The sequence below is a fragment of the Numenius arquata genome, chromosome 16 (genome assembly GCF_964106895.1).
Source record: "Numenius arquata chromosome 16, bNumArq3.hap1.1, whole genome shotgun sequence".
Taxonomy (NCBI): domain Eukaryota; kingdom Metazoa; phylum Chordata; class Aves; order Charadriiformes; family Scolopacidae; genus Numenius; species Numenius arquata.
This window is the reverse complement of record NC_133591.1, coordinates 17,274,191-17,385,758: the sequence shown is the minus strand read 5'-3', so window position 1 is coordinate 17,385,758 and position 111,568 is coordinate 17,274,191. Positions and strand designations below refer to the sequence as shown.

The 111,568-nt window shown below is 49.5% G+C and overlaps 2 protein-coding genes across 3 annotated transcripts; one reads left to right on the top strand and one right to left on the bottom strand.

Annotated features, from left to right (window-relative positions):
* The first annotated feature begins 17,628 nt into the window (after positions 1-17,628).
* MORC2 (MORC family CW-type zinc finger 2) lies at positions 17,629-68,864 on the top strand. 2 transcript variants are annotated; one of them, XM_074159370.1, is made up of 26 exons: positions 17,629-17,696; positions 23,120-23,173; positions 24,720-24,754; positions 26,199-26,267; positions 32,025-32,115; positions 33,687-33,795; positions 35,119-35,278; positions 35,360-35,471; positions 37,079-37,204; positions 42,567-42,646; positions 46,949-47,031; positions 47,895-47,980; positions 49,364-49,504; positions 54,393-54,547; positions 54,667-54,795; positions 56,135-56,240; positions 61,842-61,974; positions 62,327-62,401; positions 62,521-62,886; positions 63,270-63,419; positions 63,526-63,580; positions 64,364-64,505; positions 64,851-65,042; positions 65,139-65,232; positions 66,492-66,680; positions 67,538-68,864. In XM_074159370.1, the coding sequence occupies exons 1-26, from the start codon at positions 17,629-17,631 to the stop codon at positions 67,604-67,606; spliced, it is 3,069 nt and encodes a 1,022-aa protein (XP_074015471.1). In that variant the 3' UTR covers positions 67,607-68,864. The 2 variants fall into 2 exon arrangements, with proteins under 2 accessions (XP_074015471.1, XP_074015472.1); XM_074159371.1 differs by having other exon boundaries at positions 66,492-66,671; positions 67,538-67,606.
* Positions 68,865-81,786: 12,922 nt separating this feature from the next.
* LOC141472654 (apelin receptor A-like) lies at positions 81,787-82,956 on the bottom strand. The gene has a single exon (XM_074159809.1). It carries the CDS (start codon positions 82,954-82,956, stop codon positions 81,787-81,789), a length of 1,170 nt encoding a protein of 389 aa, XP_074015910.1.
* Positions 82,957-111,568: the final 28,612 nt, after the last annotated feature.

Here is a 111,568-nt window from a genome sequence, read left to right as displayed (position 1 = left end):
CGCCCTTCCCGCTGCCGCAGAGGGGTGCGGGTGGGAGAGGCCGCCCCCCTCTTCCCCCCTCGGACCGGCCTCGTCCAGGGACCCCCCCCCCAACCTCTCCCTGCCCGGGGCGGGGGCCGCTCCCGCCCGCGGGAGAAGCTGCTGCAGCTCCAGCTTGTGCGGTGCGGGGTGGAGGGTTGCCCAGCACCTCCGGCACAGGGCCCTTTCCCCACCGCGCCCGAGGGGAGGTCATACTGTGGGGGACACCCCTGAACACTCTGGGGGGCTCATTACACCCTCTTCCTGACACCTCTGCAAGATTAATTCCCAGGGCACCACCAGAGCCTCCCACCCCATAAAGGCTTCCTGAGGACATGGGTGTGTGGCCCCATATGGTCCCAGTGCTTGCTCACACTCAGAAGCTGCTTGTGGTGTCCTCAGCCCTTCCTGGCCCTGCAACGTCCCATAGGAGTCTGGTGTGGCCCATACCTCTCTCAGTCCGACTTCTGCTGCCCCAGGACAGGGTATAAATACTCCTGTACCACTGCCAGAGGGGCTGTCTCCCACCCAGGGGTATGAGCAACGGGGGACATAGGGGTTTAGGGAGGTATATATCCCTCCAGGCTCCTGTCATGTCTCAGATGGCAGTGCCAGAAGGATGGCTAAGCCTGGGTGTTGGGGTGGAGGGAGTGTCCCATGGAGTTCACGAGCTCCCCACCTGTGAGGCTGCAGCCAGCAGATGACAGAGTTGGTGGGGCACAGTCTTGTTCTGGGCAAAGGCCAGAAGTACTCTATGGAGAGGACCCCTGGCCTGCTCCTGCGATTGCTTGGAGTTGCTGTGGGCTATGCAGAGCACCTGCTCCCAGCTCCTGGGAGAAGGGGAGAGGTCCCTGTCTGGCAGCCCAGAGCCCAAAGGCCTTGCCCTGAGCAGGTCACTAAGACCCAGTCCACTGCTCCTTTGGGAGTTTCCAGCTCTCTGTGGAGGTGCATGGGATGGAGCAGGACTACAGCCTCCTCTGCCACAGGGGAAGACCCACCACTACAGGCCAGAAAAATGGGGTGTGGTGGAGGTGCCTAGAGGGCCCAGCAGTTTCCATGCCGGGAGTGTTGTTGGTTCAGACGTCCCACTCTAGGCCTGTTTGGCAGTGTGAGTCTCCAGCTGGGCTGGCATCTCAGAACCCTCTGCTCCCTGCTCCCTTCAGGTCCCTGGCAGCTCTCCACTCTCCTGCCCTGAGTGGCATCGGGCTTCACTGGAGCATGATGGCCCCTTCCCGAGGAGCTGTGCTAAAGCCATCCCCTCTAAGCACTATGCCACCCAACAGGTCCTTCCTATCCCTCTGCCAGCCTCAGAAGCGACATGATTTTCACTTGCTGGATGAGCCCTGTGCTGTTGGGCTGTCCCGTGTGCCACACAGGGTTCTCCACCGCCTGCAGCTCTGCTCACTGGAGAGCCCCTTGTGTGTTGTGCCTGGGAGCAGGCACCGGGTGCACAGCCAGCTCCGACTCACAGGCAGCACAGCTGACAGCAGCTCTCCTGCCTTCGGGGTGTGTGGGTGACCCCACTGGCAACCTTGAGCTGGAGTGGTGGACCTGCTCTGGCAGGGGGGTTGGACTAGATGATCTCCAGAGGTCCCTTCCAACCCCATGTGATTCTGTGATTCTGTGAATGGGGGCAACTGGTTTGTTCCCCAGCTCCTCTGCCAGCAGCAGCATTGGGGCCATGGCACTGGGATACCAGTGCATGGCTGGCAGCATTGATGCTGGGCTTCCTGCACAGAGCACCCAGCTGCAAGAGCACACTGAGCTGTGCTGATAAAGCAGCCTTGGATGCACAGCTCTCAGCACGTGCAGTGGTATTTATCCTGCCTTTTCTCCTGCAGGTCTGCACCTCTCCTGGTTTCATTCACTCCAGGTAATAACCCGGCCACATCCTCACAGACCCGCTGCAAAGGGCCAGCGTGGCAGGGAGCCCACAGTCCTGCTCAGCTCCAGGCAGCATCCCCCCGGGGCTCCCCAGGGCATTGAGGTGGTGCACGCATCCAGCCGAATGCAGCCTCAGAGAAGCAGACCTTCTTATTTCTGTGAAAGTGGAGCAAGGAGAGATTCGCAAACCCCTTGGGGAGCACAGGGGCTCCAGCTTCAGGCCTGGCTCTTGGAAGAGCATGGAGGGCCATGGACTGCTTCCCAGCATTTCAGCACCAGGCAGGTGAGGGTGTGATCTCATGCATTGCAGAAATCACAGGGTGGCTGTTGTGTGCTGGTGCAGGCGGGCAGATTGCCCAGCAGATGGGACAAACCTGCCAGGGAGCAGGGGTCTGGGCAGTGCAGGGGGGCAGTCCCCCAGCCAGAGGAAAAGTGCGTCCTTTAGGTTCCCTTTGTACATGCTAAATTTTATGTTAAATAGCAGCGATGGAATTTTATTGTGCTGTCTGGGAGTGGTCTGGCCCAGGGGCTGGGAAACCTGCCTGACTCGAGGGTGAGATGATGCAGGACAGGGTAGAGACCTGGCTGAAATGCCAGGCAAGGATAATTCAGTCTCTTTCAAGCTTGTGGCCTTTCCCCTGGGCATGGCAGCAGAGAGAAGTACAGGGGCAGGCGTTACCCTGCTGTCCTGCCAGTGCCGCCCTGGCAACGCAGACCTGCAGGCAGCACAGGACCACACAGGCTGCTGGAGCCTGGCAGCAGGGAGAGGAAGGTCCAAGGACCTCTTTCTTCTCCCTCCTTCCACCTGCTTCAGCAGCATGCAGGAGCTTTCCCAGACTCATCCCTCCTCCCCTGGGAACATCTGACACCCACAGACTTGTGTCACTCCTGCTCTCCCCACACCCAACACATTGTGACCACTCCCAGGGTCACAAATCTTGCTGGCTCCATCTCCCAGAGAAAGCCAGGGAGGGGGAACCTGCTACCGCAGGGGGATGCTTGGACCAGGCACCCACCCCTGGCTGACAAAAGCAGCCGGAGGTGCTCAGGGAGGAGGAGGATAGCTCTTGGCTTCACTGTACCATGCTGTTTGCCCATGTCAAGCACACGTGTAGCCTGACACTGCCACTCCTCTCTGTGCAGGGCAGCTCCCACAGAGCACGGTGCTATTATAAACAGTGACATCATGCTGGCAGAGTTTTGGGGCTCTCAGACCTGCTTCCCAGGGCACCCCATGGCAGAGGGTCCTGGCGGTGTTCAGCTCCTGGGCAGGAGAGAAGCTTCTCCGACTCCCTGGGGCTGTGGGAGCAGCAGGGCTCTCTGTGCCTCCTCGTCCTCCTCTCCCTCCTGGGGATTGCACCTTGGGTGTGAGGATGTGCCAAAATCTTCCCAGACAGCAGGTTCCTGGGCACCATGTAGCCTGGCATGAAGACAGGCCAGAGCAGCAGGACCTGGGGGTGGATGTAGGGATGTCCCCCCATGGGCAAGTGGCAGGACCTGGGGGGTGGGTGCACCCCACAGAGATGTGGCAGGACAATGGACGGGTGAAGGGCTGCCCCCAGCTCTTCCCCTGGGGGGTGGATGGAGGACGGGCAGGGCAGGGTGGGTGGCCAGGGGAGATGCATGTGAGGGTGTCCGTGAAGCAGCGGGACAAGCAGTACAGCTGGAGGTGGGAAAAAGTGGCAGCATGGCAGCCCTGCTGCAGCCAGGGACCACCCTCCTGCACACAACTGGTGAACTGCTGCCATTTACTTAGGACAGGGCACTCGTGTCTAAGCATGTGTCCCTCTTTCTCGGGCGTGACTCACATCCTTCTAGGAGCCAGGGAAGGATCAGGTGTGATGGATTCCTCACATCCGGCTGCTGGCACAGGCACTGGGCAGCCTCCTGCCTGCCCTGGGGGAGCTGCATCACCTGGGATGGAAAGGAGCCATGTGACAAGGAAGGTCCCACTTCTGCAGCAACACACTGCCTGAGGATCAGCAATGCTATTGTGGGCACTGAGGACTCCAGTTGTCACGCCTGGCTGGCACACATGGAAGACAGCATGCAGAAAGCATGCACCACTTCTCTATGAGTTAGAAGCAATTTGCCCCAAATGTGACTCTCCAGGGCTGGATGTCTGTTGCATCTCTCTACCTGCACACAAGGAAGAGAATGGGCAGGTTTCTCCATCTGTCACCAGGCTCTGGTCTGTCTGCTCATGCTGCCCGTGGAGGTGTGGGCACCCCAGCCTAAGGTCGGGCATCCGCAGCAGGCGGCTGCCGATGCTGCAGAGTGAGGGCGTGCTGAGCATCGCTGCATGTCACACATCTCACTGTGCTGGGGCCTGACTCTGCACTGGTGCCAGACTGCAAACAGGAGTCAGGGCTGGCAAGTGCTCGGGGAGCTCAGCCTGCACGGGGCTCACACCCACACTCCTTGCCAGGAGCCTCTTGCGGAGGGAGGATTCTGCGCTACATATGCATACACTGGGTCAGCCAGTGCACCCTGTCTGCCGGCGCCGTGCCCACCCATGCGCTGGCAGCCCAGAACCCCCCCACACCACCAGCAGCGTGGCCAGCAGGGAGAGGCGGGGGGATTCTACCCCTCTGCTCTGTTCTGGGGAGACACCCCCCAGTGCTGCCTCCAGCTCTGGGGCCACCAACAGCAGAAGGACATGGAGCTGTTGGAGCGGGGCCAAAAGAGGCCACGGAGATGCTGGGAGGGCTGGAGCCCCTCTGCTGTGAGGACAGGCTGAGAGAGTTGGGGGGGTTCAGCCTGGAGAAGAGAAGGCTCCAGGGAGACCTGAAGAGCCCCTTCCAGTCCCTCAAGGGGCTCCAGGAAAGATGGGGGGGGACTCTTGGTCAGGGAGGGGAGCCCTAGGAGGAGGGGGAAGGCTTTGACACTGACAGAGGGGAGATTGAGATGAGATCTGGGGAAGAAATTCTTTGCTGTGAGGGTGGTGAGAGCCTGGCCCAGGCTGCCCAGAGAAGCTGTGGCTGCCCCATCCCTGGAGGGGTTCAAGGCCAGGTTGGATGTGGCTTTGAGCAACCTGGTCTGGCAGGAGGTGTCCCTGCCCAGGGCAGGGGGTGGCACTGGGTGGTCTTTAAGGTCCCTTCCAACCCAAACCGTTCTATGATTCTAGTCCAGCTCACATCCTGCTGTGGGGCTACAGCATCAAGGCAGTGAGCTCTGCCCTGCCACAGCCTTGGCTAGCAGGAGTTAAACCCCAATGAGTGAATCCATTGCCTGTATTTTTCCCTCTGCTCACCTTTGGCCCTTGTTCTATGCAGAGTCCCCCAGGGATCCTGTGAAGCAAGCACAGCCTGTCCCGCTTCCTGCCTTGCCAAAGGAGCCAGCAAAGGGTCCAGGAGGATCACGGACACCCCTGCCAGGGTCTGTCCTGCGGCACCACACCTACCATGGGAGCCTGGATCTGCTCCTGCTGCAGTGCCTCTGGCACTGCCTGCTCCTCCCTGGGGACCTCTTGGCCACAAATCCACCTTGCCCGTGCCCCCAGGAAGGAGAGGAGAAGGAAACATGGTCAGCTTCCAGCACTGCAGGAGCCCAGTAGCCTAGGGGTGGACCGCAGCATTGCAAAGCACCCTGCACAGGACACCATGTCTGCTGGGAGAAGAGGGAGCTCAGAGGCAGAGACTGGAGCAGAGCTGCCATCTGCTCAGGACACAGCCCCAAGGCTGCAGCCTACTCCCTGGCAGTGGGCCTGGGGGGCTGCAGTGCTTGAGAAGTGTCAGGTCTTTGGTCAGCATCTCTGGTGCTGACAGGGCTGCCAGCCTGTGAGGAAGACTGCGCACCTCCTTTGCCTCCTGTATGTTGGCATTTCCAGAGGTGCCTGCCCACGGCAGCATGTGTGTCCTGGCTGCACAGCTGCCACTGCTGGGTGCCCGCAGGGGCACTCTGTGGCCTCACCCTGCAGCACTGGCACCTGAACTCACCACAGAGCTGCAATCCTGCACAGCCATCACTGCTGGGATGCAGAGCATCCCCTCCAGCCTGCCCAGACCCCCAAACGTCACTTGTCTGCTTTTCCTCCTTCCTCCCTCCCAAAGTGCAAGAGCACTGACCCACAGGGTCTTACCCTGCTGTGCTTTGCACCTAGAGCAGCTGTGGGAACCAAGCCCCAGGGAGAACATAGCTCCTGGCCATCTCAAAAGCCCCACTTGGGAGCTGGAGAGAAAGATCTCAGTGCTTTCAGACCGGAGGGAGGCTCCAGCCCGGCCTCAGCTCTGGGAGCTTGCATGAGGCCCTGGCTGTGTGTGATGGGGATGGAGGTTACTTCAGTATTTCGAAAGGCAGGACATTCCTAAGAAGTGACCTGTCCCTCCCCAGCAGCTCCCCCCTCCCCCCGCCTTTCAATTTCTTTGTCACACTGAGTGAACACAGCTATTTTTTCCCTTTTTGGGACACCTCTAGAGCCCACAAATCACAATGCCGACATCTACTGTGGCCAATAAAGGAAGGGTTTGGAAAAAGGACAGGGGTTCAGGAAAGATGCCACTCCTGGTAACTCACCCCTAAAACTCAGGCTCCAGATACCCCTAAACATGCCAGCCCTTCCAGGGGCTTTCCAGAAGACCTCACAGCAGCCACCTGCATCTCTGAGGACTTTGCCAGTCAGCTAAGGGTTTTGGCCATTGGGATGCTGAGGGGTAGCCAAGGAATCAGTTTTTCAGACTGCCCCAAAAACTGGCTTCATTTACAAGCTGTGTGTTGAGAACAGGACAACTCTTCTTGCAGGGATGGGTCCAGGGAAGGTCCTCAGGGTTACCAGGACTAGAGGAAAAACGCAGAAGTGGCATCACTGTGCCACAAGCAAGGCCAAACAGTTCTGGGCAGAGATGGCCAAACGCTGTGGCCTCCCCAAGTCCTCTCCGCAGCCTCATTCCAAGGCAAACAGTCCACTTGTCCCAAAGCAGCAAAACTGCCTGTGTGGAGGAACACACAGCACCAAGCCCAGGGCCACCCCAGAGGTCCTGCTCAACCCACTCTGGCAGGCAGGCTGCAAGAAGCCCAACAAGGGGCACAGCTTCTCCTCCAGGATGGGGAGTTGGGGACAAACCTGCCCCTGTGAACAGCCCCAGAGGGGCTGCAGGACCTTGTGGCTCAGTGGCTGCTCTCTCGTGGGCCCCTGGCAGCACGGAAACAGCATCACAGGCACCATTGCCACATTGCTGCAAGAAATCTAGAAGCTGTAACGTTATGGAAAATCTATAAGACCTGTCCCAGTATTTGTTAATGAGCCAAATCATGTGCTGGCAGAGGGTTGTTGGGTGTGCTGCACCCAGTGGGTCATGTCCTGCCACTCGGTGCAAGGCCTGGCTGTGTGTCACATCTCCAGGCTTCCCTCAGCCTGCCTGTCGGTGATAGCTGACCCATGCTCCAGGACTGCCAGGCCCTTATGGACCAAGAGGATGGTGACGGCTCTGCTTGCTTCAGGCTCTTCTGTCTCATTTGCCATGTGAACTATTTCAAGACCAGGCTCCTTCCTGATCATATTTTCTCCTTATATTTACTTGATTGTCCACTGGGACAGTCACAAGGAATTAAGAGAACTTAGCGAAATATTTCTGAGTGTGCGCGTGCTCTTCAGGGCTACTCCTTTCCAGGATCATCCTTCCCCTCTCCCGTAGCTTGGTGCTGTGTCCTCTTGCACTACCTGAGTCTTGCAGGTGCACTGTGAGGAGATATTTCTTGGCAAACGCTGTACCTTCTGTGTGCAAAACATCAAATGTTTTCCTAGTTGTAATAAATCTCACTAGTTACTGTTCTTTTCCATTATTTTTATAGTTGTTCATAGACTTTTCTTGATGCACAGCTGGCTGGGCTACTAACATCCTTCTGCTGTTCCCCCCCTTGCTTTGCACAAGCTCAAATATGAAAGCTGTAGGTCGGATACCATCTGTGCAGGGAGTGATAGTCTTATGCCAGGTTTGGCATCATTTCTTCTTGTCTGGTCTAGACAGCTTATATAAGAAAAAGCCGAACAGCCGCCCAGTCAGGAGCCTTCCCTGCCCAGCTGTGACTCTGCCAAGTCTTGCACTGGACTCTTAATCCTTGTCGGTATGTCTAGTCTGCTGCAGGCAAGCTGAGCTATGTCACATTAAAATGCCCTGTCCACACACAAAAAGATTGCTAGCACACCTTTCAGCACTTCATATGTGGTCTCAAACTCACTTTGGAGATGGAAGATTAATTCATCCATTGCAACGCCAGTACAAACAGGTCCTTCTCCCACAGCAAATGCTCCCACAAGCACCCCATGTTGCTCTGCTGGCTCCCTGTGATGTGCTTTCCTACTCTTTCCTTTTCTGGAGGTCATTCTTCTAAGTCCCAACTTCAGTCACTAAATTGGGGTCATCTGCAGCTCTAGGTCACAAACCAGCACTGTACTCCTTGTTACACTGACCATTGCACCCCAGTCCAACAGCAGATCCTGCTTCAGTTACCCAGGCTGCAAACAACTCAGATGCAGATGAGCACCCGAGTTCTTCACTGTGACTATACCAGGCGTCGCTGCACCCAGCTGCCAGTGCCCCCACAGCCATGTGTGCACTCCGGCTGAGCCAGTGACATGGACATTGGCTGCAGAGCGTAGCCAGCGGCCCTGAGTCTGGCTGTGCTGCAGGGGCTTGGACACCATCCTGGCAGGACACCCTGACCTTCCTGCTCTTGAGTTGGTATCTTCTGTGTCTCAGAGGCTCTTCACCCTCCTTCTGCTTCAGCCACCACCCTACTGCTTCTCTGTCCTTTTTCACCATACCATGGGGACAGAAAAGCATCTGCCTTCTGTTTGAGGTGCTCCGCAGTCTCTGGCTTCCCACCTCTGCCACCATCACCTTCTGAAAACCCAGTAGCGAGAGCCTTAGTAAGGGCAGAGACTGATATCTGCAACAAAGACTACAATAGATTTCCTTTAAAGAAGTTACTGGAGGTGACTTTGAAGCAATTTAAAAATTTATTTTCTAGCGAAGAAGCAAAGGAGCAAGAAGGGTTTCTCCAGTACTGGGCAGAGGAGTGATGAACCACCCTGCAGGAACACCAGCCTTCCCAGCATCAGATGCCTCACAGCACCCTCCAAGGTGTTGGACTTTTCCTAGGCATATTTCCAGTTCTACCTGTAAAAGCCACTGGGAAAAATAGTTTTGAATGCTGCAGTTTGCTCTCTCCTGAGGAGTTTTGCTATCCTGACATCCCTACGGACACCTCTTGAACACCAGCCGTGTTTCACAGCAACATGCACTCTATAACCCAGCCAAAAATATCTGACTGACAGCTATTGCCTACCACGACACAATTTCTTCTCTCTGCTCATTGGTGTGATGGCACATGCAGAAATCTTACAATACACTTTCAAAACTCAGACACTTCTCACAAGTTGTGCATACATTTGGAGGCCCCTCATGCTGTGTCTGGTCCCTCAAGGAAGCTGCTCTGCCAGCCACCCAAAATGTGCCCCATTCCTTCCTGTCCCCACTCCAGCAGGACACAGAAACCAGCTGTGACAAAGTGCAGCTTCTCCTGATCCACTCACAGTGTTTACCTTTCATTCTTACAAACATACATGCCTTTGCCATCCTGCAAATCAACAAGTTTTTGTTACAAGCTTCTTTCTCTTCTCTTAGTATCTGTTAAGATATTCCCTGGCCCCAGGCACACATGGTAAAGCGAACCTAGCAGAATGGTGAAGGACGTCAGCAACATTCACCAAGAGCATACAATGGATCCAAGTCTATACTACAGTCAGCATTATAAAACTGGCAACACCTTTGCCAAACCAGAGGAAAGGAAACCCCTCCACAGGCTGTTCAGCTTTGGAGAAACCCAAGAGCCCCAGGCATGGCACATAGTCCACTGCCTGCTCCCCACCACTCTGTGGGCTCCTTGTGCTGCGTGAGCTCCGAGATTGTGTGGCCTCTCTTGAAAGGGCACCTCCTTCCCAGCAAATGCTCCCTGTCCTGCACAGAGAGCGCAGGTGGGACAGGGAGGCTCAGCTTTTGCCCTGAAATTGTCCCATCCTCTTCCCATGTGCACTCTTCCCATCTTCCTTTTCTCAGTGGAAAAGTCAGATGTCAGATGAAAAGCTCTTTTTCAGAATTAACCAAGGATAAATTGCCTTTTCTCGCTCTTGCTATGACAGTGGTTGGATTAAGGCCTTAGTCACATGTAAACAGATGGCAGACTGGGGGGGAAGCCCTTGTCATGCCCAGAGCTTCAACCATGTAATCAGCAAAGAACCAAACCTCTGCGAGCAGGGGAAGGAAGTACTGTCTTAGAGCAAAATATTTAGATTCTGTGGAATATTGGCCAATTACAATATTTTTCTTGAAATAAAACATTTATAAGAACACTCAAATAAATATTTGAGAACACGATATACCAGAGCCCTGAGTCACTCCTGACGCAAAAGTTTTCCCTCATTTTTCAGGCAGCTTCCCCATGTAGGGTTTGGAGTTGGGATGGCTTCTGGTGGCACTGAGGTGCGCTGACAGGTCCAGTGGCATGAGTCCCTGCTGCCTGGAAATGGTGGAGGTCCTCCTGGCTAGGGTCACCTCCCAGTTTGAGCCAAATGTCTGGGTGTGCTGCAGGTGTCTGTGGTGGGGTCTGTGAGATGTATTTCCTTGAATTCAAATTGACACTGCCAGCAGCAGCTTGGGGAAGGGCCTGCTGGCAGCTCTTCCCAGGAGGTGGGAAGAGGGAGCACTTTTTGACATTCCTCCTTCCTCCAGTCCTTTTGTATTGAGGACTCTGCAGATGGATGTAGACACAAATGAGATTCCTTAGAAGGTCTTTTCTGAGATTCAGATGAACTGAGATGCTAGTATGAGCCACGCTTACTGCAGACACTCTCAGCGGTCTCTTGTTCAGTGGTGCTGGGAGCCGCATCCCATCCTCCTGGCTGCAGCAGCCAGGCAAACCCACCCACCCAGCCACAGCCGACTGACTGTCCTGTTCCTGACTGCATCCCATCTAATGCGCATCCTGGCCCTGAACAGCCCCAACCACATGCGTTGCTTTGCCCTCTATTTTGCCCCCATTTCCCCCTGCCATATGACCAACCCACCCCAGTTCTTTCCCTCTCCCACCTGCCCCCCTGTAGGCTCAAGTTTTTCTGATTTTGCACCCTTATTCAGTAATTACAGCCTTGGTGAGTGATCCCAGTCAGGCACTGCTACCCTTAGGCACTCTCTGTCCAGGGCAGGGCTGACACTACCTCTCACCCCTTTGTCTGGTTGTTTCTTGCTCTGTTTGCTCAGCCCTGGATGAGGGCTGGCCTCCCTTTAGCCTCTCTACTCTCCTCAGGACCTGGCAGTCACTCCTTCATTTAATTTCAGGAGAGGGCCAGCCATCTGCCTGCAACTTTACACTACTGTCATTATTGCTGGCATTTTCCTACGTTTCAAGTGCTGCTATGGCTGCTGCAGCATCTAAGCTAACTTTCAGCACAGGCTGGAGACAGTCTTTTTTCATTGGCTTTCCCACCATCCCACATGCCTGTAGCAAACGTGCCACTACCATACTCCTTGTGAGCCTAGGGATACTTTGCTCTTGTTAGGTTAGATGGGGAGGGAGAAGTAGAGGCACACAGGCAAAGCCACCTTTACAGAGCAAAAGTCTTTGGCTTTTTAAAATATCTAGGCTTATAGAAGAAAAGAATATGTACTATCCAGATCACTAGCACAGGGCAAAGCCAGGCCCCCTGAAGAAGGGGAGCTCAGGATGGACTGAACAAGCACGGTGACATCTCCACACATCCTCCAAAATGGACACTGATGGGATTACAGGATTGCTGAAGACCGGTCAAATCATCAATGACATGATCCAACTATACTGACTAAACCTTTCCTGAGTTGCTTTCTCTTAATGAAAATAACCATGTCTGGATGAAAGATCTGAGTGACAAGAACAAATAACTTGATGGTGAAGTTGCAAAAACAAAAAACGTCATTGCTGCGCAGCTTCACTTGTTTTTACCTCCTGAGAACCTCTAGGCTTCCTGACAGTCCCTGCTCAGGCTAGGGACAGTCTCTGGAGCTGTGTACTAACATACAGGTTTTTGCTATGGTCTGCTGAATGCAGAAAAGCAGTCCGGGGTTCTGGTGTACCTTGTACCTGTCTACATCTAAAGTTAGGGAAGATGATCACCTTCAGAGATGACAAATGATGTTTAACACATGGTAGCATTCACAGCACACACTAGAGGAGCAGTTATCTATTGCCACTCATCACTGAGAGATGTTTTAATGGGAAGAAACTGTAGAGCCTTGCTTCCTCCCTAGCATTCCTTAAGCGTGTTCTGTACCAATGTGATCATACACCTGTTCATCTCTTCACTCATATCACAGCTCAATCTGCTCGGATGCTAACTCTAAGAGGCACCCACACATGAGATTTCTATAAGCTTTTCACTACAAAATCATGTTTTTGTTTGCTTGCAAGTTTGCCAGACTGAAATTACTCAAGTTGCCCATATTAGGCACATCCATCTGAACTGAGACAAACCCCACAGGTCCACACTTTTCAAATAATGAGACCTAGGGAATAGGGAAACCTATTTACTCATGAAAAAAAAATAATCTGCTAGTTAGTCACCTTGTTAAGGAACCTGCACACCTTCTCATGTTGGTAGAAGACACTAAAACTGTCATGCAATCACAGCTGAGAAAGAAGGAAGTGTCCAGGCTTGGGTCCTATTCAGCATCCCTGTGGAAAACCATCCAACCTGTGACAAATGATCAGTTCATGCCATTTGTAACTCTTCCAAATTTGTCAGCTAAATTCTTTTAAGATGCCACCATTGCTCCCCTTCTACTCATGGGCTCTTCTGCATGTCATTCTCACAAAGACAGAGAGTACTTTGTTTTAGGCCAGAGGTGGTAAGGTAATGCTATACTGACATTTTATGGTTTTTTCATGTCTGCTAATTCCATTCTTTGCTTAGTTCATTAATCAAATCATGACAGGGGAAGCCTGACTGGCAGTGGAGGATCCATCCACCATTCTGCTGACAATTTCCTGGTTCTCACTACAAGATGTCTCCCTGCTCTCATCTATTCTTACCCTTTCCATTCTCCTGCAAACTCATTTACAAAGTGACTTCTGACAGCCAGTGTCAGAATAAGTAATGAATTTAAATCCATGGTGTGACTTTCCCTGAGACAAAGAAGCAAGAGGCTGACACTTGGCACTACAGAAAAGGTCTCTGAACTTTATGCCAGTGCCTCCCATGCACGTTTAGATACTTGCATTTGAACATCTTGGTCTGCATGTCTTGTAAGGACTGACTCACTGACTGCTCATTAAATGACTGTTCCCGAGAGAAGAAAGGCAGGATTTAGGCTTCCCAAGATAGGAGAAAAAGACTTCCATGAAGAGAGGTCCCACTTCATGACTCCTTTGCATTTAGTCAGCAAATTGCTCTGCTACTTGACACGAATTATGGAGATGGACATGATGAAATGGAGATGGACATGATGGAGATGGACATGATGGAATAATGGACAGAAGTGACTATGGATATAAGAAACAGGTGTACCCCAAGTTGCACAAGGCAGAACTCCTTACTAGGAAAAGCCAAGGGGAAAACACTTCCTTTTTCTAAATTCTTGACTTCATGGCTTGTATTCTTGTATTGTATTGAGTCGGCCTGGAGACTTCACTCAAGCCCAAGAAAAGGAAGAATGTTTTGATGAATAATGTGGCTCTTCTCTGAGTGACACAGACACAGTCCTTTAAAAATACCTTATGCTGTTTTGAGGGAGTAGTGTATTTCATGGCAGGAAGTTGCCTTTCTGTACAGGGAGATAACCAGAGCGAATCACATGGCAGAGCCAGCATGCGGCACAACACAGAGGAAAGAACCGAAAAGCTGCGAGCCAACACCATGATTTTACAGCCCATTAAGGGAAGGTGATTTGAAATTCCTTCTATAAATTCAGGGCAATGGAAAAGAGATCCACACCACTTACATTACTAGGGCCTGTAACTGCACCCAAACTTCTTAAGAGAACTATCTCAAAAGTGAACACCCAGTAGATAAACAGCACAGACCAAGAACTTCAGCAACTTCTGTCACAAGCCTTGGACCTTGTACCCAGAGACAGTTTTGAATGCTATTTTTGCTTGCAGAAAAAGGAACAATAAAGCAAGGACCAGTAAGTCCCTGAGGATTATTGGTGATGTTCTCAGATTTACTTTCCATTGCCTGCACTGATTATTTCACTCTGACAGTAAAAATCTCATTTATATAATGCAAAGGTTTACAGTTCTTTGTATGCATAAACACAGCACAAAGCCACTAACAGTTAAGTAAGGAAACCTAACTGGAGTGTGAAAAAGACACTTCGCTACACTCATGGCACTTGTCTGGTGCAAAATACAGCACTCACACCTATGGCAACTCACCCATTAATTACTGGCTTGGCAGTCTAGTTTCTCAAAAATTAGGGAAGACAAAGATAAAGAATTCAGGGCCCACACAGGTGTTGGAAGCAATTATCTCCAATTTTCAGAACAAGGGCTACCTAAATAAACTGTTCAATGATCTCAGGCTATGGCCCAGACTCCAGTGGAAAGACGCTTAGCAAAATACTATGCCAGACTAAGGACACAGCAAACACTATACAGGACTGCGTATGAACTCTCGCTCCCCAACCTAGAAACACAAAATTTTACCAGTGTTGAATCAAAAGACTCATTTTACAAGGGATTCTGGGGATTATTTCAGAGTAAGAAACTGACACAGGTTAAAGAAGAGCAGTACAGTTTGCCTCAAGCTCCACATCTACAGGCTGAACAAAACACCAATCCACAGGTCATTTATCAGGAAAGTTACGTGCATCAGAGCAAACTGCTGCCTTCAACGGCAACAGGAGCCCCTTGCGGGTGAGAGGGTATTGCCTGTGACACCAAAGAAGCAGACTTGTTCTGCCCGTGCACGTAAGACGGCTGCAGAGACACTGGTGCTGAACAGGAACTTAGGGAAATAGTGCTGGTAGCGGATGGGACAAAAAGGGAAGCCGCCCGTCATCATCAGTATAACAAAGGCACCTAGAACTATTTAAACAAAGTTTGGAGAGGGAGTTTCCAAGATAAAACAGTTGCCTGAAAAGAGGATAAATGTGAATTTGCAGTGGGAATACTTCTATCTCAAAAGCACTGAGGAACTCAGCGTTTGCAGCAACAGCAGACGGGCAAAAAGAGCATTTCATCTCTCCATCCGCTGACAGGTTCCCACCACACTAGCTCTGCGGTGGCCAAGATAGAGCTGTGGTGTGATCCAAATGCTATTATGCAAAATGCAAATTCATTTCATTATTTCTTGGGATAATGTCTGGCAGCTCAGAGGGCCAGTGAATAACGATATAATCCTTTCAGACTTGGGCAAGAGAGACCAAAGAGCAGAAGTCAGAAACATGTCTGAAACCTACCTCAGAATGGCTATGGAAAGTGTAAGAATTAAATTTTTGTTTCACTTTTGTCAAAGAAAATGAAGGTGACATGGAATTCAACACCATCAAATGGTGAAATGGAAAAGAGTCATTTCCTGCCTGGGACTGGCCAAATAAAATCAAACTGCAATGTGTTGATCTTCTCCCAAGGGCCAGAGGAAAGGACTGGCATCAGCCAGCCAGCCCTTAGCAGGTCAAATCCCACAGGAGCAGCAGGAAGGTGACCCAGAGTGCTGCAGCGCTCTGCTGATGCCGTCAACCTCTCCAGTGTCAGGAAAGGAACACTGGGTTCCTCCCCAAAGGTAAGATGATGAGACAAACCTCCTGTTAGGAAAAGAGGAGATACTCAGAGTACCAATGAGCGTTGACGAGACGCACAAGTCCAGGTTCATGTTCCTTAGGAACACGTATCTGGATTGTTACTTTGCCCTTACACTGATGGGATTTATATTGCTTTTGAACATCTGATACTGACTAAAATATGATGAAATAAAAGCTGAAAAGATTGATGAAGCTGCAATCTTTAAAAGACTCAAGTAGATACATTATAATCTGTCAAACTTAATGACACCTAAACACAGTTGTTGCAAGTAATTTTCCTAATTCTTTCATGCAGCTTTGATGTTCTGGTCTACACAGCTTTTCAGAGGTACGGCCTTCAAGAGTCACTCCACACACGTACGGAGTGACTTTCTGATGAATACACACGTACACAGAGCAACCCCTGTCAGCAGGAATGACACGACTTGCTGGCTTGAAGTAATCTTTAGATCTGAACAGGTTGAACTGAGGATGAACAGAACTAAATCCTGTGCTGGGAAGTGAAGTCCTCAGGTCAAAGCTGCAGACCTGTCAGCTCTGGCTTACTGGGGAGCCAATTCACACAAAAACACAGACCAGGAGGTACGGCAAACAAAATGAGAGGCAAATAACTCAAACATGAAGCTTGGAATTTAGCCATTCACCAATCACAATAAATGGATCATTAAATTTATCTTTTCACCATATAGCTCAGACACATATCAGTCTCTGCACAGATTAAATTCCTTCAGGTTTTTGATCTTTAGTTCAGATTCTTACTACCCAAGATGCAGGGATGCAGCCGTCCTGTTTGAAAGTCCATTTCAGAAGGAGAATTTGGTGTTTTTCCACTGGGCAAAGTGCTCGGCACAGCATTCCTGGCTTGCACGTTTCAGGCCCCAGCCTGCGGTTCGGGGGGGGCGAGGCGTGCGCAGGACACAAGGACAGCCCCGCTTCGCTCAGTCCCTTCACATCTCAGGCTGAATCAAAGGCACGGGATCGAAGCAAGAACATCTGTGATCTTATACACCCTCTGTTAATATATTTGATAGTACGGGCACATTCAGCCGCTTTTCCGTAACGACTTCCCGTAGCCTCACCGTCCCCGGGCGCTGCCAGCCGCGGCGCCGACAGCCGCTGGAGTCCGCGCTCCCCTCGGGCCGCCGCCGCCCGTACCGGGCGGGTTCCAGAGCGGGCTCCCCCCGAGGCGGCCGCCGCGCCCGCCACTGCGGGGGACAGGGAGGCTTCTTCCGCTCCGCCCCGGCGCCGGGGATTTACCGTCAGCTGGACCCGCCGAGCCCCGCTCGCCGCAGCCGCCCGAGAGGCGCCGGGCCAGGCCGCGGTGCGCAGCTCCCCGCCCTCGCCGGCGGTCGGGCCCCGCTGTTCCGGTGGGGTTTCCTCAGAAGGCGCGGGCTAGGCGCTGTTCCCGCTTCCGGGCGGCCGCCCCACTCCGGCCCGGGCCGCCCTGGGGAGACCGCGCCGTCGCTCCCGCTCCCGCGGCGCTGAGGCGCGCGGCCGCCGGGGAAGGGGCGGGGCGGGTCTCGGGGGCGGGCGGGGCGGGGCGGGGCGGGGCGCCGCGCTCCTCCGCTCCCGCCCGCCTCTCGCCGGCCCAGCGCGCCCGTCACGCGGCTGCTGAGAAGCCGCAGAGGCCCGCGCCATGGCTCTCCGGTCACGTGCCGCGGCCCGCCCAATGGGCGGTGAGCGGTTGGGCCCCGCCCGGCCGAGCGGGGGCGGGCGGGGGCGGCGGGGGGGGGGGGGGGAGGGGCGCGATCGCAGCCGCGGCGGAGACAAAGCGGGGCCGGTGGGCGAACGGGGCAGCTGGTAGTGGTAGCTGGCGGCCGCGGCCTTAGGTCCGGGCCCGGTGGGGGTCCCGAACGCGACGCCGGCCTCCCGGCGGCGGCAGTGACCGGCGGGTGGGGAGACCTCGAGGCCGCCGGCGCACGAGGAGGGCGGCCCGGGCCCGACCGCCGCCGCCATGGCCTTGGCCAATTACAGCAGCCTGAACCGGGCCCAGCTCACCTTCGAGTACCTGCACACCAACTCGTGAGTACAGGGCTGCGGCGGGGTGGGGCCGCGGCCCGCGACCCCCGGGGCTGCCCCCCAGGTCTGCCCCGTCTGGGCCGGGCCCCGGGGCGACAGGTGAGTATGGGCGCGCCCGGCCGGGGCCCCAGGCGCCGCCGGCCCGCGCCTCGTGGGCCAGCCCCGGCGGCGGCGGGCGGATAGGCCCGGGTAGGGCTGTCGTTGTGCTGTGACCGCTTTGCGGTCCGCGAGGAATAACGGTGCGTGGAGGGGCCGGACCTCCGCAGGGGCTCACCGGGGAGGGTGTAGCCCCTAGGTCAGCCGTACCCCTGCTGCCATGCCTCTTCGGGGAAGCACCTGTGCTGGTCGCTTGAACTCCTGCCTGAACATTTTGTGCAGGTAAACTTGAAGCAAGAAATGACTTTCTTCTGATCTGCTTTTTGGAGCTGCTGTGGCTTTTGCATGTCACTGAGTCCCCTAAAATAAGATCTCCTGAGAAGAGGCAAAGTTCTTCTTTAAGTTGGGTTACCTGAATGCGTGTCTAGGAAATGGGAGGCGCCACCAGGAAACGGTGCTTAGCAGGGTTGAGCACCCATCTGAGACCTGCCTGTTGCACATAAGCCTTGTAGTGCCACGTACGGAAGAGTTTAAAGAAAGAGCTTATTCTGGCTGAGCTATACTGGAAGAACAACGTGAACCACACTTGGCATTTCATCATTTTCGTCAGCTGATCACCAGTGTAAAATTGTCTTCCAGCATTTTGTGGAAGAGTTGACTCTTACCATCAATAGAAGAAGAAATAAAGTGCAGGCTTATCTTTGTTTCTTTCCTCTTTCAATGTGTGAAGGAAAGCTTAAGAGTGGAGGACCACAGTGGTATGCATCAATCTAAAGACTTCTCATGCAGAGAAATATAGGGGACTTGATTTCAAAGTAGATCTGACTGGTTTTGTTGGTAACACAAGATACATCTGCAAGAGCAACTAAGACAAGTCTCACGTGTGCCAAGAGCATTATTGATCCATTTCTTTTCAGGATGAAGAAAGTAATGGATTTTGCACAGGAGAAGAAACCTAGTAGCAGCCTGGTGTCACCCTTGGGTCTGCATTCTGTGGCTTGGCTGGCAGCGGTTGCATGTAGATTGAACAGTCTGGTGCCTGAAGGTGATGCAGAATACTGAGTCACATTCCTGGTGCTGTCTCTGATTTGTGAAATTCTCATGTCCAGCTGCAGAAAACTTTTTTACAGCTTAGAAGACAGTATGGTAGAGCTCTGTCAGCAGCTTGTGTTTGCCTGCAGAATACCAGAACTCTGGCTGTCTTCATAAGAAGATAATGCCTGTGCTGCAGCAAAGGCTGATGTGTTGTTGCTGCCCTGAAGTATTTATTAAATGTTAAAGCTACTTCATGTTGCCACCATAGTTTCTGTTCTGCAAGTGCTGCTGGTCTACTTCCAGTGTGCTACATGCCTGCAATGCATAACTGCATCACAAAATTGTTAGGAGGAGCTGAAAGCTGATGTGTATGAACAAGGCAAAGCCAGGGATTTTTGTCATCGTGAGCGAAGAGCCTCTTGAGATTATGGGGATCGATGTATAAGCCAAGCACTTAGGGAAGTGCTTGAATGGGAGTGGAAACAATAGAAATCATTTTTAAAAGCAAAGAAAAAGACAAACAAAACACCACAAATGAACCTACAACAAAGAAACAGCTCCCTGTTCCTACAAGAAAAAAATGAGCAAAGCTCCCCCTCCCCCCAAAATTAAAGCAAGAACAGCATAGGGCTTTTAATAATGGAGACTCTTGTCTTTTGGACTGTTCTATCTTGCTGAGGAAAACAATACCATCTCAGATAAATTTCATTTCAGTGCTGAAGATGTTCTCGTAGTTATGGAGATGGAAATGTTTTTAAATGGCAGTTAGAAGTCAGCCATCTAGCTGTTGAGGTGCAGAAGGAAGCCATGACTTATTTTTTTTCCTCCCTTTTTAAGGCTTTCTTTAGGAAAAGTTTTAGTATGTTTAAAGCAGAAGCCCGTTTATCTGGTCCCTGAACTTGAGGACTTGCAGCAGCTGTTTTCAATAGCTTCTTAATGCAGCCATGTCTGATGGTGAATTTCACAGCATGTACCTGAATCACTTCAGTTGCCATATTTTTTTTTTTAATAAAAACACCACTGTGCTTTTCTTGATGAATCGTTGACTGGGGACAGGCTTACTGGTAGGGCCTATAGTGATAGGATGAGGGTAAGGTTTTTAAACTAAAAGAGGGTAGATTTAGGCTAGATATAAGGAAGAATTTTTTTTTATGATGAGGGTGGTAAAACACTGGCCCAAGTTGCCCAGGGAGATGGTAGTTCCCCATCCCCGGAAACATTCCGGGTCAGGTTGGACAGGGCTGTAAGCAGCCTGGTCTAGTTGAAGATGTCCCTGCTCATGGCAGGGGGGTTGGACTGGATGACCTTTAAATGTCCCTTCCAACCCAATGATTCTATGATTTTATGTGGAAGTTCTTTTAGATCCTAGAATGAAAATCAGCTTCTTTTTTAAGATACCTCTGAAGCCATTCATTGAGATGATCACAAACCCACACCTGATCCCAACCAACTTGTTTTTGCATATTTTGAATATTTGTAATGCAAAATTGAAGGAATTTGTTGAAAGTTGAACAGCTGAAATTGGCTTCTAACAGTAGGTAGGATTTAGCTTGTGATTGAATGTGAGGGTTTTTTCTGTTACTAGAAATGTCCTGTTGAATACAGCTGGAGTGGAAGAAGGTCACTTCAATAGAAACATGTTGAGATGACTGGATGCTGGACTTCAGGAATACTAATAATTACAGACCAACATCTTCCCACCCTGCAAGCTCTCCCATTTCTTCTTGTGCATGTTTTCTGTTCTCGCCTGAAAAGGAATGCAGTACTGAGAGGAACTCTTGTTCCCGATGCAGATGACAAACGTTTTCCCAGATGTGGCCTCCTTCAGAACAAAAATGAAGTCTTAGGTCTTTCATTAGTAATTAGGTCCTTGTCTGACTATGCAGGATCAGGAGTCCTGCTGAGTTCAACCAGGGGTGATCCTCTAAGAACTGCTCACAAAATAAGCTTTTCTTCCCTTGGGATTTTATTCCAAATGGTTGTTTGTAGACATATTTGGAATTCATCATGTTCTACAGAGTCATCTAACTCAACCCTTTGTAACCCAAATTTCAATAAATTGGCAGCATTGGATTTCCCTGTTCTGTCCCTTGTCAAGCCTGCATGGAACCGTCTCAAATGAAAGTAGGAGGTTGTAGGAAGGTCCAAGCCAGTCTGCTTCTGCCAGGATGAGTTGTTGCTGAGACCACAGATTTTGATAACACATTCACATGTCATGTCATCAGTTGTGTGACCATTAGTAGCTGTATTTCAAGTTCTCTGTCTGATGGAGGTTACTGTTGCCTCTGATGATGCCCATCTAGCTCATGCTTAAAAGTTTTCAGGTTATGTGCAAGCTCTGATAGACTCCATTTTGCCAGTGGCTTACCTCATGTTTTTTAAACATGCAGGTAAAATAATCCCAAGGGTTTTTTGGGAGGTGGAGGAAAATTGTTGCCAGTTGGATGTTGAGTATTTCAGGTACTTTTGACTGTAAGGCAAGAGCATGATTTCTGTTAAAACTGAGTTGATTGAATCAGGCTAAAGCACTTCATGTGACTTTAATTAGATATTGACAAGATGAGTGTGTTGAGATTAATATACTGAATAGAAGATATTTATAGCGTATATAAGTTTTTGTTAGTGATAAGTAGCTGGAGTGGATTTTGCTTGCTTGTAGCAAGGTTTAGCTTTGCCTGTGTCAGCACAAGAGGTTCCAGTTTTGGTAGATGCTCAAGTTGAGTATGGTGTCAGGCTATGTGGAAATGGTGTTTTCTCTTGCCTCTGTTCTTATCATCTGCAGCTATGTGTTCAGCTATTTGTTCCAATATCTTTCTTTGGAAATCCCTCTTTGTATCTTTTTTTTGCATCTTTTTCCTTAGTTTGAAGCATTCTTTAAATTGTAGAGTAAAAGTTGCTAACGAAGCATGGTTAGTACTTAAATAAACTTCTGGGATGTTGATCTGTGGAGCTGAATAGGTGCTCATAAATTCGAGGGAGCGCTTGAGATCTGTGCACAGGAAATCCTGCCCAAAGGAAAGAACTCTAGGTTTGAGCGTCTGTGGGAGCTTTTTGATTGGGAAGATAATCTTTAAAATGCAGTTCCCTTCTGTCTCCTTGAGAATGGAAATCTCTGTTCTCATGGTTCTAGTGATAACTTTGAAAGCTGATGTGGTTTCCCTCTGATTGGAGCTGTGTTGATGGGTTAGATGTGATGTCACTAAAGATGGATATGAAAGTTCATTTTGTGATTATTAGCGTTATGGACAGCTATATATTTTCTGTGTGAGAAGTACCTATGTATCTGTTCTTTGAAAGCTGAAAATATGATTAAGTATCAATTTCTCTTTGATCACTTGTTGGCCTTTTTGTGTAGTGGTGAAAGCAGGTTGTATGTGAAGATGTTTCATGCAAACTGAAACATACTGATAAAAACAGTTTCTGAGGATTCAATCTCTTCATCGAGCATCCTAGAGTAGCAACAAATTCCAGCAACTGTTTCTCCAGGTCTTGCAGCTGCTGCTAATATTGGAGTCCATGTGGCTCGTTTACATTTGAAATAAGTGTTAGATGCTGGAGATAGGTCACCAAGTTGGGCATTCAGTGGATGTACTATGTTAATGTTGGCAGACAATATATAGTAATGATTTTATTAGCTCTTTAAAGTTTTCTCACCATGTATCTTCTTTCAAGGTTGAGGCACGCAACTAATCGCTTTCAAATGACTCCTGCTTATAAAAGGTGGCAGTGAAGATGCTGGAAACCAAAGATGGCTGTTGAGATTGTGCTGAAGTGGCAGCTGGCTAGATGATTTTAGCACTGAGTTTGGAAGGTGGTGGGGTACAGTGGTGGCAGAAGACTGCCTTTCTCTTGATTAGGAGCATTTGCAGCTGTTGGAAGTCTCCCAGGATCTGGAAGCTTTTATCTGTGTTTTACATATACACAGCATTTAGTTGCCATGAAGAGACCTGTCAATGTGGTGAATAATTAAGGATTTATATGAATTGTTGACTGGTTCATAGGCTGGTTCATTAGGTCAACGATTTTTCTCTGTTGTGTCTGTTTACCATGTGATGTTTTTTAGACCATAGTGAATGGTCATTTGTTGAATCAGATTCCATGGGGCAGCCTGTTCGCTGTGAGTCTCCCTCTGGTAGACAGTAAAACGCTCATTTCTAGTCTGCTGTCAGTGGCAGATGTTAGTATTGTAGACATACAATTGGATGTGTTTAAAATGTGGTTGAGATTCTGGTTTATTTAAAGGTCTCTCTTTTTAAGCGTCAGAGTAACCCTTCTGATTCTGTGTTTCGTTGCAGAACTACTCATGAGTTCTTGTTTGGTGCCCTTGCTGAACTTGTAGATAATGCCAGGTATGTCTCCGAGACTGCGTAATTCCCAAGGTAAATTCGGTTAAGATTTAATTGGCTTGTCTATTTGTTGATCTTGAGCAATTTTCACTTCTAGTAGACTTTACAAAAAATACAAAATAGAAGACTTTGCTGTAGTTTTGTATGAATATTTCCCTTGGTCTTATAATGTCACATCTACCCCCTTGGGGGGAAAAAAAAAGTATTATTCCTGAAAAGGTAAGTTTGATTGAATCGTAGAACAACTCATGTTGGAAGGGAATGGTTAGAAGACACAAGATAGATTTAAGGAAAAAAATAAGTCTTCCTTTTTGTTTAAATAAATTGGTAAAATAGTAATTACTGGAGCTGGGACTCTTAAGATACTTAGATAATTCTTGTTTCAGTATCAAGCATGATGATAGGATGAAAGTGAAATCAGAAGCGGGATGCTGGAAAAATAGAGCAAGAACAGTTAGAGCAATATGACACTGGAGAGGAGACTTGGTATTTGGAAATCACAGGTTTAAAGGCCACACTTCTCATGTTTGCATTTGGGAATCTGGACTATAGCTGTGTCTCAAGCCTTGCATATTTACCTCCTGAGCGTCACAAAATATTCTGATGTGGCATTATGGAAATATTTTGAGGTAATTTTCTATCAAACATGAATTGTCACACTATGCAGTTCATAGTGCAAGGAGCTGAAACTGAGAGATTTCTGTGTAGGGAATCAGCCGTGTGTACGTTGTTGCTGTTTTCACTTTTGCTACAAAATAGTTAAATGTAGCATCTTTGAGATTAATGGATGGCTTTCTGTTAAATGCCTTGATTCCTCCTCTGGCAAAAGAGGTTGGCCACTGGGGAAGGAGGTAGCTGTGCTTGGCTGTAGATACAGCCAAGACAAAGTGACTTTGGCATTGGGAAGTCGGGCTTTATTGCAGCACTACGACTGCACTCTTCTGATCAGCAAACCAAGCGTACGTGATGCTCTACATGGGGGAAAAAAAAAATTAAAAATTGGTTTTGAGAAGGGGACAGTAGTGCTATGTATGCTGCTTTTTCAAATACAAAGGAGGATGCACGGTGTATGAAGGGTTTTACTTAAATGATCTTGTAAGGACGCGATTTCCTATGACAACTTGAATGTATTTGGATGGAGTTTTATGTGGAGTTACTAAACTTTTCATAAGCAGTTTGACAGCAAAAATGTAGGTATTGCTTGTTTCGTACAGGAGGGAGCTTAGAAGTATGTGCTTATTTGATTTCCCCAGCCCCCCGCCCCCCTTAATATGACTTTTTTTAAGAAGCCAGTGATGCTTGCTGTAACTAGGTTTAGTTGTGTGGCAGCAATGTCCTGTGCTGGAGTTTGGGTTTGAGTGGGCAAAAAGTAGAACAATGTGTCTTTGAACTTATCTGTAAGTGTTGACTGACAAGTCGGTCCACAAGACTGACTTGTGGACTTTGATCTGTGCAACCAGTTCATTTTGGAAATTATTGCATGTGCCTGGATTTTAGCTTCATTTCTACTTGAGATTTGAATACTGATTGTCTTTTTATTGCTTTGTAGGGATGCAGATGCCACAAGAATAGACATTTATACTGGTAAGTTACTCCTGCTGCTTCCTTGCATGTCAGCAGTTAACTTGGAGTTAACAGGCTGCAAATGTGTTGTGTACCTGGTATAATAAGAGTGGGGGTGTTTATGCCCAATACTGTGTCCAGTTTTGGGCCCCTCATGACAAGAAAGACATTGAGGGGCTGGAGTGTGTCCAGAGAAGGGCAACGGAGCTGGTGAGGGGTCTGGAGAACAAGTCTTGTGAGGAGAGGCTGAGGGAGCTGGGGGTGTTCAGCCTGGGGGCTGAGGGGAGACCTTCTCGCTCTCTCCAACTCCCTGAAAGGAGGGTGTAGCCAGGGGGGGTCGGTCTCTTCTCCCAAGGAACAGGTGATGGGACAAGAGGGAATGGCCTCAAGTTGTGCCAGGGGAGGTTCAGGTTGGAGATTAGGAACAACTTCTTCATTGAAAGGGTGTCCTTGTTTCAGCAGGGATAGAGTTAATTTTCTTTAGTGACAGCCCTGTTTCAGATTTGGTAGGAACAGAATGTCAATAATGCATATTGTTGTAGTTGTTGCTAGGTGATATTTATAGTATTGAAGGTCTTTTCTCTGCTTCCCATGGAAGCTGAGAAGGAGCACAGACAGAGCAAGGGAATGACCAATGGAATATTCTGTACCATAGATGTCATGCTTGGTATATAAATGGGAGCTGACTGGGAGCAGGAATCACGATCACTGCTTGGGACAGTAAATTCACCAATTTACCAGGTGGTGAGAGTGACTTGCATCATTATTATTGCTATTTTCCTTTTTATTGTCCTATTAAATTGTCTTTATCAAAACCCACAGGGTTTTTTCCCCTTTCCTTTCCCTTCCTTTTCCCCTTTCTCCCTGCCCTTCTGAGGGAAGGGAAAGAGCTGCACCAGCGGCTGCATAGTCCTGGCTGCTGGCTGGGGTGAAACCACAGCAAAGGGTTATTGCGCGTTGGAACAGGCTGCTCAGGGAAGTGGCTGAGTCACCATCTACACGCATTTAAAAGACATATGTTTTGGGACACAGTTCAGTGGTGGACTTAGCAGTGTTAGGTTTATGGTTTGACTCAATGATCTTAAGGGTCTTTTCCAACCTATGATTCTACTGTTTGTCCTGTGCCCCAGTGCCTGTTGTCTTTCAAAAAGCAATACCTTTGCAAATAACTCGGGCAAGCGCTTAAATCCGCCTTCAGCTGAAGTCAGGTAAAGTGAGTAGCTGTTTATACTGGATGCTTAAGAAACCTGCTTTTACAACATACTCTCATAGCATATATCTGCCTACAGTTTAAAGTGCAGGAGAAGTTTTTAGTCATTCCGTGACAAAAATCTGGTGCTCTCACAGCTTTATTTGGCTTGTGAAAGCCTTGTTTGTCGGGTTACTTCTGCCATGAACACAGACTCAATTTTATGGAATTTTTAACTTTTGCTTGTGGCAGTAGTGAATAACTCTTCTCTTGTAGAGCGACGGGAAGACCTACGAGGTGGATTCATGCTGTGTTTTTTGGATGATGGAACGGGAATGGATTCAAGTAAGTGACAGGAAGTTGCACTTGCATTTTCAACCTGAGGTTCCGTGTTATGCCTTAAACTGAATTAACGGCTTGGTTCTGCTGAAAGGGGCATGTTCCATGCCATGTTCCTGGCCCTGCACTGGCTCCTTCGCACTGTGTCATATATCAGACATCAAACTCTTCGCCTCTTTAGTTGCAGAAAACTAATCTGGCCGAAAGAAGATTGTTTTGCTGCATTATAGAGTTGAGTCAGCCTGGCCTGTGGATTTCCAGCACACCAAAGTTGGCGTTGGGGCTGGAGGGAGAATAGTGTAGCCAGGAAAGGGAATGAGCTCAAACTTTGGGCCTAAGTCCTTTCCCCATTAGAGGCTGCAAGTGGTTAGTGTATCTCAGCTCTAAAAAGAAAGTGTGCTGTGGCAGGAATTGAAAGCTTAGCTTTGAAAGGATTTTGCCATTGTTTCATTATTGGCATTGTGATTGAGATCACTACTTGACAATATAAAATCTTAGGAGTATGAGAAGAATATAACAAATGTACTTCTTCCTTGTCATAAGAACTGATGTAAATCCGTGTTGCATCTAGCAGGAGAAAAGCCTTCTTGTTTTGCTTTGGCATCAGTGAACAGCACTGTCAACCCACACCACCTTCTTTGTGTCTTGAAGCCGAGTAAATCCTCCTGTGAGGAGCTCTCTGCTGTGCTGAAAAGTTGGGCTAAATTGGAAGGTTTTGGAGAAGGCAAGAGAGACGGGTAAATAGGCATAGACTAACATTTTTTTCTTATACCTCAGTACTTTAAGATCCTCTTGCGATATTAAGTGCTTAGTTCTGTTTATTAATGCTTATAAAGATATGTTAGCATCTTTGATATGTAGATTTGTGACCTGAATGAAGGAGTTTAGTTTGACTTCTAGATACCTTCTGTGTATTATCTGGAATACAATTAAGGATGCTGAACAGGTCTTCTGAGAGTACTTTTCTGTCGCCAGTGGAACTGAAGGAAGCAATTAAGCCTGATCCATAAAACAAGTTCAGAGACTTAACTGTGGCCTTCTCACAAGCCTTTGGATCAGGAAGATGATTTTCTGCATGTCTTGAAAACTGCATGTTTGTCTCTGGATTGAGAGCAGAAGGTGACAAATGTCTGTTCTAGCACTGCAGAGCCCAAATAGCAGCTTTTACACTGTTGTTGCTCCCATATTGTTGATTTTGTGGCAAAGTGGGATTTAAGTATTGGCTAAGTATTAAGTTGCTTATTTTGACTGATTTTTCTGCTAAATCTTCAAGGATTTTCACCTGACTTCAGTAGTCTGAGATACTCGGTAAAGGAGACTGGCAGGTACTGTGGGTAGTAGTGGTATTTCACAGTGCTATACATCGTATATTGCAAATACCATATAATTTATGTCCTTTGACTGTCTTGATGCTTTCATCAAAGTATCATACTATATTGGAAATTATTTATTTATTTTATTATTTTAAATAGGCTGTGAAGTCATCTTTACCCCTTTCCAGGACATTGCTTTTCAGAATATAAAATTGGTATGCAACTTTGCTTTTACAAAAGCCCTTCTTCATTTTCAGTAGTCTGATACGTATTGTTTTGATGCAGAGTCTAGCTCTAGTGATCACCTCTCGGCTTCAACACTGGATGGTCATAGTAAGCTTGATAGGCATTTGAAAGTCACTTGACCAAGGGCAGCCAGGTGGAAACTCCACTTGCTGCACTGTTTGCCTGTCAACATGGACAAAAGTGGCCAGGGAGAGTCTGTTATTCCAGCTCCTTACATGAGACTCCCTCTGCTTCTATCCCTAGCTGTAGGGGTCTGAATTTTAATTTTGCATAATGCAGGATCTATCGGTTTTAAAGACATCTAGAAGATCTCTTATGTGAAAGCTGATTTTTAGGAGATCTCAGCAGAAGACCTTTTATTGGAATTTTCTCCCTCCTTATTTTGTAAATAGCATCAACATCCATACAGACCTTCCTTCAACAGAAATCATAGAGCTTGGGAGTGTTTTATTTTTCCACATGATAATTTTAATTAAGGATTATTTTCCTTGTACGTAAAGCTGACATGTTAAAAAAAAAAAAAAATACATGACTTGCTGTAGTGCTGTTCGAGCCCACACTAGCATGTGATCTTCCTGAGCACACTGCAAGGACAGCTTAGAGGGCTGGATGAGGCATCATCTGGGAGGATGAATAAATGAACCCAGGTATCCCCGGGTGCTTTCACACAAAGGGAGGAGCAGAACAGCTGAAGTGAACCATTCCATTAACATGGTCTCTGTGTTACTCTGTCCTGTTGCTGTTCAGTCGCATTGGTCTTGTTCTGTGTTGGACAGTTGTAGATTTGTCTGGCAAGCTGTGAAAAACGAAGAATGTATAAGTGAGGCAAAAGGCCAAATTTAAGTGTTCTGTCTGATAGCTTCTGACTGTCAAACCTAATGGCAGCTCCTCAACTAAAATTAGTGAAAGGTGTGATTAGCGTTTCTTAAAATGAGCTGTGTTTGGCAATTGAATCCTACTACAATTCCATTCAGAATTTGCTGAATAGGCTCTCTTAATGATCACACTGGATTGTGTGGTCTGAAGATCAAAATATGTTTGTACTCAAGCTGCAAACATCTTATGCTATAGAGTCATAAGTTACCAAAAGATCTGAGGATTCAGTGATGCTACAGTACAGATTTTTTCTGAAAAAGCATCGCATCCCACAGGGAGATATTAGCATAATAGTGCTAATCCAAAAGTTTGGCTTTTTCATAAGGGACTAAATAGGAGTCAATTAGAAAAACAAACAGTAGATCTCATGCAGTACATCTTAGGTCAGGATTTCCTGTATTGTTAGTGGCATCGCTACTGAGGATACTTAGGCTTGAGGATTTTACCTACTGCTTGGACTCTGAAGGTGCTGCATGAATTTAATGAATCAAAATGTAGGTTAAATGATTCAATGCATCAACTTGTAGGTTGAAAAAGTATAACTGCTAATGTAGAAAGGGATCTGTAATTGCATTCTTAAAGGACTGAAGAAAATAAGTCTTTAACTTGTATTTTAGAATCATGTAAACATGGAACAGCCCAGGTTGGAAATGTCCAACCTTTCATGGGAAAGGGAGCCAAGATGAGATGATTTAGCACCCTGTCTTCTTGTGTCTTGAAAACCTCCAGTGATGGGGACTCCACCACATCCCTGGGGAGGTTGTTGCAGTGATTGTTCTCACTCTAAAAATTTCTTTCCTGTGTTGAGATGAAACCTCTCCCAGTGCAACTTGTACCTGTTGCCCTTTGTCTTTTACATGTGGCTCCTTGTGAAGGGAGAGCCTTCATCCCCTTTGTAGCTGCCTGTTAAGTACTGGAATACTGTGATGAGATTCCCCCTGAGACCTCTTCTCCAGGAAGAAGCGCAGCTCCTTCAGTCTTTTCTCACAGGGCAGGTTCTCCAGCCCTTTGATCATCTCCTCCTGTCCACTCTGTGTCTTTCTTGATTTGAGGAGACCAGAATTGGACACAGTATTCCAGTTGCTGCTGGAGAAGCATGGAGCAGTAGTAATGTTCCTGTAGCGATGCCCTTGTGGATGCAGCCCAGGATCCCATTTGCCTTCATTGCTGTGGGCAAGGTGGGGAGGTATGGCTTGTGACGCAGAGCAGGCGGCTGCCCATGGTATGCTGTGTCAGCCACCACATGAGCTGTAACAGCCTGCCTGTCTTTCAAGAGGATGCTCTCTTGCTCTGTCAAACGGCTCTGTCCCCCAGTTCTTCATCCCAAGTGTCTGATGTTTCTTATTAGGAAACCTTTTCTCTGAGCCCTTGATGCCTTTTCTTTGGCTCTGAAGATCAATCTGTCATCTTGAGCAAGTTCCTTTGGATTGTTTTTTCTCTTGTCTGTTTGGCACAGATCACATCAGTGTCCTTTTTGTTGCTAGGGAGTTTGGTTTTTTTTAAGTCTAGTAACTCTGAGACACAACGAAACAAAAACAGTGTGACTAAAATAGCCTTGAGTGAAACTCCCTCCAGAGCCTTAACTCAAAAAAGCTGGAAAAAATATCATTTGTACCTTGATTCTTGGGAGGACTTAAAGATTAAATCTCTCCCAAAGACAGCAAGCCTGGAGCAGAGAGATGCTTCCTTGGTCCCAAGTAGTCCCCTCTGCTCGGCATCATCTTCGTCCCTCTGCCTGGAAAGAGGAATCTCTATAGGGTGATTTTAGGCATCCAGCATTGAGTAACAAACCATATGGTCACCTTTTCTGAGAGAGGAAATGCTTTGGACAATTACTCTTTACCCTTTTTAGGCTTCTCAAAAGTTTTCTTAAAAATAGTTGTTGATACAACTTTTTGTATAGCAAAAGGGTTCCAGTAGCCTTCTCTTCTATTCTGACCAGCCTTTAAAACTAACACAGAACTAGTAATAATATCATCATCATCAATATCCTTAACCAGATCTCAAGTATGAGATAATCTAATGTTTTCTTTGGCTAGAAAATAATATAGTACGCTGAAGGAAAGGAAGAGGTACTCTCATCCAGTCAAAAGTTTGTTTTGAAATAGTTGTGAACTTCTGTTATGAACATGCTGAATTGAGGCAGCGAGGTGCTTGCACAGTTTTTCTCCTGTATTTCCACCTTGTAATTTGTGGCTTTAAATCTGAATGTCATTTTGATGCCCAACTCGGTGATTTCATGTTACACCAATGATGTTGGTGTACTGTACTAAACTGTACTGTAAAGACTCGCTGGCAGTACTAGTGGACCTGGGCAAGTCTCCTGTATGCTTAAATCCAGCCCGTCCACAGGCTTAGCCTCCATGTAGCTGGGTGATGTCCTGTGCTCCCTCACAGCTTGTGTACACATTTGAGGGCTGTAATTGTTGTTAGGCTTCCTGTTCAGGCACTTCGTGTTCCTTGTCTCTGGAATTGTTTCATTTCTCCCGGTAAACTCTTTGGTGAAATGATTGTTATCTCTTGGGGGAAGGAAGAGGAATTGTTCTGACCTATGGATGATGTTAAGAGGCTTTATCCCTTGAACAATAGAAAGGCTTGAACTAAAAATGACAGGCCCTCTCAGTGTAAAGCCATCATGTCCTTTCATTTTGTCCTGTGCTAATAAAATACTCCATTAATTGCTGCAGTACTCGCTAGTCCTGCCTTTTCACCCACAGCTGTCCTGCTGTCAGTAGTCCAGCAATCTGCTGCGAAAATTAGCTTTTGTCTTACTAATGCATTAATTAATCATAGTGTTCAGTTGAATGCCATGAAGAAAAAGTAATGTTTATCCCAAATTCAAGACCTTTTCTACAGTACTGACTTATGCTCTAGTGCCAGTGGTTTGGAGTCCGTGGTGCCAGCAGTACACACAGTGTAGCAGAGTCCCAGTGTCTCAGGGTATGTTTTGGTTTATGAGTGTGTTGATAATTATGGTAGACACAACAGATCATCTTGTGGACATTTCTTTGTAAAGAAATGTCGTTGTGCAAAAAAGAAATGTCTTTGTGCAGTTTGGGCAGGGCGCTGAGCTAGTCTGAAACTTAAAACTCTTTTTGTCAGCATAATGGCATCTGTACAAAGCTTCTGATAATGTAAATACCGTGGAGCAGTGTGTATCTTAGAGGACTGTATGACAGAGCTTCAGAATGAGACTTTGGCTTGGGCTTCTGGCCTCTTCTATGCTATAGTCTTTCTGTTCTATTTACGGTGGTGGATAAGTTTATCTAAAAAATGTATGTGTCTGTATATTAAAATAAACTTTTTTGTTCCCTGTCTCTTGTTCCAGATGAAGCTGCCAGTGTTATTCAATTTGGTAAATCAGCCAAGCGATCGCCTGAGTCAACTCAAATTGGGCAGTATGGGAATGGCTTGAAATCGTAGGTATAACAAAAGCCAACCTCCTGAAATTATGGAGGTTAAGTTGACATAGTAAATATGGTTTTAGTTTGGAGGTGTACATCTTTTTTTCCAGAAGGTAAACAAAAAAAAGGCAAATGAAATCTAAATAAAGATACCATGGTTTGGTGGACAGGAGCTCTGTGAAGATCCACTGTAGTTCTTCAGTGGCAGAGAACTCTGTCCAAAGCTGATGACAGTGTTTTGCCATTATGCTTGCATTATGCAGAGTATACAGATCACAGCTGGGGAAAAAAAAATGAAAGAGCAGGAAACAAAACCCTAATATGGCTGTGGCAGGAAGATAGTAAAATTGGAGCAAAATAGTGCTGCAGCCTCTCGCTTAGGGAAGTTGTCTGGTACAAGTCAGATGGAATTAAACCTCTTCTTTTTTTCTTAAAAAAAATGCATGGAGAAGAAGATGAATGATGGAGGGAATGAGAGGAGGGATGGGATTAAGTAGCAGACAGAGGTGGGAAGGAAATCTTATTGGTTGGAGGGGATTTGCTGGGAAAGGGAAAGGTGCTTGCTGTGGTGAACTGATATCATTGGGAAAGTTAGAGAACTTTTATGGCTTACTCTGATTGGCTCTTCTGCTTTATGCTGTTCTATGTGGCTTGGTTATTTATATGCATCCTGCTGGGGAAATCTGTGGGACTCTAATCTGGAGGGAGAGAAAAAAGGGGATGTAAGGGATCTTGAGATACTATTAATCAAGCTGCAGTGCAGGACAGATCCCAGATCCTGCCTATGCACTTGCAGGACAGATCTCTGTCCTGTTCTTCAACCTTGAGCAAGAGGCATACCATATTACAGCTGAAAAATGCAGACTGAAGCCTAAACATACAAAATGTGAGCTTTGGTATCACATTAAGGCAATCTAAAGAGAACTGAATTGACAGAACAGTAATCCTTCCTTTGATGCAATGTTAATTTTTCTCTATTAACGTTTTTTGGATGAGTTGGGTAAAAGGATAAGAAGATGGGGAAGGCACCGTAGGGATAGGAGAGTGGGGAGGAAGATGGGAATGTCCCTTTTTGTGAGAACTATCTGCTAAGTTGCATTAGCTGAAGTGTGAGTGGGTTTTTTGAGTTAGACGTTAGGAAATAAATTGTCTGTCTCTCAGCTGCTATTCATTCTGTGTACAGCAAAAAGAAGTGCACATTCACTTTCTCACTTATGTTTCTACTCATATATTTGAAGGTTATTGTCACATCTCACCCTAGTCATCTTCTTTGGATTTAAAAATAAAGATTTTTTTTAAAAAAAACTTTTTATGTAGTGTGAGCCTGGAAAGCTGCCCTGTACTTCTGCACATTTTAATTCTAACTAGTGTTAAATGTTTTGAAACATCATGAAAATGTCCAGATTAAGATGCCTTTTGAAAGGAATGAAGTGTTTAGAGAGAAATGGTAGTTGCTCTTTAAGCCCTTCTGCCTTACCTGGTTTTGGCATCTCATAATTGAACATAATAGGAAGAAAACTCAGTAATGTGATCTGCTTTCTAGAATGTGCATCAGGTGTAACATGCAGCCTGAAATCTGTCTCTAGGGGATCCATGCGGATTGGGAAGGATTTTATCCTGTTCACGAAGAAAGACAACACCATGACTTGCCTCCTCTTGTCACGGACGTTCCATGAGGAAGAAGGCATTGATGAGGTTTGCATCTACTTTGTCGTAATGAACTAATGTGGTGAATGCTTTCTCATCTGAACTTTTGCAGCTCTCACATAAGTGTCTGTGTCAGTGTTGGTTACGCTCTGGTGTATGATTTTCTCAGTGTATGATTTTTCTCTTGGTCATATGCTTTGTAGGGGTTCTGTAAAGTCATCAAAAGATTATTTTTTCTTTTCCTTTTGATCTTAATTCTGTTTGAGAGGTCTCTCTAAACTACAGCAAGTTTGAAGGACATGTTTCAATCACTTAAAGTTGCGTATGCTGAGTTCAGGACGTGGCCCAGACTTCTTGCATTTTCCTTTTCCCACAAAATTTGAGTTTGAGATGCATTTAAATTTATTGCTCTGATTTGATTTTCTGTAGAGAACTAAAGGTGTGAAGGTGTGATTGAAGCTGCTACCCACAGGTCATAAACTCCAAACATGTCTTTTCTTTCTGATCATCTGTTTTTTTAATTAAAAACCCAATGTGGTTCTACCTATTGAAAACTTACTTATTTTAATAGATAATTCAGGCATTCTTGTTCTGTATCCAGGCTCTTAACATGGAAGTATTTTTGTGCTCAAGCACAAGTACTTTCCAGGCAAGGCTGATAATAAAAAGCTTTAAATTTGCACTGGGATAGTATCTAAAGCATTTTCCATTGTGATAGTGGAGGGAGCTCTACAAAGAAACTGTTGTGGAAGCAGTGCTTGCTAGTGGCAGCTGATGGCTGAAGCAAGTTAGGAATAGTGATATAGTTCCCACAGTGGCTCTGGAGCCAGAAATTCTGGTTTGACCTCAATTCTAGAGTGAGGGTGGGATTCGCTGTCCTTGATAGGCAGCTGCAGTCTATAATTCTATCTGTGTTTTTGTTCTAAATGACAGAGAACACAAATAACCATGCTGGAATTCTGTAAAAATAAAGAGGTCAGGATAAATATAAGTGAGGGATATTTGAGTTCAAGAGAAGCTAAGCACAGATGCTGATGCTTTTAAAGAAGCAAGGTTTGGGTGGTTTTTTAGTATTATGAAAGTTGTTACAAGAGGAGGGGAAAAAAGACCTGAGTGTGAGTAGCCAGTACCATACAGGTTACTTGGGAATGGTTCAGTCTAAGACTAGATGTTGTAGGAAGGCAACTCGGAGACTGGCAAAGAGAGGTCCTCAAGCATTTGACAGATGTGGAAACCACTGAAAAGCTAGGAAGGACTCGTGCAGTGACTTAAGGGTCTGTTAGAAGGGGTAAGTTGCTTGGCCATGATACACAGAAGGGGCTGACTGAAGTGGCTGAGCCTGAGTCGCTCTTCCTACAATGCGATTTGCAGGTCATTGTTCCCCTGCCTACCTGGAATTCACGAAGCCAGGAGCCTATGACTGACAACATGGAGAAGTTTGCTATTGAGACAGAGCTAATTTACAAGTATTCCCCATTCAGATCAGAACGGGAAGTGATGGAGCAGTTTAATAAGATCCGTGGGGAGAAAGGTATGTATGGACGATGCTGGTCATGGCCAAGGTATTTGGGGTTTGGCTGGGATTCACCTGATCAACTTGTTACTTGCTCAGGCACCCTGGTGATCATCTTTAACCTCAAACTAATGGATAATGGAGAGCCAGAGCTGGATGTGACTTCTGACCCCCGAGACATTCAGATGGCAGAAACACCCCCAGAGGGAACGTAAGTGTGATGGGTGTCACAGGCCTTTGGACTCTGATCAAATTATGTGTAGACTATATACTGTATGTATGTGTTTTTTAAAACCTTCTCTTCTATGGTGAATTGGAGAATTTAGAATATCTTTAGTTCTTTAGCAGTTTGGAGTTCACGTGTGTAAACGGCCCACAGGCATTGTGGTTGTGTGTTTGGCTTGAACGCCGGTGTGGGCTTTTCTCACCTTAGAGTGGCAAACTTGATGCCCTTCTTTAGGCACCCTAAACCAAAGGATCCCTAAGCTATATTTCTACATTTGTCAAAGATGTTTTAATTGGAATGACAGCTGGTTGTGAGTCTGTGCTGCTCTCAAACTGATGTTCAGTTTTGTGATTCAGTGAAACCTGGCAAAATGCAAGGTGCTGGGCAGGTCATTCTCCACGAGTGAGTGGTACAGGTGGGTGCAGGAGAGGCATATTGCCACGTCTTTCTGAGAGCAGGGGTCAGCTCCGGGACTTCCCTGCAGAGGAAGAAGGATGTGCTTGGAGGGCCCTGTCCAGGCAGAGCTGAGCATTTGCTGAGTTGTTCACTTGTAGCCTGAAAAGGAAAAACTGAGCTGAACTGAGCCAAATGCTTGATTAAATCCTAGAGCTTACTGGGAGCAAACTTTACTTCTTTTCTGAGATCATACACTTCTTCCCTGAAGTGGTGAAGTCCATGATACAATAAGAGTCACCTGTGACTCTTCCAGGTCACTGGAAGGAGCTGCTTCTTCCTGACCTTGTGATACCGTTGCTGTGTGTGATCAGTTTGTGTTGGAGCATACTCCTGACTAACCAAAGGGTAAGAGAACGCACTAGCAAGTGGGGCACGGTGTTAAGCGGTGAAGTACATAGGTTTGACCTTTATTCAAAACATACATACAAAATCAACACTAATTAAAACATACAGCTGTATTCAAAACATCCTTTTCAAGCTACAGTAATGTGCATCTGTGTTTTGTGACAATGTTTAAAGTGTACAGCTCAATAGAAAATCTCTGTAGAAGACATAGGCAGAAAAAATTTAAAAGAAAAGCCTCACTTAATGTAGCTGCATGGTAATAAAATAGGCTTTTTCTTAGCTTGCTTGCTGAAGGTTGTCACTTTAGCATGTTTTGAAGTAGATGGCTATGAGCTGAGATGGTCACAGTTAGAGTTGCATAAGGTGTTAATCCTGCCATAGGTGCTTAAAACACATCAGGGGTAGTGCAGAGCAGCGTGGGGAGGTGCTGCTGTTGGTCATTTGGCTCCTGGGTAGTAGTGTATTGGGAAATGAGAATCTTACAAGTTTTGTCCATGGAAAAACTTGTTCATTTGGGTTGGATAGAGGAGAAGACTTTGGCAGTAGTATGTCATGGCTCTTCTTGATTTGAGGGAATGAAGGAGTAAAAATGGTAAAGGAGAGGAAGCAGAATCTGGACTGAAAGCGACTCCAAGGTGAACACTGACTAAAGAGACACTGGTTACTCAGGGGGTGAACTAATGGAGTCATCTTTGGGCGCCATGGACCAGACTGGGAGAATGTCTGCTGGTGGTCCTAGGAGGAAACGCTGAACAAACTGCTCAGTCTCTGTAAGCATCCCTCTCTTGCAGAAAGCCTGAGCGCCGCTCCTTCCGTGCCTATGCTGCTGTGCTTTATATTGATCCCAGAATGAGGATCTTCATAAATAGACACAAAGTACAAACCAAACGACTTTCGTGCTGCCTGTACAAGCCGAGGTGAGTGTTGGACCCAAAGTTTGCAGACATGCGAGACCTTTCGGAGTTTCCTTACAGAAAAGGTTTAGTGTTTTTCTCTCCAGGTGTATCCAGCACAATTCCACATCAAAGCCACAGAAACAGGTCATAAGAGAATGCGATGTGGTACTGACATCATGGAAAAAAAAGAGGTAGATAGTGAAAAACCTAATGCCTTTGAAAATTGCATGAGTAATTTGTGCAATTTGGGTCCCTTTCAGGGCAAACAAATTAAGATACTGGTTGTTCAAAATGCCATATCCATATAAAACTGTTGTGGAACTGTTCTTTTTTTCTTTTGTAAAGTAGGACAAGTAAATACATCTGGTGGGTGTTAGAATTACCGAAAAGAAACTAGACTGACCACTCTGAAACAGTTGCTTTGAAATTAACTTTTATGTGTAGCTGATCTAGGTTTGAATAGAGTTTGGGAAATACCTTTCCCTAACTTCCTTTTAAATTCCCTTAAACAAAAAAATTAAAAGTGAGCTGAGGCGGGCTGTCGGTTGGAGTTAACAGGGACTACAAAAGGTTATAAGGATGGGAGGAGAAAGGAAAGCATGTATTTAAGTTTGGCTGAGGCCACATGGTAACGTTCTTCTGTCCCTGGGAGCACAGGCTGCTTTCTAGATAACATAACATGATTTGTCTTAATAAAATAGTAGTAATTGTAAAACTGTTTGAGTATTTGAGGATTGTTTTCATTTAGCATTTCAGATTGCAGTAGTGTTTCAATAGTATGGGCCCACTACTTTAACTAACTGCAATCCAATGCCATGCCACTGATTGCTGCCCTAAGAGCCTGACCACTTTTCAGCTTAAAGCATGGACTGTCTGTCAAGCTTGTACTTCATAGAGTCATAGAATGGTTAGAAATGGAAGGGGCCTTAAAGATCATTGGGTTCCAATGCCCTTGCCCTGGGCAGGGACACCTCCCACCAGACCAGGTTGCTCGAAGCCCCATCCAACCTGGCCTTGAACCCCTCCAGGGATGGGGCAGCCACAGCTTCTCTGGGCAACCTGGGCCAGGCTCTCACCACCCTCACAGCAAAGAACTTCTTCCCCAGATCTCGTGTCAATGTCCCCTCTTTCAGTGTAAGCAATAATGCCTCCTCCTATCGCTACACTCCCTGATAAAAAGTCTCTTTCCACCTTTTCTGTAGGCCCCCTTTAAATACTACAAGATTGCTATAAGATCTTCCTAGAGCCACCTTTTCTCCAACCCCAACTCTCTCAGCCTGTCCTCATAGGCAAGGTACAAAACCAGACCTTCTATGAAGTAAAAATCCTCTAGGCTACTAAGAAGTTTTCCTTTCCCAAGGATGAAATTAGAAAAATTCTATAAAGATCCTGGGCAGTATTCAACAATGAAATATCAAAATGGTGATAATCTTCATGTATTGGTATGTTGATTTCCAGATGTCTGCCACTCCAAGAATCTTCTCCCAAGACACTATTATTTCTTGATTTCTCCTCTAATGTTTTCATGCCTTTCTGCTACTAAATGTTCTTTATTTCCCTCTGTTATTTTTACTTCACCTCTGGCTTCCACTTAAACAACTTACCAATTATAATAAGAAACAATGAGATACAGTGCTATATAATCTGCTTTAATAGATTTAACTAAGGTGCTAACAAAAATTTAAGTTAATAACAGAAAAGCTTTACAACTTACAGAAGAATCATAGAGTCATACAATTGTCTGGGTTGGAAGGGACCTTTCAGATCATCTAGTCCAACAGTCAACCTAACTCTGATAAAAACCATCACTAACCCATGTCTCTAAGGACTGTGTCAACCCATCTTTTAAATCCCTCCAGGGATGGTGCCTCAACCCCTTCCCTGGGCAGCCCGTTCCAAGGCTTAATAACCCTTTCAGTGGAAACATTTTTCGTAATATCCAATCTGAACCTCCCCTGGCACAACATGAGGCCATTTCCTCTTGTCCCATCGCCTGTTCCTTGGGAGGAGACCTGGCTACACCCTCCTTTCAGGGAGTTGTAGAGCTTGAGAAGGTCTCCCCTCAGCCTCCTTTTCTCCAGGCTGAACACCCCCAGCTCCCTCAGCCGCTTCTCACAAGACTTGTTCTCCAGACCCCTCACCAGCTCTGTTGCCCTTCTCTGGATACACCCCGGAGTGGAAGGAGTGAGTGGAAACTCACTCTTTTACCTTCACACACTTGAGCAGAGCTTAGTCTGCCCTGGGTGGCTCTTTCCCAAGGCAAAACAAGTAAATCAGTCCATTCTGAGAGTGGAATTACTCTGCTTTTATAGCTATAGGTGATTTTTTTTTTTCTTTTTTTCCTCCCTGAACCTTCTGAAAAGGGTTGCTTATTCCCTGGATTTTCTCTTTGGAGTTGGAGACACTGTTCTGCAGATTAATACTGCTCCCCTGCACTTGTACAGGGACTCTGGTTTCTATGGGGGCACACAGGGGAGAGTGTAGTGCCATTAAGCTGTTCCTTTAGAGCACAGTCGGTGCGGCACCGATGCTTGGCTCTTTAGCATAGTTGTTTTTTGCAGAGCCTCAGTAGCCTAGGCCAGGTTGCTGTTGAACTTTCCTGGTCCAGCAAAGGGATGGGTAACGGGCAGAGAAGGTGCTCCTGTCATATAGCCCAAGCAGATGGTGTGCTGTATGTGGTATGTACTTAAGGGCTCTTTGCTAGTCTTTGGGGAAGTGTCATGAAGCCTGAGCCAGGTGTTAATTTTATTCATGTCCTCCTGATAAAGGCCTGTGAACTACTGTAAGGGAGTGCCATTCATCTGTCAGTATGGAGACACCTCTGTCCCTCCATATCATTGGTTTTATAAGAAAGTCTGTTATAACCCAGCCTGGCATGCAAAGGGCAGATCATTACCTGATGGTGAGTTGACAAATGCCTCCTGATTGTGGTCTTTTTACATACTTCTTGGTGAACTTTGGGCCAAGCATTTTTGTTTGATGCTTTTACGCCTTACACTGGACATTGGTAGGTACAGCCATCAGCTTGTCTCTCTACCTTGTGGTCTGCTTTCAAAATCTGCTCAGGAGGATTGCCTTCAGGAGGTGGCAGTTCCCCTGCTACTGTAGGGCTGTAAGTCAGATTGCCTTCATCTCTGGCAGAAAAGCTAGTACTGGGGCTTGTCTGCAGGTTAATATGTTGGTGTTAGAGAACAAAGAATGGGAATCCATCATGGGCTTTAGGGTATTTAAGTGCCTTTACTGAAAATTGAGGTTTTGCAGCTGTTGCACTGTTCTTTGTCAGGAATAACAGTTTGTCTCCTGAACAGGGCACTTGTTATCCTTTTGTTATCTGCCCTTTCTGGAAGCTGTGTTTCTGTGAGCAAAGGTTTCTCCATACCTTTCTCTAACATCCTGGTGGCAGGGGCAGATTGGTTTTCTGCAGATCCTTCACCAGTGATGGCGGGTGTGATACCATAGTACCAGCCTCCCTGGGAATGGCTCGTGTCTCCTGAAGGATTCCTTCCTTCTCATCCCTCCTGCAACAACTATTCAGGCTTGTTTAGCAGGATGAGCTGTGCAGATAAAAGTAACCAGGCCTTGTGGAAGGCTGTCCCTTCACGAGGGCACTCCAAGGCCAGTTGTAATGAACCTCTTGAAGTTGGGAGAGTGTCTTACTGTCGCATCCTGCAGACTTCTTATCTGTCTGACCTGTTTCTGTATGTCTTGCTAGATACACTCTTCCAGACCACTTGAATAGGTGCTTTCCTGACTGTGACTGAAGTCATTTGGTGTTGGAAAAGAAAGTGAAACAGGAGGGTGGACATGGTGATGACTCACGGTGTCTATCTGGGACACCCTGCAATTGCTCTCACAGCACCCTGTTGCATCGGGGGTGCTGGCTGTAAGGTCCCCTTCAGGTGCTGCCCTGCCTGGGTGCATTGAGATAGTTCAGCTTCACTCTGCTTCTTTTTTTATCTTTTTATGTTTTTTATTTCTCCCCCCAGGGAAGTCAGGCAAGATTAATTATGCCAACATGTTGAAAGCAGTCTAGTCTTCAGAATGTGTTCTCTCTTCTGGCCCCAGGTAGCTTTAATTGCCCTTAAGTTGATTTGAGCTGATGGTGCCACCAAAAACCTGACTCTGCATCTCCTAACATGGTTATTGTGTGGTTTCTGGAAGAGTTAGCACCTGCCTGCTTTTTCCCTAGTGAAGAGATACTTATGAATAGCAGAAAATGAATTTAGTAAATGCAGACGTGTATTTAAGTGGACTGTGCTTGTGGTGTGAATTTTCTGGATTGGGGAACAAGGTTCGGTGAGACAATTTCTGACATCAGTATCAACATCCATGTGTACTTGCCCACAGAAACATACCTAAATGATATTTTTCACCTGTGCAAGGTGATTTCTCATGGATCCTGATAGATTATCTGCCATTTGGAGGGGGTCTGGTCTCTCACTGGGATCTAAATGTGGTTCCTCCTGCAAGAATGAGTCGGTCAGTCAAGCCTGATGTCCTTACATGTTTCTGTGCCTCTGTAAAACCAGCATTTCTAGTGGCTTTTGATTTGGATAAATGCTGGAGAGGTTTATTTTTTCATAAAGACTTCTTTGGGATGGGATTTTCCTCTCAGTACATCCAAAACTTTGTGTTTTAAGGCAGTTTGAGTTCCTGCAGGCTCTGATCACCTTTATTGGTGTCATCTCTTCTTTCCCATTACGTGCCTCTGCACGGAAGTGATGCGTACTCATGAGCTTCTGCCTCGTATACACACCTGCCTCCTTCACTCTGCAGGAGTCACTCAGATTGTGATCTGCGTTTGGCATGTTAGGATAAAGGGAAGGTGAAACAAGCCACTGCAACTCCAGCCCAGTTTACAAGGCTGTCAGTCACATGTGTAGCATACAGAAATATCCTGAAACTTGAGGCTCCATTCAGGGAGTTGCTCTGCCACTTGGAGGATGTGAACTAGCCTCGAGTGGAGATGGGCACTGTCAAACTGCACCTGTGGGCAGCTGTTTGTAGGAGAAAGGAAGGATTGTTTATCTGTAATGGGAGTTTTTTGAGTAGAAATATATGTATATTCATTCCTTTCTACTTCTGAAGAAGTTATTCCTCTAAACCTTGGGATTTTCTCCAAGAATATAGATATATTTTGCCCCTACCGGCAGAAAGTGGGTATTGTGGTTGCATCTACTGCTAAAGCATCTCTGTTTTAAAATGTTTCTACCTAACTGCATCCAAAAGTGCCCAGTTCCTGATATGTAAACCTCCTTCTCCATTTATTGAGTCTATTGAGAAGAGTGGAGTAGCATGTGGAGACCTTATTCTGTCATAGTGATGAAATCTTGGTATGACCTTACTGCTGAGTTTGCTGATTAATAAGTTTTGATCACCACAGGATGTACAAATATACTTCAAACCGTTTCAAGACCCGTGCAGAGCAAGAAGTGAAGAAAGCAGAGCACATGGCAAGGATAGGTGAGTCTTTGGGGTATGCATGCATCCTGATTTTGCTGTAGCGAAGGAAAGGACTGAAAGAGGCTGCCTTGCTGGGAATGAAGTTGCCTGCTTCTGTGATCATTATGGTTGCTCAGGAGATAAGTTAATACAGTGAATACAGATGACCCAGACTTACTTCCATGCAATGGAAGGAATGTACATTGTTCCCTAAGACCACTTCCTCTGGGGAATACATGTACAGAATAACCCCTGGAGTCACAGTTGTCTGCCCTTGCTCCATCTGAAACCTGGCTAAGCTGCTGCCCTGTTACCCCACAGTTCTCTCACCTTTTGCACATCATTAGCTTTTGGTTCTGTTCTCCTTCTGCTCCTTCCCTGTTGAGGCAGTTGTTCAAAATATAGATTTTTTTTTTTTTAATCTGTTACTTGATGCAAAAGTGATCTGAGTGTACAAGGGAGTCCTGTTTCTTGGGGTTTTTTTCCCCTTCAAGACCCTCCTTTTGTCCATCTAGTCTTCCTTCCTACTAAGTTCTGTACTTCTCAGGAGAAACCCAATTTGAAATTAGAATTGGCTATTCACCATATAGAAATGATACAACCCATTAAATTTGCAAAAATTTAACATGCAAAGCGGTCTCCCTAACCCCTGATGGGGAAATGCTGTAGTGAAGGAGGAATCTTGGAAGCTGTAAGACATGTTGACCTATATCTTCTGGTAGGTTTCATAAACCAACTTCACAAATCAATTGGAGGCGTGTGTCCTCTCTCCCTGTGTAAGAGCTGCTCTAGGCACCCATGCCTGTGTGTGCAGGTCAGATAAGCAAGTGGTGGTGCCGTGTTCAGCCTTTGCAGAGTCATTGAGAGCAGCATCATCTTTGCTCTGTCCAAAACAAAACAGCAAAATGAAATTGTGTAAATTGCTATATTCCCTATTCCTCCTCTGTGAAGTACAACCTAATAAGATAGGCTTGAAACCATGAAGTGTAAACAGACTTTATCCTGTGCCTCAGTCCTCATAGATGAATTCATTTTTTATATTGAGTCCTATAGCCAGAGCCGGTGTTCAGCACACACTTAGCATTGCCTTCAAGAAGATGCAAATAGCTTGGTCCATATGCAAAATAGCATAGTCCATGAGGCCTTCATGATGTTTAAAAGGTGAGCTTTAAGTGTCTTGTCACTGAAGAATACTGCTATTCCATGTCCCAATGCTAATAACAGATACCATTGACATGGAAACATGGATGCTGAGCAAAGGGCTTTGAACATGGTGGTAAAAACTCACAGCACATCTCAGACTGTTTTCTGCAAGACTTGATCACGTGAAGCCTCCAGAACTAAAACGATCTTGTAGAATTAGCCTCAGCTTCAATGGCACAGATCTCAGTTCTTTGCTTCTAGGAAAATGAATTTAATCTGTAACAACCAAGTTCTCTTGTTCTGCTGTTAGAAAAGATTAATTCCTCGTCATCTCCAGCAGATGTTTTCTCTTGAGGATGCACACTGCTCTTAGAAGGTATCTTCACCAGGGAATGATTTGCAGTTTTCCCTTTCAAAACTAGGGGTGCGTTGTGAGAAATGGGGGGGTCTTAGCTGAGCTAACTGCAGTTCCAGTATGCCATGGCTGCCTGCCAGGAATGTGTTGGAATCCATCATACTGTAGAACTCAACTGAGGGTTTGATGAGTCTGGAAATAGCTTATGAGCTTGTTGAACCAAAACCTAACCGAAAAAATATCGGGGAGGGGGAGGAAAGTATGGGCAGCTGTGACTATTGGTGACATGGCTTTGGAATATGCAAGAAGAGCCATGGTTCAGAAGTGAAGACATGCATATATTTAAGATAAAGAAAAGCCACTCTTCTTTCCCTGAGAACTCATGCAATAAGCTGTAGCATCCAGATCCCTAAGTGAGCAGAGGGACCCAAGAAAAAGTACCATTCCTGGGCAAGGTAGCTGGGAAAGACCATCAGCTGCTTTTTGTGTATTTCTGAACCAAGGCTGAATACTGCACCCAGGCACCTCAGTTGAAAGCATTGCCTGGTTTCTAGAAATCCTCTTAAAAGTTTGAAAAGCAAACAAACAGAAAAGGTGCGGAGTTACGTGGGTGTCCAGTACTGAAAGTCATTAACAGCTATCTTCTGCACTGGATATTAGTCTGCAGTATTTTAGTGTGTCCAGTGACTTGCTTGGCAGTACCATGGGTATGCTGTGCCTGTTGTCCCCTGGGAGGACGCGAATGTGGATTCTAGCTGCCGTATGCTGCTTGTCCCACTTAGGGCATGCATTTTTGCCCATTAGGGCCTCAACCCTCAGACTTGTAACTGAATCCTTTCCCATCAGGCATGTTCAGCCGTGCCCTCTCAGTTGTCAGTGTGTTAGTGGACCAGGTTTGACCTGTGCCCTTATGGGTCACCGCTATGTTCTTCCTTCTAGACACAGCTGCATTTGCCCACCGGCTTCTACCATACAAGTTTTGATTTAAATGGACCAAACATTTTAGGCAGTCTCTAAACTCCTGTGTTTTCAAGCTAAACTTGATGGTGATGACTTGATGATTAGGTTGGTCACACTGCAGTTTGCTGTGATGTGCTTGGTAAGCTGCTGTGAACCTCAGAGCGTGCTTCGGTGGGAATTAGTGGAACAAAACTCAAACGTAACACTGCATAGAAAGGAAGTGTGATTTTTATTGTAATGGTCTAAGTAAGTTGACTGTGCCCACTTATATTTCTGTACCTGCACGCACCAAAAAAGTGCATTTCAGCAAGTAATGCTGACCGTGGCATGGAGGACAGTGTACACTGGTTATCAAACACCAGCTACAGCGTCTGGATTCCTTCTGGCTGGCAACTGAGTGCTGCTTTTTGGAGAGATGCTTGGTAATCTCTTAAGAGCCAATTGCTATCTTTTCATCTTCTTGCTTACCTCATCCTCCGCAAATCTTGGTCAAGGCTGCTCCTCCACTGTTGTGTTTCCTTGTTTTGGGTATTTCACAGCTGCAGTTTGTCTCCCTGTTGGGAGAGAGGTGGCTTGTAGGGTGTGCTGCAGCCATGCTGCTGCCTTCCTGCGACAGGGTGCCAGCCTGCTGCTCGCCTTGCTGTGAGCCACACCATCCCTCAGCACATACCAGTTGTGTTCCTAAATTGTGTCTGTGCCCCTCAGCCCGTGCTTTATCGCTTCTTCTAGTCATCTTGCACATAAACATTTCCATTCATACCAGCCTATTTCTGTTAGAAATCTCCGCAGTTCCTGAAGGCTGTGGTGTTGCTGCATCCTCTTTCAGAAGTTTCCGTGCCCGGGTGCGAGCACAGGGAGCGCTGCGGCAGGGTCGGTGCTGCATCCCCTATACGTGCCTGAGGCCAGTGCTCGCAGGGGCAGCTGCGGCTCTGGCCTCCCCTGCCTATGCAAGGCATTACTGGCCAGTCCACGCTCACCTCTGCGGACCTTGTGGGATGGAGGAATTACTCTAGTTCTCATACAGCTGTGAGCAGAACAGGCTTCTGACCTGAAAGGGGACATGAGAGGGCTGTAGCCAAAGTGCTTTTGGATGGAGAGCATGCAGATGCAAAGTGCATGGTGCTAATTTAGCAAAGCACCTTGTGTCTCCAGTTTAGGAAGGAATCTCCTCACTGAAAATGAAACTTATTTGAACGAATATTACAACAGTATGAGGGCAATGTGTACTTATTGCCAGGCAGGTTTCTTGGTAGTCTGGGAGAGAAGCAAAAAAGGGGAATTTTCTTTTAAGTGGCAAATTTTGTGCATGCAAAGATCAGGTGTAGTGGTAGGTTTTCAGAACACTGTGTCCGATTTTGTGTGTAACACAGATTTGTCTTGTTCCAGCCAAAATTTAGCAGTTATCAAAGACAAAAGCATTTCTAAGAGTATCCCTTTCCCTTCATCTCTGCAAGAAAATGGCCTCTTTGTAACTCCTTTTCAAGCCTGAACTCAGTCTTTGTTTTGTGAGAGCCTTTTTCTGCCTTCACGCTTCAGGGCAGAGCAGGCAGGGCCACTTGGATCCTTACTCTTTCTGGTTTCTCACTAATGTCTTCATGGATCCTTCATTTAAACACACTTTTGCAGAGTTTAGCCCTGCTATTACGCCAGTGTTGACTGTGACCTCTGAGCAAGTTACAGATGGCGTGTCGGTAGTGCCCTCTTGTGTGTAAGGTTTTACTCTGTGCCTTTTTGTATTACCTTTGTACCCTTGTACATGTCAGCCCAGCAAAGGCTCTCTGGAATTCGGTCTCCTCGGGTGAATGCCTTATGAGACACTGTCTGTACTGAATGGTCGACATCATCTTCTTCCCTGTGTGTTTCAGCGGAGGAGAAGGCTCGTGAGGCAGAGAGCAAAGCCCGTGCCCTCGAGCTGCGCCTGGGAGGGGATCTCACGCGGGAGTCCAGGGTGAGCCTTGTGCTTCGGCAGCACCCCACGGTTCAGGCTCTGGGGGCTGGGGCTGGTCGGCAGGCAGTGGTAGCACCCAGTGTGTGGGTTAAGCAGGTGGCGACTGAAGTCGGTGGCGAGTTGCCAGCAGTGTTGTGTGGTCTCATCACTGCTGGATGTGCTTCAACACCCCTGTGAGGTTTCCAGCCCAGGCAGGAGGCTGATGTTCCCTTGCCCACAACCTGCAGTGTATCCTGTATAGGAAGGCAGTCCCCAGCCCCCAGGCGCTTGCTTTGATGTCGGACTCTGCAGAAGAGGCCAGGGGAACGTGAGGTTTTTGGACAGAAGTAAAATTGGGTGCTTTTTGGCTGCTCCTCCTCTCTGCCTGCACCACTGGCTCCAAAGCATTTGGCTGGGGCTTTCGGAGAGGGGCTGTTTGCTCCCTCCCCGTGGGGCTCTGGCTCTGGATGGGGACAGGACTGAGACCCAGCCTGCGGTGAGGTGGTCAGAGGGCTTGTGGGGAAGCTGGGTGGGCCAGCAAGCGAGACCAGCTTAAAATCACTATACTTCCTACTGGCATCTGATGGAAACAACTGTATCCAAGCACCCTGGCTGTTTCCCTGTGCCTCCATTTCCCTCTGGTTTCAGGTGCCTTAGACCTTTAGTTGCATTTACACATTTTCTTCCAAACAACTGTGTAGCTGCTTAAAGAACCTAGCAGCAAGTGCTGCCCTAGATGGAAAGGCATGCTGATTGTCAGCCTCCACCATGAATGCTTTACATTTAAAACATTTCTGAGATCTTGAAGGGGGAAGAAATCATAGAAGTGAGTTAATTTCATGAATTTCTCAGCAGCGATTTTACTGTGCGATGCCTGTTTGCAGGTGATGCTACGTCAAGTCCAAAACTCCGCAATAACCATGCGCCGGGAGGCTGATGTCAAGAAAAGGATCAAGGATGCAAAGCAGCGGTGAGTGCAGGGTGGTTCAGAGCTCTGGTTTTACCAGGCTGTTCATTCCGTGTGCTCAGATGTCTCCCCTACTTTGCTTGTGTGGTGGAAGGAACAGCTCAGCTCAAAGCTGAAGTATCTGTGGTCATCCTGTATGCCCCGGCTGCTGAATCAAAGGGACCGAGTTTGCTGTTCTGCTTGCTTTTGCTATTCCCTTCTTGCTAAAAAACATCTTTGGATTTGGCTTGTTTTCTGTAGATGTTTACCTGGTTTTCATGTCAGTACAGCTCAGATTCTTTTAGTATCTGACACTGTACAGTCAACGGATCAGTTGAAAGAGTTCCACTATCTTCAACTGATCGCTTAAGAAGAAGCCAAATTCCTAATTGGGATAAAGCACATAAGTGCTAAGAATTTGCTGTGGGAGGAAAAATAAGGGAAGTCAAAAATGAGAGGGGTGGGTAGGCCAGTGTCTTGCAATAGTTAAAAGTTTGGACCTCACATTTGATGATACCTTCAGCCTGAAACTGAGGATCCTTACTGTGAAAAATCCTCAGCATGGATTTCGTGGAAGCTGTTGAATCTACTTAATTTAGCTTGTTAAAAACCAATAGTTCTGTTTGTGATACACAGGGATTTTGTTTCATTTATAACGCAAAGAGATCTCTTGAGGCTTTCTGCACCACAGGAGATACAATTCCTAATAATCAAAGATTCCAATTTGGAAATCACATGTGCTCACAAACGTACTTGAGACCAACTCCCGTTGAAGTCATCGGCTGCATAGATAAAGTAGAAATCATGCGAATTCCTATGCTGTCATTTCCAGAAAAACAACACACAGCCCAAGCAGAGATTTTTATCTTCCAGCTTTTGAACTTGGAGTAATAGCATTGTACAACTTGTAATTACAAGAACTTTTCCAGAACCTGAATTTCAAGACTGTAGCTTTATATCAAAATGTTAATTTTCATGGTTTATCTAGCACAGAGATCTGCATCTGGAAAATACAAACCAAAACAGCATTGGAGAGGACCAGTCTGGACCTAACAGTACTTTGATAAAACTGGTTAACTGTAATGTTTTGAACAAGCAAATCTGAAATAAAAAACAGAATCCGTTCCTGAAGGAGAAAGCATAGCCAAATGAGTAATTAAATTAACTGAACATACACTGTCCAGCCTAAATTGGTGTCTGTATTGCATAGTTTCTGTATTTTGTGTCTTTAGTTGTAATGCACCTTCAACAAATGCTTCTTGGATTTCAGAAACAGCAGACTACAGGACAGGTGTTAGTGAACCCATAATGCGCAAAGGTGCTGGATTTCCATACCCTCTGTTTAATGACAGCAAACAATTAGTTTGATTCTCAACATCTCTGAGGCTCTGTTTCATTCTTTCACAGGGCACTGAAGGAACCCAAAGAACTGAATTTTATTTTTGGTGTGAATATTGAGCACCGTGAATTGGATGGCATGTTCATTTATAACTGCAGTCGTCTGATAAAGATGTATGAGAAGGTGGGCCCACAGCTGGAGGGTGGCATGTGAGTTCCTGGATATTTTTCAGCAATCTTTTTGCTTAAGCCTGGCATGTTCCTACATAGAACCCTGTTCTGCGGCTTTAAATTTGGACTAGATGGAGACGGAGAGGGGCCTTCGCGGAGACGGAGAAGCCGAGGGAGAGCGGAGAGACCCGAAGCGAGTCGGGAATCTCGCGAGGCTGACGGGGCTGGGGGCGGGGCGGGCGGCTCCAGCGGCGGCAGGGGCAGAGCGCGTGCCGGGAGTATCAGCGCGCGGAGCGTGAGGGAAGCAGCCGGCGGTGGGCGGTCCCCTCCCGCGCCGGAGGAGAACATGTCCCCGGCACCTGCGGAGTGCACCGCAAGGAGGAGTGTGGGAACTCAGACCGAGCCCCCGCAAAAACACGTGTCTGTGCGGGTCTCCGGCTGCAGCGAATGCCTGAGCCTGGCGCTTGTTCCCAAGGGAGCCAGTGACACCGCCCGTGTGCGCCGTGATCAAGTAAACCGCCTGCTCAGGCAGGTGATGGAACTGAAGGAAGAGGTAGAAAGACTTAGAAGCATCAGAGACGTGAAAGTGAAATAGATCGGTGGAGCCGTACCCTGAGGCACAGGCATCGGGCAGAGGCTCTACAGGAGGTGGATGATCTCCCTGTCACCAGGCAGAAGAGAGGGACTTAAGGGACAATGGGGAATGGAGGCAGGTCCCTCCTCGGAGGCACGAGCAAAACCCCTCCTGGCCCCCCTCACCTTCCCAGTTGCACTTACAAAATAGGTACGGGGCTTTGGAAATCGAGGGCCAGGCATATGAGGATGGAGACGAAGATCTGTGCAGTGAGCTGCCCAGAGCCAGCCACCCAACCCCACGCCTTAGGACTTCAGCAACAACAAAAAAAAGGAAGGTAATTGTGGTGGGTGACTCCCTTCTGTGGGGAACAGAAAGCCCCATTTGCAGACCGGATCCATCCCACAGGGAAGTCAGCTGCCTCCCTGGGGCCAGGATTAAGGATATACAGAAAAATCTCCCTACCCTGGTCCGGCCCTCAGATTACTATCTGTTACTAGTTTTTCAAGTAGGCGGTGACGAGGTAGCTACCAGTAGTCCAAGGGCACTGAAGAGAGACTTTAGAGCCCTTGGACGGCTGGCTAAGGGAACAGGAGCACAAGTTGTGTTCTCCTCTATCCCACCACTTGCAGGAATTGATGAGAGGATAAACAGGAAGAGCCAGCAGATTAACTCCTGGCTCCGAGGCTGGTGTAACCGGCAGAACTTTGGTTTCCTTGATCATGGGATGATCTACAGGACACCAGGCCTGCTGGCAACAGGTGGGGCAAGCCATACCCAAAGGGGAAGAAGAATACTGGGGCAAGAATTAGCAGGACTCATTGAAAGGGCTTTGAACTAGGTTTGAAGGGGGATGGGGATGAAACCAGGATTACTAAAAAGGAGCCTGGGAGCAGATTACCAGTGCTGGTGGGTAAAAGCACTAGCAAGGTCTTGTGGCCTGTTGTCTCAGTAGAGGTGGGGGATGGTAGCCCATGTGGTGATGACATCAGGGATAGTGATAGGCTGGCAACCACAGAAGGGTCTGAGCATGATCAGGGGGGTGTTGGGGCTTTGCCCCCCATAAAAGTGGCAGGAAAATTAGCCCAGCTAAAGTGCATCTACACAAATGCACGCAGTATGGGCAAAAAACAGGAGGAGTTGGAGGCCATTGTACACCAGGAAAACTATGATGTGGTTGCCATCACAGAAATGTGGTGGGAAGACTTACACAACTGGAGCACTGCAATTGATGGCTACCAACTCTTTAGAAGGGATAGACAAGGAAGGAGAGGCGGCGGGGTGGCCCTCTATGTTAAAGACACATTTGAATGCCTAGAACTTAATAATGGGAATGACAGTGTAGAGTGTTTATGGGTTAGAATCAAGGGGAAAGTCAACAAGGCAGATATCATGGTGGGAGTTTATTATGGACCTCCAAACCAGGATGTAGAAACTATCAGCAACTGGCAGAGCTCTTGCAGTCACCCGCCCTTGTTCTCGTGGGGGACTTCAACTTCCCAGGTATCTCCTGGGAATACAACACGGCAGAGAGGGAGCAATCCAAGAGGTTCCTAAAGTGTGTGGAGGATAACTTCCTCACGCAGCTGGTAAGTGGGCCGACCAGGGGAAGTGCCCTCCTGGACCTGCTTTTTGTGAACAGGGAAGAACTTGTGGGGGAAGTAAAGGCTGGAGGCTGTCTAGGGCACAGTGATCATGAGATGATTGAGTTCTCGATCCCTGGAGAAACAAGGAGAGGGGTTACTAAAACTGCCACCTTAGACTTCCAGAGGGCAAACTTTGACCTGTTCAGAAGACTGCTAGACAAAATCCCTTGGGAGGCTGCCCTGAAGGATATAGGAGTCCAGGAAGGATGGACATACTTCAAGAAAGAAGTCTTAAAGGCACAGGAGCAGGCTGTCCCCATGTGCCGAAAAACAAGTAGGCGAGGAAGGAGGCCAGCCTGGCTAAATAGGGATCTTTTGCTGGATCTCAGAAACAAAAGGAGAGTCTACAACCTTTGGAAGAGGGGGCAGGCCTCTCATGAAAACTATAAAGAGGTAGTGAAGCTATGCAGGGCGAAAATTAGGAGACCCAAAGCGCAGCTAGAGCTCAACCTAGCCACAGCTGTTAAGGATAATAAAAAATGTTTCTATAAATTCATTAACAACAAAAGGAGGATTAGGGAAAATCTCTCTCCTTTATCGGATGCAGAGGGAAACATAGTCAGCAAGGACAAGGAAAAGGCTGAGGTGCTCAACGCCTGCTTTGCCTCAGTCTTTAGCAGTGGAACTAGCTGTTCCCTGGACACCCAGCCTCATGAGCTAGGAGACAGGGAGGGGAAGCAGAACGAGGGCATCACAATTAAAGAGGAAGAGATCAGTGACCTGCTACACCGTTTGGATGCACACAAGTCTATGGGACCGGATGGGCTACACCCAAGAGTGCTGAAGGAGTTGGCAGACGTGCTCGCCAAACCGCTTTCCATTATTTATATGAAGTCATGGCTAACTGGGGAGGTCCCGATGGACTGGAGGGTGGCAAATGTAACACCCATCCACAAGAAAGGCAAAAAGGAGGATCCAGGAAACTATAGACCTGTCAGCCTGACCTCGATACCAGGGAAGGTCATGGAGCAGGTCATCTTGAGTGCCGTCACAAACCATATAATGGGCAACCAGGGGATCAGGCCTAGTCAGCATGGGTTTATGAAAGGCGGGTCCTGCCAGACGAACCTGATCTCCTTCTATGACAAGATGACCCGATTATTGGATGAGGGAAAGGCTGTGGATATTATCTACCTGGACTTTCAAAAAGCATTTGACACTGTTCCCCATAGAATTCTAGTGGAAAAACTAGCTGCACATGGCCTGGGTGAGCATACAATCTGCTGGATCAAGCACTGGCTGTCTGGACGGTCCCAAAGAGTGATGCTCAATGGAGTTGAATCCAGCTGGCGGTCGGTCACAAGTGGTGTTCCCCAGGGCTCAGTGTTGGGACCATTTCTGTTTAACGTCTTCATTGACGATCTTGATAATGACATAGTGTATCATCTGTAAGTTCGCAGATGACATCAAGTTAAGTGGGAGTGTTGATCTGCATGAGGACAGGGAGGCTCTACAGAGAGACTTAGATAGGTTGGATCGATGGGCCAACGTTAACGGTATGAGCTTCAACAAGGCCAAGTGCCAAGTCCTGCACTTGGGCTACAACAACCCCACGCATCGGTACAGGCTTGGGGAAGTGTGGCTGGAGCTGCCTGGTGGAAAAGGACTTGGGGGTTCTAATTGTCAAGCAGCTGAATATGAGCCGACAGTGTGCCCAGGTGGCCAAGAAAGCCAATGGCATCCTGCCTTGTATTAGAAATAGCGTGACCAGCAGAAGTAGGGAGGTGATTGTCCCCCTGTGGCCTCACCAAGTGCTGAGTACACCTCGAGTATTGTGTCCAGTTTTGGGCACCTCAATACAAGAGAGATATCGAGGCGCTGGAGCGGGTACAGAGGAGGGCAATGAAGCTGGTGAAGGGCCTGGAGAATAAATTGTATGAAGAATGATTGAGGGAGCTGGGACTGCTTAGTTTGAGGAAGAGGAGACTGAGGGGAGACCTCATCACTCTCTATAACTACTTGAAAGGACACTGTAGAGAGGTTGGTGCTGGTCCCTTCTCACAAGCAAATAGCGATAGAACAAGAGAGAATGGATTCAAGCTGCAACAGGGTAGGTTTAGACTGGACATTAGGAAGAAATTCTTCACAGAAAGAGTGATCAGACACCGAAACAGGCTGCCCAGGGAGGGGGTTGAGTCACCATCCTTGGATGAGTCTAAGAGTCGCTTAGATGTGGTGTTGGGAGATATGGTGTAGGGAAGAACTTTGTAGAGTAGAGTAGATGGTTGGACTCGATGATCCCAAGGGTCTTTTCCAACCTAGATGATTCTATGATTAATTGTTCTTTATGAGCGTGAGGCTTACTCATTTTGTCAGCTGTTAGTTTGGACTCTGACAAACAAGTTATATTTAATATTCCCCAATATTTCCCTGGCTTCTCAATATAGAGTTCTCTACAGAGATTTTGGTCGTACCTGCAGCAGTATGAGGCTTTTGTGCTTCATGCTGGTATTTGGGGTTGATGGATACTGGTAGCAATACTGCCTCATTCTAGGGACAGGGAGAATAGGTCCTGAAGGCAAATACAAACATTTGAGCCCACCTTACTTTTTGCATGCCAGCTGAAGTCTGATTTAGAAAGCTGTTAAATTAAAACCAGTCCTGCTGCAGGAATGGGTTGGGTGTGTGTAATCTGCTATTTTCAATATTGTTTCTCTGAACAATGATGTAGTTTAATGATGTTTGTGACTGTGTGTCCCTCTTCCAGGGCATGTGGTGGAGTGGTAGGTGTGGTGGATGTGCCCTATTTGGTTCTGGAGCCAACCCATAATAAACAAGACTTTGCTGATGCCAAAGAGTATCGACACCTGCTGAAGGCCATGGGAGAGCATTTGGCTCAGTATTGGAAGGATGTTGCTATAGGTAACAAAGCTTCACAATTACCAGGGGCTGGAAGTGGAAACTTTGGTGGCAGGAGGACAGCAGGTGGAGATTTTTGTTGTAATGGCTCCATACTGAGCAGGGGCTTGTTTGTTTTCCAGCCCAGAGAGGTATCATCAAGTTCTGGGATGAATTTGGTTATTTGTCAGCAAACTGGAACCAGCCTCCATCTAGTGAACTGCGCTACAAACGCCGGAGAGCCATGGAGATCCCTACCACGATTCAGTGCGGTGCGTCCAGCCAGGCTGTGATTAGGAGGCTGGTCCTCCCTGGGGAAGGGGGGAAAGACTCCTGGCTGCAGTTGGGGAGCAGCTAAACGGGTAGGAGATTTGAGATGAGCTTTGCTATCATTATCCCCTTCTAGGGCTTGTCTCCTTCCATGAGTTACCTTTGTCTGCACTTGATGGTGCACTTAGACATCTTGGCTTAAGATTCCTTACCTGCACAGTTACTAACCATGGTGTTCTTCAGGTGCCCTTACAGAATGGGGCAGGTGTGGCCAGCAGCAGTGTTGAGAATGGGCTTAAAAATGTCACAGGAACTGGCCAAAGCCACCCATCCCAATGCTGGAATAAGATCTGAAACTTCCCTGTAGGCAATGGAAAGTGGCCAAGTAATTTGTATTCTGATGCACTGGCCTGCTAATAGGTTCTAGGTGTGAGCACAGGAGGGAACCATTTACAGTCAGCTTTCAAATTTAATGCAAGTTCTCTTCTGTGCACCTGTAAACAGCCCTGGCTAAGCCCTTACTGGGGTAAGGAAGATCTCAACACAACCACTTTGTCTCTTAGTAGAGGGACACCAAACTCTCTCAACCTCATTTTCCCTATAGGACTTGGGGATAAGGATGTAGCAAGGAATGCAAGGCCAGCCTTGTGGAATTATTTTGCAAGGCTCTCCTACCTTGACAGTATTCTTAGCCCTTTTCAAGTTCCTCCCAAAGAGAAGGGGCTTTCCTGTCATTCTTCTTGTCCCCTGCTGTTGACATCCTTCCAGAACCTAATTTAAGAATTTTCTTGGCAAAATTTGATTGCTTTTTTTTTTTAAGCTGTTGATTTTCTGGGAGGCCAGCAATGCTCTGGAAGCCAAATCTGTCTTCCTGGTTCATCTAAAATTTATTAGATTATTACAATTTATTTATTTATTTATTTAGTGGATAAATCTGACTTATTTTGTGTTGATATCAGTAGGAGACAGCCTGACTTTGGAGATGAGCAGTGAATTCAGAGACTGGCTGTTCAGTTTGGTTTGTACGTGCTGTCATTGCAGCAGTGAGTGTGAGGTCTTCTAGTGTCAGCTGATGCCAGGCTTCATCAGATTCTTGTTATGGATGCCTTGCACAAGATTTAAGGTCTTCTTCCAAGCATTTTGTGAGCATAAAGAAAGAATTGACTTAGTATATCCTGTGGCTGTCTCACCCTTTTTGGCCAGTAGTCTTACTGTCGTTGCATATACTTTGGAAATTGGTGGGGTCCTTGGGTATTAAATGGGCTTGAGAAGTGCTATGGAAAATAATTATTTTGTTGCTCAGGCTCTATACTTCTGACTTGCAAATTATTTGTCTAACAGATGTATGTCTGAAATGGCGGACTCTCCCATTCCAGCTGAGCTCAGTGGAGAAGAATTACCCTGATAGCTGGGTGTGCTCTATGAACCCTGATCCTGAACAAGACAGGTAAGAATCAGTTAATATAAAGACTTTTCTGCAGCATGCTATATCTGCACACTTTTTTTTTTTTTCTGGTTATGTGTTCTTTGAGAACAATTGGGGGGATAGGCAGTAATTCTATACCTTTAAGCTGTGCTCACAGCCAGTGAAAAGTAGTGATGATGTGTGTATTTGGAGCTGACGTGTTGGTGGGCATTTGTGCAATACACAAATTGCAGTGTGCACCCTCAGCAAGTTTGTAGATGGTACTAAGCTGGGAGGGGTGGCTGATGTGCCAGAGGGTTGTGCATCCTTCCAGAGGAAGCTGGACAGGCTGGAGAAATGGGCCAACAGGAACTTCATGAGGTTCAACCAGAGGAATTGCAAAGTCCTGCCCCTGGAGAGGAACGAGCCCAGGAAGGAGGACATGCCCGTTCAGCCTGGAGCAGAGAAGGGTCCAGGGGATCTCATCGATGTACGTAAATACCTGAAGGCAGGCTGCAAAGAGGACAGACCCTGGCTCTTCCCAGTGGTGCCCAGTGGCAGGACCAGAGGCCATGGGTACAAGGTGGAACACAGGAGGTTCCCTCTGCACATCAGGAAACACTTTTTCCCTGTAAGGGTAACCAAGCCCTGGCACAGGGTGCCCAGGGAGGTTGTGCAGTCTCTGTCCTGGAGATATTCCAGGACGTGATCCTGGTCAACCAATTCCAAGTGGCCCTGCCTGAGCAGGGGATTGGACCAGATGACCTGCAGGGGCCCCTCTAACCTCAACCAGTGATTTGGTCAAATTGAGTTCCTTTATGTTTTTTCTGCACTGCCACTGGAAATACGATTGTAGCCTTAGTTTATGCATATTAATTTTAATGTAGTAGCATAGACAGCAACTGAAGAATAGTTGTAAGTACAGGCTGAGTGTGCTATGTGCAATTGTCCTTATTGCTACTATAGCTCCAACCCATTGGACACGCAAACTGCAGCAACATCTCTGAGTTGCAGTGAGCCCAAGAATGATGTTTTGCACACTTGGGGGAGCAAAACATCAATTCCAGCAGTGTTCAATTCCAGCACACCAGCAGTGTGTTTCACAGTTACAAACTTTAGGTAAGATCTAGTAATTTATTTGAGGAAAACTATTGCTCTAGGCTGCTACTCTATGAAGAAAGACACTGCTAGAAGCTGATTCTTGTCCTAATTGTATAATGAGGGAAGCTGCTTGGCTTTGAGGTGCTTTGACTCAGTGCTTACAGACAAAGTGCTTAAAGACAATTCAGGTGGTAACTTTTAATTGGAATAAAAAATTTAACATCTATGGCTGAAAAGGCTACAAAGAAATGTTGATGTTGATATTTAGAAAGCATTGATTTTCTGGCTTCTTCCTTTTGGCACCTGTCACTTGAAGGATACCGATGCCATCTTCCCTGTCACTCCATGTATTTGTGCCCTGGTGTGGAGCTATGAAGAGTGTGGTTGTGCTGAGGATGTCCTCTGACTAAACTGCTGGGGCACGGATGAATCTGCAAGCCCGAGGAAAGGCTGCTGCGCCTCCAGCCCCCCGGCTGGAAGCAGGAGCAAGGCTGGGAAGGTGTTGCTGGTAGACACACACAAACACAGATAGTCCATGTGTGTATGCACATATGGCCACGCAGGTCAGCACAGGTGGACACGCACAGCACTCATGCAAACCACACCAGCAGCCTCATCCTTTTCCCTCTTAGCTGATCAGGGTGAAGGACCACTAGTGAAAATAATGTCTGTATCTGGCCCCTGGATCCCTTCCCTCTGGTTACTTGCACTGGGATAGATGAGCCCAGAGGTTGAGGGGTACAGGACACAGATAACATGTGCACCCTACAGACCTCCCAGTGTCTCACCTTGGGCATGCTGTCCATCCTGTAGTGGATCTGGATCCTTGCTCTTCCCTGTTCATACAGCCCAGGTGCTGTTGTTGCTTTTGCTGCCAGGGCTGGCTTGTGCTCAGCTTGCTGCTCACCAGGACCTTCACAGCAGACCTGCTCCCTGCCAGCCAGTGCCCAGACTTTTTTACTGCAAGGGATTACTCCTTCCCAGTGGCAGGACTTTGCATTTGTCTGTACTGAATTTCAGAAAGTTCCTGTTGGCCCATTCCTCCTGCCTGTCTAGCTGTTTCCAAATGACAGAGACGAGGCTGTCCAACTCTTCACTGCTATCAGTGTGGTGAAAACAAAATAATTTATAGCCTACTGTAAGAGACATTTTCTACTCCTGGCTAGAGGTGCCCACAGCTCTGCCTATACCCCCATACCCATCTCCAGCAGTCAGGCAGGACTCCCTGGTCCTTCCAGGAGTCAGCTCCTACAGGTTTGCCCTTTGCCACCCTCTTCCCTTGCTCCCAGGCCACCTCCTCGCTGGCCTGTCTGGCCCAACACATGCTGTGAATCACACGTTCATGTGCATGCCTGCAGTCACTGCAACTGCTGCCACCCAGGCACACAGGCCTCTGCAACCAGTGGTCCCACTCCAGCTGCTGGTACTCAGACCCCCATACACACATGCACATGCAGAATAGAGCCCCTCACCCAGGAAAATAGTTTAACGTGGAGTTTAGTACAAAGACAAGTGTACTGACCAGCCAGCTGTTTATGTACAACTGGCCCTTTTTAGCCTTCTGTTTCTCTGTTTTCCCATGTTTGCTTCTCCCCCAAATCATCTCTATCTCTTCCTCTACCTGCCTTTGGTTCCTCCCATCAGTCCAAAAGATGCTTTGGAGAGCCACTCCCACTGACTGGACACTGGGGCTGAGGCTGCCCTGGGACAGTCCTGGCAGGAGTCCAAATGGGGTATCTATTCCTCTAAGTAACTAATTTGCATTCCCTGAGCTGCCTTTGGGCCTCTGGGCTTGTGGAAATGGGCCTTGGATGGGCTGGTGGCTCCTGGGATGGCCTAGGAGTAGCCAGGGAAGGGTGTTACTCAGGTTCCCCTACTTGCCGTTGTCTTTGTGCTCTTTTGTGTATGTGCAGAGGAGCTTTTTTATCATGTAACCTAACAGGAAGTTGATTTACTAATGAAAGACTTTAATTTTGTATTTACAATACCTTGAAAATTTGGAGGGGTTTAGATGCATTTCATGTGAGGACATGTTGGGATGTTGGTTGGAGCAAGTTAGCGTTGCCTCCAGTGTGCACACACGTGGTGGTGTCCCACATCCCCCTTGCAGGGAGGTGGGACAGGGCAGGTGAAGTGCTTTGGAACAGGTGATCCAAACTTCTGATCACTTCAGCTTCTTTGAAAGGGATCTCAGGAGTCTTACTTTGGGAGGATAAATAACTGCAGAATGTTTTTGGACTGAATAGGCTTATGTGCGCTTTCCAGAAGTGAATGCGGTCGTTTCCTTTTACACAAGGCAGAAGGTTTTCTACAGAAGTTGCACTAGCACTCCTCTGGCTTGGTTGGTGCCAGTAGAAAGAAGGACTTCCTTGCAGTCACTGCATTTCTGAACTTCCCTTCCAAGTGCTCTACTGCCTGATGTTTCTTGCTGTGTCCTCGTGCCATGGGTTTGCACACCATCAGCTCTGTGCCTTGATCATGTGCCCCAGCTGTTCCATTCCAGGAATTTGTACTGTCTGAGGGAGGACTGAGGATTTGGAAAGAGTTGCTGTTGCCATCATGGGTGAGGGGCCTCAAGCTTGTGCGCCATGAGGATCTGTGAAGAATCTCATCCAGCCAAGTTGAAGATGAAGTACTGTCAGAGTTGATGATCAGTCTCTCTCCTGGCATCAGAACACCATGTGGTGGCTTTGGCTGCCTCAGCATTGACTGCCTGCACTGAGCTGTTCCCCACCCTTCTGATTTGTCCACCTACACCTCAGTTCCTGCTGGTAGCATGTTGTCCCAGATCATGAGAACTGGATGCCCTTCCCCATCTCTGTCATGTAAAGCAGTCACCCCTTCTGTTGCCACGGTCAACACTAAGTGGCACCATCACTTACTTTGTCACAGAGAAGGCAGTGTTTCTGTATGTCACTTCAGTGTCAGGCTCGCTCTTGTCACTTTTTATACCTAAAATCCAGTTGGGTCCTAAATGGCATTTGGACTCACTGTTGAAACACCAGCTGAGGGTGACTCTCTGGCTCAGAGCTCCTTGAGCATCACCAAAGCCTTGGTGCTGAAGTTGCAAACTATTCTGACATTGAAGACAATTCCTTTTTTCCTGACTTGCTGGCTCTAGTGGTGCAATCTGTAGTTTTGAATGTCATGAATATTCTGAATTTTTTCCCAATGGCAGAACTAACAGGCGCTTTCATACTTTCTTGTGCTGTAAGATACAGCCTAATGTTTTGAGCCTCAATCCATGCAGTGGCATAGGAGATGGCATTTCTCTGCTGGGAAACGTGTGTATGGTGCTACTTGTTCACCTTTATCTTTGGGAATTGCAGCTTTGGTGTCAAGCAGTCATTTTGCAGTTATGACAGAAATTTCTTAGCTGAGGAATAATCACTCTTTCAAAAACACCCCTGCAGTGCTTCGGCTGAGAAGAGGCTGATGGAGAAACTGCTGCTTGTGCTCCTTTCCACTGACAAAGCAGATCACAGTATGTATCTTGCACACTGGGGGATATCCCATCAGTTGGTGGATTCAGGATCAGAGCCTCTCATCAGCCTCTTGGAGCTCTGTGTGAGCCACAACAAGAGCAGGGTCCTCCCTTTATCTGTAAGACTCAAACTTGCAGGAAGTTTTAACAGCTTGGCTCCAAAGCAGTGTAAGAGTCAGACGGATCTCTTGCATTATGCAAGAGTTGCTTTTTCTATCTCACATCATCCTGCATGACTTTGCCCTGAAGGGGTTGATCCTGGTGTGCCTCTCCATGACTCCGTTTTGTGACACTGGATGAGCCTGGGAACCCCTCAGTCCCCTTCTTCCACTCTTGAGGGCCAGCTGCTCAGCCAGAGGTTTGAAGGTGATCCCAATCCACTTCCATGTGTTTCCTACCTGCGTTTTCCTCCAGGAGGATACTCACCACTGTTTTATAAGCCATGAGCTGAATAGGATGGGAAAAGCAAATACTTAAAGGATACTGCAAAGGAAAACTGTGGGCTTGGGCTGCAAGGCAAAGTGCATCTTCTGTTGGAAGGCTCATGTAAACAATGTCTTAATCACAGGTTAGTGGTAATAAGCTTTCCTTTCTAAATGGAAAGTAAGTCTGTAAAAATAAGAATTGATATGAAGACATAAGCTGATAGGAAGGAAAACTGCTGTAGAAGTCCAGAGTACAGAAACAGTATAGAAAACCAGTTCCAGCTGTTCCTAAGCTTTGTTTAGCTCCTGGGCTCTGAATTGGTAATTCTCAGCATAAATGGCTTGTTTTTTAACAGCTATACTTTTGATCCTGTTGTGGTTTAACGCCAGCCAGCAACTAGGACCATGCCTTGCTCTCTCCCTGCCTCAGTAGGGTAGAGAGAAAAGGAGGGGAAAGATAAAAACCTCATGGGTTGAGATAAAGATAGATAAATAGAATTGTTTTTGAGATTGTGGCTGCTGTGGAAAGAAAAGTGGTTTTACTGCTGCATTTGGGATCTGGAGACAGTGCTGCGTGTGTGAGACAGCACATTCTGCTGTTGCTGAGGTTGTCTTGCACTCCCTTTGTGCTAGGTGTGAAGCTGCAGAGCAGAAGCAGAAGGTACCACTGGGAACTCTGAAGAAAGACTTGAAATCACAGGAGGAAAAGCAGAAACAACTGTCAGAGAAAATCCGCCAGCAGCAGGAAAAGCTGGAAGCTCTGCAGGTAAATCTGGAGGTCTCCAGCTAAGCACAGCAGGTTTGAGGGACCTCCTAGTGTAAATGGCTGATGCCGAGTCATGTCTGTCTCTGCCCCTAATGCCACCTGTGTTCATTCATTGGGTATGGGTTGTTTTAATAACAGAAAACAAGCATTTCAGCTTGCATTTCGTTTTCTGCTAGGAAAATGGGAGTGACTGCTGGTGTTCAGATGGAGGGGTGTCTCTTGACACAGAACACACCTTCTTCTTCAGATTGTTTATTTAAAACTGGAAAACTGTTTTCTGGGCTGGGTTCAGGTAGGCCCTGGTGGCTTTCATAGATGGCCTTTCTGATTTATTTTTTTATTTTTCAAATAGAAAACCACTCCAATTCGATCTCAAGCTGACTTAAAGAAACTGCCTCTGGAAGCGTCCACACGGCCTGCAGGGGAGGTAAATGGGATGCTGTAGGCTTTGTGCTCTTCTGTGCAATCCTTAGCTGTTCTGAAAAGCAGTGCCCAACTCTTCCGTCCTTTCTCTCTCTGTACCCTCATTTGTTTCAGAACACCCAGTCACAGACCCGACCTCAGCGCCCACGATCTCCTCCTTTACCTGATGTAATCAAGAACGCTCCCAGCAGACCACCACCACCTACGCCTCTTCCCAAGTCCACCAGTCAGCTGAAAAAGAGCTCTTCGGCTTGGCCAAATATCAGCACTCCCAAACTGGCAAGCATCCTCTCCAAGGAGGAGGCCAGCACTTCCAGGACACACCAGCACACTGTGACAGCTGGAAAGTCTAACAGCACTTTAAAAACTCTTGCCAAACCAAGTACAACGATGAAACCAGCCTCTTCTGCCCTGCAGAACCCCAAAAGCTCACGTGAGACATCCAGTACAAAAGCTGCCAAGGTTGCAGCACTAAAGAAATCTGCCACTGTCAAATCCCCACAGGTAAGACTTGATGGGATAAAACCTGTCAGCTCCTTACCTACTGTTCTGCATAGCCTGTCATGTGGGATTTGCCCTGTAGTCCCTGTGCAGTACAAGATAACTTTTACTTTACTTTTGGGTTAGGGCACCATTCTACACTCCTCATGAAGACTTCTTTCATCTCTTTCCTGTTAGACTAGGTTGTTTCCCCAGGGGGGAGAAAAAAGAGTGGTGGGGTGAGCGTTTGCATGATCATGTAGCACCTGCTAAAACCTTCTGGAAAAGCTAGTTAACTATCAAACTAAATACTGGATACTGAGCTTTTTTTTTTTTTTAAACTTGGCTGAAGGAAAGTTTAGGTTAGTAGCATGCTGGAATTGTAGCTAGAGCTTGTTTGCTTCCTACAGGCCTCCAGCACTCGGAAGAGGACCTTGAACAACACAGAGGATGCATCTGAGGAGGAGGGGGAATACAAGAAGGAGAAAGCAAAACGGGGCAAATTTGTGGCAGTGAAAGAAGAGAGGAAGGATTCCAGTGAAGTGGTGGTCGAGGTAGAGTGTATTGGTTTCCTCAGCAGAAGGTGTTTTTGTCAAGTGTTTATAATCTTGTTGGGAGGCAGCTAATCTGAGCTCTCTCTGCTCACAGCTCACAGACAGCGCTGGGGAAGAAGAGCTAGCAGAACTGAAGAAAGCTCAGAAAGGTGAGAAACGAACCCTTGAACTGCCTCTAGTATCTAACACAGTGTAAAAGAACTGTTGCAGAACTCGACTCACTGGTTAAACGTGTGATTTCATTAATGAGCTTTTTACAATAAGAATTAGTGTAAATTTGGGTCCCAGGCCCTGAGATGACTCTAACTCGCATGAAACATTTTGGTCAGGATCCCCTTGATCAGACAAGAGGCCATTGTGTGGGAAGAATCTGAGGGCTGCGTTGCCATGTTAATGGGTGTGATGCTTGGCTGCGTGATGTAGGCTGATGTCATGCTCACCCTTCCTAACTGGATGGATCATGGAGCTATGTTAGCTGGGAAATGCTGAGACCTGCTGCGCTGCTGTGAGAGGAGAGGGGTTGAGACATCCCCAGGAAAAATGATAACCAGGATGGTATTGTACCTGCCAGAGCAGGGCATTTCTTCAGCTTGTTCCCAAGGAGCTGTCTGGAAAGTGACCCTCTAGGCCTATGTGGCAAATTGTCCTACTGGCAAATGTGAGCCTGGAAAACCCATGTCAAACAGCTTAGAGTATGGGAGAAACCTTCTGTCTGAAAATGCCATATAATTTCTTTGCACCTTAAATGTTTCCAAGTAGGAGTTGAACTGTGCAACAGTAGTGTTTTTATGGTTTACGTACCACATGAAGGGATAGTCACGGGTTTAGATCTGCTCCCTGCTGAGGGTGGCTGTCTTCTCTAGAGTTCAGTCAGAATGTGCTCTCCAGCATCTGAATGTTTGCAAACATCTTTACTGTCATCCTCCTTGCAGATAAAGGGCTGCATGTGGAAGTGCGTGTGAACAAGGAGTGGTTCACAGGTCGTGTCACAGCTGTGGAAATGGGCAAGCATGCAGTACGCTGGAAGGTGAAGTTTGATTATGTTCCTACAGACACCACACCACGGGATCGCTGGTAACTATCTCTAGCTACTGGATTTTGGAGGCTTGTTTTGCTCTCAGGAGGAAGACCTCCACTTTACTTCCATAGATGCTGAAGACAAGTATGTTGCGGTCATGTCAGGGAGCATTTGTGTGCTCGGTACTGTCCAGTTGCTTCATAAGGAATGAGCATGACAGACTTCATACAGTCTGCCCATCACTTTGATGTGATGCTCCTGTGGATGCAGCTGTTGTGTAATCTAGAGGTCTCAGAGTGACAGCTGGGTACAGGTTCTGATGAAGCTGTTAACAGTGTTTCAGGTATGGCCAATGTAGAAAAAGGTATCTGACTTTCCCTTCGTATCTTTTTTTTTTCCAGGGTAGAGAAGGGCAGTGAAGATGTGAGGTTGATGAAGCCTCCCTCTCCTGAGTACCAGGCTCCAGATACGCAGCAGGAAGAGGAGGTTGTTGGGGTTGAACCTTCTACCTCAGACTGTGTCAGAATTGAGCCAGACACCACTGGTCCCAGTAGCAACCAAGAAACAGTAGACTTACTAGCCCAGATCCTTCGGTGGGTTCACTGCAGTTTCTTGTGAGCTGCTGCAGTCTGACTGCTTTAGTCTTTTAAACTCCCGATTCTGGCTTTGTGTTTTTCTTTCCTGCATAGAAATTGTTTGCGGTACTTCTTACCTCCGAATTTTCCTATCTCCAAGAAGGAGTTGAGTTCCATGAGCTCAGAAGGGTTGTTGGCATTTCCGTTGGTGAGTTCAGTATTTCTAGAAAAGTAAGTTTGGGATTTCCCCCACACATGTTCCATTCTTATGGCAAGGGTGCATCCTGTTGACGTGAGATCACCCTCTTCAAAGGATTCTTTGGGTCCTTAGCAGACTAATGTAGCTGAGAAAAAGAATGAGAGCCTCTGAAATATGCCTTAGGTCTTTTGACAGTTGTCTGAAAACTTTTTAATTACCATACATCTGTGTGGGAAAGCTGTTGGCTGCTACTATTCTGATTTTTTTTGTCCATTGTTGTTAAGCTTTTAAAAAACAGAGGCCAGGTTAGAGGCTTGGAAAAATAGGATGTAGGTATACCTGTTTGTTTTGCCCCCAGCCTTACAAATCTAACTTAGTGAGATGCAAGCTTAAAAATGGGGCAGAACATGGAAGCCAACCCTCTCACACTTCTCCAGGTGAGCAGAATGACCGCCTGCGTGTCAGCTGTACATCTTAAGGCTTTTGGTGTGGGCTTCGTTTATTTGTTCAAGGAACAGATGGGGCTGAGCTTGCATCAGTATCTGTGTGCTGGTATTGGAAGGTCCAGAGCAGGCTGAAATGCAGAGGAATGGTACTGGCTTCTCTGACTTCTCCCTTCTCTGACATACCACAAAGGAAGACCTGCTCAGGTGGCATCTGTAAGTGACATAAGCCACCTACAGATGACTAAATGACTGAAGACTACAAAAGCAGTGGTTTTTAAGTGCCCTACTCCTTCACTCGCAATGTGTATGTTGGCAGTCTCTCCCTCTTTTCTGGATGTTAATTCAGGCATCGGCTTGAGTTACAGGTCCTGCTACTTCTTCAGGACACGTTGGTCTTATCTGGAGTTTTCTGCAAGTGTAGATGCTCCTGCCTCACAGTAATAAGTTGTGTTATCCGAGTGGTCTATACTAAGGAAACTCACTGCGTACAGAGGCTGTCAGATCTTTCTACAGCATAACTGTGGTTTTAGGCTTTTTAAAACATGCTGTATCCTTAATCTGAGGTTAGGCAGCTTCTGTTGCAGTTCTGGTCTTTGAAGAATGTGAAAACCCTTGTGACTTTTGTGCTGCCTGCAGTAGGCAAATCAGAAATGTAAATGTGAGCATGGTAATGAGGTGGGCAGGCAGGGCTGCAGTGTTTGGCTTGTGGTGTTCAGTCATGGGGTGCTGGTAGCCGGACTCTTCTACAAACTGCAAGTGCTGGGATTTTCATGATGCTCAGTGCTTCTTAATGTGTCATCTGTTGTGCTTTGTCTTTTACAGAAAGAATATTTCAAACAATATGAGGTAGGTTTGCAGAACTTGTGCAATTCATATCAGACACGTGCCGATGCTCGGGCCAAAGCCTGTGAAGAAAACTTCCGCAACACGGAGAGAAAGCTGAAGGAAACAGAGGAGAAACTGCAGAAGCTGAGGACTAACATCGTGGCCCTTCTGCAGAAAGTGCAGGAGGTGAGTGAGGAAGGGCTGTGAAACCAGAGCTGCCCCATGAGTCCTTCCCCTGGTCCAGACCCTTCCAGGCACTTGAGATGTTTTAGTGGCTCAGACTGTGAGAAGCGGCTGCTGTCACTGCCCACCGCTTGGGATCCAGGCCTTGGGGATCCTGATGAGTGTTAATTTTCACAGATGGATTTTTCATGGCACATGCATAGTGCACAGCTTCTATTTATTTTCTGCTTTCTGCTATGAAACATGGGCTGCAGGAGAATTTGCCTGGGCATAGGCAGTGTTCTGCATGGAATTTCTGCCCCATTCTTGGGCAGAAAGGTGGTGCTAGATTCTGAACCCCATGTATACAAATGCAAACCTTTAAACAAATAATATTTAAAATTTAAAAATTTATGGTGAAATCTATTTATTAGTTATGCTATTTAAATATGAAATTAAAATAGCAAATCAACATTTAAATAAAAGCTCTAAATAAATTTAAAAAAACCCCTACTTTAAGATGACTCAATGGAAAAGCTACTGAAAGCAGATGAAAGCAGTTGCTCCCTACTAGGAAGATGTGTATTAAAGCTACAAAAAAACCCCATACCTGACCCTGATCAGCACAATAAATCTATTGCTTGAGTGCGTTGAGTATCGAGTGCTGACTGGTTTCCAGGTGTTGTCTGTCAGGCTCTGACAAAGAAAGCTGGTGATGCTTTCACAGCGGATGTCAGGAACTGGAGAGTGCTGGAAGTCAGGGCATAAACGCTGGCCAGGACAGAGGTTGCAGGGGATGCTCTGCTGCTGTGTCTCACCTGTTCTTGCACTGTTCTTCAGGATTCACTTTTCACTGGTATTTCTTATGCTTTTGGTTTCAGGACATTGATATTAATACAGATGATGAACTGGATGCTTATATTGAGGACTTGATCACGAAAGGAGATTGAGCAGCCCCAGTACAAGTCCTGGAGAAGTGCAGAGGAGCTGGTTGCTGTGATGGGAGATGTGGATTCCTGCACTGGAGGACTATGGCAGCTGATGAGGAGAGACAGTTTTTAGTACTTATGTTGTCTTGGTGTACAACTTGTTCTTGTGACTTTACATGAAAAAGACATTAGTGCTGTTGGCAGGAAAATTTTTAACATTGTAGTTCTTTGAATCTCTTCCTTTTCTTTATAAATATTTATTTTTAAAAGACTGTGCCTGATATGATGGGAGGGTTGCTGTGTGTTTTTAGTGAGGTAAAAGTGTGAGTACCCTTTTTGCATCTGGGGTATATTCATATGCTAAACCTGGAAGACCAGAACATCCTGCATGGCAGTTTGCCTCGAGGAAGAACCTGGCAGCAACTTAAAAATAAGCCTTGAGTTGTGGAAGAGGAGGTCAGGACTTAGACTTCAAAGGTACTGAACTTGGGCTAGAGAAAGGCAAGTCAGGAATTTGAGCTACATGGAGGAAATCAAAACACAGTCCCTGTGTGAGGGTGAGTGGAGGGGATGGAATCTTGGTGGTTTGAGGGGGTTGGGTGTACAGGAGTGAGGTTCCCAAGTTGTCACCATGCTAAGGTTCAGAGGCTGAGGATCCTTTTAGAAGGGGATGGCCTCCTAGGCTGCTCACAGTGGGTTGTGATCACCAGAGGGAGAAAGTTGGAGTTCAGGTTCTTTTCTAGCAGTCACCTTATTGCACACTTTTGCTGCTGTTTCTTTGGGACGTAATTGCAATGGCAGAAGAACTCCTCGACCAGCTGAAAATAAGGTGACCTTCTGTTCTGTTGTCACTCCCTCAGGTTTGCATTGCTTTGATCAACTTGCTCTTCCAGGTAATTTTTTTAGAGTGCTGGAATTTGGAGCCTTGCATCACTGAGTCACATCTGACCCTGAGTCAGCAGCAAGGACAATGCCTTTCTTTCATCCTCCCAGCTGGAGGCTGCACTACAGCTCCTGGCAGACCACTTGTGGCCAAGGTGACTCAGTTTGAGTTTGCCAGCTAGCCAGCTTCTCAGGTCTGCTAGGACAAGATGTCCATGAACTCGGTGCTCAGAAAACTGAAATCCTCTACAGCCTGGTGATTTGAAGAAATACAGCATGACCAAGAGGTACCCACCTTCAGGAACATCAAATGAAATGGACCGTTTGGCTTCTTTTGACAGCTAAAAGTGTAATACATGTTTTGCAAAAAAAATTCCAAAGTAAATATCTGTTACACAGAAAATATTAAGCATTAATGGTTTGTACTCCTGGAGAACTCCCAAGTTCTACATACCGCAGGAGAGGGGGAAGACTTTGTAACAGCACCCAGTTAGACCAACTGCTTTCATTCAGGATCTGGGCCTGGACATCCCAGTATAAATGAAGGCAAGGAGCATCCCCCTATCCCCATACTCCTTCCTGGACAGAGAGGCAGCATTCCTTAGAGGTAGGAGCAAACTCCACCAGTCTTCTTGATTTCCTTACACATGTTGGAGGTTTTGTTAATTGTGATGACATGTTGGTGCTTCAGATGAAAGTGATCCTTCTGTAGAAGCTGGGTTTTATATTAAAGTGAAAGAAGAGGTCTTTGTGTTGTCTGAGTGGCCAGCACAGAGTCTAAAGAGCCAGATTTCATTAAAATACAGTTCAGAGATGCTGCTTCTTCCAAGATTTAATTCATAACACCCAGAATACAAATAACTCCTTGCCGAGGAGACTGAGCTCCAGTGTAGGTAAGTCCGCACTGGGGGAGGGAATCGTGGCAAAAAGGATGGGCAAGGAGCTCTTTTTGAGGGCTTTTTGAAGCCGGGCAGAGCAGCTGGGCTGTGCCGGGAGCCGGTGGCTGCTGAGGCAGCGGGGGCAGAGCCTGCACTGGCAGATTTAAATGGGGTGTAACTGCGCCAGGACCACTCCTCCCCCTCCCCACAACAGAGGCCTCTCGGGAGCACAGTGACCTGGGCACTGAGCAAGCAGCAGCGAGTTGGCGCAACCCGGAGTGCCACCTTGGGACCTGGTGGCCACCTTGGAGCACCACCACAAGGCGCAGGGAGTGGCGAAAGAGCACGTAGGGAAGAACTGAAGCTCTGCCAACTTGACAGGTGAGTCCTGCTGGTGGTCACCACCCCCTCAGAAGGAGCTTAGCCATGGCCTCCACCTGGAGGAAGGTCATGCTCTCAACCTCCACAGAATGGATGTGGGAACCCAGACAGAGCTCCCACAGAAGCGTGTAGCTGTCCAGGTCATGAGCTGCAGAGAGTGCCAGGACCTTTTACTGGTAATGAGTGTCAGCTATGAGACCTGCTGTGTGAGATGTGAACAGGAGAATGATCTGCTCAGCCTGGTGGCACCGCCATAACTTTGTTTTCTTTGACAATGGATTGGCCTATATAGCACCAGGCTTGTTGACGTCAAATGGGAGGCACTTCTCTCAAAGGGGGGAGAGGGTCCTTGGCCAAGAGATTGTGGGGTTAATTGACAGGGCTTTAATCTAGATGTGAAGGGGGAGGTGGGGTAACAATATTGGGCTTGTCTGGGACAAGCTGTGGGATATCTCACAAGGGTTAGAGGGACGGGGTGCTAGTAAGGGCCTTCAGGCTGTAGCCCTGAGGCAGGCTGGTGATGCTGCACTGCAGTCAAAGTCTTATGGAGATGAACGAGCAGTTTCTGAGGTAGTTGAAGTCAACAGAGAAACACCCGTGAGAAACCTCAAGGGGTGTTCCCTTAAGAAAGTGGCACAGCCAACAGCCCAGCTGAAGTGCCTCTACACAAATGCACGCAGCACGGGGAAACAAACAGGAGGAGTTGGAAGCTACCGTGCTGCTGGAAAGCTATGACATAGTGGCCATCACTGAAACCTGGTGGGATGAACCCTATGGAGTGTGGCTGTTGAGGGCTACAAGCTGTTCAGGAGGGACAGGCAAGGAAGGAGGGGTGGAGGTGTTGCCCTCTATGTTAAGGAAAGGATAGAGACAACTCCTCACTCTCTAAAGCCCTCCCTGGGGTCAGATGAAGAGAGAGCTTGTGGATGAGAATTAAGGGGCGGGCCAATATGAGGGACACTGTTGTGGGTGTTTATTACAGGCCGCCTGATCAGGATGGGGAAGTTGATGAGGCCTTTTACAATCAGCTCAAAGTAGCCCCGCAATCACAGGCTTTGGTTCTTGTGGGGGACTTCCATTACCCTGATATCTGCTGGGAAGGCTACACTGCCAGGCATGTACAGTCCAGGAGGTTCCTTCAGTGTACTGATGATAACTTCTTAATTCAGCTGGTGGAGGAGCTAACAAGGAAAGGTGTACTACTGGACCTAGTACTGACAAACAAAGAGGGACTGGTGGAGGACGTTAAGGTTGAAGGCAGCCTTGGCTGCAGTGATCATGAAAGTTCAGGATCGTGGGTAGTATGTGCAAAATAACAAGTAGGACTGAAACCTTGGATTTCAGGAGGGCTAACTTCAGACTCTTCAGGAAAATGCTTGGAGATATCCCATAGGCTAGGGTTCTGGAAAGTAGGGGGGCTCAAGAGAACTGGACGATATTCAAATATCGCTTTCTCCAAGCTTAGGATCAGTGCATCCCTAAGAGAAAAAAATCAGGCAAAGGAAGCAGGAGACCTGTGTGGTTCTGAAAAAGCTCAGGTGGAAGAAGGAAGTTTACACTGAGTGGAAGAAGAGACTGACCACTTGCGACAATTACAAGAATGCTGTTAGAGTATGCAGGGATGAAACGAGGAAAGCCAAGGCCACCTTGGAATTAAACCTGGCAAGGGATGTCAAAGTCAACAAAAAGGGTTTTTTCAAGTATATTGGAGGGAAAATGAGAGAAAATGTGGGCCTGCTGTTGAATGAGATGGGTGCCACAGTGACAGAGGATGCAGAGAAGGCAGAGTTGCTGAATGTTGTCTTTGCTTCAGTCTTTACTGCTCAGGCCAGCCCTCGGGAGTCCCACACTTTGGAGGTAACAGAAAAAGTCTGGATGAAAGAAGACTTCGCCTTGATTGAGGAAGACCAAGATAGGGAACAGTTAAATAAACTTGATATCCACAAGTCCATGGGTCCTGATGGGATGCACCCATGAGTGCTGAGGGAGCTGGCAGAAGTCATTGCTGGGTCACTCTCCATCATCTTTGAAAGGTCCTGGAAAACAGGCAAGGTGTGTGATGGCTGGAGGAAAGCCAATGTCATCCCAGTCTTCAAAAAGGGCCAGAAGGAAGACCCAGGAAACTACAGGCCAGTCAGCCTCACCTCCATCCCTGGAAAGATGATGGAGCGGCTCATTCTGGGTGTCATCTCAAAGTACATGGAGGAAAAGAAATCTATCAGAAGTAGTCAACATAGATTCACCAAGGGGAAGTCATGTCTGACTAACCTGATAGCCTTCTCTGATGGCATGACTGGATGGACAGATGAGGGGAGGGTGCTGGATGTTGTCTACCTTGACTTCAGCAAGGCTTTTGACACTGTCTCCCACAGCATCCTCATAAGTAAGCTTAGGAAGCACGGGTTAGATGAATGGACAGCAAGGTAGATTGAAAACTGCCTGAAAGACAGAGCTCAGAGGATCGTGATTAGTGGCACAGGATCTAGTTGGAGGTCTGTATCAAGTGGTGTTCCCTGGGGGTCAGTACTGGGTCCAGTCCTGTTCAATATATTCATCAATGACCTGGATGAAGGGATGGAATGTACCCTCAGAAAGTTTGCTGATGCTACAAAACTGGGAGGGGTGGCTGACACAGCAGAAGGCTGTGCCACCATCCAGTGAGACCTGGACAGGCTGGAGAGTTGGGTGGAGAAAAACCTGATTAAATTCAACCAGGGCAAGTGTAGGGGGCTGCACCTGGGGAGGAATAACCCCCTGCACCAGGACAGGTTGGGGCTGACCTGCTGGAGAGCAGCTCTGAGGAGAAAGACCTGGGAGTCCTGGTGGACAGCAGGATGACCATGAGCCAACAATGTGCCCTTGTGGCCAAGAAGGCCAATGGCATCCTGGGGTGCATCAGGAAGAGTGTGACCAGCAGGTGGAGGGAGGTCATCCTCCCCCTCTGCTCTGGTGAGGCCCATCTGGAGCACTGTGTCCAGTTCTGGGCTCCCCAGTTCCAGAAGGACAGGGAACTGCTGGAGAGGGTACAGCAGAGGGCTACAAAGATGATTAGCGGCCTGGAGCATCTCTTATGAGAAGAGGCTGAGGGACTTGGGTCTTTTTAGTCTGGAGAAGAGAAGGCTGAGGGGGGATCTGATCAACACCTATAAATACTTAAAGGGGGGGTGTCAGGAGGATGCGGCCAGTCTTTTTTCAGTGGTGCCCAGCGATCGGACAAGAGGAAATGGGCACAAACTTGAACATGGGAAGTTCCATCTAAACATGAGGAGGAACTTCTTTCCTGTGAGGGTGGCAGAGCCCTGGAAGAGGCTGCCCAGGGAGGTGGTGGAGTCTCCGTCTCTGGAGACATTCAAACCCGCCTGGACACATTCCTGTGCAACCTGCTCTGGGTGACCCTGCTCTGGCAGGGGGTTGGACTAGATGATCTCCAGAGGTCCCTGCCAACCCCATATGATTCTGTGATTCTGTAATTCTTACACATTTCTTGAACTTCCTTACACAGTTTGATCCCCTTCTCCTGTCAGGAACATGTTACTCACCTGGTTTTTTTTTTCACCGTTTTCTGGAAACTTCTCATTTCCAGTTGTAACTTTGGGGTTTTTATGGCGTTTTTTTGATCTTGTACCAAGATTTTTTTTTTTTGAGTTATATTTCTTCCCTGGAGTTACTTTCATCAGTACAGTTGACGAAATTGTAAATTTCCAAAATTCCGTTTTGCTAGGAAAAGCGACCCAAGAGCTTTTAAAGTGCCACAAAACAAGTGTTTAATTCTCAAAACCTTCCTGGTAGTGTTTATCTGCAGCTGCTTCAATGTGACTTTTTTTGGTAACTTTGTTAAGTAGACCTACCTGTAACATTAGGTTTTAGTAATATCTTTAAAAACTGAAGGAACAAAGTAACCTCTGGAGGTCATGTAGTTACCCTGTGCCAAGCAAGGTGTACTCAAAAGCTGTATCACCTTGTTCAGGGCCTTTCCCAGTTGAGTGCTTAAAATCTTCAAGGGTGGAGGTTGCACCACTTTTCTGCATCGCACCCCTCTCCAGTGAGTTTTTTCTTCCCTTGCATCCGAAAAGGGTGTTCCTGTTGCTGTTTTAGGGGGTGTTACAGCTGCCTGTTGAAAATCTCACCTGCTGCAGCCTTGGCAGTCAGACCTTCATGCTGCAGTTAAGCCTGTTGATACCACATCTGTGCTCAGTTCCCTTAGTCTTCATCTCTGCTTCCAGCTGTTTCTTACAGCAGAAATACTAAGAAGTACACGAGTTGCATTTTGTACAATATCCCCATCCGTTAGAAGAGCATTTTAAGTCCCTCCTTTGTGCCCATCATTACAGTGATGCATTTTGGAAATTCCTCCCACAGCTGTCACCTAGATACTTTGTAACATACATATTTCTGTTGGTAAAGTTGCTAATTTATGTATTTAATAATCCCCCTTTCTCATCAGCAAAGCTGCAGCTGCATGGCAGGAGCAGAGGAGACCCTCCTCTAAGCCTGCACTGGAGGGAAGGCTCCAAGAAAGCTCTTCAGCACCCCTTGGGAGGCCTGGGGGACTCTGAACGCCGACTACATTAGTGGAATGAGAGACCGGGTTCCTGGGGACCCCTGGGAGCCCAGGCTGCATGTCCAGGGGCTCCTGCCCTGTGGTTTCAGTGTGTGCCAAAACCAGGTGCTTTGGGCTACTCCGCTCCTCAAATGCTCCCTCTTCTCCCTGGGCTGCAGCCCATCGAACAGAACAAATCGTAAACTCACTGTCCCCCCATCCTGGTGGTAGCTCCCCTCTGTGGGGTGCCACCACCCCACAGCCTCTTCTCGTGCAGCCCCAGAAGAGGGCAGGGGTTGTTAAGGCCCTTCCAAGGTTGCTGCTGTTACTTGGACCCCAGCAAAGCATCTGAGCAGGGAGGGACATGTTGAGTCATGTAAGTACAGCAGGAGCACAGTGCTGCAGAGCCCATCGCTCTCTGTGAAGGATGACTCTGGCTCCCACTGTCAAGGGCAGAAAAAACTACAGAAACCTTGGCTCAGTCTGGAAGAAGACAGAGTAGGTACCAGTCTGGGGTCTTTGCACAGTGCACTGAGCCCACAGCCCTTGTCTTCTCTGTCCTTTCTAGGAAGCTGTGGCCACCTGCAGCAAGTGGCAATGGTGCTGCACGGCTGTGTGCAGGGCTGCCATGCCATGGCCGGGTGCCCATAGGCACCCACGCTGCGTGCGCAGGCTGCTGCTGGGGACCTGCTACAAGAAGCCAGGCTGGGGCCAGTGCCACCACGCTGGCTCCTGTGCCTGCATCCCTGCCTGACCTCAGAGAACATGGCTTTGGTTTTGCTTGCCAAGGAAGGCAAGGGCAGCTGTGGTGCCTCGTCTGGTGGCCTCATGCCCACCTGTCGTGGTTTACCCTCAGATGGTAACAAAGAACCTCAGGGTTGCTCTCTTTCTGTCCCCCCACAGCTTTGAGAGGAGAATCAGAAGAAAAAGGAAAAACTCATGGGTTGGGACAAAGGCCGTTTAACAGAACAGCAAAGCAAACAGGAAAACAGTAGCACAGATAGAGGACTATACAACCACAATTGTGATACCTCTGCTCACCAACCTACCTGAGCCCAAGCCTGCTCCCAAGCTATGACTTCCTGCCCCCTCCCCCAGCCAGCTCCCAACTGGGATGTTATGGAATGGAAAGTCACATGGTACCTGTGTTCCTGCTAGATCCTGGGGAGTATTAACCCTATCCCCGCTGGAACCAGGACACCAACTCACCCAGTATCACTCTGGCACCAGAGTCATTCCCCCTCTGCCTCCCCTAGGGCACCTTTGAAGCTGCTGGCTCAGCTGCCAGGCATGGGCTGCAGGGCAGGACCCCTTGGGTGAGGGCACTGCCACTGGCTCATCAAGTGCCTCTTTGTCTGTTGCAGGAGCTGCCAGTGCCTGGGAAGACAGGACACATGTGGAGGCATCAGCGCCTGGTGCTGCCGTGACTCCAGGGAAACATCCACCAGTGGGAGAAGTATCCCCGGCCCCTGCCAGGGCACCCCTACCCTGCCTTTGTTGGCTCTGCTGCCTTTCTTTGGGAGACAAGGGGATAAAGTCTTCCCTTTCCTGCCAGCTGCCAGCTTCTGCTGCAGCTGTCTGGAAGCGGTTCCCCTCACCCTGAAAGGGTTAGCTGCTGTCTCCCGGCAGCCATGAAGAGCTCAGCCAGAGCCAGCACTGGGCCAAGCTGCGGCAGCGCCTGGGGCTGCCTGCACAGTGCAGCCCTTGTCAGCACCAGGAGCCACCAGCGGCAACTTTTCCCGGGCCCTGCAGGCAGCAGGGCACCCTCTGTCCAACCCAGGGAGGAGCTGCTGGGGCACAGCAGTGATGCTGGTGCTGCTTTGCCCTGGGTGCAGCACCATGGATGCTGGGGTGCAGGTGCTGGCTCTGGGCCACTGACACTTGTGCTCTTGTTTCCCCTCTCTTGCCTTTACCCCTCTTGAGCCCTCCCAGCTCTGCCTGCTTCACCATAAGCTCCTACCCAGTACAGAGCCAGGGGATGGCTGGAGTAGGCTGGGTTGCTTTTTTCTTAAACCCTCTTCCACCCTGCAGCACCTGAGTGCGACCACAGGAGGTTTCTCACATCCCCCTTGCCCACACTGTCAGCCCAGCTCCCTTCTGGAGTGCCATGGCACAGACATCCCTCGGGGGTGCTGGGACAGGTGCGATGGAGAGGATGTGACTGAGCATTCAGTGTAGGGAGCAGTGCTGGGGGAGAGAGCTCAGTTCCTACTTGTGCAGCTACTCTGGGACTCCCCAGGCAACTTGGGGCCCAGCTCCCAACTGTTCCTCCCAGGTCCTGTCGTTACCTTCCTGTCCTTTGGCTTAGATGGGGCCATGGCCTCAGCACTGTCTGCTCCTGGCAGCCCTCCGCTCCTCAGAGCTGCTCGCCTGTCTTCAGGCATGGTGCTAGGTGGGGAGGAGTGCTGCTCTGCACCATTGCATGGGTAGGACCAGCCTCCCACCTCTCAGTTCCCCCAAAACCCATCCTGCAGTGTGCTGTAGGTTCACACCAGCCATTGCCCAGAGAGCCTGAGCTTTGAGAGCTGGTTTTGAAGTTGTCCTCACAGGCAGCAGGAGCACAGATACTCTGGATGCATCTTCCAAGTACAAAGCGGTGGATGCACGTGGAGCAGAAACCCTACAAGGATGCAGAGCTATCTGCTCCTCTTCTGCACAGGGGCTTGCACCCCAGAGCAGGGAAGGCATATGTCCTGGCTGGTGTGGCTACTCCTGGTGTGGCCCCAGCCTGCCCCCATGCTCACCCTGCACCTGACTAGCCAATGCTCAAGGTTTGTGTGGCCACAAGCCTGGAGGACAGATAGCTCTCATATGGCTTCACCCAGAACAGGGGCTGTGATGGTTGTGGGAGTGCAGAAGAGCCAGCCCCGGTCTCCTCTGCATGGGCTCTGGCCCTGAGCATTGCTCCAACCTTTCTCTGGGGGAAGCCGTGGAGGGTGGTGAGGGCAATGGCAGAGTCCACTCTGTCTCTGGAGTGCAGGACGAGGCCCTGCAGCCCACAGGGCTGGTGTGGGGCAGGTGCCCTGAGGCTGGAGGACAGCGAGCGCATCTTGTGCTGGAGCGGGACATGAAAAGTGGGGCTTCCAGGGAGGATCTGGGGACAGAGCAGGTGACTGGCACAGACACAAGCATGCAGGGTCACCTTGAGAGCAGTGGGGCCACGAACACTTCCCTTTTTTCTGGCCTTCCTTCCAGGGAAAGTGGTGCCTGCAGTGGGACGGCTCCCACCTGCCAGCCCCATCATTGCCATCTCTTCTCTGCTGTGCTTCTGCAGAGGAAGGAGGCTGTGGTGGGTGCTTGCCTCTCCTGGGATTTCCCCCACACCCTCAGCCCTTCCTCAAGGGTCCTCCTTACTGGGATTCATGTTCCCCTCATACATCCTGGAGCCATGTCCATGGCTGCCCTGCCCCCCAAATGTTCTGGTCTGGGAACATTTCAAGGGGAAAGAGAAGTCCACAGCCCTATGGAAGCAAGGTTTGGGCAAGGGCAGGCACTGCTCAGAATTTCACTGAATTTCACTGAATTTTTAGAGTTGGAAGGGACCATAAAGATCATCTAGTCCCACTCCCCTGCTGAAGCAGGATTGCCCAGAGCATGTCGGAGCATGTTACTCAGGACTGCATCCAGGCGGGTCTTGAAAATCTCCAGAGAAGGCGACTCCACACCCTCCCTGGGCAGCCTGTTCCAGGGCTCTGGCACCCTCACCGTGAAGAAGTTTCTTCTCATATTTGAGTGGAACCTCCTATGTTCCAGCTTGTGCCCGTTGCCCCTCGTCCTGTCACTGGCAACCACTGAAAAGAGTCTGGCTCCCTCCTCCTTCAACTCACCCTTTAGATACTTATAAGCATTGATAAGGTCTCCCCTCAGCCTTCTCTTCTCCAGACTAAAGAGTCCCAGCTCTCTCAGCCTTTCTTCATAAGGGAGATGCTCCAATCCTTGAATCATCCTCGTTGCCCTTTGCTGGACTCTTTCCAGTAGTTCCCTATCCCTCTTGAATTGGGGAGCCCAGAACTGGATGCAGCATTCCAGTTGTGGCCTCACCAGTGCAGAGTAGAGGGGGAGAATGACTTCCCTCGACCTACTGGCCACACTCTTCCCTATGCAGCCCAGGATTCCATTGGCCTTCCTGGCCACAAGAGCACACTGCTTGCTCATTGTCATTTTGCTGTCTACCAGGACCCCCAGATCTTTCTCTTCAGAACTTGACTCCAGCAGGTCCACACCTAACCTGTGTTGGTGCCTGACATTCTTCTTCCCCAGGTGCAGGACCCTACACTTTTTCCTGTTGGACCTCATGAGGTTCTTCCTTGCCCAGCTCTCCAGCCTGTCCAGGTCTCGCTGGATGGCAGCACGGCCCTCCGGGGTGTCAGCTACCCCTCCCAGTTTGGTATCATCAGCAAACTTGCTGAGGATACACTCGGTCCCCTCGTCCAGGTTGTTGATGAATATGTTGAACAGGACTGGACCAAGTATTGACCCCTGGGGGACACCACCGGTCACAGGCCTCCAGCTTGAACCTGCGCCATTAATCACTACCCTTTGGGTCCTGTCACACAGCCAGTTATCAACCCACCTCACTGTCCCCTCATCCAGCCCACACTTCCTTAGTTTCCCAATGAGGATGTTATGGGAGACTGTGTCAAAAGCCTTGCTGAAGTCAAGGTAGATGACATCTGCTGCCCTCCCCTCATCCAACCAACTAGTTATAGCATCGTAGAAAGCTATCAGATTGGTCAAGCATGATTTACCCTTGGTAAACCCATGTTGCCCACTTCCAATAACCCCCTGCTCTTCAACTTGTTTGGAGATGACATCTAGAATGAGTCTCTCCATTACCTTCCCAGGGATGGAGGTGAGACTGACTGGTCTGTAGTTCCCAGGGTCCTCCTTCTTGCCCTTTTTGAAGACTGGAGTGATGTTGGCCTTCCTCCAGCCTTCAGGCACCTCTCCTGTTCTCCATGACCTTTCAAAGATGATAGAGAGTGGCCCAGCAACAACATCTGCCAGCTCTCTCAGCACTCGCGGGTGCATCCCATCAGGGCCCATGGACTTATGAATGTCCAGTTTGGCCAAGTGGTCCCGAACCTGGTCCTCCTCTACTGGAGGAAAAACTTCCTCTCTCCATACCCTCCCCCTTGCGTCCAAGGCCAGAGATTCATGAGGGACAGCCTTAGAAGTGAAGACTGAAGAAAAGAAGGCATTCAGCAACTCTGCTTTCTCCATGTCTTCCACCACTAGGGTGCCCACCTCATTCATCAGTGGGCCCACATTATCCCTAATCTTCCTTTTTCTGTTTACGTACTGGAAAAAAACCCTTTTTGTTATTCTTAACTGTAGTGGCCAAGATGAGCTCAGCTTGAGCCTTGGCCCTTCTAATTTTCCCCCTGCATATCTTCACCGCTTCCTGGTATTTCTCCTTGCTTGCCAGGCCCCTTTTCCAAAGATCATAAACCTTCTTTTTGTTCCTGAGCTCCAGCCAAAGCTCTCTATTTAGCCAGGCTGGTCTTCTTCCCTTCCTGCTTGTTTTTTGGGATTTGGGTATGGCTCTTTCCTGGGCTTTTAAGAGTGCCTCCTTGAAGTACGACCAGCCTTCCTGGGCACCTTTGCCCTTCAGGACTGTCTCCCAAGGGACACTTTCAACCATGCTCCTGAAGAGGCCAAAGTCTGCCCTTCGGAAGTCCAAGGTGGCAGTTTTGCTGGCCCCCCTCCTTGCTTCAGCAAGAATTGAAAATTGTATCATTTCATGATCATTCTGTCCAAGACGACCTCCAACGTTTACATCCCCCACAAGACCTTCTGAGTTAACTATCAGCAGGTCCAGTAGGGCACTTTCCCTAGTCGGTTCCCTCACCAGCTGCGTTAGGAAGTTGTCTTCCATGCACTCCAAGAATCTCCAGGACTGTTGCCTCTCTGCTGTGTTATATTTCCAGCAGATTCCACTCAGAAGGAGGGATGGATGGGATTTGACATTTTTTGTCATGCCATTGGTTAAGTAGTGCTGCCCAGCTGAGCTGAAGGGGAAGGAAGAGCATTAGGAGGCTATGGAGCATGAGCCTGCCCCAGTTTGGTGCTGGTGCCCTGGGCTGGCATGGGCATGGAGAGACAGCAGCTGTCCCCAGGGGTGCCCTGGGAGAGCAGCAGCAGGGACTGCTACAGGGAGGGACTCTTCACCAGGTGCCTGGGGGGGACACTGCTTACAGCCTGTGTTACGCTGCCCTGATGTCCTGTCCACACATCCCATGACCAGTGAGCCTGAGGACCTCCTACCTACATCTGTGCTGCCTGGTACTCCTCTGTTCCTCCGCATACGTGGCTCTGAGGGGGACAGCCTGTTGCTCTATGTGACTGTGCAGGTCTCAGTTTGGTCTGGGCTCAGCAGGCTGCACCTGCAGAGGTATATGTGGTTGCCAAGACAAGACAGGAAAAAATCCAGCAGGATTTGCAGAGCTGGGGAAGGAGGAAAGCGCATCCATCCACACATGCAGTGCTGCCAAGTGGGACATCTGCTCAGCTCAGACACAGCTTTCTCTAGTGCAACTTCTCTGGTGGGGCAGCATCCCCACCTCGAGGCGTGGCTGGCCCTGTCCCAGCTCCTGCAGTGGCACTATCAGCAGCTCTGGCCTCTGAGAAGCTCAGCCCTTGGAGATGGCCATTAGACTCCACAGAAGGGCTGCCCATTGCCAGCCAGAAAGGGGTGACACATCTGTGGTGTTCCAGAAATGAGATACCATCACAGCCCAAAGTAGGACAGGCTCATGCTGACAGCAGTGCAGGACGGGTAACCCTTCTACCCAATGCAATGCTCCAAAGACCCTGTGATGCCTGCCTGGTGTTGGCTCCGTGGGCTCAGCGGGCAGATACCCAGGGGCCCAGGTGTCATCTCCTTGGATATGGGAAAGGTTTTCCTAGAGGACACCTCCAGCACTAGATTGTACCTGGGGAAAGGCTGGCTCACCTGAGCTCAAGCAAAACGCATCCAGCTCCCGGCACACTGGGTCCAGCAGACCACAGGGCCCCTCTGGGACAACCACGCCCGGAGGACAGCAGCATGCCTGTGTCCTGACCCAGCTGGCTTGGACAACCCTTACAGAGTCTCTGTCTGAGAAGAAAGGAGCTGAACAGCTGTACACAGGCTGGCTGGGCCCCGAAGGGAAGCTGGGCAGAGGGGGTGCTGCCTGGACGACCGTGAGAGTGGTGGCTTAGAAAGGTGACAGCGGCCGTTTGAGAGCCCCTTCGCCGCAGGGAGCCGCCGGTGGAGGGGGTGGCACGTCCCCAGGCGGCGGTGAGGGAGGGAAGGCCGGGCCTGGGGCCGGCGGCGCAGCATCTGCCCCCGGGCTGGCAAACCGGCAGTCCCGGCCGGAGCCCCGCGGGGAGCAGCGCCCGGGCCCGGCGCCGCACGGGGGTCCCGGAGTCAGCCCCGCCGCGCTGGCGGAAGGGGCGAGGGGGCTGTGGAGCGAGGCCGCGGGACCCCGCCCGTGGCCGCCCTCCCCCGCCGCTCCGAGCGGAGCTGGAGGAAGAAGTCAGCGGGCTTCGGCGGCGGAAAGGGCGTTTATCGCGGGGGGGCGCGGGCGACACAGCTCGGTGCCGGCCGAGGGCACCTCGGAGCGCTGCGTGGGGCCGCTGAGCGTGGAGGAGGCGGCGGCGGGCGGGCGGCGCGGCCCCAGCAGCAGGCGGCAGCGGGCGCGGAAGCGGCCGTCGAGGAAAGCGTAGAGCAGCGGGTTGAGGCGGCTGTGGAGGTAGGCCAGGCAGGTGGCGCAGGGGTGCGGGCGGGCGATCAGCCCTAGCAGCGCGCAGGGCAGCTCCAGCAGCCCGGCGGCCGCCAGCGCGAAGAGGCTCTCGAGCAGGTGGAAGGGCAGCCAGCAGCCGGCGAAGACGGCCACCGGCGCCGCCATCAGCCGCCGCAGCCGCAGCCGCGCCGCCGCCTCGGCGCGCCGGGGACGGAGGCGGCGGCGGACGGCGCCGGCCACGCAGCAGCAGCAGCCGGCCAGCAGCAGCGGCGGGGCGGCGAAGCCCAGCGCCGTGGCGCCCAGGCTGAGCGCCGCCCTCCGCCCCGCGCCCCCCGCCTCCAGCTCGCACAGCGTCCGGTTGCGCGGCCCCCGCCGCGCCTCCCGCAGCAGCGGCGCCGGGAGCGCCGCCGCCGCCGCCCAGAGCGCGACCGGCGGGCCCGGCCCGGCGGGGGAGCGGCGGCGCTCGGCGCTGAGGCCGCCCAGGCAGAAGGCGGAGGCGACCACGCTGAGCAGCACCAGGGAGCTGCTGAGCTTGCGGAGCGCCGCGCCGAAGGGCCAGTGGAAGCGCAGCGCCGTGCAGGCGGCCCAGAGCGGCAGCGCGGCCACGAAGGCCAGGTCGGCCAGCGCCAGGTTGCCGATGTAGGCGTCGGCCGAGCGGCGCCGCGCTGGCGGGCCGCGCCACACCGTCAGCCCGTTGCCCGACAGCCCCAGGGCGAAGACCAGCAGGTAGAGCAGCGGCAGCAGCGAGAAGGACGCCTCCCAGTCCGCCTGCCGCTCGCACGCCTCCCCCGTCCCGTTGCCCGTAGTCTCCTCGCCGTAGCAGTACCCCTCCGCCTCCCCGTACTCCGTCGCCACCGCCGCCCCTTGTGCCACGCCGCGCCGCTGTAAGGGGGCCGTTGGCCCCGCCACCGCCCCCGCCACCGCCCCGGGCGGCCCCGGGACCGACGCTCCGCCCTGGCTCATCGCTTTCCCCCTGTCGCCTCCCGCTCGGGTGCTGCCCGTCTCCCCCCGCCCCAGCCGCCCAGGACGCGCGGGGAGCGGTTCACTGGCCGCAGCCCCGACGCTTCCTGCCGGGCACCGAGGGCGACGGACGAGAAGCGGCAGCAGGCGGGCGCGAGGGGATTCCAGTATAAAATTCACGGTGCCCCCCGAGGGGGTGCGGTGCCCACGCACCCCGCATCCACCCCTGCAGTCTTTAAAGGCGAGCGCAGGCCGTGCTGCAGGACCGGAGTGGAGCGTCAGGCACACAGGATGCGCGGGCAAGGGTGCAGAAAGCAAAAGGTGCAAAAGCCTCCTGGTAAGCACGGCAGGGAAGCAGAGCAGCACCCATCATGGGAAGCCTGTGGAGTCCCTGTGCCAGGCATGCTGGCACTCCGTCCTTGCACTGTGTCCTTGGTGTTGCCATGCTGGAGCACAGCCTTGGCCGAGTGGGACTTGGAAGTCTGGCGGAAGGAGATAAAGCAAGCCCCAGAGCATCCTGGCCTCATGAAGCACCATCTCCCACCTCCCCACCAGTACCTCCTGCCTTTCTCCAGCTGCTCCCTGCAGCACCAAACCTGCTCTTGCCTCCCTGTTCAAGCATAGAGGAATGGAAGAGAGGCAGCAGGGTGTCCCTCCCACTGCTTTCTGCAGAGACCTGCATGTTTACTGTGTTTTCTCAAAGGCAGAAGCAAGTTTGTTCTGTCCTGACCAGTGTTTAGTATGAGCTGTCAGGTCCTTATTCCCAATGGACCTTATATCCCAATGAATAAGGAGAAGATGGCCTTCTCCTGTAAAGCAATCTCTATGTGCTGAGCATAGGAGGAGAGTCATCCTGTGCTGGAGCAGGGGAAGGAGCTCTTAGCACCACTCGGTTCAGGCGGGGGGGAAGGAGAGGCTGAATCTGTAGCTCAGAGCATGGACTTCCTTTTGAAATCGCAGCTGGGTTAGCTGGACATGCTGGGCCATCCCCTGGTTAGCAGCATTCAGCAGTAGTAGAGCCTCTTGCCAAGTCTCCAGTGAGACTGCACCCACAAAGCATCCTCACTCTCCCCTTCCCCAGCCATGCCGAGAGTGGGGAACAGGCAGGATTGCCGGGAGCCCCAGGGTGAGCAGCATCTGCGAGGTCTCCAGAAGCAAGTTCTCTCTCTGCTGGGCTGGTTTCCTACAGTCTGTATTTCAGAGAAATTTTCTTTTCTTTCTTTTCCTCCTCTCAGACACACCATAAAAAAATCCTTGTTTGAGGAGAGCTTTGCAGAAGATGCTTCCCCTTTGTTGGTCCCGAGGTGGCAGGTGGCCAGCTGCAGCACCGCCAGGCAGGGAGGGAATGCTGGGCTGTGGTGCGCTGCTTGCTCCCAGCAGAGGCTTTTGCTTCACTGGGAAGGGAGTGGTTCCGGTCCCATAGTGGGAAGTGGGCAATCTGAACCCCGGACCATGGTCAGTAAGTACCTGGGAGCCAGGCAAGAGGACCTGCCTGGGAAGCAGGAACATTTCTGGGTCCTCCTCATCCTCTGTACTGTGTGCCTGACACCGCAGAGCCTTTCCTCAGCCTCAGCTGCCATGCTGTGTAGCTCAGGATCACAGGGGGCTGTGGGGCAAACAGGAAGGGTGCCCCATACCTGCTGCAGCTTGTGAGTGGGCAGAGGTGTCTGTCCTGGGGCACTGCAGGAGGTCAGGACATGTCGGTGCCACTGAGGACATCCTGGGGCTCTGCTGCACATGCATGCAGAGGCACTGCTGGAGCCCTCGTGGCTGCAGAGTGATGAGGTGGACCCTACGAGAAGATGGAGATGTCTTTGTTCAACATCTGGAGCTGTGATGGGTGCAGGACAGGTTGTGCTCTGAGGAGGTGGAGAGCTTCGGATTGCCCCTGCCCTGCTACCCAGGGCAGGGTTGTGTTGTGTTATTTCCAGGCGCTATCTACTGTCCCTGATCCAGCCCAGGCGCAAGTGAGGTCCCCAGATGGGGCTTGAGACACCCCATAGAGCCAGGCTTGGGCAGGGGAGCTTGTCTCGCTTGGAGGCTGGGGCAGGGGCTCTCCCGCTGCAGCTGGGAGCTGGTTTGCCATTAGCTCCGTTGCAAGTGCCCTGCCCTGTGAGCTGCTGGGGCTCTTGACTAAGCCCTCTGTGTCTCCCTGCACTGATTGTGGCTGAACTGAACGCGCCACCTTGACTGGGGGTGGCTTTCTCCTGCTCAAAGAATGACAGACGATTCCCAAGAGCCACTATCTCTGCTGGGTGACCCACATGTGGGTGGGTGGCATCACCTTCTTGCTCCCATGGCCATGTGCCCTCCTCTCGAGAGGCCTGAGATGGCATTTGGAGGAACCAGAGCTGTGCCATGGGGCTGCCCCACATCATGGCTGTGTGAGTCCCCACAGGATGGAGGCTACAAGGCTTCTGGAGGAGTCAGGCTGTGCCACTGGCCCCAGTGGGCTCCACCAGCTGGAACACCCTTGCACCCTTCCCCTAGATCAGCTCCCAGTTGCTGCCTCATCAGCAGGGTTGCTGCACAGGGAGCAGGTCAGTGGGTTTTGGTGCAAACTCCAAGCTGGAGAAGAGACTCCAAGTTTGTCTAACACAAGAAATCGGCTTGTCCCCGAACCTGCCCCCTGGGCTGGTCCCCCTCCTTGCACCAACACCACCTCTCTGTGATGGCTCCCCAGAATGGCCAGGGACTTGGTGGGGGGGATCTATAGTATTGCTAGTTCAGATGGTGATTGAGGAAGCTTTATATGTCTACTGCCAGGTTTTACTAGAAAAGAAACCAGAACAATTTCCTGTTTTAGACTCAGAATAATGAGGTGAATGGGGATCACAGTAAATCTCCCTGTGCCTATGCTGTGCAGGGGCGGGGGGGAGATTCCTCTTGCCATGCTGCTCGTGTGCTTTCTGGGGGCACAGCCTCTCCAGGGGGGTCTTGGACCAGGCAGGGAAATTTTGTACTGCCAGCAGCCTCTGCTATGGTCTTCACTGAATTTCACTGAATTTCACTGAATTTTTAGAGTTGGAAGGGACCATAAAGATCATCTAGTCCAACTCCCCTGCTGAAGCAGGAAGTCTTGAAGCTGTTCGCTCCGTGCACTGATGGCATTTCAATATGAGTATGTAGCTCATGCTTTCTCAGCTACTTGTTACTAATCTTTTCCTAGTTATGGGCAATACCATGACCTGGGCATGCTGGAGAAGTGGGTCCATGTGAACCTCATGAAGTTCAACAAGGCCAAGTGCAGGGTCGTGCAGCTTGGTTGGGGCACTCACCAATATCAATACAGGCTGGGGACAGATGGATTGAGAGCAGCCTTGAGGAGAAGGGCTTGGGGATACTGGTGGATGAAAATGAAAATGAGCCAGCAATGTGCACTGGCAGCCCAGAAAGCTATCCGCATCCTGGGCTGCATCTACAGCAGTGTGGCCAAAAGGTCAAGGGAGGGGATTCTGCCCCTCTGCTCTGTTCTGCTCTGGGGGGACTCCAGCTGGAGTGCAGCTCTGTCTGGACCACTCAGTAAGAGAGACATAGACCTGTTAGAGCAGGTCCAGCCGAGGGACATGAAGAGGCTACGAGGCCTGGAGCCTCTCTGCTGTGAGGACAGGCTGAGAGAGTTGGGGGGGTTGTCGCGGACGGAGTGATCAACTTCACTAGTTAGAGTGAAATATTTATTAAGGTGAAACAGTGATTTAACAAAATCAGTAGTAAGTGCGATAAAACCAGTAGTAAGTGCGGTAGTGTTTTATGAGAGTCGATGTCAAGGCACGCTCTATTATTTCCTGCCGAGAGGACAGGGTCAAACAAGTTGTCAGGGAGACCCTCCCGTTGAGTCACGAGGTTCAGAAAGGACCCCCCTGCTTTCTAAACTCCTTCTCAGAGAGGAGTCTAGGTGTGGCTGGATCCAATCCTAGTCCCAGACTTGGTCAACGGTTTATGTCTAAAGGATTATATATGCACAATCAACCCTTTCTATTACTTAGCTAAGATTTCAAAGTTTAGCATGCTGTTAGTCACTTACCGAGAATCTGTTGTGGCAAGGAATCTCTCAACCTTGAGGAGTAGAACCTTAAGCGAGCATCCTCACAAAACTGGAGATCCTGGTGTGCAGCCGCTGCCATACAGGAGAGCTCCAAGGGCTCTTGGGCTGTCCACTATTTATACAGGAAGATAATTGACCTACAGTCATATTCTCATGGGAACAAAATTTCTAGGTCCCCACTCCAGACAGTGTTTTGGCTGTGTTGCCAGCCATCCCCCAAAGTCCAGGTGCAACTTATCGCAACTGATGTTGTGATGGCCATGGTGGCCATGGCCTGAGCAGGAGATGGGGCGGGGGGGGGGGGAAACAGGGAGAGCACACCGCCACAGGGGTTCAGCCTGGAGAAGAGAAGGCTCCAGGGGGACCATATAGCAGCCTTTCAATACCTAAAGGGGACCCACATGAAAGATGCAGAGAGACTTTTTATGATAGTTTGTAGTGACAAGATAAGGGGCAATGGCTTTAAGTTGAAAGAAGGTAGCTGTAGACTGGACATAAGGAAAGAATTCTTTGCTGTGAGGGTGAGGGTGGTGAGACCCTGTCCGCGTTGCCCAGAGAAGCTGTGGCTACCCCATCCCTGGAGAGGTTCAAGGCCAGTTTGGACGTAACTTTGAGTAGCCTGGTCTGGTGGGAGGTGTCCCTGCTCAGGGCAAAGGGATTGGACTAGACCTGCACGGGCTGCTCGGAAAGGCTGCAGGCACGATGCTCCATCAGATGGAAGGAGCCACCGCTTGCTGCAATAAAAGCGGAGCCTTGGTCTCCTCTGCCCAAGTCACTGTTTGTGTCCCGTCTGTCCTGCTCGCAGCCCCGGAGCATCTCCCCCGGTGGAGATTATTATCAGGAGGATCCCAGAGAAGAGACAATTTCCTAAAGAGAGAAATCATCTCAGGTACCATAAAAATGACTTAATTTTCACCCACAGTAGAGTAAGATGCCGGTCTGTCTGGTCCTTTCTTGATCCCCCTCTAAGCCCGTTGCTGGGGCAGTTTGGTTTGTCCCTGCAACCTGCGGGGTGGCTGGGTCCCCTGCTGGGAGATCTGTCCCATGCACTGGGTGCCAGATGTAGAGGTGTCAGGAACCTCTCCCAAGTGTATCTGCTGTTCTGTCGTTAATACATTTACTTTATTAGAGATAAGTTTGTATTAACCTGTAATGCTATAAATATATATACTTGGTGTTGCTGACTTTGTTGCCGGTTTTGATTTGATGTGTACTAGCTTGAGATACAGAGATAAACATTTGCTTTTTTAATTTGGGACACCCTTGCTAGTGGGGATGCTGTGGCATTGGTGGCACTCTGCAACAGAGCAGAGGGTCAGAGGGGGAAGCCCCCTCCCCGCCTGTCACAGGGGGTGCAAGGACTTTCACCCCGTCGGCCGGGGACCCTTCGGGCCTTGCCCCGGGCCCAGGACAGCAGGAGCACTGGGGTCCTGCCTGGGAAAAGGGCGGCCGAGGGGGACGCGGCGCGGTCCCGCAGCGCCTGGAGGGGCCGCCAGTCCCGCCTCCAGGCAGCCCCCCCCCGCGTGGCGCGGCTGCCGGCCGCTGTGAGGGCGGCGGAGTCAGGGTGCCCGGGCAGGCGAGAGGGTTCCCCCGGGACTCCCCGCCAAAAGGGAGGTCGCCGCCCGGACGGAGCGGCCCCAGCCCAATCCGGCGCTCCCCCGATGCCCTGCCAAGGGCGCCGGCGCACCCTGTCAGAGCAGCGGGGATCCGCGGGACACCGGAACCGACGGGCACCGGGGCTGCGATGCCGGGGCAGTGCAGGAGAGCAGCGCCCCGCACCCGCCCTCGCTTCAGGCCGGACTCCGCCGGCCACCTCGGGCCCAGCCCGGCCCGGCCGAGCCCAGACGAGCCGTGACGGGCCGGGCCGAGCGAAGCCGAGCCGAGCCGAGCCGAGACGAGCGAGGCCGAGCCCAGACGAGCCGAGCCCAACGGGAGCCGGCAGCTCTCGCGAGAGCCGCTGGCGAGGCCTGGGCGTCGCCCGGGCAACGGCGGGAGGCTCAAACGCGCGGTACCGGCGAGAGCGGCCGGTGGCCGAGGGAGCCGCTCCGGGGCCGGCGAGTCTCGGCCACCCCCGCCCCTCTCCAAAGCAGCCCGGGGAGCGCCGCCAGCGGAGCGGGCACACGGAGCGTGGCGTGGCGGGTGGCCTGGCGGGGCGTCGCCACCCGGGCGGCTCCAGAGGTGAGTCCGGCCGGTGGCCGCCGCCCTCGCCGGAGGAGCTCAGCTGTGGCACCCGCCCGGCAGAAAGCCGCGTCCTCCGCGATCGGCGGGACGGAGGCGGCGACCCGGACTGAGCTCCCACGAAGACACGCAGCCGCCCAGGCCCCGGGCGAGGCAGAGCCTGTCCCCGGAGAGGGATGGCAGCAGGGACAGCAGCCGTGCCGGTGTGAGCAGGGGCACGATGGGCTCAGCCTGGTGGCAGAGCTGCAGGAGGAAGGTTGAGGAGCACCCCGGAGCCTGGGAGAGGCCTGTGGAGCCCTGCTCTGCCCTCCCTGAGACAGGAATGGGAACAACCACCAGGGAAAACCCAAGATCGAGGGGCTCCTGTGTCCTTCCCCCCCCAGGCTGAAGGCAGTAGCTTAAAGGAAAGGACTGAATGGAGGCAAGTTCACACTGGGGGTGGCAGGGGAACCCCCTCCCTGCCCACCTCCCCTTCCCGGGTGCCTCTGCACAACAGGGATGCCTCTGCTCGGGATGTGGAAGGCCAGTCCGTGGATGATGGGCCACCTACACCAGAGGTGTTGCCGAGGTCAGAAAGGCCCACCCCGGTACGGTGACCACCCCCAGGAAGAAGAAAAGACAGGTTACGGTCACAGGCAAATCCCTCCTGAGGGGAAGAGAGGGACCAATATGCCGGACAGACCCTCCTCTCAGGGAAGTCAGCTGCCTCCCTGGGGCCTGACCTCAGGACATCACTAGGAAACTTCCCAGCCTCGTCCGGCCCTGGGACCAGTGCCTATTGCTGCTCTGCCATGGGGGTGGTGATGAAGCCACAATGCATAGTCCAAGGGCGATGGGAAGAGGCTCCAGGGCCTTCGAGCTGTTGGTAAGGGACTCCGGAGCACAGGTTATTTTTTTCCTCTCTCCCTCCCGTTGCGTGCAGCAACACTGGAAGAAACAGACGGACCCAGTCTATTAATACGTGGCTCCGTGGCTGATGTCGCCGCCACAGTTTTGTTTTTTTCACAAATGGGATGGCCTCCGTAACGCCAGGCTTGCTGGTGTCAGATGGGATTCCCCTTCCTGCAAGGGGGAAGAGGGTCTTTGCTCACGAGCTGGTGGGGCTCGTTGCCAGAGCTTTAAACTAGGCTTGAAGCAGGAGGGCGATAACATCAGGCTTGCCCGTGACAAGCTGTGGGAATGTGCCAAGGTTGGAGGGACAGAGTGCCAGCAAGGGCCCTCAGCCTCTTGCTCTGAGACGTGCTGGGCACGACACGCTTGGAGTCATATGGAGATGAGCCCAGGGGCTGCTGAGGGAATAGGAGCCACCAGGGAAACGTCAGTGAAAGCATAGGATAGTTTGGGTTGGAAGGGACCTTTGAAGGTCATCTAGTCCCACCCCCCTGCAATGAGCAGGGATGGAGCACCTGGGAAGATTTTTATTTTTTTTTATGATGAGGGTGGTGAGACCCTGGCCCAGGTTGCCCAGAGAGGTTTAAGATGGAAACGTGCCCTGGAAACTTTCCAGGTCAGTTTGGACGGGGCTGTGAGCACCCTGATCTAGTTGAAGATGTCCCAGCTCGTAATTCCATGATTAATTACTGCATGGAAGAAACATACAAAGGAAAACTGAGTTAGAATCAGCTCAGATGGATTCACACAGAGACCGGTGACGCAAGGAGTGAGGAAGAACCTCCCATTGAGTCATGATGTTCAGAGGGGGTGCCCTTGCTTTCTCTCTTGCATTTTGGGGTTTTGAAACCACCTTTAGTTCTTAAAGCAAGCAAATAAACAAACACTTCCTGTGCAATACAATTTTACGTTGCGTAACAGTTCTTTGGTTCCTTTTCCTTTCAGAATTCCTCCAGAGAAAAGGAGTGTGAGTTTAGTCCAGCATCCCTTAGCGTGGGCTGTAACCAAGTGAGTTTCTGTAAGTAAGGAATTCCTGCATCGTTCCATTCAAATTGGTCCTATTAAATTGCTTGCCTTCGCTATCCCTTGGCAGCGCTTCCACAGCCCCACCGACACTGAGGAGCTGCGCTTGTAACGGTCCCAAAGCTCTCCATCCCTCTACCCACAGCTGAGCTCAAAAATTGAAAACGTCCAGGGACTGCTCCTCCACTAAAGGTGCCGGGACTCAAAGCCTTCGTGCTGCTGCAGCTCATGGCAGCTTGGGCTGGGGCTGAGGTCCCCAGCACCATGGTGGCCCAGATGAGAAAGGTGTGGAGGGAGCGCAGTTGGTGAAATAGAGCGCTTCCCCTGGCATGCCTTTTTCTAGCCTGAGGGTCCCTGGGGCTGTGCGTTTGTGAAGTCACAGAACAGAACTCAAACCCTGACCTAACCCTGATGGGAGGGGTGGATCCTGAGGCAGAGAACTTTCTGCAAAAGAGAAGGAAGCTTCTCCGCAAGAGTTAGGGGTGCGAGAGATGCCTTGGAGGAGTCAAGAGTGGATCTCTGAGCAGAGAGTTTTTTCTTGAAAGGACAAAAAAAAAACCTCAGGTAGGTTCCTTGAAGGAGTCTAGGGCTGCTACCCAGGATTTTAGCTCCCAAAAGTACAGGTCAAAAGACTGGGAGATGCCCGGGAGGAGTTATCGGGTGGATCCCAGAGAACAGAAAATTCCCTAAGGAGAAAAATCATCTCGGGAACCCTTCTTGGAAGACTACGAGGCCACCACCCAGGATCTCAGATCCCTAAATTAGAGGTCAAAAGACACTGGGAGATGCCCGGGAAGAGTCGGGTAGATCTGGGAGAACAGATATTTCCTTCACAGGAGAAAAAAAGTCCTGTTCATATCTCTGGAGAATTCTGGGGCTGCTACTCGGCACCTCAGGTAACAAAAGGGAAGCCACAGAAGACTCCAGGAGATGCTTGGGAGGAGTTTCATTTGGGTCTGGAGGAAAGATCTTTACCTAAAAAGAAAAAAACTTCTGGGTATGTTCCTTGGATGAGTCTGGGGTTGCTACCCGGGATTTTAGGTACCAAAAGGACCTACAGGTGAAAAGACTCTGGGAGATGCCTGGGAGGAGTTATTGGGTGGATCCCAGGGAAGAGACAAGTTCCTAAAGAGAGAAATCATCTCAGGTACCTTCCTTGGAGGAGTCTGAGGATGCTGTCTGGGATTTTAGGACCCAGAACTACACAAGACTTTGGGAGATTCCTGGGAGGAGTCTCGAGTGGATCCCAGAGAACAGACAACTCCCTAAAGCGACAAGTCATCTCAGGTACCTTCCTTAGAGAAGTCTGGGGATGCTGTCTGGGATTTTAGGTTCCAGAACTACAGGACAGAAGACTCTGGAAAATGCCTGGGAGGATTCTCGAGTGGGTCCCAGAGAACAGACAACTCCCTAAAAAGAGCAATCATCTCAGGTACCTTCCTTGGAGGAGTCTGGGGATGGTTCCTGGGATTTTAGGTTCCAGAACTACAGGACAGAAGACACTGGGAGATGCCAGGGAGCAGTCGCGAGTGGATTACAGAGAACAGACAACTCCCTAAAGCGTCAAATCATGTCAGGTACCTTCCTTAGAGGAGTCTGGGGATGGTTCCTGGGATTTTAGGTTCCAGAACTACAGGACAGAAGACTCTGGGAAATGCCTGGGAGGAGTCTCGAGTGGGTCCCAGAGAACAGACCGTTGCCTAAAAAGAGAAATCATCTCAGGTACCCTCCTTGGAGGAGTCTGGGGATGGTTCCTGGGATTTTAGGTTCCAGAACTACAGGACAGAAGACACTGGGAGATGCCTGGGAGCAGTCGCGAGAGGATTCCAGAGAACAGACCATTCCCTAAAAAGAGAAATCATCTCAGGTACCTTCCTTGGAGGAGTCTCAGGATGCTACCTGGGATTATAGATGCCAAAAGTACAGGACAGCAGACTCTGGGAGATGCCTGGGAGAAGTCTTGGGTAGAACCTGGAAGACAGAGCTTTCCTCCAAAGAAGAGGAAACATCCTTGGGTATCTTCCTTGGAGGAGTCTGGGGCCGATACCCAGAAATTTAGGTCCCAGAACTACAGAAGACTCTGGGAGATGCCTGGGAGGAGTCTCGAGCGGATCCCAGAGAACAGACAACTCCCTAAAGCGACAAATCATCTCGGGTACCTTCCTTAGAGGAGTCTGGGGATGGTTCCTGGGATTTTAGGTTCCAGAACTACAGGACAGAAGACTCTGGGAAATGCCTGGGAGGAGTCTCGAGTGGATCCCAGAGAACAGACCGTTGCCTAAAAAGAGCAATCATCTCAGGTACCTTCCTTAGAGGAGTCTGGGCATGGTTCCTGGGATTTTAGGTTCCAGAACTACAGGACAGAAGACTCTGGGAGATTCCTGGGAGGAGTCTCGAGTGGATCCCAGAGAACAGACAACTCCCTAAAGCGACAAATCATCTCAGGTACCTTCCTTGGAGGAGTCTGGGGATGCTGTCTGGGATTTTAGGTTCCAGAACTACAGGACAGAAGACTCTGGGAAATGCCTGGGAGGAGTCTCGAGTGGGTCCCAGAGAACAGACCGTTGCCTAAAAAGAGAAATCATCTCAGGTACCTTCCTTGGAGGAGTCTGGGGATGGTTCCTGGGATTTTAGGTTCCAGAACTACAGGACAGAAGACTCTGGGAAATGCCTGGGAGGAGTCTCGAGTGGGTCCCAGAGAACAGACCGTTGCCTAAAAAGAGAAATCATCTCAGGTACCTTCCTTGGAGGAGTCTGGGGATGGTTCCTGGGATTTTAGGTTCCAGAACTACAGGACAGAAGACACTGGGAGATGCCTGGGAGGAGTCTCGACTGGATCCCAGAGAACAGACAACTCCCTAAAGCGACAAATCATCTCAGGTACCTTCCTTAGAGAAGTCTGGGGATGCTGTCTGGGATTTTAGGTCCCAAAACTACAGGACAGAAGACACTGGGAGATGCCTGGGAGCAGTCGCGAGTGGATTCCAGAGAACACACAACTCCCTAAAGCGACAAATCATCTCAGGTACCTTCCTTGGAGGAGTCTGGGGATGGTTCCTGGGATTTTAGGTTCCAGAACTACAGGACAGAAGACTCTGGGAAATGCCTGGGAGGAGTCTCGAGTGGGTCCCAGAGAACAGACCGTTGCCTAAAAAGAGAAATCATCTCAGGTACCTTCCTTAGAGGAGTCTGGGGATGGTTCCTGGGATTTTAGGTCCCAGAATTACAGGACAGAAGACACTGGGAGATGCCTGGGAGCAGTCGCGAGTGGATTCCAGAGAACAGACAACTCCCTAAAGCGACAAATCATCTCAGGTACCTTCCTTGGAGGAGTCTGGGGATGGTTCCTGGGATTTTAGGTTCCAGAACTACAGGACAGAAGACACTGGGAGATGCCTGGGAGCAGTCGCGAGAGGACTCCAGAGAACAGACCATTCCCTAAAAAGAGAAATCATCTCGGGTACCTTCCTTGGAGGAGTCTGAGGATGCTACCTGGGATTATAGATGCCAAAAGAACAGGACAGAAGACTCTGGGGGATGCCTGGGAGAAGTCTTGGGTAGAACCTGGAAGACAGAGCTTTCCTCCAAAGAAGAAGAAACATCCTTGGGTATCTTCCTTGGAGGAGTCTGGGGCCGATACCCAGAAATTTAGGTCCCAGAACTACAGAAGACTCTGGGAGATGCCTGGGAGGAGTCTCGAGCGGATCCCAGAGAACAGACAACTCCCTAAAGCGACAAATCATCTCAGGTACCTTCCTTGGAGGAGTCTGGGGATGCTGTCTGGGATTTTAGGTCCCAAAACTACAGGACAGAAGACACTGGGAGATGCCTGGGAGCAGTCGCGAGTGGATTCCAGAGAACAGACAACTCCCTAAAAAGAGAAATCATCTCAGGTACCTTCCTTGGAGGAGTCTGGGGATGCTACCTGGGATTTTAGGTTCCAGAACTACAGGACAGAAGACACTGGGAGATGCCTGGGAGCAGTCGTGAGTGGATTCCAGAGAACAGACAACTCCCTAAAGCGACAAATCATCTCAGGTACCTTCCTTGGAGGAGTCTGGGGATGGTTCCTGGGATTTTAGGTTCCAGAACTACAGGACAGAAGACTCTGGGAAATGCCTGGGAGTAGTCCCGAGTGGGTCCCAGAGAACAGACCGTTGCCTAAAAAGAGAAATCATCTCAGGTACCTTCCTTGGAGGAGTCTGGGGATGGTTCCTGGGATTTTAGGTTCCAGAACTACAGGACAGAAGACACTGGGAGATGCCTGGGAGCAGTCGCGAGAGGATTCCAGAGAACAGACCATTCCCTAAAAAGAGAAATCATCTCAGGTACCTTCCTTGGAGGAGTCTCAGGATGCTACCTGGGATTATAGATGCCAAAAGTACAGGACAGCAGACTCTGGGAGATGCCTGGGAGAAGTCTTGGGTAGAACCTGGAAGACAGAGCTTTCCTCCAAAGAAGAGGAAACATCCTTGGGTATCTTCCTTGGAGGAGTCTGGGGCCGATACCCAGAAATTTAGGTCCCAGAACTACAGAAGACTCTGGGAGATGCCTGGGAGGAGTCTCGAGCGGATCCCAGAGAACAGACAACTCCCTAAAGCGACAAATCATCTCGGGTACCTTCCTTAGAGGAGTCTGGGGATGGTTCCTGGGATTTTAGGTTCCAGAACTACAGGACAGAAGACTCTGGGAAATGCCTGGGAGGAGTCTCGAGTGGATCCCAGAGAACAGACCGTTGCCTAAAAAGAGCAATCATCTCAGGTACCTTCCTTAGAGGAGTCTGGGCATGGTTCCTGGGATTTTAGGTTCCAGAACTACAGGACAGAAGACTCTGGGAGATTCCTGGGAGGAGTCTCGAGTGGATCCCAGAGAACAGACAACTCCCGAAAGCGACAAATCATCTCAGGTACCTTCCTTGGAGGAGTCTGGGGATGCTGTCTGGGATTTTAGGTTCCAGAACTACAGGACAGAAGACTCTGGGAAATGCCTGGGAGGAGTCTCGAGTGGGTCCCAGAGAACAGACCGTTGCCTAAAAAGAGAAATCATCTCAGGTACCTTCCTTGGAGGAGTCTGGGGATGGTTCCTGGGATTTTAGGTTCCAGAACTACAGGACAGAAGACTCTGGGAAATGCCTGGGAGGAGTCTCGAGTGGGTCCCAGAGAACAGACCGTTGCCTAAAAAGAGAAATCATCTCAGGTACCTTCCTTGGAGGAGTCTGGGGATGGTTCCTGGGATTTTAGGTTCCAGAACTACAGGACAGAAGACACTGGGAGATGCCTGGGAGGAGTCTCGACTGGATCCCAGAGAACAGACAACTCCCTAAAGCGACAAATCATCTCAGGTACCTTCCTTAGAGAAGTCTGGGGATGCTGTCTGGGATTTTAGGTCCCAAAACTACAGGACAGAAGACACTGGGAGATGCCTGGGAGCAGTCGCGAGTGGATTCCAGAGAACACACAACTCCCTAAAGCGACAAATCATCTCAGGTACCTTCCTTGGAGGAGTCTGGGGATGGTTCCTGGGATTTTAGGTTCCAGAACTACAGGACAGAAGACTCTGGGAAATGCCTGGGAGGAGTCTCGAGTGGGTCCCAGAGAACAGACCGTTGCCTAAAAAGAGAAATCATCTCAGGTACCTTCCTTAGAGGAGTCTGGGGATGGTTCCTGGGATTTTAGGTCCCAGAATTACAGGACAGAAGACACTGGGAGATGCCTGGGAGCAGTCGCGAGTGGATTCCAGAGAACAGACAACTCCCTAAAGCGACAAATCATCTCAGGTACCTTCCTTGGAGGAGTCTGGGGATGGTTCCTGGGATTTTAGGTTCCAGAACTACAGGACAGAAGACACTGGGAGATGCCTGGGAGCAGTCGCGAGAGGACTCCAGAGAACAGACCATTCCCTAAAAAGAGAAATCATCTCGGGTACCTTCCTTGGAGGAGTCTGAGGATGCTACCTGGGATTATAGATGCCAAAAGAACAGGACAGAAGACTCTGGGGGATGCCTGGGAGAAGTCTTGGGTAGAACCTGGAAGACAGAGCTTTCCTCCAAAGAAGAAGAAACATCCTTGGGTATCTTCCTTGGAGGAGTCTGGGGCCGATACCCAGAAATTTAGGTCCCAGAACTACAGAAGACTCTGGGAGATGCCTGGGAGGAGTCTCGAGCGGATCCCAGAGAACAGACAACTCCCTAAAGCGACAAATCATCTCAGGTACCTTCCTTGGAGGAGTCTGGGGATGCTGTCTGGGATTTTAGGTCCCAAAACTACAGGACAGAAGACACTGGGAGATGCCTGGGAGCAGTCGCGAGTGGATTCCAGAGAACAGACAACTCCCTAAAAAGAGAAATCATCTCAGGTACCTTCCTTGGAGGAGTCTGGGGATGCTACCTGGGATTTTAGGTTCCAGAACTACAGGACAGAAGACACTGGGAGATGCCTGGGAGCAGTCGTGAGTGGATTCCAGAGAACAGACAACTCCCTAAAGCGACAAATCATCTCAGGTACCTTCCTTGGAGGAGTCTGGGGATGGTTCCTGGGATTTTAGGTTCCAGAACTACAGGACAGAAGACTCTGGGAAATGCCTGGGAGTAGTCCCGAGTGGGTCCCAGAGAACAGACCGTTGCCTAAAAAGAGAAATCATCTCAGGTACCTTCCTTGGAGGAGTCTGGGGATGGTTCCTGGGATTTTAGGTTCCAGAACTACAGGACAGAAGACACTGGGAGATGCCTGGGAGCAGTCGCGAGAGGATTCCAGAGAACAGACCATTCCCTAAAAAGAGAAATCATCTCAGGTACCTTCCTTGGAGGAGTCTCAGGATGCTACCTGGGATTATAGATGCCAAAAGTACAGGACAGAAGACTCTGGGACATGCCTGGGAGAAGTCTTGGGTAGAACCTGGAAGACAGAGCTTTCCTCCAAAGAAGAGGAAAGATCCTTGGGTATCTTCCTTGGAGGAGTCTGGGGCCGATACCCAGAAATTTAGGTCCCAGAACTACAGAAGACTCTGGGAGATGCCTGGGAGGAGTCTCGAGCGGATCCCAGAGAACAGACAACTCCCTAAAAAGAGAAATCATCTCAGGTACCTTCCTTAGAGGAGTCTGGGGATGCTGTCTGGGATTTTAGGTCCCAAAACTACAGGACAGAAGACACTGGGAGATGCCTGGGAGCAGTCGCGAGTGGATTCCAGAGAACAGACAACTCCCTAAAAAGAGAAATCATCTCAGGTATTTTCCTTGGAGGAGTCTGGGGATGCTACCTGGGATTTTAGGTTCCAGAACTACAGGACAGAAGACACTGGGAGATGCCTGGGAGCAGTCGCAAGTGGATTCCAGAGAACAGACAACTCCCTAAAAAGAGAAATCATCTCAGGTACCTTCCTTGGAGGAGTCTGGGGATGGTTCCTGGGATTTTAGGTTCCAGAACTACAGGACAGAAGACTCTGGGAAATGCCTGGGAGGAGTCTCGAGTGGGTCCCAGAGAACAGACAACTCCATAAAAAGAGAAATCATCTCAGGTACCTTCCTTGGAGGAGTCTGGGGATGGTTCCTGGGATTATAGATGCCAAAAGTACAGGACAGAAGACTCTGGGAGATGCCTGGGAGGAGTCTCGAGTGGATCCCAGAGAACAGACAACTCCCTAAAGCGACAGATCATCTCAGGTACCTTCCTTGGAGGAGTCTGGGGATGCTGTCTGGGATTTTAGGTCCCAGAACTACAGGACAGAAGACACTGGGAGATGCCTGGGAGCAGTCGCGAGTGGATCCCAGAGAACAGACCGTTGCCTAAAAAGAGAAATCATCTCGGGTACCTTCCTTAGAGGAGTCTGGGGATGGTTCCTGGGATTTTAGGTTCCAGAACTACAGGACAGAAGACTCTGGGAAATGCCTGGGAGGAGTCTCGAGTGGGTCCCAGAGAACAGACCATTGCCTAAAAAGAGAAATCATCTCAGGTACCTTCCTTGGAGGAGTCTGGGGATGCTACCTGGGATTTTAGGTTCCAGAGCTACAGGACAGAAGACACTGGGAGATGCCTGGGAGGAGTCTCGAGTGGATCCCAGAGAACAGACCGTTGCCTAAAAAAAGAAATCATCTCAGGTACCTTCCTTGGAGGAGTCTGGGGATGGTTCCTGGGATTTTAGGTTCCAGAACTACAGGACAGAAGACTCTGGGAGATGCCTGGGAGGAGTCTCGAGTGGATCCCAGAGAACAGAAAACTCCCTAAAGCGACAAATCATCTCAGGTACCTTCCTTGGAGGAGTCTGGGGATGGTTCCTGGGATTTTAGGTTCCAGAACTACAGGACAGAAGACTCTGGGAAATGCCTGGGAGGAGTCTCGAGTGGGTCCCAGAGAACAGACTGTTGCCTAAAAAGAGAAATCATCTCAGGTACCTTCCTTAGAGAAGTCTGGGGATGCTGTCTGGGATTTTAGGTCCCAAAACTACAGGACAGAAGACACTGGGAGATGCGTGGGAGCAGTCGCGAGTGGATTCCAGAGAAAAACAACTCCCTAACAAGAGAAATCATCTCAGGTACCTTCCTTGGAGGAGTCTGGGGATGGTTCCTGGGATTTTAGGTTCCAGAACTACAGGACAGAAGACACTGGGAGATGCCTGGGAGCAGTCGCGAGAGGATTCCAGAGAACAGACCATTCCCTAAAAAGAGAAATCATCTCGGGTACCTTCCTTGGAGGAGTCTGAGGATGCTACCTGGGATTATAGATGCCAAAAGTACAGGACAGAAGACTCTGGGAGATGCCTGGGAGGAGTCTCGAGTGGGTCCCAGAGAACAGACCGTTGCCTAAAAAGAGAAATCATCTCAGGTACCTTCCTTGGAGGAGTCTGGGGATGGTTCCTGGGATTTTAGGTTCCAGAACTACAGGACAGAAGACTCTGGGAAATGCCTGGGAGGAGTCTCGAGTGGGTCCCAGAGAACAGACCATTGCCTAAAAAGAGAAATCATCTCAGGTACCTTCCTTGGAGGAGTCTGGGGATGCTACCTGGGATTATAGATGCCAAAAGTACAGGACAGAAGACTCTGGAAAATGCCTGGGAGGATTCTCGAGTGGGTCCCAGAGAATAGACAACTCCCTAAAAACAGAAATCATCTCAGGTACCTTCCTTGGAGGAGTCTGGGGATGGTTCCTGGGATTTTAGATGCCAAAAGTACAGGACAGAAGACTCTGGGAGATGCCTGGGAGAAGTCTTGGGTAGAACCTGGAAGACAGAGCTTTCCTCCAAAGAAGAATAAACATCCTTGGGTATCTTCCTTGGAGGAGTCTGGGGCCGATACCCAGAAATTTAGGTCCCAGAACTACAGAAGACTCTGGGAGATGCCTGGGAGGAGTCTCGAGCGGATCCCAGAGAACAGACAACTCCCTAAAGCGACAAATCATCTCAGGTACCTTCCTTAGAGGAGTCTGGGGATGGTTCCTGGGATTTTAGGTTCCAGAACTACAGGACAGAAGACACTGGGAGATGCCTGGGAGCAATCTCGAGTGGATCCCAGAGAACAGACAACTCCCTAAAGCGACAAATCATCTCAGGTACCTTCCTTGGAGGAGTCTGGGGATGGTTCCTGGGATTTTAGGTTCCAGAACTACAGGACAGAAGACTCTGGGAAATGCCTGGGAGGAGTCTCGAGTGGGTCCCAGAGAACAGACCGTTGCCTAAAAAGAGAAATCATCTCAGGTACCTTCCTTGGAGGAGTCTGGGGATGGTTCCTGGGATTTTAGGTTCCAGAACTACAGGACAGAAGACTCTGGGAAATGCCTGGGAGGAGTCTCGAGTGGGTCCCAGAGAACAGACCGTTGCCTAAAAAGAGAAATCATCTCAGGTACCTTCCTTGGAGGAGTCTGGGGATGCTACCTGGGATTATAGATGCCAAAAGTACAGGACAGAAGACTCTGGGAGATGCCTGGGAGAAGTCTTGGGTAGAACCTGGAAGACAGAGCTTTCCTCCAAAGAAGAAGAAACATCCTTGGGTATCTTCCTTGGAGGAGTCTGGGGCCGATACCCAGAAATTTAGGTCCCAGAACTACAGAAGACTCTGGGAGATGCCTGGGAGGAGTCTCGAGCGGATCCCAGAGAACAGACAACTCCCTAAAGCGACAAATCATCTCAGGTACCTTCCTTAGAGGAGTCTGGGGATGGTTCCTGGGATTTTAGGTTCCAGAACTACAGGACAGAAGACACTGGGAGATGCCTGGGAGGAGTCTCGAGTGGGTCCCAGAGAATAGACCGTTGCCTAAAAAGAGCAATCATCTCAGGTACCTTCCTTGGAGGAGTCTGGGGATGGTTCCTGGGATTTTAGGTTCCAGAACTACAGAACAGAAGACTCTGGGAAATGCCTGGGAGGAGTCTCGAGTGGGTCCCAGAGAACAGACCGTTGCCTAAAAAGAGAAATCATCTCAGGTACCTTCCTTGGAGGAGTCTGGGGATGCTACCTGGGATTTTAGGTTCCAGAACTACACAAGACTCTGGGAGATGCCTGGGAGGAGTCTCGGGTGGATCCCAGAGAACAGACAACTCCCTAAAGCGACAAGTCATCTCAGGTACCTTCCTTAGAGAAGTCTGGGGATGCTGTCTGGGATTTTAGGTCCCAAAACTACAGGACAGAAGACACTGGGAGATGCCTGGGAGCAGTCGCGAGTGGATTCCAGAGAACAGACAACTCCCTAAAAAGAGAAATCATCTCAGGTACCTTCCTTGGAGGAGTCTGGGGATGGTTCCTGGGATTTTAGGTTCCAGAACTACAGGACAGAAGACACTGGGAGATGCCTGGGAGCAGTCGCGAGTGGATTCCAGAGAACAGACAACTCCCTAAAGTGACAAATCATCTCAGGTACCTTCCTTAAAGGAGTCTGGGGATGGTTCCTGGGATTTTAGGTTCCAGAACTACAGGATAGAAGACTCTGGGAAATGCCTGGGAGGATTCTCGAGTAGGTCCCAGAGAATAGACAACTCCCTAAAAAGAGAAATCATCTCAGGTACCTTCCTTGGAGGAGTCTGGGGATGGTTCCTGGGATTATAGATGCCAAAAGTACAGGACAGAAGACTCTGGGAGATGCCTGGGAGAAGTCTTGGGTAGAACCTGGAAGACAGAGCTTTCCTCCAAAGAAGAAGAAACATCCTTGGGTATCTTCCTTGGAGGAGTCTGGGGCCGATACCCAGAAATTTAGGTCCCAGAACTACAGAAGACTCTGGGAGATGCCTGGGAGGAGTCTCGAGCGGATCCCAGAGAACAGACAACTCCCTAAAGCGACAAATCATCTCAGGTACCTTCCTTAGAGGAGTCTGGGGATGGTTCCTGGGATTTTAGGTTCCAGAACTACAGGACAGAAGACACTGGGAGATGCCTGGGAGCAATCTCAAGTGGATCCCAGAGAACAGACAACTCTCTAAAGCGACAAATCATCTCAGGTACCTTCCTTGGAGGAGTCTGGGGATGGTTCCTGGGATTTTAGGTTCCAGAACTACAGAACAGAAGACTCTGGGAAATGCCTGGGAGGAGTCTCGAGTGGGTCCCAGAGAACAGACCGTTGCCTAAAAAGAGAAATCATCTCAGGTACCTTCCTTGGAGGAGTCTGGGGATGCTACCTGGGATTTTAGGTTCCAGAACTACACAAGACTCTGGGAGATGCCTGGGAGGAGTCTCGGGTGGATCCCAGAGAACAGACAACTCCCTAAAGCGACAAGTCATCTCAGGTACCTTCCTTAGAGAAGTCTGGGGATGCTGTCTGGGATTTTAGGTCCCAAAACTACAGGACAGAAGACACTGGGAGATGCCTGGGAGCAGTCGCGAGTGGATTCCAGAGAACAGACAACTCCCTAAAAAGAGAAATCATCTCAGGTACCTTCCTTGGAGGAGTCTGGGGATGGTTCCTGGGATTTTAGGTTCCAGAACTACAGGACAGAAGACACTGGGAGATGCCTGGGAGCAGTCGCGAGTGGATTCCAGAGAACAGACAACTCCCTAAAGCGACAAATCATCTCAGGTACCTTCCTTAAAGGAGTCTGGGGATGGTTCCTGGGATTTTAGGTTCCAGAACTACAGGATAGAAGACTCTGGGAAATGCCTGGGAGGATTCTCGAGTAGGTCCCAGAGAATAGACAACTCCCTAAAAACAGAAATCATCTCAGGTACCTTCCTTGGAGGAGTCTGGGGATGGTTCCTGGGATTATAGATGCCAAAAGTACAGGACAGAAGACTCTGGGAGATGCCTGGGAGAAGTCTTGGGTAGAACCTGGAAGACAGAGCTTTCCTCCAAAGAAGAAGAAACATCCTTGGGTATCTTCCTTGGAGGAGTCTGGGGCCGATACCCAGAAATTTAGGTCCCAGAACTACAGAAGACTCTGGGAGATGCCTGGGAGGAGTCTCGAGCGGATCCCAGAGAACAGACAACTCCCTAAAGCGACAAATCATCTCAGGTACCTTCCTTAGAGGAGTCTGGGGATGGTTCCTGGGATTTTAGGTTCCAGAACTACAGGACAGAAGACACTGGGAGATGCCTGGGAGCAATCTCGAGTGGATCCCAGAGAACAGACAACTCCCTAAAGCGACAAATCATCTCAGGTACCTTCCTTGGAGGAGTCTGGGGATGGTTCCTGGGATTTTAGGTTCCAGAACTACAGGACAGAAGACTCTGGGAAATGCCTGGGAGGAGTCTCGAGTGGGTCCCAGAGAACAGACCGTTGCCTAAAAAGAGAAATCATCTCAGGTACCTTCCTTGGAGGAGTCTGGGGATGGTTCCTGGGATTTTAGGTTCCAGAACTACAGGACAGAAGACTCTGGGAAATGCCTGGGAGGAGTCTCGAGTGGGTCCCAGAGAACAGACCGTTGCCTAAAAAGAGAAATCATCTCAGGTACCTTCCTTGGAGGAGTCTGGGGATGCTACCTGGGATTATAGATGCCAAAAGTACAGGACAGAAGACTCTGGGAGATGCCTGGGAGAAGTCTTGGGTAGAACCTGGAAGACAGAGCTTTCCTCCAAAGAAGAAGAAACATCCTTGGGTATCTTCCTTGGAGGAGTCTGGGGCCGATACCCAGAAATTTAGGTCCCAGAACTACAGAAGACTCTGGGAGATGCCTGGGAGGAGTCTCGAGCGGATCCCAGAGAACAGACAACTCCCTAAAGCGACAAATCATCTCAGGTACCTTCCTTAGAGGAGTCTGGGGATGGTTCCTGGGATTTTAGGTTCCAGAACTACAGGACAGAAGACACTGGGAGATGCCTGGGAGGAGTCTCGAGTGGGTCCCAGAGAATAGACCGTTGCCTAAAAAGAGCAATCATCTCAGGTACCTTCCTTGGAGGAGTCTGGGGATGGTTCCTGGGATTTTAGGTTCCAGAACTACAGAACAGAAGACTCTGGGAAATGCCTGGGAGGAGTCTCGAGTGGGTCCCAGAGAACAGACCGTTGCCTAAAAAGAGAAATCATCTCAGGTACCTTCCTTGGAGGAGTCTGGGGATGCTACCTGGGATTTTAGGTTCCAGAACTACACAAGACTCTGGGAGATGCCTGGGAGGAGTCTCGGGTGGATCCCAGAGAACAGACAACTCCCTAAAGCGACAAGTCATCTCAGGTACCTTCCTTAGAGAAGTCTGGGGATGCTGTCTGGGATTTTAGGTCCCAAAACTACAGGACAGAAGACACTGGGAGATGCCTGGGAGCAGTCGCGAGTGGATTCCAGAGAACAGACAACTCCCTAAAAAGAGAAATCATCTCAGGTACCTTCCTTGGAGGAGTCTGGGGATGGTTCCTGGGATTTTAGGTTCCAGAACTACAGGACAGAAGACTCTGGGAAATGCCTGGGAGGAGTCTCGAGTGGGTCCCAGAGAACAGACCGTTGCCTAAAAAGAGAAATCATCTCAGGTACCTTCCTTGGAGGAGTCTGGGGATGGTTCCTGGGATTTTAGGTTCCAGAACTACAGGACAGAAGACTCTGGGAAATGCCTGGGAGGAGTCTCGAGTGGGTCCCAGAGAACAGACCGTTGCCTAAAAAGAGAAATCATCTCAGGTACCTTCCTTGGAGGAGTCTGGGGATGCTACCTGGGATTATAGATGCCAAAAGTACAGGACAGAAGACTCTGGGAGATGCCTGGGAGAAGTCTTGGGTAGAACCTGGAAGACAGAGCTTTCCTCCAAAGAAGAAGAAACATCCTTGGGTATCTTCCTTGGAGGAGTCTGGGGCCGATACCCAGAAATTTAGGTCCCAGAACTACAGAAGACTCTGGGAGATGCCTGGGAGGAGTCTCGAGCGGATCCCAGAGAACAGACAACTCCCTAAAGCGACAAATCATCTCAGGTACCTTCCTTAGAGGAGTCTGGGGATGGTTCCTGGGATTTTAGGTTCCAGAACTACAGGACAGAAGACACTGGGAGATGCCTGGGAGGAGTCTCGAGTGGGTCCCAGAGAATAGACCGTTGCCTAAAAAGAGCAATCATCTCAGGTACCTTCCTTGGAGGAGTCTGGGGATGGTTCCTGGGATTTTAGGTTCCAGAACTACAGGACAGAAGACTCTGGGAAATGCCTGGGAGGAGTCTCGAGTGGATTCCAGAGAACAGACAACTCCCTAAAAAGAGAAATCATCTCGGGTACCTTCCTTAGAGGAGTCTGGGGATGGTTCCTGGGATTTTAGGTTCCAGAACTACAGGACAGAAGACTCTGGGAGATGCCTGGGAGGAGTCTCGAGTGGATCCCAGAGAACAGACAACTCCCTAAAGTGACAAATCATCTCAGGTACCTTCCTTGGAGGAGTCTGGGGATGGTTCCTGGGATTTTAGGTTCCAGAACTACAGGACAGAAGACTCTGGGAAATGCCTGGGAGGAGTCTCGAGTGGATCCCAGAGAACAGACAACTCCCTAAAGCGACAAATCATCTCAGGTACCTTCCTTGGAGGAGTCTGGGGATGGTTCCTGGGATTTTAGGTTCCAGAACTACAGGACAGAAGACTCTGGGAGATGCCTGGGAGAAGTCTTGGGTAGAACCTGGAAGACAGAGCTTTCCTCCAAAGAAGAAGAAACATCCTTGGGTATCTTCCTTGGAGGAGTCTGGGGCCGATACCCAGAAATTTAGGTCCCAGAACTACAGAAGACTCTGGGAGATGCCTGGGAGGAGTCTCGAGCGGATCCCAGAGAACAGACAACTCCCTAAAGCGACAAATCATCTCAGGTACCTTCCTTAGAGGAGTCTGGGGATGGTTCCTGGGATTTTAGGTTCCAGAACTACAGGACAGAAGACACTGGGAGATGCCTGGGAGGAGTCTCGAGTGGGTCCCAGAGAATAGACCGTTGCCTAAAAAGAGCAATCATCTCAGGTACCTTCCTTGGAGGAGTCTGGGGATGGTTCCTGGGATTTTAGGTTCCAGAACTACAGGACAGAAGACTCTGGGAAATGCCTGGGAGGAGTCTCGAGTGGATTCCAGAGAACAGACAACTCCCTAAAAAGAGAAATCATCTCGGGTACCTTCCTTAGAGGAGTCTGGGGATGGTTCCTGGGATTTTAGGTTCCAGAACTACAGGACAGAAGACTCTGGGAGATGCCTGGGAGGAGTCTCGAGTGGATCCCAGAGAACAGACAACTCCCTAAAGCGACAAATCATCTCAGGTACCTTCCTTGGAGGAGTCTGGGGATGGTTCCTGGGATTTTAGGTTCCAGAACTACAGGACAGAAGACTCTGGGAAATGCCTGGGAGGAGTCTCGAGTGGGTCCCAGAGAACAGACCGTTGCCTAAAAAGAGAAATCATCTCAGGTACCTTCCTTGGAGGAGTCTGGGGATGCTACCTGGGATTTTAGGTTCCAGAACTACACAAGACTCTGGGAGATTCCTGGGAGGAGTCTCGGGTGGATCCCAGAGAACAGACAACTCCCTAAAGCGACAAGTCATCTCAGGTACCTTCCTTAGAGAAGTCTGGGGATGCTGTCTGGGATTTTAGGTCCCAAAACTACAGGACAGAAGACACTGGGAGATGCCTGGGAGCAGTCGCGAGTGGATTCCAGAGAACAGACAACTCCCTAAAAAGAGAAATCATCTCAGGTACCTTCCTTGGAGGAGTCTGGGGATGGTTCCTGGGATTTTAGGTTCCAGAACTACAGGACAGAAGACACTGGGAGATGCCTGGGAGCAGTCGCGAGAGGATTCCAGAGAACAGACAACTCCCTAAAGCGACAAATCATCTCAGGTACCTTCCTTAAAGGAGTCTGGGGATGGTTCCTGGGATTTTAGGTTCCAGAACTACAGGATAGAAGACTCTGGGAAATGCCTGGGAGGATTCTCGAGTGGGTCCCAGAGAACAGACCGTTGCCTAAAAAGAGAAATCATCTCAGGTACCTTCCTTGGAGGAGTCTGGGGATGGTTCCTGGGATTTTAGGTTCCAGAACTACAGGACAGAAGACTCTGGGAAATGCCTGGGAGGAGTCTCGAGTGGATTACAGAGAACAGACGACTCCCTAAAGCGACAAATCATCTCAGGTACCTTCCTTGGAGGAGTCTGGGGATGGTTCCTGGGATTTTAGGTTCCAGAACTACAGGACAGAAGACTCTGGGAGATGCCTGGGAGAAGTCTTGGGTAGAACCTGGAAGACAGAGCTTTCCTCCAAAGAAGAAGAAACATCCTTGGGTATCTTCCTTGGAGGAGTCTGGGGCCGATACCCAGAAATTTAGGTCCCAGAACTACAGAAGACTCTGGGAGATGCCTGGGAGGAGTCTCGAGTGGATCCCAGAGAACAGACAACTCCCTAAAGCGACAAATCATCTCAGGTACCTTCCTTAGAGGAGTCTGGGGATGGTTCCTGGGATTTTAGGTTCCAGAACTACAGGACAGAAGACACTGGGAGATGCCTGGGAGGAGTCTCGAGTGGGTCCCAGAGAATAGACCGTTGCCTAAAAAGAGCAATCATCTCAGGTACCTTCCTTGGAGGAGTCTGGGGATGGTTCCTGGGATTTTAGGTTCCAGAACTACAGGACAGAAGACTCTGGGAAATGCCTGGGAGGAGTCTCGAGTGGATTCCAGAGAACAGACAACTCCCTAAAAAGAGAAATCATCTCGGGTACCTTCCTTAGAGGAGTCTGGGGATGGTTCCTGGGATTTTAGGTTCCAGAACTAGAGGACAGAAGACTCTGGGAGATGCCTGGGAGGAGTCTCGAGTGGATCCCAGAGAACAGACAACTCCCTAAAGCGACAAATCATCTCAGGTACCTTCCTTGGAGGAGTCTGGGGATGCTGTCTGGGATTTTAGGTTCCAGAACTACAGGACAGAAGACTCTGGGAAATGCCTGGGAGGAGTCTCGAGTGGGTCCCAGAGAACAGACCGTTGCCTAAAAAGAGAAATCATCTCAGGTACCTTCCTTGGAGGAGTCTGGGGATGCTACCTGGGATTTTAGGTTCCAGAACTACACAAGACTCTGGGAGATTCCTGGGAGGAGTCTCGAGTGGATCCGAGAGAACAGACAACTCCCTAAAGCGACAAGTCATCTCAGGTACCTTCCTTAGAGAAGTCTGGGGATGGTTCCTGGGACTTTAGGTTCCAGAACTACAGGACAGAAGACACTGGGAGATGCCTGGGAGCAGTCTTGAGTGGATTCCAGAGAACAGACAACTCCCTAAAGCGACAAATCATCTCAGGTACCTTCCTTAGAGGAGTCTGGGGATGGTTCCTGGGATTTTAGGTTCCAGAACTACAGGACAGAAGACTCTGGGAAATGCCTGGGAGGAGTCTCGAGTGGGTCCCAGAGAACAGACCGTTGCCTAAAAAGAGAAATCATCTCAGGTACCTTCCTTGGAGGAGTCTGGGGATGGTTCCTGGGATTTTAGGTCCCAGAACTACAGGACAGAAGACTCTGGGAAATGCCTGGGAGGAGTCGCGAGTGGATTCCAGAGAACAGACAACTCCCTAAAGCGACAAATCATCTCAGGTACCTTCCTTGGAGGAGTCTGGGGATGCTACCTGGGATTTTAGGTTCCAGAACTACACAAGACTCTGGGAGATTCCTGGGAGGAGTCTCGAGTGGATCCCAGAGAACAGACAACTCCCTAAAAAGAGAAATCATCTCAGGTACCTTCCTTGGAGGAGTCTGGGGATGGTTCCTGGGATTTTAGGTCCCAGAACTACAGGACAGAAGACTCTGGGAAATGCCTGGGAGGAGTCTCGAGTGGATTCCAGAGAACAGACAACTCCCTAAAGCGACAAATCATCTCAGGTACCTTCCTTGGAGGAGTCTGGGGATGCTACCTGGGATTTTAGGTTCCAGAACTACACAAGACTCTGGGAGATTCCTGGGAGGAGTCTCGAGTGGATCCCAGAGAACAGACAACTCCCTAAAAAGAGAAATCATCTCAGGTACCTTCCTTGGAAGAGTCTGGGGATGGTTCCTGGGATTTTAGGTCCCAGAACTACAGGACAGAAGACACTGGGAGATGCCTGGGAGCAGTCGCGAGAGGATTCCAGAGAACAGACAACTCCCTAAATAGAGAAATCATCTCGGGTACCTTCCTTGGAGGAGTCTGGGGATGCTACCTGGGATTTTAGGTTCCAGAGCCACAGGACAGAAGACACTGGGAGATGTCTGGGAGCAGTCGCGATTGGATTCCAGAGAACAGACAACTCCCTAAAGCGACAAATCATCTCAGGTACCTTCCTTGGAGGAGTCTGGGGATGGTTCCTGGGATTTTAGGTTCCAGAACTACAGGACAGAAGACTCTGGGAGATGCCTGGGAGGAGTCTCGAGTGGATCCCAGAGAACAGACAACTCCCTAAAGCGACAAATCATCTCAGGTACCTTCCTTGGAGGAGTCTGGGGATGGTTCCTGGGATTTTAGGTTCCAGAACTACAGGACAGAAGACACTGGGAGATGCCTGGGAGCAGTCTCGAGTAGATCCCAGAGAACAGACAACTCCCTAAAAAGAGAAATCATCTCGGGTACTTTCCTTAGAGGAGTCTGGGGATGGTTCCTGGGATTTTAGGTTCCAGAACTAAAGGACAGAAGACTCTGGGAGATGCCTGGGAGGAGTCTCGAGTGGATCCCAGAGAACAGACAACTCCCTAAAGCGACAAATCATCTCAGGTACCTTCCTTGGAGGAGTCTGGGGATGGTTCCTGGGATTTTAGGTTCCAGAACTACAGGACAGAAGACACTGGGAGATGCCTGGGAGCAGTCGCGAGAGGATTCCAGAGAACAGACCATTCCCTAAAAAGAGAAATCATCTCGGGTACCTTCCTTAGAGGAGTCTGGGGATGGTTCCTGGGATTTTAGGTTCCAGAACTACAGGACAGAAGACTATGGGAAATGCCTGGGAGGATTCTCGAGTGGGTCCCAGAGAACAGACCGTTGCCTAAAAAGAGAAATCATCTCAGGTACCTTCCTTGGAGGAGTCTGGGGATGGTTCCTGGGATTTTAGGTCCCAGAACTACAGAAGACTCTGGGAGATTCCTGGGAGGAGTCTCGAGTGGATCCCAGAGAACAGACAACTCCCTAAAGCGACAAATCATCTCAGGTACCTTCCTTGGAGGAGTCTGGGGATGCTACCTGGGATTTTAGGTTCCAGAACTACAGGACAGAAGACTCTGGGAAATGCCTGGGAGGAGTCTCGAGTGGGTCCCAGAGAACAGACCATTGCCTAAAAAGAGAAATCATCTCAGGTACCTTCCTTGGAGGAGTCTGGGGATGGTTCCTGGGATTTTAGGTTCCAGAACTACAGGACAGAAGACTCTGGGAGATGCCTGGGAGGAGTCTCGAGTGGATCCCAGAGAACAGACAACTCCCTAAAGTGACAAATCATCTCAGGTACCTTCCTTGGAGGAGTCTGGGGATGGTTCCTGGGATTTTAGGTTCCAGAACTACAGGACAGAAGACTCTGGGAAATGCCTGGGAGGAGTCTCGAATGGATCCCAGAGAACAGAAAACTCCCTAAAGCGACAAATCATCTCAGGTACCTTCCTTGGAGGAGTCTGGGGATGGTTCCTGGGATTTTAGGTTCCAGAACTACAGGACAGAAGACTCTGGGAGATGCCTGGGAGAAGTCTTGGGTAGAACCTGGAAGACAGAGCTTTCCTCCAAAGAAGAAGAAACATCCTTGGGTATCTTCCTTGGAGGAGTCTGGGGCCGATACCCAGAAATTTAGGTCCCAGAACTACAGAAGACTCTGGGAGATGCCTGGGAGGAGTCTCGAGTGGATCCCAGAGAACAGACAACTCCCTAAAGCGACAAATCATCTCAGGTACCTTCCTTAGAGGAGTCTGGGGATGGTTCCTGGGATTTTAGGTTCCAGAACTACAGGACAGAAGACACTGGGAGATGCCTGGGAGGAGTCTCGAGTGGGTCCCAGAGAATAGACCGTTGCCTAAAAAGAGCAATCATCTCAGGTACCTTCCTTGGAGGAGTCTGGGGATGGTTCCTGGGATTTTAGGTTCCAGAACTACAGGACAGAAGACTCTGGGAAATGCCTGGGAGGAGTCTCGAGTGGATCCCAGAGAACAGACAAC

Excerpts from the sequence above, each read along its gene's own strand:
- MORC2 (XM_074159370.1), top strand. The coding sequence starts at position 17,629 with ATGGCCTTGGCCAATTACAGCAGCCTGAACCGGGCCCAGCTCACCTTC. Across the intron at positions 33,796-35,118 it reads AGGAAGAAGGCATTGATGAG|GTCATTGTTCCCCTGCCTAC; the intron begins GTTTGCATCTAC and ends TGCGATTTGCAG. Across the intron at positions 54,796-56,134 it reads CCCTACCACGATTCAGTGCG|ATGTATGTCTGAAATGGCGG; the intron begins GTGCGTCCAGCC and ends TTTGTCTAACAG.
- LOC141472654 (XM_074159809.1), bottom strand. The coding sequence starts at position 82,956 with ATGAGCCAGGGCGGAGCGTCGGTCCCGGGGCCGCCCGGGGCGGTGGCG.